Genomic DNA, 104,570 nt, shown 5'->3' with positions numbered 1-104,570 from the left:
TTGATTGTGTGGATAGTCAGAAGCTTTTTCCCAGGGCTGAAATGGTGGCCACAAGACGACACAGGTTTAAGGTGCTGGGGAGTAGGTACAGAGAAGATGTCAGGGGTAAGTTTTTCACTCAGAGAGTGGTGAATGTGTAGAATGGGCTGCCGGCAATGGTGGTGGAGACAGATACAATAGGGTCTTTTAAGAGACTTTTGGATAGGTACATGGAGCTGAGAAAAATAGAGGGCTATGGGTAAGCCTAGTAAATTCTAAGGTAGGGACATGTTCGGCACAGCTTTGTGGGCCGAAGGGCCTGAATTGTGCTGTAGGTGTTCTATGTTCTAATATTACAAAAGATGCATTTCACTGTGTGTTTCGATGTACATGTGACTAATAAAGATATCTTGTCTTAATTATAATCACAAATAATAGAACAGTACAGCACAGAAACAGGCCCTTCAACACACGATGGAGACACAAGAGACTGCAGATGCTGGAATCTGGAGCAACAAACAATCTGTTGGAAGAACTCAAGTGGGTGGAGCAGCATCTGTGTTGGGGGGGGGGGGAGGAGCTGTACACGCCCACCACTCTCTGTGTAAAAAACTTACCCCTGACATCCCCCTTATATCTTCCTCCAGTCACCTTAAAATTATGCCCCCTTGTGTTAGCCATTGTCACCCTGGGAAAAAGTCTCTGACTGTCCACTCGATCTATGCCTCTTATCATCTTGTACACCTCTATCGTCACCTCTCATCCTCCTTTGCTCCAAAGAGAAAAGCCCTAGCTCGCTCAACCTATCCTCATAAGACATGCTCTTCAATCCAGGCAACATCCTGGTAAATCTCCTCTGCACCCTCTCTAAAGCTTCCACATCCTTCCTATAATGAGGCGACCAGAACTGAACACAGTATTCCAAGTGTGGTCCAACCAGAGTTCTGTAGAGCTGCAACATCATCTTGTGGCTCTTGAACTCAAAACCCCAACTAATGAAGGCCAACACTCCATATGCCTTCTTAACAACCCTGTCAACCTGCACGGCAACCTGGACCCCAAAATCTCTCTGTTCCTCCACACTGCTAAGAGCCATGCCATTAACCTCGTATTCTGCCTTTGAATTCAATCTCCCGAAGTGTATCACTTCACACTTATCCGGGTTGAACTCCATCTGCTACTTCTCAGCCCACGTCTGCATTCTAAGAAACAAGACATCTTTATTAGTCACATGTACATCAAAACACACAGTGAAATGCAACTTTTTTTGTGTAGTGTTCTGGGGGCATTCCACAAGTGTCGCCACGCTTTTGGCGCCAACATAGTATGCCCACAACTTCCTAACCCGTACGTCTTTGGAATGTGGGAGGAAACCGGAGCACCCGGAGGAAACCCACACAGACACGAGGAGAACATACAAACTCCTTACAGACAGCAGAGGGAATAGAACCTGGGTTGCTGGTGCTGTAATAGCATTACGCTAACTGCTACACTACCGTGCCTGTATCAATATCCTGTTGTAATCTACAGCAACCTTCTACACTATCCACTACACTACCAACCTTTGTATCATCAGCAAACTTACTAACTCACCTTTCCACATCCTCATCCAAGTCATTTATAAAAATCACAAAGAGCAGGGGTCCCAGAACAGATCCCTGCGGAACACCACCAGTCACCGACCTGCAGGCAGAATATGCTCCACCTACCACCACCCTCTGTCTTCCATTTAATTAAACTAGTAATTAAACGCCCAACTAAACTAATCCCTTCTGCCTACACAATGTCTATATCCCTCCATTCTCTACACATTCACATGCCTATCTAAGAGCCTCTTAAACACCTCTATCGTATCTGCCTCCACTACCACCCCTGGCAGTGCATTCCAGGCACCCACCACTCTCTGAGTAAAAAAAATTTGCCCCGCACATCTCCTTTGAAATTACCCCCACCCCACCTTAAATGTATGCCCTCTAGTATTAGAGCCTGGGAAAAAGAGACCGGCTGTCTACTCTCATAATATTTCAGGGAGAATATTAATATTGCATCATTAACAAAATTAGTAATTATTTGCTTAGGAAAATGTAGAATGCTTTGAAATTTCCAACTGATCAGTAATGATCAAAACAGGCCAAGCTGAACAAACCATTGCTCGGGATGCACGAGATTCATTAATATTATTATAAAATCATGGAACAAAATGTGATTGTCTCTGAATTGCCCTCAGGCAACATGGGAGCAGCAATAACTGTTGGCCAGCCAGCAATGCCCATGTACCATGAATGAACTAAAATAAAGACATGGATGTTAATAGCGCAGTAGTGTGCTATTCAGCAGTACACTTCCACGTCAGCCAAAAATGGAGTGGCTTTCATAACTCCCATATTCCAGCTCTTGGGCTGTAGCCTGGTAGGTTATGAGCCACAAATGCTCATCGACGTACTGATTAAATGAACATTTGAAATTAAAAACACATTAAATAATTTACATTGATATGATTTGTTATTTTAACTGAAAGAAGTACCAATTAAGAGTATTTCAGAATCAGGTTTATTATCACTGACTAATGTGATGTGAAATGTGTTGCTTTGCGGCAGCACTACAGTGCAAAGACATACAATTACTATAATTTACAAGAATAAATAAGGAATGCCAAAAAAAAAGGAATATTGATGTAGTGTTCATGGACCATTCAGACATCTGATGGTGGAGGGGAAGAAGCTGTTTCTGAATCGTTGAAGTGTGGGTCTTCAGGCTCTTGTACCTCCTCCCCGATGGTAGTAACGAGAAGAGGTATGTCTCAGATGGTGAGGGTCCTTAGTGACGGATGCCACCTTTTTGAGACACCACCTCTTGAAGACGTCCTCGATGGGGAGGATGGTTATGTTCTCTTGCAGCCTCTTGCATTGGAGGCTCCATACCAGGCTATGATGCAACCAGTCAGAATGGTCTCCACCGCACATTTATAGAATTTTGCAAGAGTCTTTGGTGACGTACCAAATCTCCTCAAACTCCTACTGAAGTAGAGTGCCTTCTTTGTGATTGCCCAGAATGTGTTGGGCCCAGAATAGATCCTCCAAGAAGTTGACACCCAGGAACTTGAAGCTGCTCACCCTTTCCAGCACTGTCCCCTCAATGAAGACTGGTATGTGTTCTCCCAACTTCCCCTTCCTGGAGCCCACAGTCAATTCCTCGGTCTTGCTGACTTTGAGTGCACAGTTGCGACAGTCAGTCAATCAACCGATCTCACTCCTGTACACCTCCTTGTCGCCATCTGAGATCCTACCAACAGTGGTGCCTGTATTTAAATTAAAGCATACAATTCTCACCTACCTGAATCCTTCCCAATGCACTGATGTGATCTGTATGAATGGCATGCGAAACAAAGTTTTCACTGTACCTCAGTACACGTGACAATAATAAACCAATTTACCTTCTTATAAAACACATTATTTGCTTTAGAAATGTCAATTAATATTAATATTACTGTGGTTTGAAAATAGCAATAATTAATAAAACTGAGTAGATTGAACACAGTGCTTGGGCATGCATAAAATCGATATTATTTATTATTTGACATCATTGTTAATAATTTATAGATGTTATAAACCATGTGTATCTCACCCAATGAATGCCTCTCCAAAAGCACTGCATACTTATTATGAATAATTGTTGCTTGTAAGTATCACTAAATCAAAATGTATTGAAATCTGGGTGGGTATACACTGCCAGGGCATGAATCAGATTAACTATATTAATAATCTCGTATTTTCCTTAAAAATATAAGCATTTCTTACCTGCTTCATACTAAAACCATACTAATATGTTATAAAAAATAATGCCATAATTATTAATGACATTAATTCCATTATAGTTTGACACAATAATTATGGGTTATTTTAGGCTTAAATGTCTTGATGGTAAAATCGTTTGCTCATTTTGGTTTAAAATTTCACAATAACTTCATAAATAAAATTGTCCTACTTTTAAAGTATGTTAAGAGAAAATCAATTACTTTGACTTGAGTATATATAATATGAAAAATAAATATATTTCTAAAGGCTGTGTCATTTTGGTTTAACATGTCTGTGGTTTAGTAATGACTGGTTTTTGATTAAACAAAAAATCAACTGGAAATGTTAACATTTTCCAAAACCACATAAAATACTTAAAATGTGTAACTGGTCAATCAGCATCTATGAAGAGTAAATGCAGACGTGCAGCATTTTCAGAAAATTTTGGATTAAAATAGCAGTTTAATTTTGTTTTTAATTTCTCTCAAAATAGCGTTTTTAAAAATTGAATGATTTATTAAATGTCTCATTCTTTGAAAAGATTAAAGCAATTTATTTACTGAGTAGAATTATTCCAAAATTAATCAAACACACCAATATAATTACTGAATGAGATGGGGTCCTTTTTAGCTTCATGGTATTTTTGTAATTTTAACAACTTTGCAGATTGCATTCTTCAATTGGATTTCTATTTAAAATGACAACAAAATTAATAATTATTGAAATGGCTTGTTCTAAATGTCACAACAGTGCTTTAGAAAATTTAAAAGTAATTGTTACTGCTCCACCGAGGCCTTTTGACCAGCAGTGCACAGCTAAGCTGTCAAATTCTGAGTTCTGTAAAGCAAAATAAAATCCAGATGCTGGATACACAAAATCAAACAGAAAATGGCAACACAAGAGACTGCAGATGCTGGAATCTGGAGGAACTCAGTGGGTCGAACAGCATTTGTGAGGGGGGGGGGGGGAGGGAATTGTCGACGGTTCAGGTCGAGACCCTTCATCAGTTCCACTAGTCCTTTATCTCTGGGATAGAAGCTGGTTACGAGACTGTGGTGCAGACTTGTCAATCACAGCTGATCTGATTGGAGATGTGAACAGAAGAAGGTAAATGAAAACAGAGATAGAGTTCCCCTGGTCCTCACCTTTCACCCCACTAGCCTCTGCATCTAGCACATCATCCTTTGTCATTTTCACCAACTGCAATAGGACCCCACCACCAGCCACATCTTCCCCACCCACCCCTTCCGCAGGGACCACTCCCTTCACAATTCCCTGGTCCTCTCATCCCTCCCCGACCCCCAGGCACTTTCCCCTGCCACCGCAGGAGGTTCAACACCACTACCTACACCTCCTCCCTCACCAACATCCAGATGAGGCAGAGATTCACGTGCACCTCCTCCAATCTCATCTCCTGCATTCAGTGCTCCCGATGTGGCCTCCTGTAAGTCAGTGAGACCACGCGCAGACTGGGCGACCATTTCACAGAGGACCTGCACTCTATCCGCAATGTCCATCCCAAGCTCCCGGTTGCGTGCCAATTCATCTCTCCATTCCCCCAGCCACCTGTCCGTCCTCAGCCTCCTCCAGTGCCAGGGTGAGGCCCAATGCAAGCTGGAGGAACAACACTTCGTATTCTGCCTGGGTGGTCTACACCCAATGGTACAAACACTGAATTTTCCAATTTCAGGTAGCCCTCCCCTCTGGTGTGTTACCTCCCCCCACCCCCATCCTCCCGATCTACCTCTGGTCCTCCTATTTTTGTTCCCTCTCCCATACACACCCCCCTCCAGCCCCCCCATCATCCATGTTCATCCCCCTCCTGGTTCCATCCACCAACAACCCACACACTTCAGCCACCGGATCCCCTTCATCATCTGGTTCTATCTGCCCTTCATCTCTCCCCTGTTGGTTCCCATTATCACCTTCCTTACCTACCAGATTCCAGGACTGGTAGCCCTTTGTGTCCCCACTTCTGTCTCCACCTTCACCCTCCCCTCTCCCACTGGGCAGCTGCCCTCTTATCCCCCTTGTCTGCTTCCACCCATCACCCACCTGCCTCTGTGTCCCAACTCCATCCCCCTCCCCCCAAAACTTGGCTCCACCTGCCCATCAGCCTCCACCCCTCCTCGATCCACCAATCACCTACTGGCCCCTATCTCTTCGCCCCTCCCCCTTCTCTTTACACCAGCCATTTCCCCTCTCCACTCTCAGTCCTGATGCGGGGTTTCGACCTGAAATGTCAACAATTCCTTCCCCTCCACAGACGTTGCTCGACCTGCTGAGTTCCTCCAGCGGATTGTTGCTCAAAAGCAGGAAATGTTGGAAACACTGAGCTGATCAGGCAGCACCTGTGGAGAGAGTAACAAGGTTAATATTTCAGGTTGATGACCTTTGATTAGAACAAGGAAAAGTTAGAAGAGAAGCATGCTCTAGGTTGCAAAGAAAGAGGGATGGCGGGGACAAATTGAATGTTAGATTAGTTCAGGTTAGTTTATTGTCACATACACCAGGGTGCAATGAAATTCCTTGTTTGCATGAAGCTCATAGAGTGAACAGTGTACATGGTAATTATACATACAAGTACAACAATATATGCAATGACAAGCGCAAAAACAACAGAATGGTGCAAAGATTGTAGACCTGTGGTTGGATGGAGATTAGGATAAACTGAGTGATGCAGATGGTATTGAAGATGGTTAAGAGACTGTGGTGAAGGTTTGTTAGTCACAGCTGATCTGACTGGAGATGTAAATAGGAGGTCAGTGAAAACCAGGGAAGGAAAAGAAAAGCAATGCTGGAACTGTGAGATACAGCATGCAGCAGTTGCAGGAAATTTGAAATGAAAGAGAATGCTGCCAGTACCCAAGCAGATTGGGCAGCATCTGTAGAGAGAAGAAAACTGAGTTACTGCCACAGGTGGATGACCTTAGATGAAAAATAAGGTTTTCCATCTGTAACAGTGTGATGCAAGGTCACCAATACCCATTACAAGCCCACACACTCGGACAGGAAAAGTTTAGAGGGACATAGGTCCAACACAGGCAAATGGTTCCAGCTCAGCTAGGTGACTTGGTCGGCGTAGGCGAGTCGGGACAAAGGGCCTGTGTCTGTGCTGTATAACTCTATGACTCTTACAACTACCTTGGCAACATCTCTTCCCAACCTGTTTCCTGACAAGACTCCATTCCATTCTCCCAGTTCTTTGGCTCCATCACATCTTTTCTGATGACAATTTTTATACCAGTGCTCCAGAGATGTCTTCCTTTTTCCTTAACTGTGGCTTCCTCTCCACTGTTGTTAAGAGCTCTCAAGTGCTTTTCTTCCATATTCTGCTCTCACTCACTCTCATTCCCACCAGCCTTCACATTCAATGGATCATCCTCCGTGATTTTCCCCATGTTCAGTGTGATACCACAGACATATCCTTCCCTTTTAATATTTTAAAGAAACTACACTTGGTTAACTCTTCCACCTGCAGAAACACCCACTTCCCTTTTCAAATCACCTTCCCATGCTACCACAGGAGATGCAACACCCGCTCTCTTATCCCTTCCCTTCTCACCATGCAGGAACCCAAGCTGTCCTTCCATGGGAGGCAGCGGTTAGCTACACATTCCTATTTGTTATACTGCATTCAGTGCTTAAAATATGGTCTCCTCTCCAATGAAGAACCTGAATGCAGATTCAATGCCTGCTTTGACAAACACCTTCATTCAGTCTGCAAGGCTAATCCTGAGGTTTCAGTTGCCTGTCATTTTAATTCTCCATCCCACTCTGACGGTTTCTGCTTTTGGCCTCTTTATACAGTTCCACTGAAACCCAACCTAAACTCAACGAACACACTCTCATCTTCTGTCTTGGCACACTACACCCCTCAGGAGTTGAATTCAACGGTTTTAGATAACCAGCCTTTCCGGTTTGTACCAGTACTGACCAGCTATGATGTAAGATCATCAGCCTGTCAAGCTAGCTGTGTTTTTCTTTCTCTACAGGTGCTGCCTGACCTGCTGGCCATTTTCCAAAATTCTCTTCAATTTCAGATTTCCAGAAACTCGATTGCATAGTTCTAGCATTGTTTTTCTTCCATCCTCTCAGTTCTTCTAGTTACAGATCCTCTGGAGAAGATCACGTGTCTTCACTGCCCTCTCTTAGCCATCACCAATCTGTGTCATCCACTTTCTTATGTTCTACGTCACATCACCCAATTCACTTCTTCCCCTTCCCTCCACAGCCCCTGTTTCTCCCCAGCTTCTGCAACTGTTTTCTAACCTTCATTTATTCTGATGAAAGGCCATCGACCTGAAAGGCTCGCTCTATTCCTCTCTTGACAGGCACTGCCTGACATACTGAGCTTTTCCCCATTTACTGTTATTTTAGTTGGTCCTTTGATCCTAGCCAATCTCTGCAGAGCAACAAAGACCTTCAAATTAAATTCAATAAATCTGGGTAAGTATGGGGTGGGGGGGGGGTGGGGGTGTATCAGGAAGCAAATAAAAAAAGGGCATGGAAGTTACTGTGTTGTTGTAAAGAAAACCACCTTGCTTAAGAAAAACAGCTTTCCACATTGCCCAGCCTTTAAGTATTTATGTTGAGCTAAATCAAAAGGCTGGTAATTTTTTTTGTTCTATTTACCTCTGTGTTTGAAGGTTATGGATTCAAGTTACACTTCAGAAACCCAAGTGTAAAGTGGGCCACCACAGGACACCACACCCAATTTTCTTTTCTATTGAACTCCAGTCTGGGCAAGTGCTCCCTCTTAGGGAGTCCCTTAGGACGGAGAGCCACCTGCTCTGGTTGCATGGGTTAGGAGGTGGCTCATGAGGCCAGAATGGGAACTTTATACTCTTCCACAGATAGAGCAAGTGAATATTCAATATTTATAATATTGAGATACGAGATATGATAACATCACTAAGGTATCCAGGAGCAAAATCAGGAGATTAAACCGAGCAGAATTAGTCTTGATCTAATTTAATGGTACTTGACTGTCAGAGCTGCCTTTGAACCAAGTTCTAGCCCGACTACTGTGTAGACATAAAGGTTTCCACGGTGTTATTAGAACCAGAGCCTGCTTCCACACTGAAGTGGGATCAAGGCCTGATAATGTTTTAGCAACATGGTTGAGCAACAGTATTGACCAGGACACCCAGGGAGAACTCCCCTGCTCTTTGAAATAGTGCCACTGCACTTTTTCTGTCCATCTGAGTTTTAGCTCTGTGCTACAGTATTGCTTTAATTCATAACGTAACTAGACTGCTATTAAGTGAAGGAAATTGGTTGATATTATATGATAATAATTCATACTATATATCAATAGTGTATGTGAGCGACCTGACACATTTCATGGACTGAATCAAGGGGAAATGAACCGTAGCGATTGGAGCAGAAGGAAGCAGTAGAAGCCATGAAGTGAGCTCCAACCGAAGCATATTTAATGAGGACTGGCCTCTTACTAGTCAGAAGCAGAAGCAGGGTCTCTGTTACACCGGAGACTGAACAAAGAGCTAAGTGGGGGGAATTGTACTGTTTTATACACCCTGCAGAGTCATGACAATGAATCATTTATTAGGAATCAGACAGCTACATAAAGGCCGGTTCCAAACCAGTCAGCGGTCCAGCACAAAGAATATTGCAAGCATGTACTTTGAACACAAGAATAGTCAAGGACAAGGGAAGGATATTCGGCCTGACATAGGACAACCATCCAACACCCTACCTCGCCCATCCCTGGATCCAAATGCAACCTTGCTTGGCAAATTATTTCAAAGATTTACATCTTATGAAAATTAATAAACTTTACTCCTATTGTTTCTCATTTTATCCTTGCTGCTTGAAACTTTAGATTAGATTAGTTTCTTGTCATATGCACCAGGGTGCAATGAAATTCCTTGTTCACAGACTAAACAGTGTACATAGTAATAATACATACAACAATGAATACGAGTGCAAACCAGTGCAAAGACTGTAGTGCAATCTGTAGTAGTGCAAAAAGAAATGCTAAAGTGACAACAACAGAATAACCGAGAGAGGTAGAGAACTTGGCAGCACCACCGGGAAGGGGTATGAAAGAGGTGATTGGTTCAGAAGTCTGAAAGCAATGGGGAAGAAGTGTTCTTGACTTTGGACAGCTGGGCTTCTCCCAGAAGCTCCTGTATCTTCTCCCAGAAGGTAAAAGAGAGGAAAGGGAATACCAGGGTGGCAGTCCTCCAATGCAATGTTTCATATAATCTCACATACCGATGGGATTTTCCTCAACTTTGCAAGTATTCTTTTAGTTGGGAGTATTTCAGAGGATGACTTTATCCATGTTTACTTCAGGGTCAAAGGAGATTAGATAGATTTCTATTGGCTGGTGCATTAGAACACGAGGATATAGATTTAAAAGCATTGGAAAAGGAACTACAGGGAGGGGGAGGCGAGGGAAATATGGATTACTACCATGATCTGGACTGCACTGCTTGAAATGGTGGTAGAAGCAAATTCAATAGTAAATGCATTTGAATAGGAGGTAATTTCAGAACTACAAGGAAATATCAGGGCAGTAGGACTAAGGGAATTGCTCTCTACAAGCCAGATGGTCTTTTTTCCATAAAATTCCACAGGAAGAGTGAAGCCACTGCCGTTGCTGCCAATGATGAACATAATTCCCTTCTCGGCAACTCACTGAAACTTACCCAGATTTATTGCAAGCTTGGCGTTACACTTGATTTTGGAATGAGTTTTGGTCCACATGTGTGTGCCATCATTAAGAATGCACATTTCCTGACTTCTCCAACTTCTTCCCTTAACTCAGCACACATCTTGCTGGAACCCTCCACCATCCATGTCAGTGTCACCTCTTGTCTTCACTACTCCAAACTCTTGGCCAGCCTCTGTCTTTCTACTCTATAACCTTCAGTCATCACATCTCTGCTGCCCATGTCCTAACTTGCCTGAAGTCCGATTCATCCATCATTTCTGCACTTCCAAACATTGGCTCTCAGTTGAACAATAACTCGATTTTAAAATCAGCCTTGCATTCAGATTTCTCCCAAGATTTACCACCTTTCCAAAGCTTAATCTCCCCTAACCTCAAGATATCTGTGAACCTCCATTTTGGCATCCATCTTCTCCGAATTTTGTTGCTCCACATGGGCCTGAAGCTCTGGAAATCTCATCTTAGCCTTCTTTGTTTCACAAAGGTATGTTAGGTTTAAGAGGGATTTTGTCTTAGACTTTAGTCATGAGACGAGATTGGATAGGCTGGGCTTATTTTCCCTGGAGCAAAGAAAGCTGATAGAAGTATACAAGATCATGAGAGACATAGAGAGTCAAATTTTTCCCCCCATGGTATCAAGGACGTAGGTTTAAGGTGAGAGGATGGAGTTTTAAAAGAGGATCTGAGGGGTATTTTTTTTAAACATAGCAAGTGATTGATATCTGGAATGTGCTGCTAGAGGAGGTGATGGAATCAGATACAGTCACTATGTTTAAGAAGCATTTAGACAGATACTTAAATAGGAATGAATCCCTGTATGCCTTGCCTAACGCATGCAAGTGGGATTAGTGTAGGTGGGTAGAAAGGTCAGTATGGACATGATGGGTTGAAGGGCCTGCTTCTGCGCTGCATGACTCTGTGACAATCTACGACCATGACAATTTTCCTTTCCTCTTTTAAAACACTCCTTACATCTACCTCTTTGACCCAATTTTTGGTCAACTATCCTAATATCTCCTTGTATGGCTCGGTGTCTGTTTCTGTTTGATAATGCTCCAGTGAAACACCAGTTGCACTCTGGTAAATGAGCTACGTAAATGGAATAATTTTGCACAAAAGAGGTAATCAGAAATGATCCCAGTAATCTAAGGGTGGCCTGATTAGCTCAGCCTTGACTTAATCTCTTTGGATCATTACCCTGGTTAAAAATTCCAACAAAGTTTTGGGTCTATATGCCTAGAATTTTTGGGAATTAAACCCAATTGTTAGAAGTTAATCGGTTGTGCTGTTTTATTAATAAAGACAACTGTAATATAATTGAGTTTGGGTGCTAAGGTAATTTAGGCAAGGCGATACAAGGGATTAAGCAGGAGATATGGAGGAAACGGAGAGAAAGAATTTTTGAGTACTGATTCACCCAATGGAGAGCAAGTTCATCCTCTGCTACGTCACTCGTATGGTCAAGGATCAGGGTCTATGAAGTGTCAGAAACATAAAACATTTCTAATCTCAACACATATTTCAGTACAGGAGGAGCTAAAATGTTGCAAATCCTAACCAAAGCTCTAATTGCTGAGATCCCTTCAGTTGCTTTGGCGTCAAGGATATCTTTCATGATCTTCTTCAAAATAATGCCACAGGACCTTACATGGAAGGGCAGACGAGGCCTCAGTGGAGAGGTGTATGAAGGTGACCTTTACCTGCTTTAATCTTTGGATTTAAGTTCATAACCAGTAATGAAAATTTAGAGAATTGACACTGTTTACCATGCTCTTGATTTAGCCAAACACAGATTACTAGGCTTTTGATTTAGCTAAGTACTGTTTACTTGGATTTTGATTTAACTAAGCAAGCTTACTAGGCTTGTGACATTAAAACCATACTGAAAGAAATTAATATGTCTTGCAGAATCTGTGGAAAGAAAAACAGTTAACACTTCACAGGGTGAACACCCATCATTAGAACTCATGCTTTTGATTTAGCTAAGCAGTTTCAAAATGGATAACAAAATATATACAGGGAAAGATTATTGAAGAGATGGGTGGAAAGGAAAATTTAACTATTTGGACTTTTACAACAAAAGAACAACTTCCACGATCATTTTTGTTTTCTTTCTGATGGAACTTCACAAATGGTCAGATTTATTGAATTGAGTTTTGCAATGTTCACCTAGCCATAGAATTTGAGAGAGACTGCTGGCAGCTGACAAATCAAGTCGAACACTGGAACCTTGGCAACCCCTCCACACCAAAGTGAATTTCAATGAGATTCTCAGCTTTAATCTCTAATACATTCATCACCTCATCTCATCCTCAAATTTAATCCCAATTGTAATCTCATTCGTACTCGAAAGCGGCGTCACAGGTAGACGGTGGTGAAAAAGGCATTTACACACCAGCCTTCATCAGTAGGGTATTGAGTACAGGAGTTGGGACATTATCTTGCAGTTGAACAAGTCATTGGTGAGGCTTCACTTGGAGTACTGTGTACAGTTTTGGTCACCTTGTTATAGGGAAGACGTGGTTAAACTGGAACGAGTACAGAAAAGATTTACGAGGATGTTGCCAGGACTAGAGGGCCTGAGTTATAGGGAGAGGTTGGACAGGCTAAGTCTTTATTCCTTGGAACGTAGGAGAATGAGGGGGCGATCTTATAGAAATGTTTAAAATTATGAGAGGCATAGATAAGGTGGATGGTAACAGTCTTTTCCCCAGGGTAGGGGAGTCCAAAACTAGGGGGCATAGATTTAGGGTGAAGGGGAAAGATTTAAAAGGTACCTGAGGGGCAACTTTTTCATGCAGAGGGTGGTGAGTATATGGAACGAGCTGCCAGAGGAAGTGGTTGAGGCAGGTACGATAGTATCATTTAAGAAGCACTTGGAGTGGAGGGGGCAGGGCTTAGAGGGATATGGGCCAGATGCAGGAAATTGGGATTAGCTGGGTGGGGACCGTGGTCAGCATACACTGGTTGGGCCAAAGGGCCTGTACCTGTGCTGTATTGCTCTCTGACTGCAATTCTAATTCCCCATCCAAAACTTATTCTCAACCTCAGACCCACCACATTAACACTGCCTCCAGTCCAAACCTTGACCTCAATGTCACATTCATATATAGCCACAAAGCTCAAGTTCAGCCATAACATCAATCTGTTTTCCCTTATTTTGAACATTAAGGATTAAAATTATGCTTTGATTGATATGAAAAAATGTTGGATGACATAAAATTATACCAGAAGATACTGTACACGCAAGAAAATACATCAACGTTTTAAAATACTCAATGAAATCCAAGTAGTTTCAGTGATATTTTGAGAAGATCCCATGACAAACCCATGGGTCCAATAGTGCCGGCTATTGGTAGAGACTGCAAGTGATGGACTCTGGAGCAACAAACAATCTGTTGGAGGAACGCAGTGGGTCAAGCAGCATCCATGGGGGGGGGATAGGGATTGTCGACGTTTTAAGATCATAAGACACAGGAGCAGAATTAGGTTATTCGGCCCTTTGAGCCAGCTCCGCCATTCGATCATGGCTGATTTATTTTTCCTTCTCAACCCCTTTCTCCTGCCTTCTTCCTGTAACCTTTAACACCCTTACTAATCAAGAGCCTATCAATCTCCGCTTTAAATATACCCAATGACTTGGCCTCCACAGCCGTCTGTGGCAATGAATTCCACAGATTCACCACCCCCTGGCTAAAGAAATTCCTCCTCATCCCTGTTCTGAAAGGACGCTCTTCTATTCTGAGGCTGTGCCCTCTGGCCCTAGACTCTCCCACTACTGGAAACATCCTCTCCACGTCCACTGTATCCAGGCCTTTTGGGTCAAAACGCTGCGTCAGGACTTTACACAGACCTGTTGCAAGTCCAGAATACATTGGTGACAGATGCCTGCACATCTGCTGTTCGACATCATGTGGAGCTCAGCAGTGGGTCCAGACTTGCTGTATTTCCCAAGTATTATGTAGGGGAATGTGCCTCTGTGATCTCACACTAGCCAGACCTAGTGTAGTTTCAAAATCCTCATTCATTTGAATGTGAATTTCTGACCTGGAGATTAGAAGTCAAATTTGTAGGTTTAGTTACTAATTTTTTTTAAAACATACTTTTAATTCTTTGCACTTTAATAAAAAGGTTATAAATTTTTACTTTAAATAATGTTGAGCTTTTAAAATTCCTCCGAACATCAATGTTCACAAATTATTGTAATGTTGGCACACAAGAGAGACTGAGATGCTGGAAATCTGGAGCAACACTCAAAATGCTGGAGGAACTCAGGTCAGGCAGCATCTATGGAGGGAAATGGACAGTCAGTATTTCGGGCCGAGACCCTTCATCAGGACTGGAAAGAAAGAGGGCAGAAGCCAGAATGAAAGGGGTGGGGGGGGGGGGGAGGGGGAGGAGCACGAGCTGACAGGTGATGGGTGCATACAGGTGAGGGAGGGAAGGGGGAGTGGAAATGATGTGAGAAGCTGGGAGGTGATAGGTTGAAGAGGCAAAGGGCTGAACAAGATGGAATCTGACAGGAGAGGACAGTAGATCATGGAATAATGGGGAGGAGGTAGGGAACCAGAGGGAGGAAGGTGTGTGGGTGAGGGGCTGGTCGTGGGGGCAGGGGAGGGGAAAGAGAAGGGGTAAAGGGTCCAGAGGAATAAGGGAAAACCGAAGGGGGGAGGGTGGGTTTATCTGGCAGTGAGCCTCTACCTCCTGTCAAAGGCAGTCAGGACATTCTGGAGGCACACAGCCTTGGGCCCCGCCTCCTGACTTCAGGGGATGGAAAGGCAGCTTGTTCTAAAGAAATTCGGTTTGTCCCCTTTGAATCTCACTAACTTTTATCGATGCACCATAGAAAGCCATCCTTTCTGGATGTATCACGGCTTGGTATGGCAACTGCTCTGCCCAGGACCACGAGAAACTGCAGAGAGTTGTGGACACAGCCCAGCACATCAGGAACACCAGCCTCCCCTCCTTGGACTCTGTCTTTACCTCTCGTTGTCTTGGTGAAGCAGCAAGCATAATCAAAGACCCCACCCACCCGGGTCATTCTCCTCTTCTCTTCCTCTTCAATCAGTGTGAAGATACCAAGAGCCTGACAGCACGTACCAGCAGGCTCAAGGACAGCTTCTACCCCCAACTGTGATAAGACTATTGAAACGGGTCCCTTATGCGATGAGATGGACTCTGACCTCACGATCTACCTTGTTGTGACCTTGCACCTTATTGCACTGCACTTCTCTGTAGCTGTGACACTTTACTCTGTACTGTTATTGTTTTTACCTGTACTACATCAATGCACTCTGTACTAACTCAATGTAACTGCACTGTGTAATGAATTGACCTGTACGATTGGTATGCAAGGTGAGTTTTTTCACTGTACCTCGGTACAAGTGACAAATAAAACTAATTCCAATACATCTGCCCCAGGTTAAGTTTGGGCAGTGGAGGAATCAGCTGAATCCACCCAAATTCGGCCCCATGAACTTTGGGCAGTGTTTCAACTAGATGCAAGCTCATGCTACATGAAAAGCCCAGCCATTGCCTACTTCATCTGTCCCCACCTTGTGAGCTAACGCTGAAGGATTGAGAGACAAAGGATCATTTGAGATCTGCTAACAGAAGCAGAAAAATAGGTGCAACTGTTCAGCAAGGATAGGCTCCATTAAAGCAAATGGAACATTTATTTCAAGTTAGTAGCAAAGATACATCTTTCACTTTTAAAACCCAGTACCGAAGCTGGACATTTTGTATGTCTTTACCTACCTATTTTAATAGATTTTTATTAAAACATAAAATCCGACCAAACTGATTGACCCCAAATCAGAATTCTGATTAACAAAGCAGATTTGGATTTGTTTTCCATTAACGATTGGTTTTGTAAGCAGCACAAAGTACTGTATTGAAACTCTGTATGAAAAGTTTCAGGTGTATTTGGATTAATATGAATGTGGATTTGATAATGATAATTGAGCCTTTTTTTTAAAAAGCAAAGGTAAACAATTTACCTGTTCAGTAATATTTTGATAAAGGAAAGACTACAGGAGCAGATGCAATATCTTCCACTGCAGGACAAGGACTTAAAGCCACTTCAGCTGAAGAAATGTACAGAGGATCAGAAGAAACTGCAGTCCACTAGAACACCTAGTAAAATGCTCCAGCATTTTTCACTATTATCCAACTCTCAAATTTGCTCACAAAGATGCATCCACTCGATAGAAGATTCTTTTAGTCCTGGTTGAAGAAACAAAGCGAAGCGCAGCCAGTGTTTTACAATAGCACCATCACTTCCCAATGACCTCTGTAGAGGAAAATGTGGCGTATCCTGAGAATTAGTGTGCAGGAACGTGGTATCGCAGCATACTGTTGTCTCCCTAAAGCTCACTTCATTAACAAGCTGGGGGAAGAATTTCCATCAGATTTTTTCCTTAAAGTGCCATCAGTTCACACCATCAGCAGATAAGAAGGGCACTCCATAATGCCCAGTGGATGGGGATGACATAAATAGGCTATTGGTTTACTCTCATTTAATTTTCAGGGTTCTGTGCTGATGTAGCACTAAACAACAAACCAATAAATCTCATATTAGGTAATCAAAAAGGAAACTTCAATTGGAATCAGTGGTTCCATAACAGTTACGAAGGAAAGAAAAGTAATTTGCTAGCCACAGATCCTTGCTGAAAAGCAAGCGTACAGGTAAATGACAGTCAGTATACCATCACGTGTAGCTGTGAGGTCCTCCACTTCCCACGCACGCTGGTCATGCTGAGCAACAATGTGGACAATGGTACAGAGGTCCACCAGGTAAGGAGTTGAGTCTTCAGCGGAAATAAAAAAACAAATGCAACATCTGCCACACCACTCTGGGTGGCATAGAGCCACAGCTAAGAGCTGCTACCTCACAGTGCCAGAGGACCTGGGTTCAATCCTGAGCTTGGGTGCTGCCTGCATGGAGTTTGCACATTTTCACTGTGACCATGGGGTTTCCTCTGGGTGCCCTAATGTCCTCCCCACATCCCAACAATGTGTAGTTGGTAGGTTAATTGGCCACTGTATTTTGTCCCAAGTGTGTAGGTAGATTGAGGTTGGGGGGGGGGGGGGGGGGGGGGGCGCGGGTGAGGGGAATAAAAAAATGGGATTGATGCAGGATTAGTGCAGATGGGTGGTCGATGGCTGGCACAGACTCGGTGGGCCGAAGAGCCTGGTTCTGTATTTCTATGACACTATTTTGGCTGCAGTGCAGCTTAAAACTCTGGTGATCGAGAAGCAAGAATGCTGCCACCAGGCTGAAGTCGATGCTGTAATGTTCCCAGTTTGCCTCATCACGTCCTGTATCTTCCATCACCAAGCCAAAGGGTTAACTGTTTCTCTCTCCACTGATGTTGCCTGAGCTATGTGACTCAGGACTGTTATGGCACAGAAGTGCATTCAGCCCATCAACTTGTTGATGACTCTTGGGCGAGCTATTCTGGGCAGTCTTGTTCTCCACACTTTCTCATGAGCCTGAAAATTATTCTCTCTTGGAACCCTATCCAATCCTTTTTTGACAACCTTGATTGATTCAGTTTACACCATCCACAGTGGCAGTCTACCGCAATGCACTTCCCTGTAGCTGTGACACTTTACTCTGTATTCTATTATTGTTTTTACCATGTACTACCTCAAAACACTGTGTAATGAACTGATCTGTACAAACAGTATGCAAGACAAGTTTTTCATTGTACCTTGTTACAAGTGACAATAGTAAACAAATACAACACAGTACAAGTTCCAGATTTTAAAGGTGTTCCTTATATCCTTGTTGAATCTTCTGCCCGAAATGTTTTAATATCTACTTTCTGGTCCTTGGAATACACACCAATAGGAACCGGTGCTCTCTATTCGCCCTATCTAAACCAGTCATGACCTTGTATGCCTGTGTCAAATATCATTCTCTCAACCTTCTATTCTCTAAGGAGAACAGCAGCAACTTTTCAGTTTAACTGTGTGCTAAAACCCCTCAACCTTGGAACCATTCTGCACCTTGCCTCAGGCCTTCATACTCTTCCAAGAGTGTGACAAACAGAAATGAAATACTTTGCGTGTGGTCAAGAAGGGCCTTTAAAATGTTCCCTGTTTTCATATCCTACAGATCCCAGGATCCCACAAGCTTTACTAGCCACTCTCTCAAAAATACTTTGCTTCTTTCGAGGATCAATGAGCATGCATTTTCTCTGTTTCCCTGCAAGTGCACTTTGTCTACCTGCAGTGCACTTTCTCTGTAACTGTAACACGACGTTCTGCAATCTGTTTTCTTTTTTACAACCTTGATGTACTTACGTATGGAATGATCCAGTCTGGATGGCATGCAGACAAAAACTCTTCACTGTATTTCAGTACATGTGATTATAATAAACCAAAAACTATCTGAAGCAATTCTGGCCATTGAGTCAATGCTGCCTCTCAGAGATTTCCCATCAATCCATTCCCCTACTTATTTCCCCTGTAACCTAAACTCTCTCACCACATGCCCTGATTTTCCTGTCACCTACTAGGGGGAATTTACTGTAACAAATTAACCAAACAACACATCTTTGGGGTGTGGGAGGGAGCAGGAGCACCGATGGGAGACCCACACCATCAAAGAGAGAGCATACAAACAGCACCAGGGCACAGAATTGAACCCAAGTCCCCGGAACCATGAGGAAGTACTAACTGCTGCTCCATAATACACCTAGGACTCTCTGTTCCTCCACACTCTTTCTGCTTAAACATCATCTTGTCATAGATAAGCACAATCACAAGAGAAAGTCAGAATATCGAAGTGACACCCTTATAATGCATCTTATTTTGAGTTTACCCAAGTATTAAATAGGGGGGAAAAGCAGAGCTCATGTCACTTATTTTATTGAACATTACCATAGAGAATTGAAAGGCAAAGAGAACATCCTCTACTTATGCATTCCAACTTTACTTCCACAATTCCATACTTTTATCAGTGCAGCACATTTTCACATTTATGATCCTAAAGTCAAACAACATGCACAGGTGAGAGGGAGAGTGCTTCATTCTAAACGCTGCTGGAGCCCGATTCCACTAATGTACAATTAAATTCTTCAAAGTACTCATACATTCCTTACAAATGATTATTTTTAAAAAATGCAGTAAGATAGTCATAATTTCTACAAAGTGCAAGTTAAACTTAAATCAGTCATAGCTGCAGTTGAGATTCATATGCGTATTTAAAAAATAAATTAATACAAAAACACTCAAGGGATAAACCTGTTGGAAACAGAAGTGTCACATTCCCACTAACACATTGTTTTAACTTTATGGAACATTCCTTTGAGGCACATGCTAAGAAGACTGGTATTTAAATGATCAACTCAAGGTTGTTGCACAGGAGTAATTAGTCAGTCTAACGTGCTTCAGGCTCATTTTTGCATCAGCTACATAATTTTTGCCTAGAGGAGAATCACCTGCATTTTTAGTGGAATACTCCTGAGAAATTACACAAGAATCATACTTATGAGTCTAAACCTAACTCTATCACAAATGAAAGGTTTGTGCATCGAGTTTACCTTACTTGATTATCTGGAAGGTGGAGTGCAAAATCCATACACTGATGGTGATAAAACTATTTTGCTTCAGCGAGCTGCCAAGAGGAGGTATTTCTAAGGCTTGGAGCTCCATCCATGAGTGTCAGCAAACTTTATGGACCAGCTGGCCTTTCTCTGCCTGCCACTTTGGTATATTCAGGTCCACGGATGTCACTAAAGGGAACATGCACATTTTATGATCTTTAAAAGCAATATGCAGAAAATTGGTGTGGGAAAATTTCAGCAACAATATGTAGCTAGTAGCTGAGGAAAAATATTACATCTCCTCTCAAGCAGCCCAAAATGCTTTACTTTAAAATCATGCAGTCTTAAGTAGATTATACACAAATACCAATATGCTTTTGATGGAATTGGTTGGGTCAGGATTCTGGAATCTTTAGAACCTGGAGGTGGGAGTTACACTGACAGTCTCATATGTAGGTGGACAGCATCCACAATTCCCTCAGCAGGTGAGCAGCTAAGAGAATGCCCTGGCATAGTGTTGATCCTTTGCCTGGAGTATCAGGGACTTCTATAGCACCTCCAACAATACAGCACCTTCTTGGCATTCCCAGCATCAATTAGGTGTCCAAATCCCTGAAGGGGCGTTTGAATCCACAATTGCATAACTCAGACAAAATTGATAGCAACTGAGTGCTATTATAGAATTGGGAGTGGTTCTACAGCAACCAAGATGGTCAAAGTAATTTAACAAGTTTTCACAATAATGAAAAATTAAAAGGATGTAAGCAATGAAAGATAATTACCATTGGTTTGCAAATTGGTAAACAAGAACATGCTCACTCTCTCTGTCTATATATAAACATATTATATATAGAGAGCTGCTATATTATTGATATTTAATAGGCATTGCCAAAAGGAAGAGACAGGAAATTAGATAGCTCCAGTTGAAGAGCCAGCATAAAAATATTGGTCTGAATGGCTCTCTTTACAAGATGTTATAATTTCTATCAATGTATACATTTAGTTAACTTGGCCAACACATTACACTTAGACTCAGGTTTATAATTTTTGTGAGCTCTCAAGAATATTCTTTTACCTGCTTACAGTAGCAAGGACAAGGCATTTGCAATTTTCAATTTTTCATCCACAGTGCAAAACAAAAATCAGTGCTTTCCTGAGTCGACTTAATATAAGCAACTTGTTTCAAACTCGTACACTTTCAGTGCATGGGCCTTTCACAGACCGAATCTACATCAGATACCACCCAGAAAACACAATCATCTTTCAGTACAGGCAAACCAGAAACCTACATCGAACTACATTACAAAACAGGGATTACTTTGTGATTGTCCCTAAACACATACTGTTAATGCCACTGCAAGAATTATATTCAGAAAATATCTCACATCCTGGAATGCTTAAAATTCAGCATAATTCATCTCAGTTTCAGTCCTTAAACATTTGCTTTAACCATTATTGGACTGGACGGATTTCAACCTCATTTTTTTCTTCTACACATGACATATCCTGGAGGCTGACACTCTGCCGCAAAACGATCTCTGGGCCCCCTCCATAGATGGAGTGCAGGAAGTTCCACGTCTCTTCTGAAATTTGGCCAGAATCTGCTCCTGGATTAGGAAATTATATAACTGTTATCAACACCACCCAAAAATAGGTTGTATTTTACAACTCATGATATCTTTAATCATGTAAAAGTCACCCTGTACAATCACAGCCACTAATGAAAACGTTTTGAATGAGTTTTTGTATTTGCTATGACAAAGCTGATGTTTTATTACGGATAACTCTGCATATACCCAAGCTCATTGACTCTGTAAATCAACAAGATCTGATTTGCATTATTACAAATTCTTGGACAAAACCAGACAAATCAAATCGGCACATTGAGACATTTGTATAACAAATTCTAATATCTATTTAACGTGTATATACAAAACTCCAACATTATAAGGGTGACTACGTGGACAGTACCCACCTTAGGGGTACCCAACATAAGAATGCAGATCACCCATGTAGAAATAGCTTTCAAAGTAATTTGCGCCTTTAAATTCGTGTGTGAGACAGAAATTGTTCATTCACTGAGATCTTAAATTTAAACCATAATCCTGGGGATCCTGTGGCATAGATTACACTTGGAGCAAACCATCCACTGAACGTTGTAGTTAGTTCAATTATATTGATACAATTAATCAAATCCCAATTGTGCCTCTATAGTGCCCAATCGTGCCTCAAGTACCAAAACAGTTGCAGGGCCCGTCATGTGACGATCACCTTCCTCCCAGTAAATGAACAGTTACACAGAACCTCCTTCTTAGACAGTACCTGGGGATCAAGGATGATTTGTTTCCACTTCAGTTTTGTGGGTTCCGACGTGGCTGGAGAGGTCAATGCAGTAACACAGACTCATCCACTGATGGGGCAGGTGGAGGCCGTTGGAATGATACGACTTGCCCAATGTGGTTGACGGACTGTAACCAGGACCTCAATCCCACTGCCACCTTTTTTTTGTTTAAAAATCTGGCCAGTCTCCTGTGCATAGCATCACACTTAGTCCTGCAATGTCATTGACCAAACATCTGAGTTTCTGTGCTATGATGACAGAGCAATGTTTGGGTCTGTCGCTGCAGGGATCAATGAGGGTACTGACGCTGCAGGTCCCAACTTCATATTGTGAAGTGGAAGCTGCCCATGCGGGATTTATTTTATAGTGAGGTACTGTTGCACACCAGCTGTCACATGGGCTTCACATAGCAAGGTCTTAATCTATGGGCAAGAGGGTGCAAGATGACAGGTGACCAGGCTTGGCTGTACGATTGTTAATACTCTCACATTAGTGGGCACTAGTATAGGTAATGCCCAGCATGCACACGCCAGCTTGCTCATGTGCACAATTTCTTGTCCACTTCCTCCCTCCTGGCTGTTCACTCCATCCTTTGCCCATACTCCCAGCTACAGTCTGGTCACCAGCTGCCAAGCTTGGCTGCACACTGGGCCTCATTCTCTGTCCCTGGCTCCACCCACACACCGAACCACAGACCAGACCTCCGGCTGTACACTAACCACACTGGTCTCAGGCTCCAGGCATACACCTAACCACAGTTCAAACCCCCAAGGCTGACCACAGGCCTAACTATGGCCCCAGAATGTGGCAGTACATAGCACAGAGCAAACCATTTGGTCTGACCATTCTGTGATGGTGTTTATGCTCTGGGTGAGCTTCTTCCCACTCTGACCCAGCGGTATTTCAATCTAATCCTTCATCCTTTTCTTCCCCCACTCAACACCCCCTCCCCCCCAACTCCATGGATTTATAGCATCCACAAGTACAAGCCTCTTCTATGTTCCTTATCAACTCCTGTGAACCACTCCCTCAGCCTTCTCCCTTCCAGAACCACCCACCCTGTAAAAATCCTTCCCGTTACTCACAACCTCACATTTGGAAGCATCCTTGTAAATAATTTTTTGCATCTTATACATCTTAAAATGGATCCTTGACCTATACTTAGTATTCCAAAAGCAGTCCAATCAGGGTTCTAATGAGTTTAACAAAATTAAACAATCATGAAAATGGGAAATGTGGACATACCTTGTTTTAAAGAGAGGTGGCTGTTCTTGCCAATGCCTATCTTGGTGTTATCTATTGGACCAGGATGCTCTAAGACATGAAAAGAATTAAACTAGTATTAAATTAGGCAACAATACTTTTAATTTGCAGCATATGGCTTTATTATCGGTACATTTATGGGAATAGCACAAAGCAGTTTTCTTATTACTACAGGTGCATTTTGAAAATGAAGGCTTCTGCATTTTTCTCATCTTACTGAGACTGTGGCTGCTCTTCCAGGCAAGTGTGCAGGCCAATGAACATTTTTGACACAAATGTGGTACAGGGCTGGTTGGATGAACCAAGTTGCCAGCTCCTGTTACAGAATTCCTACTTTATACCAATTTACTCTTCTTGTTAATGCCTGAAGCGCTTCAGAAGTTTACTGAAAGGAAATCTGGAATGGGGAGACTGTCTTATGAGGAATGGTTCGACAAGGTAGCCTTGCATCTGTTGGAGTTTACAAGAGTCAGAGGCGATTTGTTTGAAACACGAGATCCTAAGAAAACTTGACAGGGTAAAGCAGAGAGGATGTTTCCTCTTGTGGGAAAATAAGAGGTCATCATTTAAGTTAGATGAGGTGAATTTTTTCTCTCAAACAGTTTAGTTTTTGGAACCTTCTTTGTGAGAGGGTGATGGAAGCAGAATCTTTGAGGCAGTGATAGGTACTTGATAAGCAAGGGGGCACGGGACGACTAAGAAGGGGCAGAAAAGCGGAGGTGATGTTACAATCGGATCAGTCCTGATCCTATTAAATGGCACAGCAGCTTTGAGGGTTGGAATGGTGTACTCTTGCGCCTATTTCATATGTTCTCAAAACACGTGCACTTCTAGTCACCAACCTACAGGAAAGATACCAATGAGCTTGAAAGAGTGCAGAGAAAATTTACATGGATGTTGCCAGGATTTGAGGACCAGAATTACAGGGATGTTGAACAGGTTAGTACTTTATTCCCTGGAGCGCAGGAGAATGAGGGGAAATCTTACAACATTATGAGGCGTATAGAAGAGTGAATGCATGCAGGCTTTTTCCCCTCAAGTTGGGTGAGACTAGAACTAGAGGTCATAGGTTTAGGGTGAAAGGTGAAATATTTGGGGTAATCTGAGGGGGAACAACTTCACTCAGAGGGTAGTGAGAGTGTGGAATGAGCTGCAAGCGGAAGTGGTGGATGCAGGTTCAGTTGCAACATTTAAGAGAAGTTTGGATAAGTACATGAATGAGAGAGGTATGGAGGGATAATGGTCCAGGTGTGGGTAGATGGGACTCGGCAGAAAACCAGGCTGACATGGACTAGATGGGCCGAAGGGCCTGTTTCTGTGCTGTAGTGCTCTACAACTCTATTCAGCAGCTCACAAATAATGTTTGTGAAAAACACCTCCAGATCACTGATAATAAAACAAGTGGAATGAGCAATAATTTCATTTCATGCCTACAGTGACAAGGTACACGTACCATGTTCTTTGCCCTTCACAAATCCTTCCCATTCTCTAAACCACTGCATGCTAATACAGTAGATAACTGAGGGTGATTCTTCTTCTTGGAAAGCTTTGTTTAACTGTTTGTTTTAAAAACAGAATTTGCAATCAGTTTATTGATTCACTTCACAAACATGGCAAAGATCTACAGTAAACAGTGAATAATCCACAGAACCGAGCACAAAACAAAAGACCTGAAAGCATTTCATGCCTTTCACTAAGTCAGGATGTCCCAATGCACTTTGTAGCAGATTAAGCACATCTGAGGCATTGTTACAGTTCTAATGTCCGAAACACTGGAGACAATTTGTGTAAAGCAAGTTTCTATAGACAGCAATGTAATAATGAACAGATAATCACCACCAAAGGGATGCTGGATAATTACTGGCCAGACTGCCAGGAAAAAGTCTCTCATTCTACTTTGAATAGTAATATAGATCTTTTACTTTCAGCTGGAGAGAGAGTACTAAACATCTCATCTGAAAGACAGCATTCACCCCTGACAGAATGACACTCCACTACTGCTAGGCTGCTGTCTATTTGAATTGTGCACTCAGGACTCTGGAGTGGGATTGAAGCGCACAGAACCCAGGATAAGTGCACCACCACTGAATAATGTCTTATAAGCCTGCAGCTATGTCAGAGTTGTTTCATGACCTGCTTCTTGCCAAAAGGATGCATTTCTGAGTAACAAGGTTGGAAAAGGCAGACGGTGATCAAGAAATTAGAGAGAAAGTTGTGAAGAGAAGCAAACTTCAAGGGCATGAAATGGAGAAGGAAGAATGGAAGACAACAGGGTTATTGGAAGGGAGATCAATGGGTGGGAGTTGCAGTAATGAACAGCAGCTACCAAGGGTGCAGCAGAAGGCAAGAGGGACTCAGAGGAGGAAGGAAGATTGGAAGATGCATGGTTCGAAATGGATGCTTAGATACAAAAGGTGATGGGCAGTAAAGACAGTTCAAAACATAGTTGCAGACATTGATTTGTTGAGCAGTAGGAAAGAGTACAGTTGAACAATGATTGGTTGAATCTATTTCCACAGAAAAAATGCAAAAATAAAGAAAACACAAAACTGCACTATTTCATTTTGCATTAATTAATTAATCGATCAAATGAAAAAGATGCTGGAAATCCACAAACAGCTGGAAAGACTCAGCAGGTTAGCCAGCATTTATGCAAAGAGAAACAAAGTTAATGCTTAAGATTCAAGACCCTTAGACAAAGATGATAACAGCCCTGCTGAATGTTTCCAGCATTTTCTGTTAAAATATTTAATCTACCTGATAGGTTTATGGCGGGGGGGGGGGGGGGGGGGGGGGAGTTAAAAGGAGATTTGTGAGGCAATTTTTTTTAAAGAAAGCAGAGAATGGGAAGTGACTGGATTGTGCTGCCAGGGATGATGTTAGAAGCAGATTTGTTACCAACTTTTAAGAGGCGTTTTGACAGTTACATGAACAGATTGGGAATGGAGGGATACGGATCATGTGCAGGCAGATGGGATTAGTCTAAATTGACAATATGATGGGCCAAGGGGCCTGTTCCTGTGATGTACTGCTCTGTGTAATAGAAAGCTAATGGTTACCCAAAAAATTGTCATCACTTCAAATCAATAATTGATTTAGTTTCAACACTTGCGAATACAATTTGATTTCTTTGCCCTCACACTACCAATCTTTAATTTACTCATAATTCTGTCTCTTGCAGCTGGATTTTACATCTACACAAAGTCCAACTTAAAAAAGTTTCATTTTTTATGATCTGGGTATCACTGGTAGAGTCAGCATTTCTTGCCCATTCCTAACTGACCTTGAGAAGGTGGCACTGAACTGTCTTCTTAAACAATTGCAGTCAGAGTTGTAGAATTACAAAGCACGGAAACAGGCCCTTCAGCCCAACTCATCCATGCCAACCAAATGCCTATCTGAGCGAATCCCATCTACCTCCACGTGTCCCATATCCCTCAAAGCCTTTCCTATCCATGTACCTGCCCGAATGTCTTTTAAACAATGTGATTGTACTTGCCTCTACAGACTCCTCTGGCAGCTCGTTCCATTTACCTACCACCTCTGTGTGGAAAAACCTGTCCCTCATGTCCCCTTCAAATCTTTCCCCTCTCAACTTAAGTCTAAATCCTCTAGTTTTAGACTCCCCTACACTGGGAAAAAGATAACATTACCTGCACCCCTGATAATTTTGTACATCTCTACAATGTCACCCCTCAACCTCCTATGCTCCAGAAAAAGCCTAGCCAACCTTTCCTCACAACCCAAGCCCTCCAATCCTGGTAACATCCTCGTGAATCTTTTCCACACCCTTTCCAGCTTAATGACATCCTTTTTTGGATGATAACTCGTACCACTCTCACAAATCTCCTAGCAGCTGAACAAAATAAGCATAAACAGGACATTGTGAAGTGGTCATAGCCACGAAATTCCATGGAATGCTTTGAAGGAGAATGCAAAAAGATAATTTGTTCCAATTTGTTCCTATCACTATAACCAAGGAAAGTATTATAAACTCAAATCTTTGACAATGAGAGAATCATAAAATTATAGCACAGTTACAGACACCTGCTGCAATTCAGCCCATAACATCAGTGTCAGCTCTCTATCAGAGCAACTTTCTTTAAGATCATAAGACATAGGAGCAGAATTAGGCCATTCAGCCCTTTGAGTCTGCTCTGCCATTCGATCACGGCTGATTTATTTTTCCCTCTCAACCCCATTCTCCTGCCTTCTCCCTGTAACCTTTGATGCCCTTACTAATCAAGAACCTATCAATCTCCGCTTTAAATATACCCAATGACTTGGCCTCCACAGCCATCTGTGGCAATGAATTACACAGATTCACCACCCTCTGGCTAAAGAAATTCCTCCTCATCTCTGTTCTAAAGGGATGCCCTTCTATTCTGAGGCTGTGCCCTCTGGTCCTAGACTCTCCCACTACTGGAAACATCGTCTCCACGTCCACTTTATCCAGGCCTTTCAATATTTGGTAGGTTTCAATGAGATCCTCCCTCATCCTTCTAAACTCCAGCGGGTATAGGCACAGAACCATCAAACGCTCCTCATAAGTTAACCTTTTCATTCCCGGGATCATTCTTGTAAACCTCCTCTGGACCCTCTCCAATGCCAGCACATCCTTCCTTAAATATGGGCTCACAATACTCCAAATGTGGTCTGACCAATGCTTTATGAAGCCTCAGCACTAGACCCTTACTTTTATATTTATAGTCCTCTCAAAGTTAATGCTAACATTGCATTTGCCTTTCGTACTACCAACTCAACCTGCAATTTAACCTATAGGGAATCCTGCACTAGGACTCCCAAGTCTCCTTGCACCTCTGATTTCTGAATTTGGTCCCTGTTTAGAAAATAGTCTACACCTTTATTCCTTCTACCAAAGTGCATGACCATACACTTCCCTACACTGTATTCCATCTGCCACTTCTTTTCCCATTCTCCCAACCTATCCAAGTCCTTTGATGCATCCACCAGCTCTTTCTTTGTAGACTTGCAATTTTTTTCTTCAATTTCTCCAATTTCCTCTTGCAGGCCACAGTGTAACCTACCTCCACTGCATCGGCAACCGGTGCATTCCAGATTACACACACATGCTGCATAATTCCTTTTTCCACCTTGTCACTCTTACTTTTCCAGCCTCCAGTTATCCACTCTCTTCAGACTTCTTAACATTTTGTACACTTCTATCAAAGCTTCCCTCAGCTTTCCCTTCTCCAAAGTCCTTCTGGTGAAGGCACACAGTACTGCTGGGTGGGAAGTTCCAGTGACAAGCGGTGAGATATTTCCAAATCAGCTTCATGCGTGACTTGGAGGGGAACCTGCAAGTTGTGGTGTTCCCATGTCCCTGCTTCCTTTGTCTTTCTTGGAGCGGTTGCAGGCTTGCGAGGTGCTGCTGGAGTCGCCTGGGCAGTGCATTTTGTAGATAGTACAACCCGCAGCCACTATGAGACAGTGGTAGAGGGAATTAAATGGTCAGGGTATTTGATGGGATGCCAGTCAAGCAGGTTGCTTTGGCCTGGATGGTGCTGGTGACCTTCTCAGAGACTCCATGAACCCTCCCATTGCTCAACCTCAAATTGATTCCAAAGACTCTGCTATCCCATGTGAAGATCAACAAATTAGCACTAGTTTTTCCACTTGTATTGATGTCACTTGAACTTATTACAAGCAAAGTGAGAAGCAGAAAGCTGGATAGGATAACTTAATGAGTTCATATTCACAAGTGGGCTATACTGCTGAAAGATGTTTCTTATTACTACATATATCACAGGTGGAAAGAGCAGTTAAGAAGGCCAATGGGATGTTGGCTTTCATAAGTCGCGGGATTGAGTTTAAGAGCCGCGAGGTGATGATGCAGCTTTACAAAACTCTAGTTAGGCCACACTTGGAGTACTGTGTTCAGTTCTGGTCGCCTCATTATAGGAAGGATGTGGAGGCGTTGGAGAGGGTGCAGAGGAGATTTACCAGGATGCTGCCTGGATTGGAGAGTATTGAATATGAGGAGAGGCTTAAGGTGCTAGGGCTTTATTCACTGGAAAGGAGGAGGATGAGAGGAGACATGATAGAGGTATATAAAATATTGAGAGGAATAGATAGAGTAGACAGTCAGCGCCTCCTTCCCAGGGCACCAATGCTCAAGACGAGAGGTCATGGCTTTAAGGTTATGGGTGGGAGGTTCAGGGGAGATGTCAGAGGGAGATTTTTCACCCAAAGAGTGTTTGGTGCATGGAATGCACTGCCTGGGGTGGTGGTGGAAGCAGATACATTGAACAGGTTCAAGAGCTTGTTGGATAGGCATATGGAGGAACATGAGATAGAGGGATATGCGGGAGGAAGGGGTTAGGTAGTGTGAGGGTGGTCTGATGGACGGCACGACACGGTGGGCCGAAGGGCCTGTTTTGTGCTGTATGGTTCTATGGTTCTATAACTGGTTTAGATTCAGTTTTCCTATAGTTAATCATTAAGAAACAGGTCAAAAGACCATGGCACAGCTAAGGGCAGACGTTCTATTAGCTGGTTTATAAAGGAAGAGTAAACACTTTTCAAAAAGTGTCTGGGGTATTAAAGCGGGTAACATCAATGTCTTTTTTTCTCCCAATGCAAATAAAACACTACGAGAGAAGGCAATTTTACTAAAACTAAGATGCTTAATTTGTTTGGGCTAGGTTTAAGTGAAGGTGCTTAAACATGTTATGAACACTTAGTCATATGTGCTTAGCATACGAGGCTCAGGGCATGTTCACAAAACAGAAATCAATTGTGGAAGGTCACTATAGAAGCTAAAGTATACTTGATACGTTTCAAGTGAGAAGAGGAGGAATGCAAGATCAGAAATACACAGGTCAGTCACTATCTCTGGGTATCACATATGCATAAAATCACTACAGCAGAGAAGGATTCTATTCGGCCTACCAGGTCTATACTGGCTCCTTGCGAGTGCAACCCAGTCAATCCCATTCCTAGCTGTTTACTTTAGCCCAGCCATTTGTTTTTCCTTGAGTAGTTAACAATTAACATCCCAACCTTCCTTTTGTGATGGAACAACTCTGCCCACTGGCAAAGCCTTTGGCTCCAAGGTCAAGGTCTTGTTTGCCCAAAGGTCCTGCTTGCACCAGCATAGCACAATGCTTAAATTTTCCACACTGTACAGTTTAAGTTATTAAACTGACCTCCAGAAACCACTAAAAGATTTTGGGTCAATTTTGTTTTAGTTTATGGAAAATTAAAGAATTGACTAGCCAACATACACAGCAAAAGCTCTAAAAGATTTAACATAACACAAAGATATTCTGGCCATTATTGAAGCATTAAGCAACCTCAGCTGATATTTAACAAGACATTTTTGGCTTCTTACCCGTACAAACATTTCCAGTTCCATCTTCCTTCGCTTTTCAAGCTTTTCAATCTCAATCTGACAGTACTGACAGGTGTAGAGATGATTAACAGCTGGCCCCCCTCCAAACCTGAGAGCAGAGCAGAGCAGAAGGTTAACTTTTTACAGAACTTACATAGCTGCATGACAAATCAAGAAAGGAAAGAAAAACTTACAGGACCTATCATAATTTGTTTGTCCAAAAATATTTTGTGACTAATGAAGTATTTATGAAATGCTACACATTTGTAATTTAGCAGTACACTCCAGTTAATTTACACAATATCTCACAAATAACAATGAGATAAATATTCAAAAAAATCTATTTTACTGTTTATACCTCAATAAACATCGACCATGGGGTTAGGACAGAACAAAGGGCAAGGGGGTTGAGGAAGAATCATACCAGAGCACAAAAAGATATTCAAGGGATCCCACCACACCGTCGCTTTGGAAAGAACTCGGAGTCTTGGGAGTGGACAAGGATGGTCATTCTAAGGGTGACAGACCAAGTTAATGATCCTTTTGGAATGACTTACTCAGAAATGGTATTATTCCTGTGTCCAATATAGAAATCATATCAGGGTGCAAGGGTAACTAACACTTGGTCTGGTCAAACTTCCATTCACGCAGATAACCCAGATGCAATCATTGGCACATTTCAATCAGGGAAAAAAAAATCAGTGGTATGCTGCATCTTTTTGCTTTCTAAAGATGAATTATTATTCCAGAATTCTGAGCATTTATCTATGGAAACTGAAAATCAATGTCCTTCTCTATTATGCAGAGTTGGATCACTACCTAGTCGATCAAATTCCACAGCAGTTTTGAGGTTTAAGTTATTGGCAGAATAGCATTATGTAATCATCCCTCAAGGATTGAATATCATGATTCCACTTAAATTAGGCTATCCTTTTGCAAGTATCTGTTTATCTGTGAAGAACAGTGCCCTAGCAAGCAAGATATCTTGTTGGCAATCTACAAATACACCTTCAACATGAATAGTTGTTTGGGAAAATATTAACCCTGCACAGCCATCATTCAGAAAGTTGCAAGAGGCCAGATAACCCACCTACTGTACAAATAGTCCCACACATTCTGAGGCAGCATCACTACCAGGTCATCTATGTAACTGGCTTTCCGAGGGGGGACACCTGCAATAGACACATTTCAGTGAATGGGAGACTTCTTTCATGATTAACCACATGTTGATTGCTTGTATGTAATCCTTTAATTTTTTTTAAAAATGGAAAATGTTCAATGTTGTTAATAACTAGCGTTTAGTTTGGTCATTGGTTTATTATTGCCACAAGTACTGCGATACAGAGAAAAACTTTGTTTTGCATGCCATCCATGCAGATCATTTCAAAACCTAAGTACATTGAACGAGTACAAAAGGGAAAGGGAATAACAGAGTGCAGAATATAGTGTTACAGAGAAAGTGCATTGTATATATTGGCCCCTCTCTGTAACACTATATTCTGCATTGTTATTGCTTTTCCCTTTTGTACAAGGTATATTGTGAGATCACGAGTTCATCTTTATCTAACACTAGTTCAGTTCAAGAGTCTTGTAACAGCAGGACAGAAGCTGTCCTTGACCCTGGTGGTACGTGTTTTTAAGCTTTTGTATCATCTGCCTGATGGAAGGGGGGGAGAAGAGAGAATGTCTGGGGTGGGAGGGGTCTTTGATTATGTTGGCTGCTTTCCAGAAGCAGCAGGAAGTGTAGACAGAGCCCATGGAGGGGAGGCTGGTTTGTAACTTGTTTGCAATTTTCTTTGGTATCCTGAAGATATTGATTCTTTGCTGAGGGACAAATCCCCCGGCAGAGGGGCCAGCCAAGCTTATCATCTACTACTTAGCAGTCAGTTAAAAAATCTTACTGGATAGACTTCAGTATCAGAAACCCAGCTTTTAGCCCAGGAGCACAGAGGTTAATTTTAAACAGAAGAGCAACCTAGATGCTCAATGGCACATGGACTGGGGTCAAATTTATGATCTGTGAGCAACCAACAAGCTAGTGGGATGGGTTAATAATCTGCACATCCACACTGCACTTTGAGCATCATCTTACCTCCATGGATGCAAAGGAATTCATTATTGCTGATGGGCCCCGGCTCGGCAAAAGTCTTGAATTTGTTCAGCCACTGACGTGATATATAGAATTGGAGCAGACTAGGCTCCATCATATTCAGTAGATGAGTCACCCTCTGCCTTTCTTTCTGCATCTCCTCACTGCTTTTCCTGCCAGGTAGAAACACAAGACAATGCAGCACCAGAATTCACTTCAGCTGGATCTCCTGTTGTTCCCATCACCTTCCATTTTTCCTTTGCCTGCTGTGGAATTGTTTACATTATTGTTCTGAGCTCCCAAATGTAACATGAAGAGGAAATAAAAACCAAATCAATACTTAATGGTCATTCTTAATTCACTGCCTCAGGTTGAACCAGAGTGAAAAAACATTAGGAGGTACCTTCATATAATACATCTCTCTCCACACAAAGCTTATTTACAAATCTTGCACCATGCAGTCCAGAAGACCATAAGGCACAGGGGTAGAATTAGGCCATTCAGGCCATTGAGTCTGTTCCACCACTTGATCATGGCTGAGTTATTTTTCCCTCTCAACCCCATTCTCTTGCCTTCTCCCCATAACCTTTGATGCCCTTACTAATCAAGAACCTATCAGCCTCCGCTTTAAATATACCCAATGACTTGGCCTCCACAGCCGTTTGTGGCAATGAATTACACAGATACGCCACCCTCTGGCTAAAGAAACTCCTCCTCCTCTCTGTTCTAAGGGAATGTCCTTCTATTCTGAGGCTGTGCCCTCTGGTCCCAGACTCGCCTACTACTGGAAACATCCTCTCCATGTCCACTCCATCCAGGCCTTTCAATATTCGGTAGGTTTCAGTGAGATCCCCCCTCATTCTTCTAAACTCCAATGAGTACAAGCCCAGAACCATCAAACGCTCCTCATACATCAACCCTTTCATTCCTGGGATCATTCTTGCAAACCTCCTCTGGACCCCCTTCAATGCCAGTACATTCTTCCTCAGATATGGGGCCCAAAACTGCTCACAATACTCCAAATGTGGCTGACCAATGCCTTATAAAACCTCAACATTACATCCTTGCTTTTATGTTCTAGTCCTCTCGAAATGAATGCTAACATTGCATTTGCCTTCCTTACTACCGACTTAACCTGCGAGTTAACCTTCAGGGAATCCTGCACTAGGACTCCCAAATCCCCTTGCACCTCTGATTTCTGAATTCATTGTTTAAAAAAATAGTCTACACCTTTATTCCTCCTACCTAAGTGCATGTCCATACACTTCCCTACACTGTATTCCATCTGCCATTTCTTTGCCTGTTCTCCCAACCTGTCTAAGTCCTTCTGCAGACTCCCTGCTTCCTCAACACTATCTGCCCCTCCACCTATCTTTGTATCATCTGCAAACTTGGCCCCAAAACCATCAAGTCTGTCATCCAGATCATTAAGATATAACACAAAAAGTAGCAGACCCAACACCAATCCCTGCGGAACACAACTAGTCACTGGCAGCCAACTAGAAAGGCCCCCTTTACTCCCATTGTTTGCCTCCTGCCAGTCAGCCAGTCTTCTATCCATGCTAGTAACTTTTCTGTAATACCATGGGCTCCTGTCTTGTTTAGCAGCCTCACGTGGCACCTTGTCAAAGGGCTTCTGAAAATCCAAGTAAACAACATCCACTGACTCTCCTGTGTCTATCCTGCCTGTTACTTTCTCAAAGAATTCCAACAGATTTGTCAGGTAAGATTTCCCCTTAAGGAAACCATGCTGACTTTGGCCTATTTTATCATGTGCTTCCAAGTACCCCAAAACCTTAACCTTAATAATGGACTAACATCTTACCAACCACTGAAGTCAGGCTAACTGGCCTATAATTTTCAGTTTTTTGCCTCCCTCCCTTGAGTGGAGTGACATTAGCGATTTTCCAGTCCTCCGGAATCATTGATTCTTGAAGGATCACTATTAATGCCTCTTTCAGAACCCTGGGGTGTAGTCCATCCGGTCCAGGTGACTTATCCACCTTCAGACCTTCCAGCTTCCCAAGCACCTTCTCCTTAGTAATAGCGACTACACTCACTTCTGCCTCGACTCTCTCGAATTTCTGGCACGTTGCTAGCGTCTTCCACAGTGACGACTGACGCAAAATACTTATTCAGTTCGTCCACCATTTCTTTGTTCCCCATCACTACCTCTCCAGCGTCATTTTCCAGTGGTCCAATGTTCACTCCTGCCTCTCTTTTACTCTTTAAATATCTGAAAAAACTTTTGGTATTCTCTTTTATATTATTCGCTAGCTTACCTTCACATTTCATCTTTCCTCCCCTTATTGCTTTTATTTTAGTTGCCTTCTATTGGTTTTTAAAAGCTTCCCAATAACTCTTGCAATATTGTATGCCCTTCTCTTTTGCTGTCTTTGACTTCCCTTGTCAGCCACTGTTGCCTCATCCTCCCTTTAGAATGCTTCTTCTTTGGGATAAACTGATCCTGCATCTTCTGAATTACTTCCAGAAACTCCTGCCATTTCTGCTCTACCGTTATCCCTGCTCGGGTCCCCTTCCAATCAACTTTGGCCAGCTCCTCTCTTATGCCTCTGTAGTTACCTTTACTCAACTGTAATACCGATAACATCTGATGTTAGCTTCTCCCTCTCAAATTGCAGGGTGAATTCTCTCATATTATGATCACTGCCTCCTAAGGGTTCCTTTACCTTAAGCTCCCTAATCAAATCTGGTTTATTGCACAACACCAATTAGCCCCTTGTTCCTATGTCAGTCCTTTGAAAGCTATCCAGTTAGTCTGAATCCCCTCTTCCCCCATCAACCCCAAAAATTTTCCTTCTCAATTTACATTCAAGCTCTTTCTAAAAAAGTTAGGATTGACCCTGCTTCCACCTCTTTCTCAGGTACATGTCCTCCCTGGCTTATGGGCACCCTGTACATAGGAATGTACGTTTTGGAGACCGGCGGGATGAATTTGCTAGCTGCTATGGGCCTGCAGGCATCTTTTGCCGTGTGGGAATGGGCCATTTCTGCGTGCCTTCTCTTCCCACTCCTCGCCGCCTCACCCTTCCCCCTGACCGAGCCAAGCTGAACAGAGCTGCTCGCTCTTCCGTCACGGCTGTTTCTGTGATCCTCTCCCACACACTGTTGTTGTTGATTTCCAACTTGCGAACGGTTCAGGTCACAAACGGTTCTCAGGAACTAAACTCTGCTGTAACCTGGGGACTTCCTGCAGTGTATTCTAGATCATGGACTGCCCCTTAAAAGCAAAGTGCTTTATTCCCTTCTCTTCCCCACCTGCCCAAATAAATGCATTCTGTGCAGACCCAAGTGAAAAGAGCTGCAGGCTTGATTAATAACATCAGATACAATTATCTCACCTGGTGAGCAAACCCTCAACTTTACTATAAATGCTACTTTCCTGAACAATATTACAAGTAAAAGACAGTTCATCTGGAAGCAAAGAATAATCAGCAGCAATTAAATATTAAAGGTTGCCAGGACCATTTTTGCAATTATACAGTGCTTGAGTAAGAACACTTCTGGAACAGTAGGGAAACAGCCCTGGAAGTCGTGCAATAGAAATTCATTTGATTCATACCCCGGTAAGAGAGGCCTGCCCTGACAACAGTTCGACCAAAATCAGGAACAGAATCAGGTTTATTATCACTGACATATGCCGTGATATTTGTTGTTTTATGGCAGCAGTATAGTGCAAGACATAAAAATTACTATAAGTTGCAAAAAAAAAAGTGCAGGAGAGGAAATAACGAGATAGTGTTCATGGACTGTTCAGAAATCTGATGGCAGAGGGGAGAGGGGAAGAAGCTGTTCCTGAAACATTGACAGTGGGGTTGAGAATGGGGCAAAAAAAAAGTGCAGGAGAGGAAATAACGAGATAGTGTTCATGGACTGTTCAGAAATCTGATGGCAGAGGGGAGAGGGGAAGAAGCTGTTCCTGAAACATTGAGAGTGGGGTTGAGAATGGGGCCGAGAAGAACGAGAGGTGACCTAACTTAAAGAACAAGATTCTGAGAATTGATCAGTTCGATCCTGTAAAGGTTATTGTCCAAGTCGAAGTGTCTGAAACAGCGGTTCTTTGTTCAAATGGCAAAACCTTATACCAAGGAGGATTTCCTTCTGTCTGAAATCTTTTGAATTCTCTACCCCAAGATGTTCAAATGAAGAATATATTCACGGCAGCAACAGATAGACTTTTAGGTAGTAAGCAATTAAGGGATAAGGAAATAAGTATCTGGAGTTGATGCAGATGTTCAGCAATGACATTGCTGAAAGAAGACTCAAAAGGTCAGCTAGCTTCATTGGTGATGACTAAGAAATAACATCTCAACACAGTAATTCAAGATAGTACTGGAGGGAGTGACACATTATTGACACCCTTCCTATTAAACTGATGTCTTTCACGCCTTCTTAGGTGGATACAAAAGATACAGTTCTCCCAGTGGCTGACCAATACTTGTTACCTCACTGCTTTCCTGACAGCTTGCTGCATGCAAGCTGTCTGCCATACTTCTTACATTATAACAATGACCATTTCCAAAATATTTCCTTGAATTTAAAGCACTTTGCAATCTTCTGGTGAAAGATTTTAATCTTAATGTGTCAACAAATGCATTAAGAGCAGGTTGCAATTCTAATATCTGCTCTAGGAGCATTCTGGTTTCTTAAAAAAATTACACAACAATGGTAAAGAAGTGGTACTTAACACACTGAATGCCTTTAAAATGCAATGACTACTACACAAAACAAATGCAGCAACTCTTTTGCGCACAAGATTCCACAAATCATTTGTTTTCAGCAGTTGACCTTGCACCTTATTGCACTGCACTTTCTCTGTAGCTGTGACACTGCACAGTTATTGTTTTTACCTGCACTACTTCAGTGTACTCTGTACTAACTCAATGTAACTGCACTGTGTAATGAATTGACCTGTACGATCGGTTTGTAAGACAAGCTTTTCACTGTACCTCAGTACAAGTGACAATAATAAACCAATACCAAGAAAGATTGTTGGCCAAGACACGGGAAGAATGTCTTGCTCTCTTAGAATAGTACCTTTGAACTTCAGTTCCAATTATCGTAGAGTCATAGAATGATACAGCCCTTCAGCCCAAAAAGTACGTGCCAACCGCCAACCACCCATTTTTATACTAATCCTAAACCAACCGATTTTATTCATCCTTCTGTCCCATCAACTCTCCTCCAGATTCTACTATTCATCTACACACTAGTTACAATGGCCAATTAACATAGAACAGTACAGCACAGTACAGGCCCTTCAGCCCATGATGTTGTGCCGACCTATATAAACCTTATCCCCATTCAATCTATCCCCCTCTCTCCTTCACCTCCCATAACCCTCTATTTTTCTTTCATCCATGTGCCTATCTAACAAACTCTTAAATGACCCTACCACCACCACTGTGTGAAAAACCTAGCTCTGACATCTCCCCTGAACTTTCCTCCACACACCTTAAGCAGGGACCTCTAGTATTGGCCATTGCCACCCTGGGGAAAAGATAGTGGCTGTCCAATCTGTCTATGCCTCTCATAATCTTATATACCTTTATCAAGTCTCCTCTCATCCTCCTTCGCTCCAAAGAGAAAACCCTAACTCACTCAACCTCTCCTCACAAGACATGCTCTCCAACCCAGGTAGCACCCTTGTAAATCTCCTCTGCACCCTCTACAAAGCTTCCACATCTTTCTTAAAATGTGGTGACCAGAACTGAACACAATATTCCAAGTGTGGTATAACCAGAGTCTTATAGAGCTGCAACATTACTTCTTGGCTCTTGAACTCAATCCCCTGGCTAATGAAGGCCAGCACACCATACGCCTTCTTAATCGCCCCATCCACTTGTGAGGCAACCATTCAGGGATCTATGTACTTGGACCCCAAGATCTCTCTGTTCCTTCACACTGCTAAGAATCCTGCCATTAACCATGTACTCTGCCTTCAAGTTCATTCTTCCGAAGTATGTAACTTCACACTTCTCTGGATTGAACTCCACCTGCCACTTCTCTGCCCAGCTCTGCAACCTAAATCCTGTTGCAACCTACGATAACCTTCTTCACTATCTACTACACCACCAACCTCTCTGTCATCTGCAAACTTACCAACCCATCCTTCCACTTCCTCATCCAAATCATTTATAAAAATCACAAAGAGCAGGGGTCCTAGAACAGGTCCCTGCAGAACACTAGTCACCAACGTCTAGGTTGAATACTCCCCTTTTACAATGACCCTCTGCCTTCTGTGGGCAAGCCAATTTCAAATCCACACAGCCAATTTTCCATGGATCCCATACCTCATGACTTTCTGAATGAGCCGAGTTTGCTTGTCACATCCTCATAAAACTCAATTAAGCTCGTTGGGCACAACTTGCCCTTCACAAAGTCATGTTGACTATCGCTAATAAGACTACGCTTCTCCAAATGCTCATAAATCATGTCCCTAAGAGTCTGCTCCAGTAACTTGCCCACCACTAATGCAAGACTAACTGGTCTATAATTCCCAGGACTATCCCTTTTACTTTTCTTGAACAATGGAACAATGTTTTCCATCCTCTGGTACCACTCCTGTGGCCAGGGAGGACTCGAAGATCATCGTTAATGCTCCAGCAATCTCTTCCATTGTTTCCCATAGTAACATAGTGTATATCCTGTTCGATCCTGGGGTCTTGTCTATCCTAATGCTTTTCAGTAGCTCCAACAATGCTTTTTTCTTAACCTCGACGTTCTCCAACACATTTGCCTGTTCTATGCTAAGCTCGCATTTGTCTAAGTCCCTCTCACTGGTGAACACTGAAGCAAAATATTCTTTTAGGACCTCCCCTACCTCCTTCGCCTCCAGACATGTTTCTCCTCTCTTATCCCTGAGCGGTTCTACCCTCACCCTAGTCATTCTCTTGTTCACATACATGTAGAATGCCTTAGGGTTTTCCTTAACCCTATTTGCCAAGGGCCTTCTCATGTCCCCTTCTAGCTCTCCCAAGTCCCTTCTAAAACTCCTTCCTGGCTATCTGATTTTTGCTTCCTAATCCTTAAATACGCTTTCTTCTTCCTCTTGACTAAACCTTCCACCTCTCGTTAACCATGGTTCCATCACCCTATCATCCTTTCCTCGTCTCAGCAGAACAAGCCAATCTAGGACCCCATGCAAGTGGTCCCTAAACAACCTCCACATTTCTGCGGTGCATTTACCAGAGAACACGTGTTCCCAGTTTACGCTCCCAAGTTCTTGCCTAACACTATCATAATTTGCCCTCCCCCAATTAAATTCTTTCCCATAATGGTCAGGGAGTTATGGTCAGGGAGTTGTGGTCAGTATCCCCGAAATGCTCATCCACCAAGAGGTCTTTCACCTGACCAGGCTCGTTACCTGTTCACTTTTTCTTTTACTGCCGTTCACTTTTTCTTTTACTGTTGGATTTGTTTACTTAACCATTAAACTCTAAGCCAAAGGTTTGCTGTTTTCCATATTTTGTTACAAAGAACAGTGGCGCAGCGGATAGAGCCGCTGCTTCACAGCACCAGAGAATCAGGTTCATTCCTGACCTGGGGTGCTGTCTGTGTGTAGTTTTCACGTTCTCCCTGTGACTGCACAAGTTGCCTCTGAGTGCTCTGGTTTCCTTCTACATTCCGAAGACGTGCAGGTGATTGACCACTGTAAATTACACTCCCCCAACCCCCCTCACCCTAGTGTGCTTGTGAGTGGTAGAATCTGGGGAGAGTTGATGAGAATGTGGGGAGAATAAAAAACTGGATTAGTGCAGAAATGGGTGGTTGAGGGTTGGCTTGGACTTAGTGGGCAGAAGGCCTTGTTTCTGCACTGTGTGCCTCTGACTCGAAAGCACAAGTTCATTTCAGCCATCGAGTCCATCCCATTCTCCCACTGATTTTCGTCCAGATTCTACCACCCTTCCTACCCCACTAGCAATTTCCAGTGGCTAATTAACTTACAAATCATGACCACTTCGGGATGTGGAAGGAAACCAGAGGTCAGGAAATCCATGTAGTCACAGGGAGAATCTGCAGACACCACACAGACAGCACCAGAGATGAGGATCGATTCCAGGTCGCCAGAGCTGAGAGGCTCCACAATACCTTTTCTGAAGACATGGAGCTAACACAAGCGCACATAGCATAACCAATAGATGAACGAAACAGAAAACCTCTCTATTTGTTTGCTGCAAGTGGTGCAAACTTTAGATAGCTGAGCAAGTGAAAACACTTTCTTAACACTAATAGGTGGGACTCACCTGGAAGAGCAAGTAAAAATAAGGGCTTAAAAATGTGCCTATTTGACTGTTGGATTCAACTCTAAACAAGCTTAGTAATGTAAACAGTAAATGTCAAAACAGGCCTGTATCCAAAGATTTGGCAGAGGAATATTAAATTCTGCACCGTGCAAACTTTACAGCATTTATAGCAAGTGCATTATAGTCATTTATCATTTTCATAGGCTGCAACGAAGGAAGAAAATAAGTGCTGTGTGCTATTTATAAAACTACCTACAGCGTGCACACTCACTGGTGGAACCAACTTCAACCTCCACATATTCTTTTGGAAATCAGATATAATCTGATTACAGTTCCTGACTATTATGTAAATAATGCAGTTCCCCTGAAGGCATTTCTTTTTATTGCAGCTACATTAGAATCGGATCAGTTTTTTACCATGGAGCTGAGAGACAGATTCCAGTGAATCTGCAATGAAATATTTCAGAGGGAGGACGACTTCACAATTATTTTCCGCTTATTGCAGCACAACTGTAAACTGTATCTGGACTTGATGCAGCAAAACTTACAGTCTCTTGTGCTTCTCTTTTTTTCCCCAAAGAAATGAACTAACCTTGTTAGTCTGAGAAAATTCAGTAAACAATGTAGTGACTGACAGCCCAACAGAATATACGAAAAAAGTTAGCTCACTGCCAAAGCTGAATAAAGTGTGGACCATCACAGTAGTCAAACACACAGTAGCAGACATTTCAGAGGCACATAAAAGGTATGGGAAAAGTCAATATAGAAACCTACTTCAAATTCACAGGCATACGGCACATGCCGTTGCAGTTATGCCCAACCAGTGTACAGATGGTAAATCAATCCCATCAGTCCCATACCCTGCTCTTTTCCCATAGCCCTGCAAATAATGCTCCCTTGAGAGTCGATCCAATTCCTGCTTGAAAGCCCCGCTTGATTCTGTTTCAGGCCATGAGTTCCAGATTGTAACTACTCCCTACGTGAAAGTTATTTCTTACATCCTTCTTGTTCCTTTACACAAAATTAAGTCGTGACACCCAGACACTGAGTCTGAGATTGCACCCTGCAAGGGCAAGGTTTGTTAGCTACAGTGACAGGAAATTCTTCAGAGGTCAATGCATGAAATCTGTGTACGGTAGTTTAAGCAAAAGCCCCCAAATCATTTAAAAACCACCTTGTTTCCATGATGTTGCTGGAGGACTGTAAGAGCTCCCCAATGTACTTCCTCAACTGCATTCCACCTCTATTCAAAGTAGTGCCTTTATGTGTAGGGCCTTTAGCTATCACTTAACAGGGTCCACAATGTATGTGCTCTACTCTATAGTAGCGATTTTGATCAATAATTGTGGGATCAGAAATAAAGGAAAAAGTAAACTTGGAGAATTAACAATCAAAGATTCAGGAGTTATTCAGATCTGCATTTCACATATTTTGAGTGAATTCATCTTACAGTGACATCAAAAAGTGTTTAAACCTCCCTGGACTGAAGTGAAATAACTTTGGTATATAATAACACTGCTGGAATAGACAAACATATGAAGGACAGAAAAATGGACATGATTTTTCCCCTCACTATCCCTAGTTAGGCAGTATTCCAATACTCAAGAGTGCTTTGACTCTCAGGTTGGAGAGGCACTGAACAGGGTTTTGCCTGGAGATTGTAGTAGATGTGAGTGGCCAAAATGGACTCTTCTTATTGGGGTGGGGTTGCTGGATTGGTCAAAACGTCAGGTCTTCCGTGAGGCCACAATTTCATGTACCTTTCCACTGATAACGAAAGCTTTCATCAAGAGGAAGTTACCTGTAGAAGAGCACATAAGCCTCTGCATTCTGCACGGTTGACTCAGACACTTGTGTTACAGTTTGGTCATCAAATTCGTACCATCGATCATTCAGGTCATTTAGGCAAAAAGCAGTGTAATGGCCACCTGTAGTTAGAAAGAAAAAGAAATATGAACTTGAACAAATGTACAGCATTCTTAACGATGGGTGCACTGAATAAAAAACACATAACAAATAAGACTATTTGCTCAATGGCTTAGAGCTTACAGGGACTTTGACCAGTTTCTGCAGGACCCCTGCATACCTATTACCTTGGTAATAATTCTCCACACATGGCAAGTAAAAGTTTGATTCTCCGTTCTCCTCAAGATGATCCAAGGAGAGCAAATAAAAGTCATAACATTAGCAACCACAAGAATTTTTGCAGAGGTATCCAACTCTGATTTGAACTATATGCCTTGCCTTTAAGAATATGTTTCAAGTGTCTCAGTTACACTGACTGCTATAATAAACTTCCTGGCGATTTACAATATAAGCATTACCAATCCCGCCCCCACACCAAAGCATCATCCTCTTGACCCTAACTTTTTAAATTCTTTGAACAGTGATAATAAAGATGGAAAGGGTCCTTAGAAGAGTGGGATTATGGGCTTTCTGTACAGGGATGCTTAAAAATAAAAGCCAGAAAGCAATACTTAAATTGTACATGACATTCTACAATTTCATTAGAAAGTGCAACACAAAAAAAACAAATAACAGGAGTCGAGGCAAAAAGCCCCACCTGTGCACGACCAATCTGAAAATCCAAACACCACATCCACTTGTTCTACCTCATCTACTCTAATAAACGCAACCCCAAAGAACTTCAACAGATAAGTCAAATATGATTTCCCTTTCATAAATTCATGCTGACTCACCTCATTATTTTCTAACTGTATTGATATCAAATCCCTCATCAAATTGCAGCATTTTCCCCAACTACTTACAGTAAGCAAACAGACTGGGTGTTAGGAGGGGGGTGGGGGGGGTTTTCTTGGGAAGCTGTTCTGGGCTGTCAGCCAAATCTGCTGCCTAGTTACTTTATCTGTAATTCTACTGTAGTACCTTTTACTGGTATTTTTCAATGGTTTGCTCATCATTCTTTTTTTTAAGCTATATTTAAATAATATTATAACGGATCGAGTTATTAATTTACTTAGTTTTAATGTGAAAGGCTTAAGTCATCCTTTAAAGCGAAAAAAAGATTTTTGCTTATATTAAAAAACTTAAAGCCTCTATTATCTTTCTACAAGAAACTCACATTTGCAATTGTGACATTTCACATTTTTTTTAAATCGATGGAATGGGCTCCAATTTCATTCTTTTCAAGCTAAATCTAAAGGGGTTTCAATTCTTATAGATAAGACAGTTTCATTTGACCAACATAAGGTCATAACTGATACTAATGGTCGTTTTGTTATAATATCAGGGAAAATAAATAATAGACCAATGGTATTGGCTAATATTTATGCTCCAAATACAGATGACCCAGGGTTTTTTGGATGATTTTTGTCATTTCTACCAGACTTGAACTTTTATTCTTTGGTCTTGGGAGGAGATTTTAATCTCTGGTTAGATCCCAAATTAGATAGGTCATCTACTAAATTAGCGGTTCCTAATAAATCAGCTTTATTTCTTCAATCATTTTTAATGAAAACTGGGGTTATTGATGCCTGGCGTTTTTTGCATCCAGAGGATAAGGAATATTCCTTTTTCTCTCATGTTCACCATACATCTTCCAGGATTGATTACTTTTTTATTGATAACCAAATGATTTCATCAGTTCGATCCTGTGACTATAAAGAGATTGCTCTTTCAGATCATGCTCCTGTGCTTCTCTCTTTAAATCTCCCTGGGCTCCCTCAGACAAATAGATTTTGGTGTTTTAACCTAACCTTGTTATCTGATAAAAATTTTTCAATGAAACAAATTACTCTTTTTTTAAAGAGACTTCGTCGGAAGAGATTTCTAGTCTTATCGTTTGGGATTGTTACGGACTCAGTGAAAGTCCCTTTAAGATAGAGAGTGTGTGTGTATGTGTGTGTGGGGCGTGCTTACGTCAATAGAAGATAAAGGACGTAATGACGTTGTTGAAGAAGTCAGAAGAAGAAGAAAGAGAGAGAGAGAAGGGAGAGAGACACCAGCTTGCTTGTTTTCTCTATCGATGGATGAGAAACAATAACTGTGTTTGCCACTGAAATCCATGTATGGAAGTTGGAAGTAATCCGGTGGAGTTCACTTTGTTGCTGACCTGTAGAAGGAAACAGGTATTTGTGTGTGGACGACCACGGTTCGGATGCTTTTCGGGGTGAGGAAGTCACTACCGAGTAAACACTGAAGTGTCGTTTGGGGTTCCATCGTGGAACATTTGGATTTTGTATTTACTCTCTCTATGTTTTTCTACATCTACGTCTTATCTTCAGACAACGGTGGTTGTTGAAGAAGCCCTTGGTCACGTTTCACCTTATGGCTTGCGGAACTGAACTTTAAGAACCATTCTGGAACTTGGAGTTTGGGCCTTTGTCACACACACACACACAAAGAGTTTAGTTTTGGGGTTAACGTTCGAGGTTTAACATTTTTGAATTCTAACATACTAACATTTTTACTTTTATTTTACGTATTATCATAAGTAGTGATTAATAAAATAGTTTTTAACACTGAATCATGCTCAGTGGGTTTCTTTTGTTGCTGGTTCGTGACAAAATACCAGGGAAGTAAGAAAACCGATCCATCAGCCCCAACCTCAGAGGATACTTTCAAAGCCTTATTAGAGGTCAAATTATTTCTTATACGGCAAGCATTAGGAAAAAAGCTGATAGAGAAAGAGCTGATCTAGTTGATCAATTGAAACTATTAGATCAAAAATATGCTTTGGACCTAGATCTGGTTTTATATAAAAGACGAGTTGAAATTAAACCTAAATATGATCTTCTTTTAACTTATCCAATTGAAAGCCAATTTTTAAAAGATAAAAGTCAATTTTATATTCATGGAGATAAAACAGGTAAATTACTGGCTAACCAATTAAAAAGTTCCAGAGCTAGACGGCAAATTAAAGAAATTTCGAAAGCCAGTGGCAAGAGGACAACTGATCTTTTAGAAATAAATGATACTTATAGAGAATTCTATTCTAAACTTCACAGTTCTAATTTTCCCAAAGATAATACTGTAATGGATAAGTTCTTTGACCAGTTAATTGTTCCTACACTTTCCACTGAAAATTGAAAACAGTTGGATCAATCTATTACATACGAGGAAATCGCCGAGGCTGTGCGTCTTTACATTCTGGAAAGATTCTGGATCTGGATGGATTTCCCGGAGAATTCTATAAGGCCTTCTCCTCTTTGCTTATACCTCATTTATGTGCTGTCTTTGTGGATTCTTTTAAATTGGGTAGACTACCACAATCTTTTTATGAAGCTTCTATTTCACTTATTCTTAAGAAAAATAAGAACCCAACAGAATGCGCTTCGTACAGACCAATTTCGCTACTTAATGTGGATGTTAAAATTTTATCTAAAGTTCTAGCTCGTAGATTGGAAAATATCTTACCTTCAATTATATCCAATGATCAGACTGGTTTTATTAAAAATCAATATTCTCATTTTAATATCCGTCCTTTAGTGAATATTATTTATTCTCCCTCTAAGGAAATATCGGAATGTGTGATATCTTTAGATGCTGAGAAGGCCTTTGATCGGATTGAATGGAATTACTTATTTAAAACCCTAGAGAAATTTAATTTCGGGCCTGATTTTATCCAATGGATTAAATTACTTTATTTATCCCCTTCTGCTCGAGTTCTTACTAATTTTCAAAATTCTAAACCTTTTAAACTTCAACGTGGAACCAGACAGGGATGTCCTTTGAGCCCTTTGGTCTTTGATTTGGCCTTAAAACCTTTAGCTATTTCTTTCTGAGAATCTAGAGATATCCTTGGTATCTCCAGAAGAGGTATTAACCATAAAGTTTCTCTATATGCTGATGATTTATTACTCTTTATATCTAATGTTGAAGCTTCCTTACCTCCTATGCTTTCTTTACTTTCTCGCTTTAGTCATTTTTCAGGCTACAAGTTGAACTTATACAAGAGTGAACTTGTTCCTCTGAATAATTTGGTACCATTTGATATTAACATTCCTTTTAAAATTGTAAGAAATCATTTTACCTATCTGGGGGTGTCAATTACTAAAAATTACAAGCATTTAAAGAAAATTTTTTCACCTTACTGCACTAAGTGAAGAGGGTTTTATCAAGTTGGTCTTCCCTTTCTATATCATTGATTGGCCAAATTACTGTTATTAAAATGAATATCTTGCCTAAATTTATCTCTCTATTTCAGGCTTTACCTGTTTTTATTCCTAAATTCTTCTTTGAATCTCTTGAGTCAGTTCTATCTTCTTACATATGGAATAATAAACATCCTAGATTAAATAAAGTTCACCTTCAGAAGGTTAAAAAGAACGGACGTTTAGCCTTACCTAATTTTAGATTTTATTACAGGGCAGTCAATATACGAAATCTTATGTTTTGGTTACATTACATTAATCAAGAGGCTTGTCCAGTATGGGCCTCTTTGGAAATTAACTCTTAAAAAAATTTTCTATTATCTCTTTGCTTGGTTCTCCACTTCCAATATCATTAAATAAACTAACAGATAAATATGTAGTTAAACATGCCTTGAGGATTTGGTTATAATTTAGAAAATATTTTGGTTTATTGAGTTTTTCTTGGTCCAGTCCCAGTTTCTCTAATTATTTTTTTTAAACCTTCTATGACTGATGTAGTTTTTAAAGAGTGGGACAAATTAGGTATTACTTGTTTTCAAGATCTGTTTGTTGGAGGAAACCTTTCTTCGTTTGAATAATTGTCTACCAAGTATAATTTACCAAAAACTCATCTTTTTTTTAGATATTTACAAATTAGGGATTTTCTTCAATCTCAATTACACCCTCTTCTTTTGTGTCCTGATAAGAATTTATTAGATGTAATTTTAAATTTGGAACCCTTTCAGCATGGCTCAATATCTAATTTTTATGACAGATTATTAGGAATGAGTAAGGTGCCACCAGATAAAATTAAAAATGCTTGGGAACAAGACCTGCAGATGTCAATTTCCGAGGAAACTTGGAATGAAATTTTCATGTTGGTTAATACTTCATCATTATGTGCTCGTCACTCTCTCCTTCAATTCAAAGTGGTCCATAGAGCTCACTTGTCTAAAGATAAACTATCCTGTTTTTATTCTGATATATCTCCTTACTGTGATAAATGCAATAACGGAGTGGCTTCCTTAATTCACATGGTTTGGACGTGTCAGAGTCTTAAAAAATATTGGACTGAGGTCTTTCATACTTTTTCTGTACTTTTTAAAATAAATTTTAAACTTAATCCTTTGACTGCACTATTTGGGATTGTTGGAGAAAAAGATATAACTTTGAAGGCTTCTGATTTACGTATTCTGGCTTTTATTTCTCTTATAGCCAGGAGAGCAGTATTGCTTAAATGGAAGGAAGCTACTCCGCCTACGCATATTCAATAGTTACGGGATGTTATGTCATACTTGAATCTAGAGAAGATTCGCTGTTCAGTTTTTGAATCTAACCTAGACTTTCAAACCCTGTGGGGACCCTTTTTGAATTATTTTCAGATATCTGATTTGGGGACTAAAATGCAGATATTGGCTGACACTGTTTTTCCTTGCTGTTTCTTCTATCTAACAGCTTCGGGTTTTAGTAGTGGGGGTAGATTTTTTTTGGTAATAAAATATTTCAATTTTTTCTTCCTTTATTAACTAACTACTATATGTGCTTATTGATTTACAGTATTGTAATCCTAAGTACGATTTAACACAATGTATTCAGTAGTATTTTTACTCTCTTTCTTGATGCATGTACTCTATATTTTTTTCATGGATTTAATAAAAATATTGTAAAAGAAAAGAAAGAGACTAATCATCTGTAGATCACTACTTGCAGAAGTTTCAAGTATCAATGAAATATACAACTTATTTTAAGTGGCTACAGGAATGGATCGATGTTATTTAATATGGAGGTAGCAGAGACGCAATGAGCAAAAATCTGTAATTTCTGTGAAGCTATAAACTACTCTTTACTACAACACAAAAAAGGCCTTCTGACTTCTGGGAATTGCGATACACTTTACAGCCAATGAAATTCACTGCTATAATGCAGGAAATACAGCTGCCAATTTGTACACAGCAGGTTGCAAGATAATGACTGGATAATCTGTTTTTATGAAGGAAATAGAACTGCAAACATTTAGCCATTCAAATGGGAGCCCCAGGTCTCTGCACATGCACTGCCAAACGTGGAAGTCTCGGATTTACTGACAAATTCAGAGTGCCAAATCTGTCATTTCACCCCACCACTGGGATCCAATATTGCAGAGATCCTCTGACATTATTGATTGATAATCGGCCCAACTTGTCCATGTCAACAAAGGTGCCTACCTATGCTTATCCCATCTGCCTTCATTTGGCCCATAACCCTCTAAATCGTTCACATACATGTTGCAGTCCAAATGCATTTTAAACATTGTAGTTGTACCTGCCTCTATTGACTCCTCTGGCAGCTTGTTCTATATACCCACCACCCTCTGTGGAAATACTTGCCCCTCAGGTCCCCTTTAAATCTTTCCCCCTCACCTTAAATTTATACCCTATAGTTAGACTCCCCTACCCTGGAAAAAAGACTATCTACCCTATCTATGGCTCTCAAGATCTTATAAACCTCTCAGCACCCAGCCTCCTTCGCTCCAGGGAAAACAGTTCAAGTCTATCCTTTCTGATTATGCTGCGGAGTAAAAGAAAAACACTGGAAACATGGAGCATGTCACGTAGCATCAGTGGAGAGAAAGAGTTAACGTTTCAGGTTGGCAACCCTTCATCAGAACAGGTTCAGATCATTAAATTGAAAGGTTCTCATTTGTACTCTCACCCGCTCTCCACAGGTGCTACAGAAACTGCTGAATAACTCTGGAAATGCCGATTTCTAGTGTCTGCAGCATCTTACTTTTCGATTATGCTTTTTGAATGCTGCACAAGGATCAGAGAGAATGATTTCAATGGGGATTGTGAGGGGGTGAACAATGATGAAAAGAAGAGGCCGAGTAATTTGTTTATTATTTTGAATTAGCTTAATGCTTTGAATTATTTGTAGGTGGTGTAATTACTGATAAATTACAATATTTTTTATGCCTCTGAATGTTAGAGACATTAAAAAGTTTTTAAAATTTCACAAAGCTTTTTACAGCTGAGGATTTTGCTTTGCTATCTGTCCATGCCTCCAGGGCAGTTTTGAAGATGGATCATCCACAATGAAGACCCTGCCAAAGTCCAAACCGCATAACTACTGTTCACAATGCTTCCAGTCAGCGAGGTGCTCATATATCTCATATCACACTTGAAGTACTGTGTACAGTTTTGGTCACCCTGTTATAGGAAAGACGTGGTTAAACTGGAAAGAGCGCAGAAAAGATTTATGATGATGTTGCCAGGACTAGAGGGCCTGAGTTACAGGGAGAGGTTAGCCCGGCTAGGTTTTTATTCCTTGAAGCGTAGAAGAATGAGGGGTCATCTTATAGAGGTTTATAACATCACGAAGGGCATGGATAAGGTGGACAGTAACAGTCTTTACTCCAGGGTCGGAGAGACCAAAATTAAGGGGCATAGATTTAGGGTGAAGGGGGGAAAGATTTAAAAGGGACTTGAGGGGCAACTTTTTCAGAGGGTGGTGAGTACATGGAACTGCCAGAGGAAGTGGTTGAGGCAGGTACAATAGTATAATTTAAGAAGCACTTGGATAGGCACATGGGGGCGGGGCTTGGAGGGATATGGGCCAAACGCAGGAAATTGGCACTAGCCAAGTGGGCACCATGGTTGGCATGGACACGCTGGGCTGAAGGGTCTGTATCCGTGCTGTATTGCTCTATGACACACGAGGCAGTCATTTGGCCCATTGAGTCTATGCCAGATCTCAAAGCAATCCCATTCTCACACCCATTTGCCTGCAACCTGTTCTCCCTCACGTGCCTATCAACACCCATCCACCTACACACTGCAGGTTAATTTACAGTAGCCAATAAGCCACAAATGTGCATGTCTTTGGGATGTGGGAAGAAACCAGGGCAACCAGAGGGGACCGTTTCGGTCACAGGGAGAACGTGCAAACTCCACACAGTCAGTACTGGAGGTCAGGATTGAACTCAGGTCACTGGAGCTAAGAGGCAACAATACGACCTATGGTACCATAGTGCCACTCGAAAGTTCTTCACCTCTGGGCTGGGTTAAATTATTTTATAACTTAATCTTTGCTCTATTTTCTCCCATTATCTTCACAAAGACAAAACTGGAAAGTGGTCTAACTGCGAATTACAGGAGAAAGTAAAGGAAGTATTAATGTTAAAGGAAAGGTTTATAAAGCTGCCTGAAAAAGCAATAAGTCTGAGGATTGGGAATGTTTCAGAATGGATAACCAAGAAATTGATAAAGTGAAAATAAAATGAGAAGTGTCACAGTCTTTTCCCTAGGGAAGGGAATCTTAAACTAGATAACATAGGTTTAGGGTGAGAGGGGAAAGAATTAAAAGGGACCTGAAGGGCAAGTTTTTCCACACAGGGTCGATGGGTAAATGGAAGAAGCTGCCCGAGGAAGTGGTAGAGGTGGGTATAATTACAATGCTTAAAAGACATTTGGACAGGTACATGGATAGGTCAGGTACTGGGTGCCTACATAGGAGAATTCAATGGCAATTCTGGACAATGGAATCCAGGCTAGCAAGATCTAGTCCTTAGCTTTTTTTCATTAGTCAGATGCTGAAAGATGTTAATTTCAAAAATCTCAAAATGCAGCAATCATTCTGCATTTACTACCTGTGAACAGCTTGTCTTTTTTTAAAATTGTAACACAAAGAGCAAAACGTAAACCAAAACAACGTGAGAAATTCTTGCTCTTCAATGGTGACCTTGGGGGTATTTAAAGTACAAGAGAAGCAGAGACCTGTTTGGTGTTCCATATGTTAACTTAAAATGAAAAATGTCTTAATCTTTCCAAGAATACTACAACTCAATCAGGGTCTTAACATATTATACTGATATTTCAATGAAGTATACTTACAACTGGCTGTACCATGATGGCAGATAACCGATAAAAGTTCATAAGTCGTGATTTGAGAAGGGCTGTCTTTAGCTAGAAAAGGCTGAAGGTCAAGTCCTTCTAATGGAAACGATACATGGTTGTTGATTTTAGTGGAAAACATGAGTTCATGTCTGAATCTCTTCAAGTGAACGCACAAAATCTATAACAGAAGATATAAAACAGTAACTGCACCTTTCAAAATCTTCAATTACAAGTCATTAATTTAAAAACACTATGACTTAAGGAGCTAATTATGACAGATACTCTCCAACATGCAATCCCATAAACCTGAGGGATCTCAATTATATCTTCACGTCCTGGAGTAGGGTTTGAACCCATGACATTCGACTCAAGCATGAGTACTACCACTGACCAGATACCGTTTTACCAGTGGGAAGGTTAAAGCCTAACCTCATTTATATACTTTACAATAGGAATCCATGGAAATCAATCAATCAAGACTGATGTTCCTGATTTCTTCAACTCTTTGCCGTACCAGAACCAACTGTAGTACCAAGCTGGGAGATTGCCCAAGATCAGTGGCTGAACCTCCGATTTTCTGACCTGTGGAGCAACTCTGGGTGAAGGTTTGATTCACTGGGTAAGCAGGGAAGCTCCTGTGTTCTCTTTAATGCAGGTATATCCTCACAACTGCACATCAGCAAGGAAAGGGTGCTTAACCTTGCAAAATCTGATTCTCAAACGAAACAGCTACCAAGATTGGGAGAACTGTCCCACAGACTACTCGAGCAACAGCCTGACATAGTTGTACTTATAGAATAATACCTTACAGACAACAGGCCAGACTCCTCCATCACAATCCCTGGGTACCACCAGCCAGGTACACCCACCAGTGGTGGCATTAGGGTTAGGGTTAGTATATAGACAGGCAGTAGCAGCTCTGAGAGCCCTCAACATTGACCTCAGATTCCATGAAGTCAGGGATGGCATCTGGTCAAACATAGCCAAAGGAACCTCTTCCTCATTATTACCCAATCAACCCCCTTCAATGGATGTGTCACTGCTCCTCCATGTTGAAAATCACTTGGAAGCAGCAGTGAGGGCACAAAATGCACCGTTGGCTAGAGACTTCAAGACCAACCTGGTAGCACCACCGATGACTGAGTCTTAAAACATAGGGCTACCAGACCGAGTCTGTTCCAGGTAATGACTGAACCAACATGAAAGATAAATCTGCTTGACCTTGTCCTCACCAATCTAACTGTAGTAGATGCATCTGTCTATTGAAATGAAATGACCCAGCATTCAAATCAATGCAGAGAATTGCCCCTGGTTTAAGGAGAAGTGCAGAAACACATGGCAGAAGCAGCATATCGAAAAATGAGAAGTTAACTTAGTCAAGTTGCAACACAGGTGTGCTAAACAGGAAAAACAATACGGAATAGAGAGAGATAAGTGATCTCATGACTAATGGATCAGATCAAAATTCTGGTCTTGCTACATCTATTTGTAGATATGGTGGACAATTAAGCAACTAAGAGGCAAAAAAGATGGCTCCAAGATCAGTCAATCAGCAGCAAAGTGATGGAAGGTTTTGTCACTGTGGCTATCAAGTAACCCTTCACTCATCAATAACCAATAATCAGGAACAGTTTCTTCCCCTCCACCATCAGATTTCTGAACAGTCCATGAATCTGTGAACACTACCTCATTATTCCTCTTTTGCTCTATTTATTTATTTTTGTAACTTATGGTAATTTTTATGTCTTTATGTCTTTCATTGTACTGCTGCCACAAAACAAAAAATTTCACGACATACTGTATGTCAGTGATAATAAACCTGATTCTGAACCTAATCACCGCTGTGCAAGTGGAAAATCATTATAACTGCAGACGCTGGAAATCTAAAACAAGAACAGGAGATGTTGCAAATACTCAGCAGATCAGGCCACATCCATGGGAAAAGAAACAGAGTCAATGTTTCAGGTCAGAGTTTGATTTGAGTTTGGCTAGGGCTACTCACTCCAAACTTTGGCCGTGGTCCAAACACAGACCAAAGAGTTGAATTGCACAAGTGAGACACGAGTGATTGCACTTGATATCAAAGAGCTTGAGAGATGAAAATCAACAGGCATCAAAGGGAATAAATTCCAGTGGTTTGAATCACATCACATACAATGGGAGGTGGTTAGGTGTGATGGAGGTCAATTGTTCCAGTCCCATGATATTGAATTTTCAGGCCAGTGTCCTGGGTCCAACCATTGTCGGCCGCTTCATCAATAACTTTCCTTCCATTGGAAAGTCATAAGGGGAACGTTTGCTAATGATTGCACAATGTTCAATTCCATTGGTAATCCTCAGTAAATGAGCTGCAAGTAACATTTGTGCCATAAAAATGTCAGACAGTGTCCATCTCCAACAACAGTGTCTAACCACCTCGGCTTGCCAATCCACGGCATCAGCATCACTAACTCCCCTACCATCAATGTTGAGGATCACCATTAACCATTAACACTATGGCTAGAGAGCTGGGTACCCTGCAGCAAATGGATCCTCTCCTGACACCCATTGCCTTTCCACCACTTACAAGACACAAGTCAGGGGTGTGGCAGAATATCCTCCACATCCTGGATGAATGCAACTCCAACAGCAATCGTGCTCAAAACCATTGAGCATCCTAAATATTCACTCCCTCCATGTAAACCATCCACAAATGCACTGCCGAATGTACTCCACAAACCTTGACCTCTGTCTCTTGGGACAGGGACGGCAGACACATGGATACATGGCCACCTGCTGGTTCCGCTCTTAAGTCACAGACCGTCCTGAATTTCAAACACGTCACCGCTCCTTCAGCATCACTGGTTCTGAATCCTGGATCTGTCACAGTGCCACAGCACTGTGGGCAAACCCTTACCAGAAGGGCAGCAATGGCGGTTCACCACCATCTTCTAAAGGGCAATTAGGGTTAGGCAATAAATGCAGGTCTTGCCAGCAATACCAGGATCCTGAAAAAAAATGATTAAATTGTGTAAAACCCTAACCCAGATGCAAGGCAGGAGAATGAGAGTAAGATCTCGGAATTCCACAGAATAATTGAATTGTTGGAAGTTACCTACATCCAAAGGTTATTTAGCCAATGGAAATAAATAATTCTAAGTAATGATAGACTTACTGCAGTGATACCTACCTCTGGCAACATTAGCACTTTGCAGAATTTTACCCCATTCCTCAACCTGGAAATATAAGAAAAGGCTGGATAAGAAAACAGAAGTAATTGTTTCCCCCCCCCCCCCCACAGAAAATACACAATCCATCTTTTAATGAAATGTGTCACCCAGTTAATTTCCCCAAGCAAAAATTCAGAACATTTGTTTATCCAAACAATTCAATTCAAAGCAGGTGCTTCCCTGCAGATATTCCTTACACCCCACTGCTCTCATCACGTGCCAGCCTCGCAAGTCTTACAGCTGCTGTCCTGTTTATCCAATAAAATTCTGAAGGAATTATTTGCCATTATATTAACCTCTTTAGCTAGATGTCTATTTGCGAGATGAATATGGACAAGGAAGGTCACCTGCCCAGCTTGTCTATTCATGAGCAGCCTTCAGGACCAAGTAACACCTGGTTGGCTGTGGGCAAGCCACATCATTTGCCTGCCTAACACTGTACATCTGAAACAGATACTCTATTCTGAGCTCTGTAGCAGGTAAAGATAAATGGAGGAAGAGTTTTGGCTATGCATCCAAAACCTCCCTGGGAAAAAAAAAGCAACATCCCCACTGACCCCTGAGATTTCTTGGCCCAAATATTGGAGAAGCAATATTTAGGATTAGTTTGAGGACCTTGAATCCATGGATCAGGGTCACACAGAAACTCAGCATGTACAATGGATGAAGTGCATCACCTCACTAGCTAATGTCAGGCAACTCCTACCCCACCTGTGGAAGAGTCTGTAGTTCCTACATTGACCTCATTAGCCACCTCACAACCCACAACATCAGAATGGAACTGTGACCACCTCACCATGCAGCCCCCTCTTAAGTAATGCTGACATGGAGACACAAGAGACTGCAAATGCTGGGATTTCCAGCAAAAAAAAACAAGCTGCTGGAGGAACTCAGTGGGTCAGGCAGCATCTGTGAAGGCAAAGGGGTAGTCGACATTTCAAGTGTCGACCGTGCATCAGGACTATTTGACTAAAAGTGTCCACTGTCCCTTTGGCTCCACAGATGCCACCTGACCAGCCGAAGTCCTCCAGCTGCTTGTTCTTTAAACAATGCTTCAGATTAGATTAGTTTATCACAGACAGCAGCAGTGAAATTCCTTGTTCGCACATGGTAATAATAAATATAACAATAAACGAGTGCAAAACAGCAGAACGGTGCAAAGACTGTAGTGCAATCTGTAGTAGTGTAAAAAGAAATGCTAAAGTGACAATTACAGAGTAACCGAGAGAGGTGGAATTAAGAGTCTGAGAATGTGGCAGTACCACCAGGAAAGGGATGTAAAAGAGGTGATTGGTTCAGAAGTCTGATCGCAGTGGGGAAGAAGCAGTCTTAAGTCTGGACTTTCAAGCTCCTGTACCTTCGCCAGAAGGTAGAAGAGAGAAAAGAGAATGGTCAGGGTGGCAGACATCCTTGATGATACCACTAGCCTTCCTGAAACAACGCACCATGAAGATGGACTGGATGGAAGGAAGCGATGAGCCTGTGACAGACTGGGCTGTGTTTACCAACCTCTGCAGGTTCCATCAGTCTAGAGCAGAGCAGTTGCCATACCACGTTGGGATGCAACCCATCAGGATACGTTCTATACTGCATCTGTGGAAGTTTGAGAGTACCCTCATGGACATGCCGAATCTTCTCAGACGTCCAAGGTAAACACACTGATGTGCTTTCTTGATCATCGCATCAGTGTGAAGAGGTCAGGTGAGATTACCAGTGATATGGATGTCTAGGATCTTGAAGCTGTTGACTATCTCGACAGTAGCTCCATTGATGAGGACAGGGTTATTTTCACTCCAATCCCCCACCCCCCCCTTAGGTCAACAACCAACTCTTTCATCTTGCTGACATTAAGAACTAGGTTGTTCTGTCAACAAGACACGAGGCTTGCGATCTTTTTCCTGTATTCCGTCTCGTCATTGGTGTTGATCCGGCCAGTAACACAGTATCATCGACAAATTTAAAGATGGAGTTGGCGCTGTATCTGGATTAATCTTGTTTCTCCACCACGCTATCTAGAAGTTAACTATGTGTGACGAACTGCATCTGAAGATCTTCCTGATATTAGTTCTAAAATATTCCTTGCCTGTCTGAACTAGCATCTTCTTGTACAATCACTTACAGATGCAAGGTCTTAAACATCTTTCACCTTGTGAATGTCAAAGAGCCTTCCCCTTAATTACGTCCTGTCAAAGCTCAGTTCCAATCAAGGCTACAGTCTTAAATCAATAATCTGCTTCTCTGCCAGCTCATACCAGTATAGAACATAGAACAGTAGAGCACAGTATGGGTCCTTTGGCCCACGATGTTGTGCCGACCTACATAAACCTACCCCACGATTAATCTAACCCTTCCCTCCTACACAGACCATAACCCTCCATTTTTCTTACACCCATGTGTCTATCTAAGAGTCTCTAAAATGTCCCTATTGAATCAGCCTCTAGCACCACTTCCAGCAATGTGTTCCAGGCACCCACCACTCTCTGTATAAAAAATCTACTTCTGACTTCTCCCCTAAACTTTCCTCCACTCACTTAAACGGATGTCCTCTGGTATTGGCCACTGCCGCCCTGCGAAAAAGATGCTGGCTGTCCACTCTATCTATGCCCATCATAATCTTATACACCTCTCATCCTCCGTCACTCCAACTCTTAACCACCCTCCAAAGTGCCATAAGTATTCAACCACATTCTCGGAATAACTAGCTAGAGCCTTGCTATATCCCATAAACTAATACACTTGTAAAAAGATAATGTGGTTTGTTTCCATTATTTTCTTTATAACTTTTGAAATTTCTAATTTATTGTCATACCTCTCAGGAATACTACCCACTTTGACTGAAATTTATTCTGATGACAGGTATCAAGGATACCATGATTTTTGATGAAGTCTGATATTTTTAGTGATCTCCATACCTTTCCTGAAAATCTATTAGCTTTACTTTGTTGTTACTGTAGTCCTGATACTCTGGCTACTGCTTCCACTATACGAGGCTTCATAACAGGTTGCCGGATTAATCAACTGAATTGGCTGTACAGAACTGCATTAGTTCTCTTTGTATTACTCCATTTACAATTATGGTCTGTAATGCTGCTTATGACTGTTTCCCTTCACTTTATCCTTCCGTGGAGAGTCTTCCTGTGATTTTGAAAAATATATCGCGACTCCTTTGTGATTTTGGTCCAGTTTTTCCATGACAAAATCCAAGCCCTAACCATCACTGAAGTAAATTCCTCAACTTTCGTGAACTGTTTTCTTTTAAATTTCTTTCACTTTCTGTTCATGCTTGCTTATTTTTTGACAGCCTTCACTCTGACGAAGGGTTATGCACCCAAAAGAACAACAGCCTGGCTTTTTTCTTCATAGGTTCTCATTGACTCTGTTTCCACGAACGCTCTGCCTCTGTAGCTTGCTTTGTCCTGTTTAGGTTCACCATGCTTCTCTAATACTTTTGTTATAAACTTCTGTTCAACAAATTTACAATTGTGTAAGTAGTAAATCATAACATAAATAAAATTCCTGTATCTTCCTACCAAATAGCACTATGGCAGCAGCCTCATCTTAAAGACTCCATCAGTCCAATAAAACAGCTCACTTCTATCACCACATAGCCAGGTAGGGATGGCAATAAAAGCTGGACTCCTGAGCAACGCTTGTAAATTTAAGTGAGCCTCTTAGTGGTTAGCTAAGGAAGGTTTGACAAATGCTCATTTAAACATGAGTCAAGTTTAGAATAGAAAATAGAATTAATATTGATGAATGGGTGCACAAACTGAGACACAAATTTATACACGCGAGCTAAAGCAAAGAAGATATTGGCGCCACTGCCATGATTTTCCTGCAGCCATACTTACCTTTCGCAATTCTCAGCTGGAGGCCCAGCTGTTGTAACAATGCTGCAAAAAGCAGGTCACGTGCAGTGACTGGGCCTTGGACTGAGGGTCATGAGGCCTCAATATCCAGATGGTTGTTTGATAGATCGCTGCTGCCAAAGGACCTTTTAACTATTTTTGATAATCAGGCCATTTATAAACAGTTCAAATAGATTTAAAATGATAAAAGACAGAGATCAAAGTAAAAAAAAGTTTACACAAGTGTTTCTTCTTTCTAGTGAAGTAAAATACACAAACCACCTTCCTACATTTATATCAGGATGAGCAATCTCATTCAATTGAATGAGGTTGCACTACTTGTGCTGGCCATTCCTGGCATAAAACGGAGAGGCCAGATGAAAAGTGCAGAGTTCAGTGCCAACATCTGACCTCCAGCTCATCTCTAACTTTTGCTTTGCAAAGCACAGGTGCACAAGTCAAAAACAAGCTGACCGAGGAGAAAGTCACCACAGTTCTCTCCAGAACCACTAGCCACATAGGAGTACATTTAGAGTCCTAGAATGGTACAGCATGGAAACAGACCTTCCAGCCCAACTCCAACCCAATAAAAACAATACTTACTTTTTACACTTTTCACAGCTGTACATGTTGTCACCTGCAAAAACATAAAAGAATTTTACAAAGGATATAAATATTAAACATGTGCAATGCCACAGAAGCACAGTTTAAATAAAGGATGAAAAGAATTCTGCTTCTGAGAATTGTTGCTGTTATTAAACATACAATTGTTGACCAATATATTGATAGCAAACAGTCCTGTAAAAAGCTGACAGCCCCATTCTTCATACCTCCTGATTGCTTGGCAGCTGGTCCACCAGGGCTGCTTTTCCTGTGATCCCTTTAAACTCACCAGGGTCCCATTTCCCACGCTGCCTTTATACTCAGGTTCCTGCACTTCCTTTAAACACACCAGGTTCATTGGAAAGTTCGCTATGCTACTGTACACTACCTAAAAAGACTGAATTAAAAATGCGTTGAAGTATTAATTACTGGATACTGAGTAATATCCAATAGTCCAGACAATCAGCCAGTCCCGCACCAAAGCCCTGAGGGTGCCGGATTATCGGAGTTTTACTGAACATACAAAACTATATTTCTTTCATTCCGAGAGCATCCTTGCTGAAATCTATTTCAATGGGTGCCTCTTATAATGTACCCAAAAGTGCTAGCCTTGACTTCAAGAGTTGACAAGGTCAATGGATACTTAAAATGTCAGTGTGAGCTCAGTCCTGCCTTAACCTAATATACATGAAAACAATAGAACATGCCTAAATTCTCCCTCAGATTGGATCAGCACAGATGACAAACTGACCCATGAGCAAGTTGGTCTGTATAGCCTTAGTAAGACATATGTACCAGCATACACAGTGCGAGAGAAACATGCCGCTGACAATTTGTGAATTTCTATTATATAATGTCTGCAATGTGTACAAACACACTGTTAATTCAGGAAAGAGCATGAAAATGAAAGTAAGAGCAATTTTTTCTTTAAGGTCATCCTAAGATATTAAAGCCCCCCTCCCACCCCACATTCCTTCCCCTCCAATGTTAAAATATTCTCGTTGTTCACAAGGTCCTTACTCACCTTTCAGCTCATCTCTAGCGAAAAAGGCAGCCAGGCAATCCTGCAAGGATACAACAGGACCCCAGAACCAACTAGGAAACAGAAGATAACAAACCCAGAAATATTATTGACTTGAAAAGGCCATCATTACTTTGCTTTGACAACTTTAAGTGCTGAAGGTTATCACAGAACTTTTCATTCCACCATCACTAAATTAAGAACTGCTGCACACCTCTTAATGTATTCCATGACATATGCGATCCAACCTTGTGGAGCGTAGGCCTCACCACATGACCCTGCTTTTACCAAGGACATTTGGTGACTTGAGGAATGAAGTTTGGCCAAATCTTCTTTACCTGGGATAGGCAGGGAAAGATCCTGAAATGTCTCCAAAGTGGTGGACACCTATGGACAAATGCACAGGCACAAAGAAGTATAATTAAGAGTAATAGTGCAATTACTGATCAAGAGAGAATACAAGTTAATGTGATACCTTGTTAGCAATGTTAGGGCTCAAAGATGAGCACCCCTTTTAAGGGAGAACCCAAACTACAGAGGGGAAAGGAGAAACAACAATTGAAACATTGACAACTAAACATGCTAAATACTAACGAAATGAGGAACTGTCAGTGGATAGCACTCGTATTCTGCAATCAAGGTCATAATTCTAGGGTTTTAATATGACTGATTTTTCCCTACACACAAAATACACGTCCTTGTGCATTTAATGTTCGCGTTACAAAAAAATACATGCACTTGGGGTTTTAAAAGGAAAAAAACAAACAGTATACACAATAATTACCAAAAATAATACCCTGCAGATTTTTTTTTGCAGCAAGCAAAAGAATGACTGCCTTGAGCAATCAATCACTTCACTGCGACAAGCAATGCCAGTATCAGTGTTAAACAATTCCAGTGTCAATCCCAGGGGCAAATGAGTTAATGGTTGCACCCACTTAGAAACCAGTATTTATGCTGAGTCCATGCCTACATGCAAAACTGCACAGTACACATGATAACTATTTACATAATGCATCAAATCCCTCGAGGTACCTAATCCCACAGCACATTATTATATGCCTTGCACAGATGTCCCTGGATCACACTAATAGGATATCTTAAGCCCAAGTCTACAATTACTGCTGTACAGTTAAAGTACATCAATCAACAATCTCATCCTGCAAGAAATGATCAGTCATAAACAGTAGACAAAGGTCACATGCAATTTTCAGAATTAAAGTGGTTTGGCCCAGCATTAACCAGATTAGCCTTTGCACTAGGATTTGGATTGGTTCCTCTGTCCCAGCCAACTATTTAGATTTTAATTCTGCTTGGCCTGGCTAAATACAAAATTTGATCTAGTAAAATAAATTAAATTAATCTTATTTGAAATTAATTTTAATTAAACAGATGCAATAGATTTTTCTATTAACACATCAAAATAGGACAACTCCAAGCAGTTGACACTTCACTCTTTTACAGAATTTAAGGCTTCCTATTTACTGTGCAGGGAATCAAAGATTGCAAGCACAAAGACAAAGGCACTTCTATTACTTCTTGCAGCTGTCTGGGAGATGAAATGACCAATTTTAAAATCAAACAGACCTGTTTTGGGGATGGCTGGCAAGCAATTCAAACTGAGAAAAAGATGAAGGATGAAAATGGCTGTTAGCTGTGAAAATGTTTTTGTCTCTATATTAAATAAGTAAATGATTTAATTACAGTCAATATTCAAAACTAATGATGTACTACAAGAGCTATACAAGTCAATGGTCAGGTCAGTTTCAATATCCTATCAAGTTTCGGTACTCTAGGAACACATGGACAGGAGGAAGCAACTTAGCCCTTGATTGTTCTGCCATTCATGGCTGATTTGCATCCAAACTCCATCCAGTCCCCTTTGATCTACATTTATTGTACAACATTATCTGCTGATAATGTTGTACAATAAATATCTATTCACCTCAATGTCGAACATTTTAATTGAACTCCAACACTCACAACCTTTTAAGGGGAAAAGAATTCCTAAGATCCACCACTCAGTGCATGAAAGAAGGCTTTGCAATTTCACCCTCAAATGGACTGGATCTAATTTAATGTTGTTCCTTCTTCTAAATTCCCCCATCAGCAAATGCCTTTCTGTAAATCTTGTACTGCATTCTTTCATCTTTTTAAACCTAGCTATTCGATCACATCAAACTCATGAAAATTCAAGGAATTTTTATGCAACCTAATCTCATTTAACTCTTTGAGATCTTGGAGCATGACATCATCTCCATAGCCAATGCAGTCTTTCTGCTTTGTGTCGTCCAAAAACTGAACAGCTACGATCAGATCACAGCTCTACAAAAGTTGGAAGTGTGTCAAGGCCACAGAGTGGATGCAGGTGAAACCCACCACAATGATATTTGGATTGAGAAGCTTTAGTTAGCAGAAACTCATAAACTTGAGCTCGTCGATAGACTCATTGAGTCGGACAGCATGGAAACAGGCCATTCAGCCCAACTCACCCATGCCAACCAGTAAGCACCCTTCCATATTAATCCCATCTCCCAGCACGTGGTCCATAACCCTCCGTACCCAACAATCCAAGTGTTCATCTGCACACTTCTTAAATGCTTTCAGCGACCCAGCTTCAACCACTTTCTAAGGCAGTGCATTCCATGTACTTATCACTCTGCATGAAGGTCTCCCTCATATCCCCTGTAAATCTTCCCTCTTACCCTAAATCTATGTCCTCTGATTTCACCCGCCTCTGATAATGGGGAAAAGTTTCCTGCAGTCTACCCTATCTAGGCCCCTCAACTTCATATACCTCAATCATATCCTCTCTTAACCTCCTCTGCTTCAGGCAGAACAGTCCTAGCATCTCCAGTCTCTCCCCATAACTGAACTGCTCCATCCCAGGCAACATCCTGGTGAATATCCATTGCACCCTCTCCAGCTCCATCACATCCTTCCTATAGCACTGTGACCAGAAATGCGCACAGTATCCACTGAGGTCTGACAAAGTTTTCATAAAGTTGGAGCATAACCTTTCTACTTCTGCATTGAATGCCCCCACTAGTGAGAAGGCCAGTATCCCTTATGCCTTCCTAACCATGTTATCTACCTGTGTTGCCACCTTCAAGGATCTATGGACTTGTTCTTCAAGGTCAAGGACATACACCATGCTCAGGTCTCAATACTCCTAGCCTCATTAGTGCTCCCAAAATAAGTCAATAAAACAGCAAAGGCAAAAACAAATCCAAAAAATGATTCCCAAAAAGGTTGAAAGGTATTGAGACTAAACTGGAAGAACATTTTGCCCATTGTTCATTTGGGGTTCAATTTTAGGCAGTTCCATTTTCAACAGCAACAAACAAGGTGCGGTTGGCCCTACTTCACATCCTCAGATATGCAGACATACTATCTTTTAATGCCAACTAAATTTCAACAGACTGAAACATGGAAGAAGTTGCAAGTTTCTACCCTGAATAGCCCACAAAAACGCACGAAGGTAAAAACAAATTCAAGGAACTGGAAATAGGCCACAAGTTGACACTTACCCGATCACAAGTCAAACACTGCACTGAGCTCACAATTGTACCATCAAAGATGTCAGAGATAACACTCTTGTACTTTGCTTGTTTTCTCTTTTTAAGCGGTGTAAAAGAGGCAACTAAAGAAGAAAGCAAATAAGCAGAATTTCACTGGGAAGGAAGTTTTATATTAAAAGTTATGAACTTGACATACTAACAAAGAGATACTTTATGTTTGAACTCAAAGGGTAACAAGGGGAGCAACTATTGGGAAAGTGGGGATAGAAATGTTTGTTCTTCCTTTTCACCACCTGGGCTACAAATGTGGCAGAGATGGAGAATAAGGAAATCCCCAATGTCTCCATGAAAATGACTTGATCAGCACCAATTCCATTCCAGTCCAAGAAATCCAGGAATTTTCTTAATTTATTGAGCAACTTCATGCAGACAGTTAGGAGCTCAAACTGGAAAGTGGAAATTGCTGCAAAAAACAAAATGCTGGAGGAGCTTAGCGGGTCAGGCAGCATCTGTGGTGGGAAATGGACGGTCGATGTTTGGATTGGGATCCCTTGTACGGACTGGAAATTGCTTTCTTTCTTCTCTTTTTACAATATTTTTATTAATTCCGCAAAGAAAATACAGAGTACACGAATCAAAGAGGTAAAAGTACTACTAAATACATTGCGTTAAATCATAGTTGAAATCACAATAGTCTACATTAATAATCACACATGATAATTAATTAATAATAAATTGGAATAATTTTATTATATAAAAAAATCTAAACCCACTACCAAGACCGAAGCTGTTTACTAAAGGAAAGGACAAGGAAAAACCCTTGACACATGGCAATATCAGCCAATATCTATATTTTAACCACCAAATCAAAGGTTTTGAAAATAATTCTAAAAAGGTCCCCACCGCGTTTGAAAATCTAAGTTAGATTCAGAAATTGAACAGCGGATCTTCTCTAAATTTAGGTATGACATAACATCCCGTAGCCATTGAGCATGAGTAGGCGGAGTGACTTCCTTCCATTTAAGCAACACAGCCCTCCTGGCTATAAGAGAGATAAATGCCAGAATGTGTAGGTCAGAGGAAATTGCTGTTGTAGGGGACAATGAGGTTACGGCAGAGTGAAAGGAGTTCAACTCTGCATTCAAATGGCATCCAGGAATAGTGGTTTTAATGCTAGCTGCCAAAATTAATTGAACACAAATTCCATTAACACAGAATACAAAATTTCACAGAGAGTTAACCAAGATTCTGCTGGTTACACTCTTTTAAAAGCAAGGGAAAAATAAATAGAATGAAGTTGTGATGTAGCTTGCTATGTAAAATGCCAGTTTGTAATATTTCACATGATCGCAGTTTTTCCCACTTTTACCGTCACACAGAACAAATGGAACATCTGAATAAACATATGTTCAAAATGCTAATCCCTTTTCAGAATCAGAATTATTATTACTGAGGGGACGTGAAATTAGGTACTGTTTTTCCATTACTCTTTGTACTTTTTCTTTATTGATTAAATCGGATATTGCTGAAAATACAATAGTGACATTGGCATAAAAATAACATTTTCCCAAATGCCATGCCTGGATATATTTCTCCAGTAGCTTTCCATTTCCTTGCCCAAATGCCATAATTAATATGTGAATTTTAACATAAAATTAGCAGGATTGACGACTTTCACATCCCTATCACCAGCTGACTTTCAGTTGGAGGTCAATGTCCAGAGTGGGAACTCTCCCAAATCCTCAGGTAGGTGCATTAACATTCAAGAGAAATAAGAACACTAGAAAGAGGAGTAAAACCTAAATCACTGGAGTTTAGCAACACTATGACCTCTTTGATCACTTTGCACTAAAATGGACTTTCTTTTTTGTTCAGTGTTAATTCTTGTAAAAATTGTGTGTAATTTATGTTTAATTTATATTTTTCTTATGAATGTTGCTTATATGCTATGTCTATGATGCTGCTGCAAACAAGTTTTTCATTACACCTGTGCATACATGGACTTTTGCATATGACAAAAAACTCAACTTTGACTTTAACATACAGCCCTTCAAGCCTGTTTTGCCATTCAAAAAGATCAAGCTGATCTGATCATTGTCCTCAGTTCTACTACCAAATCTCCATAATCCTCGATTCCCCTAACTCCAAAAATCTCTCTCAACCTTGAGTATACTTAATGACTCAGCATCTGCAGTTCTGAGGTACAGAATTCCAAAGATCCCAACTCTAAGAGAAGAAATTCCTCACCTCTATCTTAAACGGGTGAGCCTTTACTCTGAGTACGTTCCTTAGTTCTACATTACCACACCAACTCAAAGCATCTACACTGTCAAACCACCTCAGAATCCTGTACACTTCAACAAGATCAGCTCTCATTTTGCTAAACTATAAAGAGCATAGTTGCAATCTACTCAATGTTGCCTCATAAATCAACTCTTTCATCCCGGGAATAAACTTAATAAGTGCACTCAGAACCGCCTCCAAGGCAAAACAGCCTTCCTTAAATGAGACCAAAACTGTATGCAGTGCTTGAAGTGTTAATCAGCTCACCGAGTAGAGAACAGAATGCGACACAGAATCTTCGAGTCTGAACAGCAGAGTTACCAGACCAGACAGTAATCTAATCCACTGGGGATAACGTGGTGATTTTCAACTCCAATTTACAGCAGACAATACCTTTTTTGTGTGAGGAAACAAGACCTCCCCACACTGAAGCAGATCTTGGCGGACTGCTGGACAGCCTTGAATTTGCTTCATTCAGCATAGGACTACTAGGTCTTGAAGAACTGTGCACCGACACGTCAGTGGTAATCTCTAAAAGTAAGAAAAATGAGTGTTACTTGCACTGTGCAACTCAAAGAAAACATGAAAGCAGTTTTGTTGTATAATGTGGTTAGTGCCATTTGTTCTTGGATCTTTTGTACTCCTTTACCTACAAATTGGATTTCATGGAACATAGAACAGTACAGCACAGGAACAGGCCCTTCGGCCCACGATGTTGTGTCGAACTAATTAATCTCGTAATTAAATGCCTAACTAAAATAATCCCTTCTGCCTAGACAATGTAAACATCCCTCCATTCTCTGCACATTCATGTACCTATCTAAGAGCTCCTTAAATCCCTCTATCGTATTTGCCTCCACTACCACCCCTGGCAGCACATTCCAGGCACCCATCGCTCTGTGTAAAAAAAACTTGCCCCGCACATCTCCTTTGAACTTATTTCAGTTACTTTTTGGTGCATTAAATGAGTGCTGCATTTAATCTTTTGCCCAATTGTGGGACTCAAAAAATAAAACCACTGAATTCATTCATCTTAAAAACAAACTTACTTGGGTATGTTAGCTGTTTTGGTGCACTAAAATGACCTGCATGATTCATAATGGCAGCTGGTTATAGAGATTTCAGTTCTGCTTCTGTCCTGCAAGTGATGGGAAGTGGGTCTCGCCCTTAAAGTACACTCTCCATTGTAGCCACATCAACTATTCAAAAGGCTGTCATGGAGGAAAGACATGGGGGGGTCAGAGGCAAGTACTTTCACTGTGTTTGCCCACAACGCTTTCTTCCAATGATCCTGCCCACTTAATAACTCCTGTGCTCTTCAAATGGCCCTCAACCACCATGAGTCATGCGTTCATAATGCTCACAGGGATCAGAGGAGTGATTGCTGCAGTGAAAAGTTGCTGCAAGCAACTCATTGACACAGGATTGATACCTTGAAACCTGATACATTGATACCTGCACAAACAGATCAGTGATCAGTCAGATAGGCATAATGAGGAAGAAAACAGCAACTTCCCAACAGGGACACTAATTTATGCATGGTTGGCAATACTGGATTGAGTTTTCACCCTGTCTTACTGTGAGTGAGAACATAGGTTGAAGGTTACATATTTTCATACCAATTTCAATCAATGAAATGAGCATCACATACATTAATGACATTACCAAGAACACGAACGACACCAAAGAAATGACACCCTCAGCCAAAGTACCCAGTCCAATTTCCCTTCAAGTTAAAATAGGCACAGTAGTGTTAAAACAAGTAGAAGTGTGAAAATGTATTCAATTTCTAGCGATATCTATTAAACAATTTGGAAATGGTTAAGAATAACAAGATATTGGGAAACTGCAGGCATGAATGAGCCAAGTGGATCCTTAAAAGCAGGACAACAAATGGAAAGATTCTGGGAAAACAGCACAGGTTGAGAGGACCAAAATTATGCAGATACTGGTTAAAGCACAATACAAATAACCGATTGACATTTGGGCAGTCTGTAATATAAATTATGGAGCAACCCTAGTCCACCATGGATTCTCTCTGAGTTAACGGGAAGATAGGAACTTAATATTTTGATATATAGGTATCATTGGAAAATACTGTATCAATTGAGAACACGGGGTGGCACATCCTGAATTATTGCAATCTATGAGGTTGATTTTATTCTCAGTGCTATTATGAGGAGGTTATAAGATTTTGATTTTGATATTTGAAGCAGATATGCCTTCATCTGCCTTGATCCTTCTTGTGGCATTCCCTCTGCAAACCACTTCAACTCTCTCGCATTTTAAGACACTTCTTAAAACACATTTCTTGGCTATGCTATTGATTACATATCCTAGCAACTTCTAGCAAGATTGCCACCAAATTTTATACAACATTGCTATGAAGCACTTCAGGACATATTACTGTGATAAAGATGCTGTATAAAAGGTTATATTTGGGTGAGATGGAGGAGACAGTATCCTATAAGGTTATCCCCTTATTCTGGGCTGTGGTTCTTTGGGAGGTACTACTTCAGGAAAGACCAGAAGAGATTTAAAAAAATGAAGCAGTGACCAAACTGGCTATAAATCTCAAAAAAATCCACAGAATAGAGGCATATATGCCCCCGCTTGCCCAGCGACCTGCTTTGAACCTGAACTTTCACGACTGTATACCCTTTGATCAGCACCTGCAGAAGTGTCCGTGTCTTTATCCAAATCATCTCCGGAACCGTGGCTATAAAGTTTATGCAGCAAGCTTCTCTCTTGTGGCCGGATTTTAGCTGGTAAGTGGTTCTTCAGTTCCTCATGCACCAGGTCTCCCCCCTGATCTTCGGCCAACATCTTCGAGTTGGTCTCACCGTCGGCCTTATCGCTGCCAGCACATGAATCACAAGACTGAAATTCATTATCTGACAAGTTTTCTTCTTCCATTTGCTCTTCCATGGTTATACATTGGGTATCTTCAATCTGGTCCGCTACTTGTTCCTTCAATTCTTCGTGAAGTTGATCCATCAAACAGCGCAAAAATTCTTGGGCGTCCTGGGAAGGTGACACAGCAGCATTTAAACTAACATTTGGCAAATCACAAGTCAACACTATACTCACTGGTAATTGTCATTTGAAATTGTATCACTGAAGAAGTAGTTTGTTTTATTTAATTAAATCAATTTAAAATAATCCTGAATGAAAATAACATTATCACATTTTATAGGTGATGCTGCTATTGAAAAGGTATTACTTAGAAAAAGAAAAATGCAGCAAAAAATTTTACCCAATCAATCTCAACAACAAACGCAAGGCTCTGATCCTGTTGTCAAGAATGACAATTCCAATGTCTTAAATTGGCTGTCAAGTGCTGTGTACTGTCCAGGGGTCTTTCTCATTGGAAAGGGACCACAACCTAAATATTGGTAGAGCTGCTGTCTCACAGCTCCAGTGGCCCAGTTTCAATCCTGATCTTTGTGCTGCGTGTGTGGAGTTTGCATGATTTCCTTGTGACCATGTAAGTTCCTCCTGGGTACTGTGGTTTCCTTCCACATCCCATAGAAATGTGGGTTGGTAGGTCAACTGGCCACTCTAAGTTACCCCTAGTGTGTGGTAACATCAACGGAGAATAGGTTACATGCGAAGTCATGGCGAACAGGATTGCTGTGTGAACTGGCTTAGGCTTAATGGGCCAAATGGCCTCCCATGTCAAAGGAAATATGGACATATGGATGTGGTTATAAATTTTACATAGCAGAAACCTATTTAGTTTCTTATGCCTGCTCCACCATTCAATACCTCAATTCCATTCGCACACCTATGATCCACATCTATTGAGCTCAATACTGGAAGCTTGAGTTTTCTCAGCAGCCACAGCTTTTTGAGGTGGCTGAAGGGCAAAATAGCACGGCCTATATTTCTATCACCTCTTGAATGAAAATGCACAACTATCTCCTTCATGAATAGTCTCGCTTTAATTACAATACCGTGTCCCAATGTTACCTTCCAGAGTTAATTATTTCTGCAGCTGCATTCTTAATCCTTTTACTTCATAAATACCTTGATATGATCAAAATGAAATCATCCCTACTACAATAAACACAAACTAAGTTTGTTCATCTACCCTGAATTTAACTCTTGGTATAATTCTGGTGAATCTGCACCAGAATATGTCCATTGCCTGTGATAAAATTCTCACCTGTTGAGAATATCCACGAAACATTGGATTCACAGTTTTAATCCCCTGGAACAGACTTGTAGGCACAACATAGCTAGGTCTGTAGAGACAATATAGGAGATTATAAGGAAACGTAACTTGGTTACATATGCACTAGTCATAGTAGATTTATATCAATGGTAGTCGTTCATTACTCAACATGGCCAAAGAAACATGGTAGCACTACACACAGGAATGCTGTTGTCAATTAGACCCTAAACAAACTTGGATTCTTCATTTCCCAGACCTGGCAACTCTTTCATCCAGCAACAAAAAAGATCCAAAAACTAAATGAGGACACTGAACTTCTACTGTTGGAGCTATTGTGCATAGTGTTATTCTTGTTCAATATATTCCAAAAAAATTACAAGTGTACTCTACTTAATACATCAAATTGTGGCGACTCACCGTCTAGTCGGGCGAACCGGCTCGGCAGTCGGGTCGCGCGGTGTCGGAGCGACGAGGCCCAAGATGGCGGCGGGCCTCGTCTTTCCGAGCGACGGGGAGAACCCGCGCGCGGGAAAGTCCTGATGACGTAGGACTTACGTCATTGCCGGTTTTTTGGGCGGGAGTTTTTCTCCCTTAAAGGGCCCGCACAAGGCGGGAAAATAAACCAGTTCTGTTTGGCAATCCTCCGAGTAGAGTCTTGTTTTATTCCGCGGTAGCAACCGCTACATTGGTGACCCCGACGGTCCAAACGGCTTTTGGACCCGCGAAATGGACGACAGCGCAGCAGCCAACGCAGTGGCCCTCAAGCTGCCCACCTTTTGGACACTTCGGCCCAGCGTCTGGTTTGACCAGGCTGAAGCGCAATTCCACCTTCGGCAGATCACCTCCGACTCCACGAAGTACTACCATGTGGTTAGCTCTCTGGACCAGGAGACAGCCGCCCAGGTTGGAGACTTCATCCAGTCGCCTCCGGAGGTAGATAAGTACCCGGCTTTCAAAGATCTTTTGATCCGGACCTTCGGCCTCTCCCGTCGTGAGCGCGCCGCCCGCCTGCTTCATCTGGATGGCCTGGGGGACAGATCCCCATCCGCCCTAATGAATGAGATGCTGGCATTGGCCGAGGGACACAAGCCATGCCTGATGTTCGAACAGGCCTTCCTCGAACAGCTCCCCGATGACATCCACTTGTTGTTAGCTGATGCCGACTTCAGCAACCCCCGTGAGGTGGCCGCCCGGGCAGATGTCCTGTGGAGGGCCAAGCGCGAGAGCGGTTCGTCCGTCAGTCAAATCACCAGGCCGCGAGCCCAACGCCTGCCTCGCCCGGCCCCAGCAACCGAGCAGCCACGCCCCAAGAACCGCAGTCTCGGGTCTGCAGCTCCGAGATTTCTTGGTTGGTCCAGGTCAGCGGACCCTACTTTGCGACGTTGCGACTGGTCAGCCCCGCCCTATTGTCCCTGCAGCCTGGCGGAGACGCGTTTTTGACTCGGTACATGGGTTGGCGCACCCATCCATCAGATCTACTGTCCGACTGGTCGCCAGCAAGTTTGTCTGGCATGGCCTGCGCAAACAGGTCCGTGAGTGGGCCAGGACTTGTCTGCACTGCCAGACGTCAAAAATCCAGCGACACACCAAGGTCCCACCACAGCAGTTCGAGCCTACCCGTAGGAGGTTCGACCACATACACATCGACCTCGTGGGCCCTCTGCCGGTTTCAAGAGGAGCCCGGTACCTCCTTACCATCGTGGACCGGTTCACGAGGTGGCTCACAACTGATTCCTGCGCCCGAGCGCTGCTCACAACTTGGGTCTCACGTTTTGGCGTTCCGGCCCACATCACTTCAGACAGAGGCACCCAATTCACTTCCAGTCTCTGGGCTGCATTAGCGAACCTGCTAGGGACGCAGCTGCACACCACCACGGCCTACCATCCTCAATCAAACGGGTTGGTGGAACGTTTTCACCGCCATCTAAAATCGGCCTTGATGGCCCGCCTGAAGGGTCCTAACTGGGTTGACGAGCTGCCTTGGGTCCTGCTCGGCATACGCACTGCCCCCAAAGACGACCTCCGCACTTCGTCAGCTGAGCTTGTATACGGGGCGCCACTAGTTGTCCCCGGGGATTTCATACCTGCCCTTCAGGACCAAGGGGAACAACCCCCAGCAGTTCTACAAAGACTGCGCGAGAAGCTCGGCGCCTTGGCCCCAATTCCCACCTCATGGCACGGTCAAGCCCCATCCTGCCAGCCCAAGGAACTACGGGACTGTAAGTTTGTTTTCGTTCGCAGGGGCACACCTCGGGCGCCATTGCAACGACCATATGAGGGACCGTTCCGAGTCATACGGAATAACGGATCCACTTTTATTTTGGACATTGGAGGCAGGGAACAGGTTTTCACGGCGGACCGCCTCAAACCGGCCCATTTGGATCTGCAACAGCCTGTCGAGGTGGCCACGCCACGACGCAGAGGCCGCCCCCCTAAGCGGCAGCTGGCACAGCCCACGGACCTTGGGGACTGTCTCGCCGGTTCTGGGGGGGGTTGTGTGGCGACTCACCGTCTAGTCGGGCGAACCGGCTCGGCAGTCGGGTCGTGCGGTGTCGGAGCGACGAGGCCCAAGATGGCGGCGGGCCTCGTCTTTCCGAGCGACGGGGAGAACCCGCGCGCGGGAAAGTCCTGATGACGTAGGACTTACGTCATTGCCGGTTTTTTGGGCGGGAGTTTTTCTCCCTTAAAGGGCCCGCACAAGGCGGGAAAATAAACCAGTTCTGTTTGGCAATCCTCCGAGTAGAGTCTTGTTTTATTCCGCGGTAGCAACCGCTACAAAATCATGATTCTGGAAATAATTCATAAAAGTCATAGAAAATTTGTGACACAGGAAGCCATTTAGCCCAACATCTTTCCAGCAATCAAAAAAGAGCTTTCCAAGCTGCTGAAGGGCAATCTCTTCAAGTGCACATTGATTCTGTACATAACTGCTCACGAACTTTGGTGGAGCAGACTCGATGGGTTGAATGGACTAATTCTGCTACTTTGTCTTATGGTCTTAAAAAGTTTCAAAGCAAGGCGCCATCACAGTTGCTTCTGACTCACAGAAATAGGATTCTTCAATGGCAAATTTGAAACTGACGGCAACGGAAATACCATGGTTGCTACATTTTGGCATTACAAGCAACAGCCAGTTTTAAAACGACAATCTTCTAGAGGAACTCAGTCCTCTTGCAGAGCTTTGATCCAAAACGACATTTCCTTTCCTCCTACAGATGCTATTTGACCTGCTGGGTTCCTCCAGCAGATTGTTTGTGGCTCCAGATGCCAACTTCTGCAGTCTCGTATCTCCAGCCTGTTTCAAATGTTTTTCAACTGGTGGTGGCCAATTTACTGCATAAACATTTGCAAAGAATGCAGCAAAGAATGCACCTGGAGTATAACCGCTCACATAATGGTTATCTCAATCTGCTCAGCTTTCCAATCACTATTCATTCCCACCTCTGCTTGTCCTTTGAAGGGCATTTTGGAACCTTTTCTCAAAGCCACTACCTTATTACCACGTTCCCTTTCTCCTTCAAAAGATGCCAAGCCAAAAGAAAGTCCCTGTGCTGAACAGTATCTTCTTTTCCCGGCTAGAACGTGTTCCAAAATGATCTATCAGCTGCACATAGCAGCACAAAAAGCAGGAATGCACAACGGTCAAGCAGCTTACCGATTTTTGTGCCATATTTCTGCCATCAGCTTCTGGTAGCTTTTTGACAGAGCTGGTTTCTTGTCGGTCTGCACCAACCCTCCACACTCAAGGAAAAACAATGTTAAGGGTGGGCTAGGGAAGAAATAAAAGAAAGATGACATTGTATACAAATGACCTTTAACAGCAAAGCCCCAACTAATAACTACACTTACAAAATATCATTACCTTTAATCACAAGAACAGCAAGATCACAGAACATTACAGCACAGGAACAGGTTCTTTGGCCCACAATGTCTGTGCCAAACCTAACGCCAAATTAAACTAATTCCTCCTGCCTGCACAAGGTCCATATTCCTCCATATCCCTCTATGTTCATGTGCCCATCTAAAAGCTCTTATACACCACTTTCATACCTGCTTCCACCACCACCCCTGGGAGCACCTTCCAGGCATCTACCACTCTCTGTGTAAAAAAAAAACTTGGCCTGCACATCTCCTTTAAATTTTCCCCCTCTCACTTTAAAGCAATGCCCTCTAGTATTTGACATTTCTACCCTGGGAAAAGATTGACTGTCCATCCGATCTATGCCTATCATAACTTTATGAACTTCCATCAGGTTTCCCCTCAGCCTCAGATGCTTCCGAGAAAACAACATCTCTGATTCTCACTCCAAATAGATATTAATTGACATTTCTTTACTGAAGTTCCATCAAAATTTACTGGACTTCCTTACTAAACACAAGTGTTGAGAGAAGCTTCACGACAAGGGTTTCAACAGTTCAAGGAGCCAACCATCAGCTCCAGGACTGCATAATAACCTAAAGAATAAAAACATCCTTCACTAGTAATTTGACAGAAATGGCATTGCTTGGTCAAGTGTGTTCCTCAAAGAAACCATACAATTAACAATATAAAGCATAAAAAAAAGAAAATTAAGGTTTCACTTTGAAGAACTATAAATTGCAGCACAGAAAAGTATCTAACCTTCCCATCGTCCTCCGAACATGCTGACCCCCGTGAACCAAATGATTGTTCCTCAGAATGAAGGACAGCAGGAATATTCACCATTGGGGGAAAGTAAGTTTAGCTTTGCCCTATCCTCATTGGAATTTCAGACAACATTCTCATGCAGACCAGTCCAGAGCTGTGGTCACTTGCTAGGCTAGGAGAAATGGAGTCGAAATGCTCCCTCCCATGAAGCAGTTCCAATTGAAATCAGCTTGCTCAAAACAGACTGGGGATTGACGTTATAATCGGCCAATTTTTCACGTCTCATTTAGATACAGGTTTTAACCAAATGAGTGGAGCAATGACGGTAGTTTAAAAAAAAAGACAAAAATGATGTTTGGTACCTCAAAGAAGAAAAACTGAACTAAATTCCAATGGTAGGCTGTAATATTAATCCAAGGAAATGAATCGTGAATGAAATGTATTGGTAGTGCTTATAGAACTTGACAGAGCCTAGGCATACCAGTTGGAAAGGGCCTGAAGAGCAGCATTCAAATAGCAAGTGTTTCCGATGTTTTTCAAACCAGTGAGACCTGGAGAAACAACACAAGTTCAAAATCCACACCTTTTGAAATACAACATACATTTACATGAATAGATATGGAAGTTGGTGATTACTTCACCCAGTTTCACTTCAATGCGTGCTTTATATTTTTAAAACAACTGCTTTCATTTTCCCAGGCAGAGGAACAAAATCAGCCATTTTGAGCATCAGACCTCTCGTCTTGACGTCATCATATTCAGCTTCTGCATCCAGATAACTTCCCACTATCGTATTACGATCCTTCGGTGACTGCTCAGGAGATGACTCCTAGAATACATACGCACAGAAGGATATAAGCGAAGTCAAATACAACTTGGTCAATAGAATATCTATGTCTATAAGATGTGCATAGTTATGTGAATGCTCAATAAACCATTATTCTTTCAGCATTTCCATCATTATATCCTTTAGCATTTATCCATCTTATTTAAAGAACATATTAAAGTTTTACTTTCCCTTTTTACTTTAAATAGGTAAATTACATCTTTCTACACAAGATAATAAACTCATTGCAGCAATATTCATATAACCTTAAGAACCTCTTCTCCAACCAACTAAAAAAAATCTCAGCTGTCAACAACCCTGGGCATTGATCATTAAGTGTCAGAACCACGGAACGTCTGAACTGGCTGTATACTCGAATCTTCACCTCAGGGCACTACCCAACACCAAGGAGGAATCAAACCACTTGCAAACTCAAAAGGCTCATCAGGAAAGGTGCGTGACAGTCCAACTTACATGCAACAACAACACAGCTGTGGCTTTCCACATTCTTTGCACAGCATAAAACTCAGTTGCATTTCATTAATACCACCTTCTCAGAGCAGCTAGTGATATATCTCAACCACACTGCCCCACATACAGAGAACAGAGAATTTTGCTATAGCAGCCAGTATTGAATGAAAAGCTTTCACTTATTAATCTCATTACATTTATTGGTCAAATGTCTTAATGCAGTGTAGGACAAGTGTGGTTCAAGAGCTGTAGCCATCAACTTCTACAGAAGTTCTTTCAATCTCTGAAAATTTCTAATTGGTAATTGGTTTATTATTGTCACATGTACTGAGATATACTGAAAAGCTTTGTTTGCATGCCATCCATACAGATCATTCCATACATACATTGAGGTAGTACAAAAGGAACAGAATGCAGAATATAGTGTTACAGAGAAAATGCAGTGCAGGTAATCAAATAACGTGCAAGGACCACGACAACGTTGATTGAGGGATCAGGAATTCTCTGTTGGAGTCTCAGCAATAAGTTCACACGCATGAAACATGCTTTCTCACCCGTTTCCCCCTACCTTAATAATAAGACTACAAAGCATACTTCTGCAAAAACCCCAGTTTCAGTACAACTAACATTTACCGAGTTAGTGCACCAGGTATATTCCCTCCAGGTGCCGTAACAAAAACTAATGGTGCCTGGCTTTCACATACCTGTTCTATTATTTGAATGGAAACCTACCTGGCATTCAGGCACCTGAAGCATTCTCCCATTTTGCACTGGTGGAGGTCCAAGCTTCCGTTCCAAAAATACTTCTTTGCCACATGCGTAACACCAAACTCGCAGGGTGGTGAGGTTTACCGTAAGATTGTGCATGGTTTCCTAGATAAACAGGAGCAGTGAACTTTAGATTTGAAAAAGTCAAATTCTATATAAATGCCAAAATCCAATGTTGTTCTTTAAGCTGCCTCAGCAAGCAAAAATCTGTGGCCAAACACTGGGTCTACGAGAGGCCCGTGCACAATGAATCTGCACTTACAGCTGAGAAGCTTTCCCTTCTCCAGTTAAGGTGTGAATCCACTCCTGTCCACTTCTCCTGGCTCTCCTAACTTTCACTGCCCATTTGAAACAGTAATAGTAATCTCCCACTAGGTGGCCCAAGAGACTAGCTTCACTTGCCCCAAAACGGAATCCTGGCTCCCCAAAACTAATGTAGAGAAGTGAATAGATCTGACGACACGTTTCACCGAAAAGAGGGGGCATCTGCACAGACACAGGGCAGAGTGGTGTGGTGCTACGGCGAACAGTAACGTAGTGCTTAATTTACTGGACTTGCATGCATAGTTCAGGACCACAAGCGAAACACAGGTTAGAATCCTGCCATAGCAGCTAGGGAATTTAAATTCAGCTAATTAAATCAATCTGGAATTTAAAAAAAACACCAATCACATTAATGTAACCATAAAACTACCAGATTGTTGCAAAAAAAACCATCTGGTTCAGTAGTGTCCTTCAGTGAAAGAAATCTGCCACCCTTACCCTATCTGGCCTAGAGGGAATTCGAAACCCACTAACATGGTTCACAGTCTGCTCCACTCAGGGATGGACAATAAATGTCATCCATGTCCCATGGACAAATAAATAAGGTTTTTTTAACGTAGTGGAATTTACATAAAGAACCACTTATCATCAAACTTCAGTGCCATAACACTTGGTCTGTCAGTGATTGACAGAGAATTGGGTAAATATGGCATCAAAAGAACTTAACATCCCTCAAGGTACCAATATTCAGAAAAATACCTCAAAAGGGCTGCATTTTAAAAGGCACTTCCCATCACCTTGCTGTTAGGCTCGTTTTACTGACAAGCGAGCATGGTGATAAAATTACAATGTTTTGGAAATGGGGAGCTAGAAGTTTTGATCAACAGCATCAAGACAAACAAAAAAAAATGTTGAGCAAGGGTTCTCCACTTGCCTCAGAGTCACAAACTCGTGGGTTCAACTTTCACTTGCGACTTCAGTACCAGGATCTAGGCTGATGTTTTAGTGCAGTACTTAGGGGAGTGGTGCACTGTCAGTGATACAAATCCAAAGATCCTTGAAGGTGGCAGCGCAGATAGATAACATGGTTAAGAAGGCAGATGGGATATAGACTTTCATTAGCCAGAGCACCAAATACAAGAGCAGGGAGATTCTGCTCCAACTTTATAAAATGTTGGTCAAACCTCAGCTGGAGTACTGCGTGTAGTTGTGGTCACCACACTAAAGGAAGGATACAATAGCAGTGGAGAGGTTGCAGAGAAGATTCAGCAGGATGTTGCCTGGGATGGAGCGTTTCATTTATGAGGAGAAAATGGAGAGGCCAGACCTGTTTTCCCCAGAGTGGAGGAGGTTAAGAGGGGATACACTGAGGTGTTTAAAATCGATTGGGTAGATTGCTTGAAACTATTCTCCATATCAGAGGTAGATAAAACAAGAGGACATAGATTTAGAGTAAGAGGGAAGAGATTTAGAGGGGATCTGAGGGGGACCTTTCTTTACCCAGAGAGTGGCAAGTACATGGAATACACTGCCTGAGAGTGTAGAAGCAAAATTGTTGACAGCACTTAAGAAGTGTCCAAACAAGCACTTGAATCACCTCGGCATAGAAGGCTATGGGCTGTGCTGGAAGATAGGATTAACATTGATGGGTGCCCACTTGGCATGGACATGGTGGGCCGAATGGCCTGATTCCCTACTCTATGACCATCTTTTAGATGATGTGCTAAACCAAGGGCCTACTCTCTCAGCTGAACTTATGATCCCATTGGATTTTTTCCAAAGAACAAGCATGGAGTTCTCTACGTCCTGTCCAACATTTATCCTTCACACATCAGCAGTAAAGTAGACCATCCAATCTTTACCAACAAACAATCTGCTGGAGGAAAACAGCAGATTGAGTAGCATCTGTGGGAGAAAAGGAATTGTCGACTTTTTGGGTCGAAACCCTACATCAGGACCTGATTGAGGGTTTCAACCCGAAACGTCGACAATTCTTTCCCTCCCACAGATGCTGCTCAATCCACTGAGTTCCTGCAGCAGATTGTTTGTTGCCCCAGATTCCAGCATCTTGCAGTCTCTTGTGCCTCCAATCCTTATCTCTTGCTGTCTGTGAGACCCTACAGAGCAGAAACCAGCTAGCACATTTAGATGATTCGTAAATCCACACCGCACTAGTGACTACAAAAGGTGTCTCAGTAGCTGTAAAGTGCTTTCAAACATCCTGAAGTCATGAAAGTCTGTGACCTGAAACATTAGCAGTTCCTCTCCCCAACTGCTTGACCTGCTGAGTATTTTGAGCATTTTCTGGTTTTATTTCACAACTCCAGCATCCACAGGATTTGGCTTTTGGGAATGTTAGGACTGTTCCTATGGGGAACAGAGAAACTAGAGGACACAAGGAGAAAATTTTAATTGTCAAGATAAGGAATACTATCAGAAAGGCTGACAAAGCTGATTTCATAAACAATGGTGGACAGGTACCCAAGGATAATGCAGGGATCTGGGGGTAAACAAATCCACTCTGCAAAGGAGACAAATGCGAAAACCAAATAGGAAATAGAAACAGTAAATGCAGGAGACACAAGAGATTCTGCAGATGCTGGAATCAGGAGCAACACACACAAAATGCTGGAGGAACTCAGCAGGTCAGGCAGCATCTATGGAGGGAAACGAACAGTCGACCTTTTGGGTCGAGACCCTTCATCAGGTGTCCTGTTTATTTCCCTCTGTAAATGTTTATTTCCCTCCATAGATGCTGCCTGACCTGCTGAGTTCCTCCAGCATTTTGTGTGCGTTGCTGCAGGGCAGGCAGCATTTCTCGAAAGAGGACAGTTAACATTTCAGGTCAATGACCTTCATCAGAATTGGGAAAAATGAGGGAAAAAAAGTATGCTTTAAGTTGCGAAGGGAGGAAGGAGCAGAGAGAATAGAGTCTGTGGCACTCCAAGTGTCAGACCAAGGTTGTCCAAGTGACACCTGCTACTGATGCCTTCTGAGAAAAGATGATGAATACTTCTTAATCATAAGACACAGGAGCAGAATTGGGCCATTCAGCCCATCAAGTCTGCTCTGCCATTCAATCATGGCTGCTTTTTTTCAACCCCATTCTCCTGCCTTCTTCCCAGAACCCTTAACCTCCTTACCAATTAAGAACCTACCAATCCCTCCCTTAAATACACCAAATGACTTGGCCTCCACAGCCCTCTGTGGCAATGAATTCCACAGATTCACCACCCTCTGGCTGAAGAAATTCATCCTCATCTCAGTTTTATAGGGACATCCCTTTATTCTAAGGGTGTGCCCTCAGATCCTAAACTCTCCTACTAATGGATACATCTCCTTGTCCACTCTATCCAAGCCTTCCATACCTGAAGTGTCTGGAGGAATGCAAACAGTGGGAGATGAATGGGACACCAGAGAGGAAGAAATGCTGGAACTGTGAGATGCAGAGCATAACAGTTGCTGAAAATAAGAAATAAGAAGAGGGTGCTAGAAATACTTAACAGATCTGGTAGTTTTTTTCTCTCTCTCTATTGATACTAAGTTAATGTTACATGTAACATTAGATTAGCCTTTTCTGTTTGTGTCAGTTCTAGTTATCTGAAATTGTTGAATTCAATATTGATTACTGAACAGAAAATGGAGGCTTCCTAAGCTTGTGTTGGCCAAAGACAGTTTAGAATGGGAGTGAGATAGAAAATTAGTGGAAGGCAACTGAAAGCTCAGAGTCACCCTTGTGAACTGAACTGAGGTGTGTTGCAAGGTGGTTAGTCAATCCACTTGTGGTTTCTCTAAAGGAGACTGCTCCAAATAAGTCCCATACAAGCTCCAGGAACAGTGCTCCATTTCCTGTCTGGATATGTTGAGGTCTTCCATAATGAATTCAACAATTTCAAATAACAAACCTCCCATATGTGGCCAGCTCTGATGCAAGGTCATCCCCCTGTAACATCAACTCACTTTTTCCTCTCTCCAAAGATGCTGACCGATCTGCTGACTATTTCCAGCATTCTCTTTTTATTTCATAGTTCCAGCAGCTGTTGTGTTCTGCAAATCATGGTTCTAGTTTTTGTTTCTCTCTGCTATTCCCCTTCATCTCCCTCCATTTACAGCCCTCCAGACAGATCAGTTTTGATTAATAAGTGTTCATCATCCTGTCTTAGACAGCAGCATGCATCACCTGGTCAATCTTGGTACCTGTCCTGTCACAGACTTCATTTCTGTTCTCTCTGTCCCTCCACCTCTTTGAAACCTAAAAGATGCATTTTTTTTTACACTTTTGCAATTTTGATGAAATGTAATTGATCTGAATCATTAAGTTTCTCTCTCCATATGTGCCACCTGAACTGCTGAGTTTCTCCAAAATTTTCTGCTTTTATTTTAAACCAAATGAGATCTTCTGCTGCAGCAAGTTTTCATGATTCAATAAACCTACCACAGAATACACAATGAAGTGCAAAACCTCCTAGAAATTTAAAAATTCCCTGGAAGATGTGCTGTAAAACTACATCTTTCAACTTATAACCTTGTGAGGGCCTTTCATAAATAGATTAATCTTTACATTTTGGTTTCCCTGCCCTCATCAATGGATCCTAAAATGACATACCACCCTTTGAGGAACTTTCTGGTATCTTAGACAATATTTATCTCTCACCAATATTTCTTAAGAGACATTATCTAGTCATTCATCACCACTGTTTCCAGAAGTTAACAAACTGTGTATCACACTTGCTATATTCCAATAGCAACTTCAGTGGTTGTTACATTCTTTGTGACAATTTATTAATGTGAAAAGCTGCTGCTTGAATGCAAGGTCTTTTCAATAAAGATCCACACCTACCTGGGAATGGATAGTGCTGTGATCTGAATGGGATTCTCCACATCCAACATAGGGACAGCCATTCTGTTGCAAGGGGAAGAAGCCGAGAAGTCAGAGCGTGGAGTCTTTAATGCAACTAATCTCAACCACAGACCATACATCTGCTTACCTCCAAGCATGCCCAGAGGTTCGGGCCTCCAACTTTGCAGTCTTGACAAGTGCCCTACCGAGAATAAAAATAGTATCAGTTAATACAACAGAAAGAGGGAAGTAAATCCTAATTCTTTGTGCTAAAGATCAATTTGAGTTTCCATTTACAGTGGTGGTGTACGTCGTGGGTATTTTCAACCTGCTCTTAACATGGTTTTCTCTGTTGCTCACTTATGCTTCCTTATTCTATCTTTGGCCTCAAAAGAGAGGCGCAATTTTCTTTCCATCTCACAACCTTCAGAGTTTTAAGAAACTAGATGGTGATGAGGGAGGATTGGGATGGGGAAATGGAGTGATGACCTAATTACAACTTACTGATTCAAATCATCCCTTACTATTCTTGAGTTAAGTCTTGGTCCAGAACTTTGCTTACCTAAAGATATAAAGCCATATTAATGACTCTGGAGCTCCAAATCACTGTGCCACGGCCTGCCATGATGCCAGTTTTAAGAGTATGATGACTATGCAAACATCCCTTGCTGAAAATAAATTATTAACTCCTAGATTTCCTCCTGTTCAGCAAAGAGATCGAATAGTGTTAAAAAATGCCGAACTGTGTTAATTTATAGTCCCCATCTCCAAGTCTCACTCATCGCCTTGAGCATAAAATCTAAGCATGCATTCAGTACACTTGAGCGTACGCTATCCTGCTGGAAGTGCTGTCTTTTACACGAATTGCCATTCCAAGGCCTTGTTTAGCCTTCTGCCTGGGTGTAATAGATGGCACAATTGAAATGAAAGCCAAGAGTTTTACAATGTCCCAGCCAACTTTCAGCTTTCATCTGACAGTTCTAACACATATTATCTGGTTACAATCATCGCTGTTTTGTGGCAATATGCAGTGAAAAATTTGACCACTGTGTTTCCAACACTACAAAAGGCACCACACTTCAAATGTCCTCTGTTGCTGTTGAAGCATTTGTGGATGTGAAAGGCCCCACATAAATGCAATTTCCTCCTTGCCTTTTATTTCAACAGAAGTGTTTGAAAAAGGAATCATAGAGACCCCCCACTCAGTGCACAAGAAACACATTCACCCCAATTTAATTTCAACCTGTTGAATATATTAATTATTTTTGCTTGTGTTAAATTCTCGCTTACTGCAAATAAATTCAGGATGCTGTACTGGTGTTTTCTTAAAATTAAAAACATAATCTAGGCACAAACTTACTATTGATAGTCAGAGAAATTTTCCTACAAGTTGCTGGGGTGGTGACATTGCCTACATTACTCACAAGCATTGATCAGTGAACTCCAGAGTGTAGGAATATATTAAGTCAGAATAGAACAGCCCATCCAAATGACACATTGGAAAAGGAGTGAAGTTGACTGGGTGACACCAAGTGGTCCACATCTTCAAGAGGAGCAGGTATCATTTGCAATGGAAAACTACATTGAACAGAAATGTGATAATTACTCTCTAACAGGAAATTAATAAAGGGTGCGACTTACATGAGACTTCTCAATCAGTTCATCTTTCGTCACCTCGCCCACTGATTCCAAGTGAATGCAATCACTGAGATGCGACATCTTCACAGCAATACCTTCTTGCAACCTTTGGACACTGCACTACCTACACAACAGTGAGAACAGCTGTAGGTAAGGGGACTGTGCTATTTTGAGAAAGATGCAGCAACCTTCTGCAAAACAGTAGCAACAATTCAAACAAAACAGATTTTCTCAAGACTGAAGTAATTGCACATCAACTCACAGCCAGCCTACCTAGTAGTGGAAGACAACCTTCTGGAGTTTATAAAAAGATCAAAAAAAATGCACAAATATTCCTACAGTGTTCAGGATATTGTGCTTTTTGCACTAATTTAGCCAATGAAATACCATTTACGTTTTTTTAAATGTCATACTAAGCCAAAACATAATGCACATTATAATTTCAATGCGCATTTTTAGCTGCAGCTTAGGTGTTTTTATAATACTTTGTTCCAATTCTGGATTTGCACTTTCATATTAGATTGAAGCAGAAACCAGGGAATTCTAAAGAAGTAGTGAAAATCTGAGTCATCTTACTTCACCTTCATTACTGTCACCAAATGTTATCAAGTACTGACTAATTTAACAGTTGGATCTAGCTTAGTGATAGGAGGTAGAGGTGATGGCCAAGAGATGATTTTGTGACTGTAAGCCTGTGACAGTGACATTCTGCAGGGATCAGTACAGGGATCCTTATTGTATGTTATATGGATTCATGATCCAGATATGAATGCAAGAAATATAATTAGTAAGTGCACAGAAGACACAGAAATTGTTGATGCTGTTGAAAGCAAGGCAAGTAGCCTTTGGCTACAGAACAATATTTATAAATTGGTAAAATGGCCAGAACAATAGCAGATGGAAGTTAATCCTGAAAAATGCAATGTGGTGCATTTTGGGAGGACTAATAACACTAGGCTATAGAGAATGAATTGTCGGACTCTAGGAAGTACTGAGACCTTGGTGTACACGTCCAATGATCCATGAAGGCAGCAGTACACATAGGTAAGTTGGTTAAGAAAGCATACAGGATACTTGTATTCTGTGCCCTGGCTGATGAAGGCAAGAACATGGAGGTTATTGGACAACTACGTATATAAAACATTAGCAAGGGGAAGGAGATTTAGAGGAGATTTGAGAAAGAATTTTGTCACCCAGAAACTGAAATCTGGAATGAGCTGCCTGACGGATGTTTGAGACAGGTACTAATAACATTTAATTAGGTAGATGAGCACTTAAAATGCATGGCATAGAAGACTACGGGCAAAATGCTGGGAAATGGGTTAGCATAGATAGGTACTTGATAACTGGCACAGATACAATGGGCTTGTTTCCATGCTGTATAACTATGGGGAGGAAGCAAGAATATTCTAATCATTCTACTTGGAGGCAATGAAGCCAAGAAGCTCACCAGGTCCTGGAAGCAAGGTGGTTCTGGTACGTGAAAGGAGACAAGCCACAGTCTATCAAGGGTATGAAGACCAGCACAGGGATTGAAGGAATATAGCTTTGAAGAAATGAAAACAGAAAACTGTCAAAAACCAACAGCTGAAGGAACGCATTTAATTCCATCCCGCCAACACCTTGTTTCACATGGCCTGAGCTTCCCTCACCTGCTGATGTTTGGGGGCTTAACTCCAACACCAGAGGACTGTGCAACCTTGACTGGCTCTCCAGGATCAATTTACCAGTAGTATATATCTTCAACCAAGTCCTTAAACCGTTTGTCAATGAGATGGAAGCAACGGAAAGTTGTAATGTTAAACCAGTGAACTTGTATTAAAAGCAGCATGATGACGTACACAGGGTCTTTTTGCTTCCAAACTGATTTTGTGAAATCTAATACTTCTGAAACACTGCTGTTACAACTCTTTTCAAACCCACCTGTTCTCATAAACTTCCTGGATAAGTAAATACAAAAGTGCCCTTCAAGTTCAAAGTTTATTGTCATAGGCATACATACACAGGACATTAATATCATGAAAATTTGCTCTTAGCAGCAGCAGCACAGTACATTACAAACATAAGTTAACAGACATAAATTATACACAACTTACATATGCATAAAATAAATATAATGACACCAATGCAAGTTGAGAGAAACAAAATATAGTAGAAATATAGATACAAATTAATATTCATATTAGAAATTAAGGACTCAGAACAGGGTTTTGCTGTGAAGATATCACACCTTCCACTTTCTTGGCTGACATCAATTCCTCAGCCTATAACAGTAACTAATTAACATGTCAGTTATCAACTTCTCTGTCTTAAGGATCTAACTCATTATAGATGGAACACTTGGCTAATTGTAGTAACTATACTTCAAAGGCAGTAATATAATGTTTAATACTAGTACAAATGTGACAATGTATTTCTTTCCTTCACTGGTAAAAATCTACTCTTATACTAACTCCTAGAACATCCTCCACACTGGAGACCTTTTTAATGATTCTAATCAGAGAACAAGGTCAAAACACGATTAGAGCTTAAGTGTCAATACGACAAACAGATCTCTACAATTATTAATAATATGTTGATTGAATTTGATGCTTGCAGTCCAAAGCCTTGATAAATCTACAATAATGGCACTGCAATTGTTAAGCCACTGTGTAATGCTGTGAAATGAACGGCTTCCTCTTCAGGCTGTGAACTGAGCAACAGAGACTACAGGACGCCAGGTTTGCTTCCTGGCCTACAAAGGCGGGCTTTCCAATATGGATTGCTACTGACCAAACTGTCAACCATCTGCCATGACAAGCCAGCTCACTGCCCTGGCTTGCCCACAAGGTGAAGCCGAAGGCATGCAGTTACCCAAGAAACTATATTCGATCATGACTCAGTAGAGTCAGACATGGGAGGAAAATTAACAACACATTGCTAATCATCATCACAAACTACAGTAGCATCAGTTTATCAACAACATTCCCAGAGATCAGTCCTTCTTGGAATTTTCCCCTTCCCAAGCTGCCAAACTTCTATTTCACATACTCCAATTTCCTCCTTTAAAGTTTTCAATTGTGTAAAGCATATTTTGGAGAAAAGAATCCTATAACTTCTTACCTAACACCACCACCCAACAAGATGACTTCACCACATGAACCACAGCAGTTTAAGAAGAAAGCTCACAACCATATTCTCAAGGGCAACCAAGGAGATGCCAGCAATGTCCACATCCGTAAAAATTAACATCTCCTGTGAAACCTTCACTCATCAACCTTTGTTGTGACTTGCACTGTGAGCTTCATGTCTTTTCCCTGGTTTCTCCTGACAAGGGAAGCTCCAAAATGAAGGAATACTCCAGCACATTGAAGACACATTGTCGCATCCAATCCGCACTTCTAGCTGCTGATGACAACAGCAACACTGATCAGCAGTGCCGAGGATTAGGTTTCCAGATCGCTGCAAGCAAATTCCAAGTTTCGGATAATTGCTGACAAGCTAAGCTTATGTCATTTAGAACACAGGCAAAACCATAATTATAAAATGAAATTCGGAATACAAGAATTCCTAAACAGAAAAAAAGATTAGGATCTATTTGGTACATCTTTGCCCATCCTGCCAATTGTAAGAAACAACACAAGTACTGGAGACACAAGAGACTGCAGATGCTGGAATAAGGAGCAATAAACCATCTGCTGGAGGCGCTCAGCAGGTCGAGCAGCACTGATGCAGGGTTTCAACCCGAATCCTTCCCCCTCCCTATAGATGCTGCTTGGCCGCTTAGTTCCTCCAGCAGATTGTTTGTTGCACAATACAAGTACTGTTGATTGCTGCAGTTACACAATCTAATAATCAATCAATCACAGATCCAGATGCGAGCAGGGAAAACCCTGGTAGAGAAGAACTTGGGGAACCAAAGATTCTAATGTTTTCATTTTTCAGTCCCTTGGCATCATTGACAAGGCCAGCATTTATCACTTCTCCTTAATTGTCCTTGAGATCATGGTAGTGAGCCGCTGCCTTAACAAGCTGCGGGGTCTCTGGTGAAGGCCCTTGTATGATGTCGTGGGGCAGGGAGTTCCAGGATCAGTCTTTAACTGGGGGAAAGTCTATAACTGGGGGAGGGGGAATTATGATGCTATTAGGCAGGAACTTGGGAGAGTAAATTAGGAACATATGTTCTTGGGGAGGTGCACAGCGGAAATATGAGGTTGTTTAAGGAATACTTGCATGGGGCACTGGATCAGTGTGTCCAATTAAGGCAGGGTAAGGATGGTAGAGTGAAGGAACCGTGGTTGACACGAGATGCAGAATATAGTCAAGAGGAAGAAAGAAGCTTACCTAAGCTTTAGAAAGCATGGATCAGACAGGGCTCTGGAGAGTTACAAGGTAGCCAGGAGGGAGCTTAAGAATGGACTTAGGAGAGCTAGAAGGGGGCATGAGAAGTTCTTGGTGAGTAGGATCATGGAAAACCCCAAGGCATTCAACACAGATGTGAAGAATAAGAGGATGACTAGAGTGAGGGTAGGACTGATCCAGGATAAAAGAGGAAACGTGCCTGGAGTCGGAAGAGATAGGGGAGGTCCTTAATGAATGCTTTGCTTTGGTATTCACCAGAGAGAGAGACCTTGACGTTTGTGAGGATGGCGTACGACAGACTGATATGCTAGGGCATGTTGACGTGAGGAAAGAGGATGTGCTGGAACTATTGAAAAACATTAGGATAGATAAATCACTGGGGCCAGACGGGATATACCCAAGGTCATTATGGGAAGTGAGGGAAGTGATTGCTGTGCCTTTGGCGACGATCTTTGCATCCTCACTGGCCACAGGAGTAGTGCCAGATGATTGGAAGGTGGCAAATGTTGTTCCTTTGTTTAAGAAAGGAAGGAGGGATAACCCTGGGAATTACAGACCAGTGAGTCTTACTTCAGTGGTGTGCAAATTACTGGAGTTCTTAGGGACAGAATTTATGGGCATTTAGAGAAGCATAGGCTGATTAGGGATAGTCAACATGGCTTTGGAGAGGGGCAGGTCATGCCTCACGAGGCTGATTGAATTCTTTGAGGATGTGACAAAGCACATTGATGAAGGTAGAGCAGTGGATGTGGTGTACATGGATTTTAGTAAGGCATTTGATAAGGTTCCTCATGGAAGGCTTATTCAGAAAGTCAGGAGGCATGGGATCCAGGGAAGCTTGGCTGTGTGGATTCAGAACTGGCTCGCCCATAGAAGACAGAGGGTGGTTGTAGATGGAGCACATTCTGCCTGGAGGTCGGTGACGAGTGGTGTTCCGCAGGGATCTGTTCTGGGACCCCTGCTCTTTGTGATTTTTATAAATAACTTGGATGAGGATGTGGAAGGGTGGGTTAGTAAGCTTGCTGATAATACAAAGGTTGGTGATGTTGTGGATAGTGTAGAAGGTTGCTGGAGATTACAAGACATCGATAGAATGCAGACCTGGGCTGAGAAGTGGCAGATGGAGTTCACCCTGGATAAGTGTGAAATGATATACTTCGGGAGATTCAATTTGAAGGCAGAATACAACGTTAATGGCAGGGCTCTTAGCAGTGTGGAGGAACAGAGGGATCTTGGGGTCCACATCCATAGATCCCTCAAGGTTGCCACGCAGGTCGATAGGGTTGTTAAGAAGGTGTATGGAGTGTTGGCCTTCATTAGTCAGGGTATTGAGTTCAAGAGCTGCGAGGTGATGCTGCAGCTCTATAGAACTCTGGTCAGACCACACTTGGAGTACTGTGTTCAGTTCTGGTCGCCTCATTATAGAAAGGATGTGGAAGCTTTAGAGAGGGTGCAGAGGAGATATACCAGGATGTTGCCTGGATTGGAGAGCATGTCTTATGAGGATAGGTTGAGCAAGCTAGGGGTTTTCTCTTTGGAGAGGAGGATGGGTGGTGACTTGATAAATAAGATAAGATTTCTTTATTAGTCACATGTACATCAAAACACACAGTGAAATACATCTTTTGCGTAGTGATTTGGGGGGGCAGCCCGCAAGTGTCGCCACGTTTCCGGCGCCAACATAGCATGCCCATAACTTCCTAACCTGCATGTCTTTTGGAATGTGGGAGGAAACCAGAGCACCCGGAGGAAACCCACACAGCCACGGGGAGAACGTACAAACTCCTTACAGACAGTGGCCGGATTTGAACCCAGGTCACTGGCGCTGTAAAGCATTATGCTAACCACTATGCTACCGTGCCTGTACAAGATGATAAGAGGCATAGATCGAGTGGACAGTCAGAGACATTTTCCCAGGACGACAATGGCTAACATGAGGGGACATAATTTTAAGGTGATTGGAGGAAGGTATAAGTGGGAATGTCAGAGGTAAGTTTTTTTTGTACACAGAGAGTGGTGGGTTTGTGGAACACACTGCCGGCAGAGGTTGTGGGGGCAGATACACTAGGGACATTTAAGAGACTCTTAGACACATGAATGATAGAGAAATGGAGGGCTATGTGGGAGAGAAGGGTTAGATAGATCTTAGAGCAGGATAAAATGTGGGCACAACATTGTGGGCCGAAGGGCCTGTACTGTGCTGTAACGTTCTATCATTTGTTAATTTTGCAGAAGCGGGCATTGCCAGCACCTCCTCCGTTGCCTCAAGATGGCTGTGAACTTTCTTCTTGATCTGCTGCGGCTCACACGATGAAGTAATCTCACTGGGCTGTAGTGTTAGGCAAGGAGTTAAAAAATTTTCTTACAAAAATTTGCTTTATACAACTGAACCATTTATATCAGTACATTCATATGTCACCATGCACAGTATTAATTTACATGCAAGATTCATGTTACAGTGGCCTAGTATCAACATATCCTTCACACCATTTCCTAACACTGGGGGCTTCATATACAAGTTGCACTGTAGTTACACATCCAGATAACTGAAAGCACTTGTCAAACTTGTGATCTCCATCACCCAGAAGGAAACAGACTGCAAGTGCATGAAAACTCTCTCAGCGGCATGTTCCCGGCAAGTTAAGTGACTTACTGACTTGGAAATATATTGCCGAACTTTCATCACCATTGGGCCTGAATCCCATGGTGTCAGTGTTGGAGGGAACGAATGCTTAGAGTGGCAGATGAGGTACCAATCACGTGGGCAGCTCTGTCCTGAATGATACTGAGCTTCCTGAGTGATGCTGGGGCTGAACTCATCCAGATAAGTGGAGAATATTCCATCTCGCTCCTGACTTGTGCCTTGGAAAGGTTTTACTGTCAGAAGGTACTGTCAGTCATTACAGAATACACAGCTTCTGACCAGCACTTGCAAAAACAGTATTTGAGTGTCCAGGCAAACCAGGATGCTGGAGAGGAGTTCAAGGGAAAATGGCTCTTTTGTTTGAGATGGTCATTGTTTGACACTTTTGTGGCTTGAGTTACTCGTCACTTGTCAGCACATGCCTGCACATTGTCTGGGTCTTAGACTAAGCAGATGTGGACTGCTTCATTTACTGAGGGGGTGAAAATGGAAATCACGTTGTGCAATCAGAGAGCACCCCCACTTCCAACACGATAGAAGGAAGGTAATTACTGAAGCAGCTGAAGGTGGCTGTTTGGACGAAGGCTCTGATGAAATCTGGAGCTGAGTGATCTTAGCAAAACCCAAAATGCGCATCATCTAGCAAATCATCGGTGAATAAACATTGCTTGGTAACACTGCTGATGAGACCTTCCATCATTTTGTGATGACTGAGTGTACCATGAATGGGCAATTGATAGTTAGCTAGATTGGATCTGTCCTGTTTTGTTTTTGAACAGGACGTACGTGGGCAATCTTCCACATTGTTGGGTAGATGCCAGTGTTGTAACTGAATTGGAACAACTTGGCAGTGGAGCTCAGGTCTTCAATACTACAACCAGGATGTTGTCTAGTCCCAAAATATTTGCTGCACCCTGTGCACTTCACCATTTATACTCCATGCGATTTCAACTAAAAACTGACATGTATAATGATGGGATTTAAGGCGGCCAAAATGGATCATTCACTCAGAACTTCTAGCTGAACATTCTGCGAACTGCTTCTTCAGAGTCTTCAACAATCACATGCTCTGCAATTGTTGAGGATGGGGACGTCCTTCAAACTTTCACCACTCTTTAGCTGGTTAAATGCTCATAACTAGATGTGATTTGTATCGATCAGTTGGTTGAGAGATTGTTTATCTTGGTCTATTGTATGTTATTATTCCAGTTTAGCATGTACTTAGTCTTGTGAAGCAACTTCACCAGAAAGGCACCCTTTTTTTTTAAAAAGGCTATGTCTGATGCTGCTCCTGGCATACCCTTCTCCAGTCCTTAATCAGGGTTGATTTATTGACTTGACAGTAATGCTGGAGTGAGAGATAGTCCACACCATGAAAATGCCAGACAGATGCAAATCCCGAAGTTGGAAGACATATTTCCTCCTGAAGTTCATCAGTGAACTAGAGGGGACTTCACCACAATCTAGTTTCCCTTCCCCACCCCCCCACCCCCCCATTTAAATTCTACAGTTGTACTTGGTGGGACTTGCACTCAAAATTACTAGCCTGGTAAATTACCACAACACCACCACTGCACCATAATCCATGACTCAAATTACTGAAATACTTTACCTTAAAATCCTATTTCAGACAGAAAGCTTCGACTTGCAACTGAACAAGTTTACCATCTCCCTCAGAAAGCCTGGTCATAGTTAGATCAATTGCTCACTGAAATACTGTCATATTAGTTTTTAATTTGCCACCATCTATCCCTTTAATTCTGTTACTGTCATCTGCTGGACATGGCTGGTCATAGTCAATATTACCCCAACACCTTAAGAATTCTAAACACATCATTAACAATTCAGCCCTCTCTTTACCAGGGAGAATATTCTACATTCAATTCAATAGTTGTGTTTCCTATCCAAAAGAACTTTCACAAAAAGGGAATGCAACAATGCCTTGAGAAAGAGACTGATTAAGCCAAGTTACTCAAGGATTCAAAAGCACGTATTCCACAGGAGAGTGTGGCAGAGATGCAATAGCGGGATAGTTGGAGGAGGGGGGGTGGTTGGGGGGGGTGGTGAAGCGACTGAAGAATGAGGTGGGGGGGGGGGAGGGGACTTTGACTATGACGTGAGGAGGAGCAGTGAATAGAAGCAACAGCTCACTCGACTCCACTATTCAATAAGATCATGCCTAAATTATTCTTACCCTCAACACTACTTTCTCACTCTCTCCCACACCCCTCAAATCCCTTGTTGTTCAAATATCTGTCAATCTCTGCCCTGAATACATTCAATGACTCACTCCCACAGTTCTCTGGAGAATTCCAAGGATTCACAACCGAATAAATTTTTCCTCATCTACATTCAAAATAGGCAAACCCCTATTGGAAAACCACATTCCCTAGTTCTGGATACATCAACCAAGGTAAAACATCTTCTCAGCAACATCCCAGTTAAACCTTCTTAGAATCTTACATTTCAATAAGATCATCTGTCATTCTTTTAAACTCCAATAAGAAGGCTCAAATATATATACATACACACACATACACACACATACATACACACATCAACACAGTAAACCATCTCTGTGGTATCCCAATGTAAACCTATACATTGGAGTACTTCAGGTGAAGTCTCATTCGTACCCTGTAAAAGTCACGTCAAACTCCCCCCATTTTAAGCTCCATACCCCTTAAAATAAAGTCCAATGTTCCATTAGTTTAATTGCTTGCTCACATTTTGCGTGTCATGTCGGATCCTCAGATCCCTTTGTACCCTTTGTATTGCAACATCTTGCGGTTTTACTCAGTTTAAATGATTTGCTATCTTATTCTTCTTCCCAAGGTGGATAACCTCACATTTTTGCGCATTATACTCCACCTTTCATTTTCTTGCCCACTCACATAACCTATCCACATCCCTCTGCAGTCCCCTGATCCTCCTCGCTACTTGCTAACCCACCGATCTTTGTACTATCAGTAATTATGGGCGCAGTACACTATGCCTCTTTGCAGTTCTCAACATAGATTGCAAGTAGTTGAGGCCTCAGCACCAATCCCTACAGCACCTCACTGGTTACTGAATGTCAACCTAGAAAGCGATTCATTTACCCTGACTCTGCTCTTTCATGAGTGAGCCATTCCCCAATCCATGCCAACACATTGCCTCCAGCCCCAGACACTGAAGGGTAAGTGATGAGGCTAAAGTAGATGGTGATGTACAGAATAAGAACATCAATAAGGAAAGGGACAAGCCATTCAGCCCATCATGCATGCTCCCTCATTCCAAAAGATGATGGTTGACTTCCTACTTCAAAATCATTTTCCAACAATCGATGGTCACAAATCTATTGATCTGTTTTAAATGCAATCAAAGGCTGAGCTTTCACGCCGCTCTGGCGAGCAGAATTCCCGAGGGTGAAGGGGTGGTAACGGGGAGAGGACTGGGGGGAGGACAGGGGCTGTGGGGAGGGGAGGGGCCGTGGGGAGGGCAGGGTGCCTCCCAGCGCCGGTGCACTGGGTCTCGGTGTTAACGGGCCTACTCTCCTTCGCAAAAACCGCGGCACCGCCGCCCCTCCCGGGGGCCGGCCTACCGGGGCGCTCCTTCCCTGCGGCCTAACCATAGCCCGCGTCCTCCCCGGGGCGGCAGCCGCCACTGGTCCCCGGCCATCTGATACACTCAGGCCCGATGATACGGAGCACCAGTCCCAGTCCCGATCGCCCGCCCCCTGAGCCGGCTCTCACTCACCCGGTCACCGCTCGTCGACCTGTCGCCGTTCAAACTCCGCAATCCAGTCAGGACAACCACCCCGCCTCCGGCCGCGGCTGCCAATCACGCGTCGCCCCGCCTCCGGCCGCGGCTGCCAATCACGCGTCGCCCCGCCTCCGGCCGCGGCTGCCAATCACGCGTCGCCCCGCCTCCGACTGCGGCTACCAGCCACACTTCGTCTAGTCCCCGGCTGCGGCTGCCAATCACGCGTCGCCCCGCCTCCGGCCACGGCTGCCAATCACGCGTCGCCCCGCCTCCGGCCGCGGCTGCCAATCACGCGTCGCCCCGCCTCCGACTGCGGCTACCAGCCACACTTCGTCTAGTCCCCGGCTGCGGCTGCCAATCAGTCCTCGCCCAGCCACACGTCTCTCCTGCCAATCACAAATCGCCCGCCTCCGTCGCAGCTGCTAATTAAACATCGCCCCGCTGACCTCTGGGTCTGTCAATCACACCTCGTCCCACCTCCGGCCTCCACAGCCAATCACATATCAATCCCGACTCCTGCTACGCCTGCCAATCATATATCATCCCGCCTATAACGCATCTGCCATTCACAAACCTTCCGTCCCAAATCATAGAACACCCGCCTCTCGACGCGACTGCCAATCAAAGAACTCCAGCACTTCACAACAGCGCCTGCCAATCACAGTAATCCCGCCCCCGGCCGCGCCTGCCAATCACAATAACGCCTGCCCAGCTTCTCCTGCCAATCACAACGCACAGAACAGCCAGCCGCAGCCGAGTCTGTCATTGAGGCCCCGCCCCGCCTCCCTGCCACCATCTGCCAATCACTTATCGCAGCCAAGGTTCCGCCCCTAACCCCACCCTCCATTGGTCATCTCCAAGCCTTATTCGCCAATCAGCGACCTCATCCCCAGCCAAGCTCGTAGGTGATAGGTGTAACCACACGAGGGAGAGATGATGGGCAGGTGGTACCAGGTGAGGGAGGGGATAGGAAAGGTGAACCTTGGAAGAAGACACCCAGGTAGATGGGGTATGTGGGTGATGGGCAGGTGGTACCAGGTGAGGGAGGGTGATGAGTCTGGGTAGCACTGAGAGGAAGGGATGGAAAGGGTGGAGACACCCAAGGTGAACTGGTGGGAAGACCTCAGAGTGGCAGTGGGGAATGCTGATGAGTGAGGGAATGGGAAGGAGAGATGATGTGACATGCAACTGGGAGCTTGAGATGGCCACCATGGAAGGAGCACAGGTAGGCCACAAAACAGTTGCCCAGTCTGTGCTTGGTTTCTCCAATGTAGAGGAGGCCGCATCAGGAGCACCGAATGCAACAGACCGTGGAGGTTGGAGGAGGTGCAAGTGGATCTCTGCCTCATCTGGAAGGACTGTTTAGGTCCCCGGATGGTGAGGGGGGAGTTGTAGGGAAAGGTTGTAGGGTGTAGCACTTGCCCCTACTCCTCTTCCCATTCCCGCACTGACCTGTCTGTCCTCAGCACGGCCACGGTGAGGCCAAATGCAATGTGATGACCAGAAATATACACCGTACTCAAACTGTGATCTAACTGGAGTTGTGTACATTTCTGCCACAAGCTCTCTGCACTGATATTCTATGCCTTGGCTAATCCTTTATACATCATGTAAGCCATTTTAACCACATTATCAACCTATCCTGTTACCTTTAAGGACCTGAGGATATACACGCCAAGATCTCTCCACATTTCTTACATTAACCCCCTCAATTATTATATATTCCCTCATTGCACCTCCCCAAATGTTATGCCTCACAATTCTCTGAATCAAATTCCATTTGTCACTTTTCTACCCAAATAATCAGACCATCTGTATCTGATACAGATACAGATACAAAAGTCTCAGGCTTTTCTCCTCACTGTCAGCCAAATGGCTGATTTTGCACCATTTGTAAACTTCCCTGTTGTTCCCCTGACATTTAAATTAGCCATGATCTTCCAAAATTTCCAAGATCAGTGGTGCAAAATGTTTTTGTGCAGAGGGCCAGGTGAACAATCCAAAACAGTTCATTTATATAAATTATTTAAAGTTGAGGCCCCAGCACTGTCCCCTGTGGTCCACCATTCATGCCAACCAGTAAAATACCTAGTCTCTGTTTCCTGTTAGACAGCCAATCTTTTTAATGCAGTCAAAAATGTTACCTCCTATACCATGAGCTTTTGTTTTTCACAATAAGCTTTGAAATGACAGCTTATCAAATGCTTTCTGGAAATCTAAGTATAGTCCCCTTTGTTCACAGCAGATGTATTACTTCAATTCCAACAATAGTTTAGAATTACTGAAATATTTAGGTGGAAGGATGTAATGAGGGGATTTTAATTAAAACTAGAGCATCAAAAGCTTGAATGAGAAGGGAAGATTGGTAATTGGTTTATTATTATCACATGTACCGAGCTGCAGTGAGAAACTTGGCTGTGCATGCCATCCATACAGATCTTTTCACCACTTCAGTACATTGAGGTAATAGAAGGGAAAAGCAATGACAGAATGCAGAATATAGTGTTACAGTTGCAGAGAAAGTGCAGTGCAGGCAGACGATAAGGTGCGAGGCCATGATGAGGTAGATTGCGATGTCAAGAGTCCATCATATTGTACAAAAGGTCCATTCAATAGTCTTACATCAGTGAGATAGAAACTGTCCTTGAGCCTGATGGTATATACTTCCAGGCTTTTGTGTCTTCTGCCTGATGGAAGGGGGGGGGGGGTGGAGAAAGAATATCTGGGGTGGGACGGAACTTTGATTATGTTGGCTGCTTTACCGAGGCTGCGAGAAGTGTAGACAGAGTCCATGGAGGGGAGGCTGGTTTTTGTGATGTGCTGAGCTGTGTTCACAACTCCCTGTAGTTTCTTGTGGTCTTGGACAGAGCAGTTGCCATACCAAGCTGTGATGCATCCAGATAGGATGCTTTCTATGCAGAGTTATGGCTGTTTATCCATCAACTGATGTTGGGAAAGAACATGTTAAGGACAAAGCAGGTGAGATTGTCCTTGATTTTATCCCACCGACGTTTAGGTTGGGTGATGGGAGCAGTGGTTGCAAGAATGTAATACAAAAAAGTTGCAGCTTAGGAAGCTTAGGCAGCTTAGGAACCTGACGCCAGCAGTATTGACCAGTTAGCAGGAAGTGGGAGAATTACACCTTCCAGCTGCTGTAACTGTTGACTGTTTACTGTGGTTAGGCTGCTAGTATGTCTGAAGTCTGCAGGTTCAAATCTCGCTTCAGAACTTTGAGCACAAAATTGAGACTAACACTCCAGCTGCTGTCGACTGTTCGTTTCCCTCCATAGATGCTGCCTGACCTGCTGACTTCTTCCAGCTTTTTGTGTGTTACTCCAGCAGCTGTGGAGTCAGTTGAGGCATCCTTCCTGGTTATTATTGCATTTCAGGTTGTGGGAGCCAAATGCAGTAGGTTATGGGTTCAAGTCAGATTCCAGAGGATTGAGCACAAAGATGGTGACAGACGCCCCAGTGCAATACAGAGGGACTGCTGCCCTGTTGGACGTGGCATCTTTTGAATGAAGTGTTAAACTAAAGCCCATGTACTTCCTTTGGTGGGCATAGGAGACAGGAAAAAATGCATGGCTGTTATCCCCAGTGTTCTGACCAAAGTTTTTTTCTCAATCAGCACCACGGGAACAGATTGTAAACTTCTCTGGTTATTCCCCCGACATTTAAATTAGTGACAATCTTCCAAAATTTGATCATTCTTACAAACACTGTTTGTAGGAGCTTACTGAGTGCCAACTGGTCGCCTCAATTCCCGGCCTACAACAGTGACTGAACCTTAAAGGTTCTTCATTGGCCATAATGGTTCAGGGCGGCACAGTGGTGCAGCTGGTGGGACTGCTGACTCACGGCTCTGGCAACTTGGGTTTGATCCCATTCTCTCCTCTTCCATCAGGTAGAAGATACAGGTGCCTGAGGGCACGTACCACCAGGCTTAAGGACAGCTTCTATCCCACTGTGATAAGTGTAGTATGAAAGGCCAGGGGTCAGATGACAGTGACAACACTATTGACCCCCATGGTCGGATGATAGCATTGCCTATCAGGTCGGAAGCTACACCACTGTCAATCAGGGGTCCGGCTCCGCCCCATTAGGTAAACACCTTTGTCTTGCTGCACCACTCGGACTGGTCTGTGCGAGCACCTTTGTTCCTGGCCACATCTACTATTGGCCCGTTTAAAACACCTTTGTCCTTGCTGGGCCACCCAGCCCCCCAGCAGCATAAAAGTGCTGCATGTTTGGTTTTTCTCTCTCTTTTTCTGTGTCCGAGGATGTTGAGGTAAGCTGTACACTACTCCAAGGCAGTTAGTTAAGGACTCCCGAGACCAAAGAGCCAATGTTTGTGCAGAATCAGGGTGTTCAAACATTGTGTAGTTTATTCCTTGATCATTTGTACCCAGTTATTGTGTGTGTGTGTGTGTGTGTGTATGAGTGTATATGTGTGTGTGTGTGTGAGTGAACCTCACCCTCTCTCGCGATTTCCCTCCACATTCATGATCTCCTGCTTGAGAGTGTGTGATGTGCATCTGTTCCCATTCATTCTGTCCTGCATTTGTCTTTGTTAATAAACCATTTTTAAATTACAAAGACTGTGTGTCCAGACCTTTATCTTTAAGATACCGAAAGAACCTTTCTCACAACAATAAGACTATTGAATGGTTCCCTTATATGATGAAATGGACTCTGACCTCACAATCTACCATGCTGTGACCTTGCACCTTATTGCACTGCACTTTCTCTGTAGCTGTGACACTTTACTCTGTACTGTTATTGTTTTTACCTGTACTACCTCAATGCACTCTGTACTAACTCAATGTAACTGCACTGTGTAATGAATTGACCTGTACAATTGGTATGCAAGGCAAGTTTTTCACTGTACCTCGGTACAAGTGACAATAATAAACCAATACCAATACCAATCCTGTCCATTTGGAGTTTGCGCATTCTCTGTGTGACTGCATGGAATTCCCCTGGGGTTCTTCATTTTGCTACGATATTCCAAAGATGTTCGGGTTAGTAGCTTAATTGGCTGCTTTAAATTTGATCTAGAGCACAGCTGGGTGGTAGAATCTGGCAAGATTTGATAGGAATACAATGGGATTAATGTAGGATTAGTATAAATGGGCACTTGATGATCAGTGTGGACTTGATGAGCTGAAGGCCCTGTATTCATGCTCAATGATGTGATAACATAATTTATGCATAATTTATGTTAATTTAAGTTTATGTTTGTCATGTTTGTAAGGTACGGTGCTGCTGCTATTAAAAGCTAATTTTCATGGCATTTATACCCTGCCTATTTATGCCTATGACAATAAACATGAACTTGAACTCCATGGCAACCTGCTGTTGTGAAAATGTCAAAGATGTCAAGGCTTTAGAGAGGGTGCAGAGGAGGCTCACCAGGATGCTGCCTGGATTAGAGGGCATGTGCTATCAGGAGAGGCTTGACAAACTTGGGCTCTTTTCTCTGGAGTGGCAGAGGCTGAGGGGTGATCTGTTGGAGGTGTATAAAATTATGAGGGGCATAGATAGGGTGGACAAGCGATATCTTTTTCCCATTATTGAGCGATCCAATACCAGAGGGCATGCGTTTAAGGTGAGGGGGGGTAAGTTCAGAACAGATGTGAGGGGTACATTTTTTACTGAGAGAGTGGTGGATGCCTGGAATGCATTGCCTGATAAGGTGGTGGAGGCAAATTCATTGGGGGCTTTTAAGGGGGCTTGGATGGGCACATGAATGAGAGGAAAATGGAGGGATTTGGGCATTCTGTAGGTAGGAGGGATTAGCTATGTCAGCACAACATTGTGGGCCGAAGGGCCTGTTCTGTGCTCTACTGTTCTATGTACTACAAATGGAAGTTTTTCTTCCTTTAGTTACCTAGTCATGGGCTTTAAAAGTTTTGAACACCTCTGTCAAACTTCCCTTAATTATGTTTATTCAAGGAGTCCACGCTATGAATAAAGCCTTGAGTCCATTATATCAGTGATTCAACTCCATACTCTGTCCATTTCTTTCACATCTGTCCTTAAAAATGATGCTGAAGATTGGTCACAATATTCTATCAGTAGCTGAGCTGGTGATTTGTATAGTTCTCATATCATCCCATTGTTTTTATATTTTCTCTGTGGCAAATGCCGGGTTAATTTATATTTCAGTTATGTTATTACATTTCGGCAAGTTACACACCCTTCAAAGTAATGCAGTCGGAGCCTGTTGAATTCACCTGAGCTGGCAGGTGGAACCTTGATTTAATATCTCACCCTGACTTTGCAACACTTCCTCAACACTGCAGCAAAGCATCAGTCAGCCTAGATTTTGTAGACACAAGAGTCCACAGGTGCTGGAATCTGGAGCAACAAACAACCTGCTGGAGGAGCTCAGCAAGTCGAGCAGCACCTGTAGGGGGGGGAAGGAATCGTCAACATTTTGGGTTGAAACCCTGCATCCGTTCAGATACAGGGTTTGGACCTGAAGCATCAACAATTCCTCTCCCCACCCCCCTCCCCCCCCCCCCCCCCCACCAGATACTGCTCAACCCGCTGAGTTCCTCCAGCAGGTTGGTATTAGAATTGGTTTATTATTGTCACTTGTACTGAGGTACAGTGAAAAACTTGTCTTGCATACCAATCGTACAGGTCAATCCATTACACAGTGCAATTACACTGAGTGAGTACAGAGTGCATTGATGTAGTACAGGTAAAAACAATAACAGTACAGAGTAAAGAGTCACAGCTACAGAGAAAGTGCAGTGCAGTAAGGTGCAAGGTCACGACAAGGGTAGATTGTGAGGTCAGAGTCCATCTCATTGTATAAGGGAACCGTTCAATAGTCTTATCACAGTGGGGTAGAAGCTGTCCTTAAGCCTGGTGGTATGTGCCCTCAGACTCCTGTATCTTCTACCTGATGGAAGAGGAGAGAAGAGAGAATGACCCGGGTGGGTGGGGTCTTTGATTGTGCTGGCTGCTTCACCAAGGCAGCGAGAGCTATAGACAGAGTCCAAGGAGGGGAGGCTGGTTTCGGTGATGTGCTGGGCTGTGTTCACAACTCTCTGCAGTTTCTTGCGGTCCTGGGCAGAGCAGTTGCCATACCAAGCTGTGATGCATCCAGGTAGGATGCTTTCTATGGTGCATCAATAAAAGTTGGTGAGTGTCAAAGGGGACATACCGAATTTCTTTAGCCTCCTAAGGAAGTAGAGGAACTGGTGAGCTTTCTTGGCTGTGGCATCTATGTGATTTGACCAAGACAGGCTATTGGTGATGTTCACTCCCAGGAACTTGAAGCTCTCAATCCTCTCGACCTCAGCACCATTGATGTAGACAGGTTCATGTACACCGCCCCCTTTCCTGAAGTCAATGTTTGTTAGCCTGGACTTTGTGCTCGATCTCTGGCCCACAACCATGACTCAGAACTGAGGATCTCAAATTAGAATCACATCTAGAACCAGCCAGGTAAAGATGCCAGGCTTCCATCCCTAAACTCCACTTGACATAGGTCTATTGTACAAAATGTCAAAGTGAAAGACATTATTGAGCAAATGTATTTTGACCAGAAGGCAAGAGTAAATCACAAGGGGCTCATCACATAAATCACATGGGCTGCTTGTTTTGTCCTAATGGCTATTGAGTTAAGGCAAAGTGCCAAAACAAATAAACTGAGGTTAGCAACAGGATGGAGCTCAAGAAAGCATCTTGCTAATTTGTTAACTGTTGAAAATGCACTGGTACCTTGCTTAGCACTCAGGATGCATTCCCAGGAACAGGAGTGCTTGTGGAATCAGCACTTAAAGAGGTCATTTAAGTAAGATCAAGTTCAAGTTTAAGTTTATTGTCATAGGCAATGCATACCTAGGGCATAAATGCCATAAGAATTAGCTTTTTGCAGCACAGTACATTATAAACGTGACAAATAAGGTGTGTTACTAACAGTGCTGCAGGACTGATCGGGCTGGAAACCTGGCAGAAATCCAGCAGTGAATCGTCACACTGTTGTGTATGTGCAGAGTGTGCCCATGTGTGCAGGCACTGGGCGGGCTAGGGTGAACAGTACTGAGATGTGGGGCTTAGGGCTGCACCTGGCTGGCGTGGCGGGTGAAGGCCATTGTTGGGCATTGGAAGCATCTGCTCCTTCTGTTCCTGCTGCCTCTCTCATCACCTCCTGTTGCATGTGATGGAACCTGCTATCTCCCCTCCCTTTCTATGGCCATTAAGTGGAATTAGAATTACAGCCTCCTCTCCATGGACTCTCTACACCTTCCACTGCCTTGGGAAAACAGCCAACATAATCAAAGAGTCCTCCTGGTTATTCTTCCTTCTCCCCCCTTCCGTCGGGCAGAACGTACAAAAGTTTGAGAACGTACCACCGGGCTCAAGGGCAGCTTCTATCCTGCTGTTACAAGACTCTTCAATGGACTTCTTGTACAATAAAGGTGAACTCTTGACCTCACAATCTACTCGTTATGGTCCTTCACCTTATTGTCTACCCGCACTGCACTTTCTCTGTAATTGTAACACTATGTTTTGCATTCTGTTATTGCTTTTCCCTTTGTACTACCTCAATGTACTAATGTTTTGAAATGATCTGTATGGATGGCATGCAAAACTAAATTTTTCACTGTATCTTAGTACATGTGGCAATAATAAACCAATTACCAATTATTATCACATGCACCATAAAAGCTCTTGTTTGCATGCCATCCAGATATATTGTACCAGACATAATTACAATGAGATAGTACAAAAGGAAAACAGAAACAGCCCCAGGATAAAGGGACGTCTCTTTATTCTGAGGTTGTGCCCTCGGATCCCAGACTCTCCTAGTAACGGAAACATCTTCTCCATGTCCACTCTATCCAGGCCTTTCAGTATCCGGTAGGTTTCAATGAGATCCCCCCTCATCCTTCTGAACTCCATCGAGTACAGGCCCAGAGATATCAAAAGCTCCTCATATATTAAGCCTTTCATTCATTTTTTAAAAACTTTATTCATACAGCTTGGTAACAGGCCCTTCCAGCCCAATGAGCCCGCGCTGCCCAATTACACCCATGTTAACCCGTACGTCTTTGGAATGTGGGAGGAAACCGGAGCACCTGGAGGAAACCCACGCACATGGTGAGAATGTACAAGCTTCTTACAGACAGCAGCAATTGAACCCCGATCGCTGGCGCTGTAATAGTGTTACGCTAACCGCTACGCTACCGTGCTGCCCATTCTTGTGAACCTCCTCTGGACCCTCTCCAGGGCCAGCACATCATGCTGTCAGGCACCTCTTTTTCATAACTCACAAGCAACGTGCCTGGTGGTTCTGATCCATCATCATGAAGTGCTTTGAGAGGCTGGTCATGGCACGTATCAACTCCAGCCTCCCAGACAACCTCGATCCACTGCAATTCGCCTACTGTTGAGACAGGTCTATGGTGGACACCATCTCCC

General features: G+C 42.4%; 1 protein-coding gene across 4 annotated transcripts; it reads right to left on the bottom strand.

The window, feature by feature from the left end:
- Positions 1-19,335: 19,335 nt before the first annotated feature.
- Positions 19,336-95,531, bottom strand: usp33 (ubiquitin specific peptidase 33). 4 transcript variants are annotated; one of them, XR_007955992.1, is made up of 26 exons: positions 95,124-95,531; positions 85,851-85,946; positions 84,404-84,524; positions 82,911-82,964; positions 82,763-82,825; positions 77,623-77,763; positions 76,329-76,422; positions 76,075-76,144; positions 74,622-74,735; positions 70,958-71,036; positions 69,462-69,813; positions 67,183-67,320; positions 64,516-64,628; positions 61,200-61,372; positions 60,989-61,059; positions 59,965-59,998; positions 55,474-55,519; positions 52,302-52,482; positions 43,143-43,269; positions 33,078-33,247; positions 32,076-32,157; positions 30,986-31,094; positions 25,085-25,187; positions 23,614-23,682; positions 21,413-21,634; positions 19,352-20,216 (listed from the first exon to the last, which is right to left on the bottom strand). XR_007955992.1 is itself a non-coding variant. In XM_052011911.1 (25 exons), exons 3-25 carry the CDS (start codon positions 84,479-84,481, stop codon positions 21,480-21,482), a joined length of 2,616 nt encoding a protein of 871 aa, XP_051867871.1. In that variant the 5' UTR covers positions 84,482-84,524; positions 85,851-85,946; positions 95,124-95,531; the 3' UTR covers positions 19,336-21,479. The 4 variants fall into 4 exon arrangements, 2 of the variants coding, with proteins under 2 accessions (XP_051867871.1, XP_051867872.1); XM_052011911.1 differs by having other exon boundaries at positions 19,336-21,634; XM_052011912.1 differs by lacking the exon at positions 95,124-95,531 and adding an exon at positions 86,053-86,153 and having other exon boundaries at positions 19,352-21,634.
- Positions 95,532-104,570: the final 9,039 nt, after the last annotated feature.

This window comes from Pristis pectinata, chromosome 3 (genome assembly GCF_009764475.1).
Source record: "Pristis pectinata isolate sPriPec2 chromosome 3, sPriPec2.1.pri, whole genome shotgun sequence".
Taxonomy (NCBI): domain Eukaryota; kingdom Metazoa; phylum Chordata; class Chondrichthyes; order Rhinopristiformes; family Pristidae; genus Pristis; species Pristis pectinata.
The sequence above is the reverse complement of the archived record's forward strand: the minus strand, read 5'-3'. Positions and strand labels throughout refer to the sequence as shown.

What these genes read in the sequence shown, in the direction of transcription:
- usp33 (XM_052011911.1), bottom strand. Translation starts at nt 84,481, where the DNA reads ATGTCGCATCTCAGTGATTGCATTCACTTGGAATCAGTGGGCGAGGTG. An exon ending in TGTTTCCTCACACAAAAAAG is followed by an intron (nt 64,629 to 67,182) that starts GTATTGTCTGCT and finishes TTTCTTCTTTAG; the next exon opens with TTGCCTCTTTTACACCGCTT. An exon ending in ATTCCTTTGCATCCATGGAG is followed by an intron (nt 32,158 to 33,077) that starts GTAAGATGATGC and finishes TGTCTATTGCAG; the next exon opens with GTGTCCCCCCTCGGAAAGCC.